The 139,300-nt window shown below is 38.3% G+C and overlaps 1 protein-coding gene across 2 annotated transcripts; it reads left to right on the forward strand.

Annotated features, from left to right (window-relative positions):
* Positions 1-40,104: 40,104 nt before the first annotated feature.
* On the forward strand, positions 40,105-117,322 carry MINDY3 (MINDY lysine 48 deubiquitinase 3; the record flags this gene model as incomplete). Of its 2 annotated transcripts, XM_080717010.1 has the most annotated exons (15): positions 40,105-40,198; positions 53,112-53,191; positions 58,097-58,157; positions 59,848-60,009; positions 63,269-63,320; positions 64,416-64,530; positions 67,487-67,560; positions 68,001-68,080; positions 81,757-81,827; positions 87,817-87,897; positions 101,770-101,842; positions 106,934-107,006; positions 109,527-109,614; positions 114,042-114,113; positions 117,173-117,322. In XM_080717010.1, 15 exons carry the CDS (start codon positions 40,105-40,107, stop codon positions 117,320-117,322), a joined length of 1,326 nt encoding a protein of 441 aa, XP_080573136.1. The 2 variants fall into 2 exon arrangements, with proteins under 2 accessions (XP_080573136.1, XP_080573137.1); XM_080717011.1 differs by lacking the exons at positions 53,112-53,191; positions 58,097-58,157; positions 59,848-60,009; ... (3 more) ...; positions 68,001-68,080; positions 114,042-114,113.
* Positions 117,323-139,300: the final 21,978 nt, after the last annotated feature.

The raw sequence follows: 139,300 nt of genomic DNA on the forward strand, positions 1-139,300 counted from the left end.
CTTCTATTCTCAAATTTATTTAGACATCAATATTCTCTTTAGGCAGATATGTGGAAATTGTTATCTACTTAAGTCCAATACAGAGAATAAAGAGAATTTTCACAGAACTAAAGCACCATTTACTCAAATTTAAATTGAAGGCAATAGACTAAGATAATATAGCATTTGAAAAAAAATTGCATATTGCGAGCAATCTAGAGTGAACCCAATTGGAGAAATCTCTCCACGTTATTAAAAAGACTGATACAAGAGGAAAGCACTTTAGTGCACTGAAAAATGCATTCCCTTATGGGAGAAAATATCCCATTAGTGCAAATGTGGTTCCATACTCTCATATGAAGGTGGACCTGGGGTCAAAGGCAATACCGTCTATGATACACAATTGGTCCACAATTGAGCTAATATTCCACAACTGAAGATTTTCATTGGCTTGTCATATCTTGTCACCCTGTGCAGTTTCTAAAGACCAGGACTGCTTTGATTTCCGTAAAAAAAAAATAAAATAAAAAATGAAAAATAAATAAACCTACATGGTAAGTCTGGCTTTTGTAAGCATTTGTTTTCTGAATTTGGGGACTCTTGAAGCAGTATAGACATTGCATAAAGTACCTTCAGCTATCAAACAGCATTACTGTGCCCTTATCATTCATCCCCTTCCAGATCCAGTCTCTATCCTGCTCTCTGCCAAGGGAGGGCAACAGAGAAGAACCATGCAACAGGCTCGCCTGCCCTGCCTCCTGTTTGCTGCCAGCCAATGGGAAGCCCAGCAAAGCTCAAAGAGACAGGGTGCAGCTGAGTGCATGGGGTGGCCCTGTCCCTCCACAGGTCACTGTTCTCCCCAAAACACACCATGTTTTTCTTCCAATTTCCAACACCCTATCATTAGCACACAGGAACTGTACCATCTCTTGAAATTTCTTTACTTCCTGACCATTTCAATTATAAAAATCTTTTATAAATCCTATGAATTACCCTACTTTGAGTATGCCATCAAGTTCTACTTGAGCCCTGACTGATAAAAGTAACACCAGAGAAAAAAATGACCGAAATTCTCAAATGAAACAAAACATGTTTGGAAATTTCCTTTGGAATCACAAACATGTAACCACCCCTTTGCTCATCAAATAAACAGAAATATTTTTTTCTAAACACTTAAAGTGTTATAAGCCAATTTTTTAATATTATAGCAATTTATCCAAAATTAACAATGATAATCTCACATAACAGATTTATTTGTCTGATATCAAATTTTTGATCACTTAGAGATAACATTTCAATATTTATTTCTTTTTTTCTTTCTTACCAGAGGATATCTTTATTGTTTTAAGATGAAAATACCATACTTTTTTTTCAGAAAAAAATCTATCCTAACATGAAATATGAACTCTAAATACACAAAACAATCTCAAAAAAGAACACAGCTAGAAAATGTACATTTTCTGATTTCAAACATTATAAAGCTACAATAATCGAAACAGTGTACTACTGCTATAAAGGCAGATATATAAACCAGTGGAGTAAAATTAAAAGCCCTAGAAATTCTTCCATATATGGTCAAGTTATTTTTGACAATATTTCCAAGAGCATTTGGTGAAGGAAATAATCTTTTCACTAAATATTGTTGAAAAATAATAATTACATGAAAAAGAATAAAGTTAGACCCTTAACCTAACACCATATACAAATATTGACTCAAAATAGATAAAAGACCTAAATGTAATTCTTAAGACTAAAAAATTTTAGATAAAAACCTGGGTCATAAAACTTCACAACACTGAAATTGGCAGGGATTTCTTGGATATGATTCCAAAGGCACAGGCAACAAAAGAATAAACAAACAAGCTTCAAAAAAATTAAAAAAATATTGTACATCCAAAGACAATGTAAACAGAATTAAAAGTTACTGAAAGAATGGGATAAAATATTTCCAAATGCTATATCTGAAGTTATACTAATATTTCAAATAGAAATCCTAAAAATTAGCAACAATAAAAGCAAACAATACAATTTAGAAATAGGTAAAAGATTAAAATAGATAATAAATCTCCAAAGATTTTTATATGACCATTAAACACATAAATATAACTCATCATTATCATAATATAACTAATCATTAAGGAAATACAAATAAAAACTATAGTGAAATACTACTTCATATTTGCTAGAATGGCTACTTAACATGAATTACCTTGCTGCAGCCCTTTACCTTGAGTTTGCTACTATCTTTATTTGTAAAGTGTGTTTCTTGTAAGCAACAGATGGATGGATTCTAGTTTTAATCCATTTTGCTAGTTTAAGTCCTTTAATTGCAGAATTGAGGCCATCTATATTCAGTGTGATTATTGAGAGATAACTTTTTTTTTTTTTTTGGTGGTACTGGGGTTACTGGAAGCCCTTCTACCTCTGGGCTACACTTCCAGACCTATTTTTACATTTTTATTTAGAAACAGGGTCTCCTAAGCCAGCGCGCACGGCTGGCTTCGAACCTGCGTGATCATCCTGTCTCCGCCTCCCAAGCGCGGGGATTACAAGCGTGCGCCACCACGCCCAGCAAGAGATAACTTTTAATTCCTAACATGTTAAGATTTTATTTCTGTTTGAAATACTGTTTATTCTTCTTTGCTTAGTTGTCCGCTGGATGGAAATTTTCATTTCTCTGGTTCTGGTGTGTATTACCTATTTCTTCTTTGTAGTTAATCTCTTTTAGTATTTTCTCTAGCACTGGTTTTGAAGACATAAATTCCTTCAGTTTCTGTTTGTCGTGGAAACTTCTTATTTCCCCATCTAATTTGATACATAGTTTTGCTGGGTAGGAAATTTTGGGGTGGAAGTTGTTTTCTTTCAGAGTTTGGAATATGTTACTCCAAGCCCTTCTGGCTTTCATGACTTGGTTTGGGAAGTCTGGAGTGATTCTAATTGGTTTGCCTCTGAATGTCACTTGGCCCTTTGTTTTTGTTGGCTTTAAGATTCTCTGCCTGGCTTCCACATTGGTCATTTTGACAATTATATGGTGTGGGGAATCTTTTCTCTGATCCTGTCTAAAGGGAGTTCTATAAGATTCCTGGACCTGTATATCAACCTCTTGCTCTATGTTTGGAAAATTTTCTGCTATTATTTCTTTGAAGATATTATTGATCCCTTTGGTTTCACCTTCTTTTCCCTCCTCTATTCTGATTATTCTTAGGTTAGCTCTCTTAAAATGGACCCATATTTCTTCAATGTCAGATTCCTGCTGTCTGATTTTTTTACTAAGTTATAAATTATTATGTGCTTGTTTTTGGAGTGATCATCTTCTAGGAGTGACATTCTATTCTCCATGTGGTCTAAATCGATTGTTTATAGTTTGAATTGATGCCTTTACTTAAATGATTGTATCCTTTATTTCTTTCAGACTCTCAATTCTTTTTGAAGGTCCTGTATTATTTCTACAGTTATATTCCTGATTGATCTTCTGGAGATCTGTGAATTTCTGCATTATCAGGTTCTGATATTATAGGGTTGTGGACATTCATTGCTCTATTGTTGTTCCTCTTTCCCATGATTTCAGAAGTTTGTGCCTTCTCTGGGTTCTTCCCCAGGTTACCACGACTTCACTTAGGGTATTCTGGATCTCGAGTTTGTGGTAATCTCAGCTGCCACTACTCCTTTACTGGGTTGTATTGCAAAGTCGCAGACCCAGGGAGTTCATCTAGGCTGCACGATATCATGGGGGTGCTGGGTTGGGTGTTTTCCCATGAGGAGCTGCAACTAGGGTGTGGTATTTCTGCCACTGCTACTCCTTCACTGGGTTGGACTGCTAAATCTCAGACCCAGGGAGATTATCAAAGCTGTGCAAGTCTCTGGGGGTGCAGTGCTGGGATTTCTCCTTTAGGGGGCCGCAATTTCACTTACAGTTATTGTGCATGCTTATCTGGAACTGTCGCAGGCATGGTGAAGAACTCGCCACTGCTGCTGGAAATATGGCACCACTGCCACACCCTTGGCTGTGAGGCTGGCATATTTCTTTTCTGGTTTTGAGCTCTGTTCTGAGTCCCCGGAAGTTGTGCTGAGCTTGGCCACTGGGAGTTTCTTTGCACTGAAAGAACTGCTGAATTACACCTGAATCATTTGCAGCTGCTCACTTCAGCTCCTTGTTTACCTTTCTTCTTTGGAGCCTGGTGCTGTGAGGCAAGATGGCGTCAGCGCAGCTCTGCCGCTGCATTGGGGGCTGGTTTCTTTTCTGGTCTCTGGTTGTTCGTCTAGTCTTTTTCTCTTTCCCTTGTGTTTACATTTCTTATTTCTCTGCTGATAGTGTTTTCTGGCTATGAAAAGTGCTGATTTTGTGGCAATATAGATCGAGTGTTAGCAGGACTCATAAATGCTGCTTTTCTCAGTCACCATCTTCCCGGAAGTCCCAGAAATATTTTAACTTAATCTTTTGTTTACCCTTATAGGGCAGTGAAAATGGCTAAATATAAACCTCTGACTTAAGACTTTCTTCCATTCTTCATTGAGTACCTGTTGCTACCAGGCACCTTCCTAAGCAGTGGAGATGCAATAATTGATGAGATGTAGTCCTCGCATCCAAGGAACCAATAACTATAATGCCATGTGACAAGGATAACTACCAAGAAGAGAAAAAGCAATACAACTCAGCTTGGGACAGAAGCAAAACTTGCCCACATAGAGGGTATTATTTTTAAGCTAGAAGAAATTCAACCCTTTTATAGTTTGGAGGGAAGGAGCACATTTTTTTTTAAAAGATGCTAGACTATATAATTAAGAAAGAGCAAAATTAAAGTGTCATAAACTAATTGCATATCTTTATTTAAAAAGAAAAACTTAAGAAATACCTTCTGTTTACTTGGATGATGCAGGGTGGAATAATTTAAATTATTAAAATCAGTTCAAGTGCTGTAAGCCAGAAGGATTCTATCTCAACCTGAGGATGTATTATCACTCAGCCATCTGTGACCAATAGTCCCTACAGATTGTTCCAAATTTATTCTCCAAACTTAAATCTATGATAGGAAAAAAACCTGGCACCCTTTCAGTAGGTGAACATCTGGATTCATTTTGAACAGGTAAGAGCCAGGTACCTGATATTTTAAAATTTTAATGACTATAAGGAATGATGTGGAAATATATTATCCTATTGTAATAAAGAAGAAAGAATTAACAAAATAAAATAGAAGAATCCTGAAAGTGGTTGGAATACGAAAAGGTCTACAAAATTCCACATCTTAACTTTGAAGATTAAAAAAAAAAAAAAACAGTAGGGCACGGATGGGGGAAAATAATTCAGTTCAGAATCTGTGGTCTCTTTTATTTAAATGGAAAATTTTTAATTTTTTTGCAAACACATTTCAAATTTGGATATCTGCAAGCTAGATAATATACATATGATATAGTTGGAAAAGGGGTAGAGTAAACCTTATTCTCAGATAGAAAATATAACCGTAAGAAAGTCTGTAATTATAGTCTCCTTAGACCTGGAAGCCAGGAGCAAAAGAACTGGTAGAAGCACGCAGCAGATCCACTGCTAGCAGTCCTGAACAGTGGGAACCTACTCCAGTGGCCACTCTTCCCACAGCTTCTTTGTGCATCCTCTGGATTCATTGCAGGGACCAGTGTGGATGTATGGGTAGTTCCTGACCTTAAATTGTTTTCCAATTTGTCTCAACTGTCACCTGGAAAGAGGTGGAGGAAGGGAGTCTGTAACTCCCATCCCACTGGGGTAGAAGTGGACCAGGCAACCTCCACAAAGCATGACAACCCATGAGGCCATCTAGATTCAAGGGCTAAAGGACCAGGGTGGGCGGTGAAGAAGAACTAGCAGGGCCGGAGGGAACAGTCCCATGTGAAAAAGCATCCCCCGGGCCCAGACTGCTTGACCACCAGCAGCAGAAGCAGCCCAGCAATGGGAGAATGCGGGTCACTTCTGCTCAGCCCACCACCGGTGACTATGCACAGCTCTTCCCTTCTCAAAATGTCATGGAATTACTTGCATATGTCTTTGTATGAATTTTGATATGTTTCCTTAGTTAGAATTTATGAAGGAGCTCTTACTAGACAAAGTCTATGAACTTTTCACACACACACACACACACACACACACAGCCATATGATATATGTATATACATAACCATAACCAAGGCACTTTTTAGAATGAGTATACCAATTTTCACTCCCACCAACAGGCTATTAAGTACCTGCAACACTTTTAAAAAATTTTTTACCTGGGTATGATGGCATATGCCTCTAATCTCAGTACACAGGAAGCTGAGACAGGAGGATCTCAGGCTCAAGGCTAGCCTTAGCAACTTAATGAGAATAATGTCGGCAATTTAGCAAAACTGTTTCAAAATTTAAAAATAAGCCAGGTACAAACATGCCTATAATTCCAATACTTGGAGGCTGAGACAGAAGGATCTCAGGTTTGAGACCAGCCTCAGCAGCAACCTAACAAGAACCTGTTTCAAAACAAAAACTTAAAAGGACTGGTTGGTTCAATCACCAGTATCTCAAAATAAATTAATTAACTAACTAATTAATTAAAATAAAAGGAGTGTTGCTTAGAGGTAGAATGCCCCAGGGTTCAATCCTTGGTAGCAAAAAAAAAAAAAAAAAAAAAGTAGAGAATTGTGTCATTATTAAATATTGTATTTCTTTGTCAATAATGAAATTCAAATCATTCAATTTTCAGTCACTTGAGTGTGTGTGAGTGTGTGTGTTGGCTGCCATAGAGTGCTATTCTTTTAAATTGGCTGTATCAGCAGATCGTCAGCACTCTACCTACGACTATCAGGCTGAGTACTCGGAACCTGGTCATGAGATTCCACCACATGTGACTTCCAACTGCCAGAGTGCGGCTGTAAAAGCACACATTTACAGGTTATGGGGAAAGTTATGAATGGCCACTCATTTATTTTTCAAGATCTGCAAATCAAAGCTTAAGATATCTGTACAGAAATGCCCCAGGTTTGGTTTAAGGTAACCAGACTTACAGATATTCTAAATGAAGCATATAAAATCTGTTTATTCAAACAAGGTTGTGCCTGCATTATACTTTTTCTTTACATTTCAGGGCAAAGGAAGGTAATAAACTCATTATTCTAAATAATGAATAGTACTGGTACTATCTTTTTATAACTATGTCTTGATTTAACACATAATGCTTCTCTAAAATCATATTTTCTCTCTCATAAGGGATCCATAATCACTTTGCAAGAGAATTTTTTTAACCTGCATAATGTTTCTTAACAACTCAAGGAGATATTTTAAGTTGCTTAAATATCTTTCAATGTTCCCTCTAGTTTTTATTTTTAAATCTTCAAATTTTTGCTTAACACAGAGTTCTTTGTTACAATTTCCATTTTTAGAACAAATAAGATTCATTCGACACATTAATATAATATTAGTGCAGATCATTTTAAAGGTTCTTCAGTCAAAATTACTAGTCCTTCATCCTACAGTAACATAGACACATATGACATTTTGACCCAGCACTCACCGAACAACCACTATAAGCCGACACAGTGTTCTGCAGTCATGAGCAGGAACAAGACAGACTTTGCAAAGTGCTTATGACTAGGCCTGCCAGGTTTGACAAATTAAAATGTAAACATCCTGTTAAATATTAATTCCTGATAATCAAATTTTAGACAAATTCTAGATAAGCAAAATTTTGTGTCTTACATTTCATGGGACGTACTTACACTAAAAAAAAAAAAAAAAAACTCTTGTTCATCTGAAATTCAAACATAAGTGAGCATTGTGTATTTTATCTGGCAAGTTAGTGATAACCTAATTGAATAATAAAACTCATATCTTCTAATAAACATAAAATAAATAATTCCATTAAGTGCTACAAAAGAGGAACCTAACTGTGCTATGTAAATTGAGAGATACAAGATCAGAAGACTCATTAGTTGTTCCTGAATGGGGTCTCAAGCAAATCACATTCAGACAGATGGTAAACATTGATATCCACAAAAAGTAGAAGAGAATTAATAATTATGGAGATCAGGAATGGGCTGCACATGCCTTCATAATCCAATCCACTAGGGTTGGCGAAGAAGTTCCTACTGAGAAATAGTTAACAAAGCATATCATAAACAGTATATGAAGTCCAAAGTTAGAAATTATGAAAGTAGATATCATATTACATTTCCAGTACATTAATTATAAATTCAGTGGTATAATAATCCCATGATGTAGTATAAAGTTGGCAATGTTATTTCTACTTAGAAAGAAAAAAAAAAGGAATTATTTATATCAAGGACTATCCCTCCCTCTACTGGTCAAAAGAGGAAAATCAACTATAAGAGTAATGGGCAAAAACTGAACATTTCATTATAAATCATTCATTAAGCCGGGCGTGGTGGCACGTGCTTGTAATCCCAGTATTTGAGAGGCTGAGGCAGGAGGATCACAGGTTTGTGGGCAGCCTCAGCTACTTAGGTTCTCCGCAACTTAGTGAGACCCTGTTTCAAAATAAACAGTAAAAAAAAAATGGAGCTGGAGGTGTAGTTCAGGGTCTGATAGAATGCCCTGAGTTCAATCCCCAGTATCACAAAAGAGAAGAATAATTATTCATTAATATTAACAACTTTTTGGATATCTTATTGTGAGATGTGCAAGTGTTTTATCTTTTACAGATCCTATGGTTCAGAAACAAATTAGTTAAGGAAAAGACTCCAAAATGTGTGGGATTCACTTAATGACATTAAAAGTTACGTGACAATTTTGTTCTTGCTTTCTTCACCACAGTTGTTTATTTCTGCATAATCTGCCTGAATCTCCTCAGAAAGAAACACTAAATATATTATTATATACATTTTCTGAATACCTACAAGAGTTATGCATAAATAAGGCTCTCTGTGAGCTTGCAAGATTGCTGTTTCTAGCCCAAGATCAGTAAAAGATAAGCTCACAAAAGGGGCTTAGTGGTCTTTCCTTTGAACAATTGCCCCCCCAGTGAATTATCAAACTCATTTGGGAAGTACTTCTTCAATGCAAATTCTCCTTAATAAATTAAACTCTTCTGTCGACAACTTGTTGCTAAACTGAGAATTGACTCCTAAGTATCTGCAATAAATTAGCACCACCTGTTTAACAAAAGTAACTAGCTCCCAACTGTCTAGTAGATCAACTCTGAAATCTCTTCTCTGGCAGTAATTCAGTCTCTTCACCAGCTGGGCTGGTCTCACCTGCTCACGTCCTATCCAGAACCTAGGTTAGGTTTCTTTCTCAGAGGCCCCCACTCTGCCTTGTCTCCCTGCAGAAAAATCGCCTGTGTGGGAAAAGAGAACTTCACTTTTTCTCCAGACCTGATTCAAGTCTTCATATATCATGTAGTAACAGTGATGCTCCCCAGGGTGTTCGCTTCCTGCAGCCTTCACTTTCTACATCCTTTGGGTTCATTATATTTTAGACTCGGCCCTAAAAGCTGTGTAGTATTTATTCATTTTCTGTCTACTTATAGGCCAATGAATATGTTGGCTCCCCTAGCAAGCTAATAATTTGGTACCCTTCTGATTCATACTGGTTAGATGTTACTTGGACATTGATGGAGAGGAGAAGTTCAAGAGGTACGGGGAAGAACACAGGAGGAGGACCACAGAGCTCAGTCACTATCCTATGTACTACTCTTTTCCCCAAAACAAAGCACTCAGTATGAAATGTCCTCTAAGAAATTCATCATCTTGTTTTTCATCTGCAAGAAACTACTCAAAAATGTTCATTATAACCACACACAGGACATAACCTTAGAAAAATTTTGATAATATGGTATCATTGATCTTGTTTTTTTTACCAACAATTTGGAACATCCAATGCTAGCCAACAGCACAGTTGCATGGCTAGCCTAGTCCATGGCCAGCCCTCTGTATGTTTGAAATAGGTCTTGGCTCTTGGCTAAAATGTCTAGATATTCTAACCATCTGTATATACCATATGATATATCACCAAAAGTATATACAAAAAGTGTTAGTCATCCTTGCGTCACTCTGGCTAAAATACCTACCTGGCAAGAACAACTTAGAAGAGGAAAACTTAATTTGGGCTCATGGTTTCAGGGGTCCCAGTCCAGGGTTGGCCAACTCCACTGCCCTGGGCCTGGTGAAGCAGAGGATGGTGGTGGGAGGGCACGGCAGAGGAAAGCTGCTAGGGTCATAACACCCAGGAAGCAGAGGAGAAGTGTGTGTCCAGGAGGGGGTAAAAGCTTCTAGAACACATGCCCAGTGCCCTACTTCCTCTAACCAGGCCCCAGCTCACAGGAGCCCATTCAGCCAGCGATGAAATGTCCACTGATGAGAGCAGAGTCCTCATGATCCACCACTGCCCCACTGCCTGGCTCTGGACACTGCTGCATTGGGGACACTCCAGATACAAGCCATAACACTAGAGGCTTAATTAAGACTTGATGGGCTTATCATAATCATGAACAATCACATTATACTTCCACCTAACATACTAGTACAAAGATCTTAAATAGGATATATGCATCATTTTGAGAACATTATGTTTTCAGGATGTTAGCATATAATTTTTAAATACATATTGATTCAATACAAGCATGCCTTTCTTAACATACAGTCACTTTAGCCCTTCCAAACCTAAATAATTTCTTAATGCTCTTATTTTTAGCTATATGATGGATGAGTTACCCTGAAACACTCCTATTGACATTAAAAAGATAAAATATCAAACATTATTGTAATGCATCGCAGAATATTGGAAATACACAGGAGAAAGAGGATAGTATCCAAAAATTAACAATTAAAAATGCCAGGGATATCTGGCAAAGAATCAAACAGAACATTAATTAGGAAACCAATGTACTTAAAACTGAAGAAGCCCCTAACTATTCAAACTGGAAGGCTATTATGATCACTTCAGATATATAAAATTTGTGCCTGCAGTTTCCCCTGCTGTTGAGAGACATCAAGCCATGTTGACTGTGTTATATTCAGGGCTGAATTTCAACCTGAGCCCAGCATAGTGCATGGGACATGGCATACACCCAGTAACAATTTGTTACTTGATTTGAAATGACCAAATGCTCTGATCTAGTTAATAAGCACCAATTTGATTTGGGAACAACTATTAATTAAATAAACAAAAAGGGAACAAAACATATATATGCAATTTATTTCATGAAATGACACACTAAATGTACCAGCTGTCCATTGCCGCAAAACAAAACACCACAAACTCAAACAACACTCATTTTTTGCACTACAGGTAGGTAAATCAGCAGTCTGAGATGACAAGTGGATGCTCTGCTTTAGATCTCCCAAGACTGAAATCAAGGTGTCACCACTTTGGTCTGTTATTTGGAGAGACTAGAAGAATCCATGCCCAAATTCATCCAGATTGCTAGGAGAATTCATGTCCTCTGCAGTTATAAAATTGTGGCTTTCGTTTCTCTGCATATTGTCTTCTAATAGAGCTCCTACAGGCCACCCACGTGCATTGGCACATGCTTTCCTCTGCCTTCAAAATCAGCAAACTGGTATACTGACCAGTGGAACAGAATAGAAGATACAGAAACAAATCCACACACCTATAGTCAATTAATCTTTGACAAAGGGGCCAAACTCATACGCTGGAGAAAAGACAGCCTTTTCAACAAACGGTGCTGAGAGAACTGGCTATCCATTTGTAGAAAGATGGAACTAAATACTTACCTCTCACCATGCATGGGAATCAACTCAAGATGAATCAAAGACTTAGCAATTAGACCAGAGACTTTGAAGTTATTAGAGAAGGGCATAGGATCAACACTCCAACACATAGGCACAGGTAGTAACTTTCTCAATAAGACTTCCAAATTCAGGAAGTTAAAACAAGAATTAATAAGTGGGATGGCATCAAACTAGAAAGTTTCTTTTCATCAAAGGAAGTCATCAATAACCTAAAGAGGAAGCCTACAGAATGGGAGATCTTTACCAGCCACCACTCTGAAAGGGGGCTAATATTCAGAATATACAAAGAGCTCAAAAGACTCTACACTAGTAAAACAAACAACCCAATCAAGAAATGTGCAATTGAACTGAATAGATACTTTACAAAAGAAGAGATACAAATGGCCAATAGATACATGAAAAGATGTTCTGCATCATTAACCATCAGGGAGATGTAAATCAAAACTACACTGAGATTCCATCTAACCCCAGTCAGATTGTCAAGCATAAAGAAATAAAATAACAAAAAATGCTGGCAAGTATGTGGGAAAAGAGGAACTCTTTTACACTGTTGGTGGGAGTGCAAACTAGTTCTCCACACTGATCTCCAGTGTGGAGATTGCTTAGAAAATGGGGACTAGATCCACTATATGATCCAGCTCTACCACTCCTGGGTATTTTTCCAAAGGGGTTGAAACCAAAGAACTACAGCAACATATGCATACCTATGTTCATAGCAGCACAATTCGTAATAGCCAAAATATGGAACCAACCCAGGTCCCCATCAACAGATGAATGGATTGTAAAATTATGGGAAATACACACAATGAAATTCTGTTCAGCAATAAAGAAGAACAAAATCATGTCATTCGCAAGAAGATGGAAAGTCCTGGGTTAAGTGAGATCAGCCAAGCACAGAAAGAGAAGGAACATATATTTCCTCTAATATGCCCAAACTAGGGAGCATTGGGGATACCAGAAGGTTTCCAGATAATAGAAGGGAAATCTCAGCAAAGTCTGAATGGAAGAATAGGAGAGAAAGAAGGCTGAACTTTATTAATGAGGAACTACATCTGAATATGTGTAAAAGTATGAATATAGCATGGTTACCCTGGACAATCATTGTTGGGAGGGGGAAAGGAAAATGGGAGGGGGAGGGCACCAAGTACAGTTTAAATGTATACTATTTATTTTCAATAAAAATATATATACAGAAAAAATCAGCAAACTGATTTTAGCCGAGTGTGATAGTGCACACTTGTAATCCCAGCACTTGGGAGGCTGAGACAGGAGAATTGTGCAAGTTTGAAGCCAGCCTCAGCTACTTAGTGAGACCCTGTTTCCAAATTTTAAAATATTTATAAAATAAATAGATCTGTGAGTGTAGCCCAGAAGTAGAAAGCCCCTGGGTTCCATCCCCAGTATCACACACACACACACACACACACACACACACACACACACACACACACAAAGCAGCAAACTGAGCTGGGAGTGGTGACACATGCCTGCAATACCAGTACATGAGAGGCCGAGACAGGAGAATCGCAGGCTTAAAACCAGCTTCAACAAATTAGCAAGACTTTCTTTCTAAATCTTAAAAAATAGGATCAGAAGTATAGCTCAAGGCAAAAAGCCCCTCGGTTCAATCCCAAGCGCCACAAAAAAAAAAATTAAAATTAATCACACTAGCATAAAAATCCCCCCTCAAGCTTTTGATCTCTGATTCCACTTCTTCATCAGTCAAAATTTGGCTCTTACATGGCACATATAGTTCCATTATGCCTACCCAGATACTTCTTGTGTTTACAATATAATCTATAATTACATACATGTGTTACCTGTAAACTGGGAGTGGTATTTAATCCTTGCAGAAGTTTCACCATTCAAAGGCAATGAGACTGCACAGGGTGAGGGACATCGAGGATTCTGCCTACTGCACAGGCCAAGTATCTTACTTAGTAATTATGATTTATTTTAAAATTGAGCATAAAATTATTAATTTTATGAGCATTTATGAGACTTCAACTATGTAACAGTGCTGTTTATGCAAAGATTATTAAGTCATGACCTCTGCCCTTAAGATGACTTATTTATTTATTTATTTATTTATTTATTTATTTAATTTATTGTGGTACTAGGGATTGAACCCAAGAGCATCTATCTCTGAGCTATACCCCAGCCCTATTTTTACTCCTTATTTTGAAACAGGGTCTCACTAAGTTGCAGAGGGCCTCATGAAGTTCCTGAGGCTGGCCACAAAATTGATCCTCCTGTCTCAGCCTCCCAGGTACTAAAATTAGAATCATGTTCCACCATGCCCAGCTAGGGAGACTGATTTATGAATCAATATTTAACTGTGTTGAGTGTCATAGGAGAGGAATCTAAATACAAAGGTGCATAAAGAAGAAAGAGACGAGCTGGGCACAGGTGGTGACACACAAATGTGATCCTAGTACTTGGGAGGCTGAGACAGGGGGATTGCAGGTTTGAGGACAGCAGCAGCAACTCAGCAAGCCCCTCAGCAACTTGGTGAGACCTTATTTCAAAATAAAAAAAATAAAATAGGGCTTAGGGTGAAGCTCAGAGGTAACCCTTGGGTTCAATACATGGCACCTCCAAACAACAGGGAAAAAAAAAAGGAGGAAGAGGAGGAAAAGGGGAAGAAGGAAGAGGAACAGGAGATACTTCTGAATCTTGATATCTTGATAGAGGATTTAGGTAGACAGTAGCATGGGATGATGAGATCTAAGCAGCAGAGCAGAAGCCAGAGGGTCCTGAACATCATGCTTAGGAGTCCTGACTCCATTCTGTAGTTAAGATAGAACCTTTGGTCATTATTACGCAAGGAAATGATGTGACTCCTGCAAACACAAGACATCCAGACTTTGAAACTGTCACTAGAAATAAATAGCATAATACCAGCCACAACATATCCATATGCACTGACTCACTAGTTCCCTTACTACATCTGGGGGAAGTGAATTCAGTCGACCTAGTGGCCAAAAATGTTAAAGCAATTTCCAAAGAAACTTAATTTGTAACTATATTATTGCCTAGGCACTGGTGAAATCTGACTCAGCCCGGCATCTCCTAAATCAATAGCCTGTGACAAATTTCTAATTTATCATATTCTACTATGTCACGCTTCCAAAATTCCATGACTTTCTCTTCCACCCTCTGCCAGACTTTCCACTAGTCACAAAAAAGAAATTCTTCTGTAGAGTAGAATTAAACTCTGTACGCACACACACACACACACACACACACACACACACTCACACACATGGTGAACATTTTACACCTGCTGTTGCTTCCTGAGAAAAGGTTACAGGAATCTCAACTAAAATTTAATGAGTTAGCTTCTTAGGTCTCAGAACTGATTTATGTAGGAAGCATCTGAGATTGTAGTAAGTGCTGGTTGACATGAATTATCACGTAGGTGTACACCATTCCACATGCATAGTCCTCTTGGTTTTAACAGGTAGCCAAGTTACAGAAACAGGATAATTTTTAAATGTCACTGTTGGATCTCTGCTAACTACAAAGAACTAAGTATTTAGAAAATCTAATCTCTGCTTCCTAGAAGTGACTCATCATTACTTCTTGTCAGTGGAATATAATGTTCAAAAAATAAACATAAAGGAGGAAGGGCTATTTCCTGATTAACATGAGAAGGAAAATATTAAGTAACTCTCTATTACTTTGCCTACTTGGATATCTATGCTGTTCTTCTGTTAACAGGTGTATATGTGACATGGGAGATTGATCCAAAGTTTTATCTTAACTGGTCTTCTCCCAGAATTGATTTTCTGCAAAAACCATGACATAGCAAAATGGAGGAGCCTGAGCTCTCAAGGTTCCTGTCTGCCAAAAAGATAGGTTAATCTTTTTAAAAATAAAAGAGAAAAAAGTTGCAATATTAGTAATAACTTAAAGGAGCATGATGTCATCTTCTCTGTAGATGCTGTTTTAAAAAATCCATACCGCCGGGCGTGGTGGCGCATGCTTGTAATCCCCGCGCTTGGGAGGCAGAGACAGGAGGATCGCACAGGTTCAAAGCCAGCCACGTGCCCTGGCTTAGGAGACCCTGTTTCCAAATAAAAATGTAAAAATAGGTCTGGGAGTGTAGCCCGGAGGTAGAAGGGCTTCCAGGAACCCCAGTACCCCTCCAAAAAAAATCCATACCATTATTAGGTTGTTATGGTGGAGATTTAAAATGTCCCTCCTAAGGCTCAGCCCCCAGCAGAGCATTGTTCAGAGGTGAGGCTTTGGGGACATGACTGGATCAAGACAGTCCTCACCTCATCAGTGGATCAACCTATCGTTGGGTTGATAATCTGATGGCATTAGCAGGAAGTGGTAGAAACTGGAGGAGGTGGAACCTAGCTGCAGGGAGTGGGTCATTGAGTGCATGGCTTTGGGGAATATTTCTTGCTCCTAACCCCCACTCTCTCCTCTCCTAGCCACCATAAGCCAAGCAGTCTCCCTTAGTCATGGCCTTCCACAGTGATGTTCTGCTTCTCCTCAGGCCTGAAGCAGTGGAGCTGGCCCAGTATGGACTGACACCTCTGGAACTAGAAGCCAAAATAAATCTTTCCTCCTCTAAGTCATGTGTATCAGGTACTTTGGTTACAGTGACAGAATGTGGTCTAACATAAAGGTAATGGGAAACTTAAGGCTGAAATACATAAATTTCACAGAAATTCTTTGGTTTATTTAGCAAAAAACAAAAAAAAAATCCAAGCATTTACCTATGTCCAGGCAGTATAATGGCATTGGAAATCTATTTTAACTACAGTATTTCAGGAGTTCACATCCCATCCAAACTTTGAATACTACTTTTTCCTCATGGAGAGATCTGATCACCACCACTTAGAAAAAGAAAGATTTGCTCACAGTTCTACAAATTTCAGACATTTCAGTACATGTTAGGCTAGGATATGCCTGTGGGGTGTGGAATTCAGGATAAGGAGGTGGGAGAAAGGGAGAAAGAGAGAGAGGAAGGGAGAGAGAGAGAGAGAGAGAGAGAGAGAGAGAGAGAGAGAGAGAGACTGACTGTGTGTTCTCACATCATGGGCGCCAAGGTGACCGCCTCCTCTAGCCACGTCCTGCCTGCATAGGTCACTGCCCAATAAATTCATTACAATGGGTTTATCCACTGATGATGTTAGAACCCTCGTGATTTGATCGTATCACCTCTGAACATTAATACATGATCCTTTTCAAGGTACATTTTATAAGCCATAATAGAGCCTTTAGCCCATTCGTCTTCATAGTCAAATTACGTATGTGATTGTTCTTTTAATCACCATTATTATACCAACACAGCTTACTATACCTAACCTCCCTTCCCACACAACCCTTCATGAAGGACAAGTCCCCTGAGACAAAGACTGTTTCTTGCACTACCCTCAATGCACAAATGTGCAGAAGGCATGCATAGAACTAAAAGTTTTAATTATATTTAGCTGTCTATAATCTCTATGTCACAAGAAGATTCCAAATGCAGTAGGGGTAGAGTCAAGCTACCAAGGTGTTTTAGAACCTCACAACACCGATTCCTATGGTCCTGCCAAGTTACAGAGGGATCTATAGTTTTGGGGTTTTTTTCCAGAGTTGGCAAAATAGCTTAAACACATAAATCTCATTAAGTTGTACTAGGGAATGATATGTTGTTTTGCAATATAATATTAGAAAATGGATTTTCTACAATTTAAGAATTTCTTCATCAATTACAAGAATACCTCTCAGTCCATTGGCATTCACACAACAGGCCAAATTTCTATGCAATAGTCTTCTGTGCAATTTCACACGCTGAAAATTCTACCTCTTCTTGCCTTGAAATATATCATAATTAGATAATTTTTCTCAACTCATCTAAGAATATACAATTCTTCTTTTAAATTTTTTTTCTGCGGGTCTGGGGGTAGAACCCAGGGGCATTCAACCTCCGAGCTATACCTCCTACCCTATTTTTTATTCTTTATTTTGAAACCGGGTCTCACTGAGTTGCAGAGGACCTCACTAAGTAGCTGAGGCTGTCCGCGAACCGCGAACCTCCGGTCTCAGCCTCCCGAATGCTGGGATTACAAGCGTGCGCCACGACGCCCGGCTACAATTATTCACTCAAATACATCAGCCAAGATACTGGATACTTTGGGGAATTTGAAGAACTAACAAATAAGATGCTCTTTGCGACTTCGGAGAGCCAAGTAAAGTCTTGGACAATAACATCCAGCTCATTTAGTTCTATCAAAAGAGTCCAAATTCACAAACAATTGGCACAAACTTGAATGTCTATCCTTTTGGTGAGAGATCTGATTGGCAGTAGCTTCCACTCTTGCTACCAAGTGCTACAGGAGCTGGCTTGCAAGTGATTTTCTTGATTTTAAGAACTAATCTTACATTTTGCCTGATAGACAGACATTGAAAATAAAAGCACGATCACTAAATTCAACTACACTCTAGTGTTCTGACATTTAGAATTCTTACTGGATCAACAAACTAGATATGGAACCCAGGGGTATTCTACCTTTGAGCTTCACCACCAGCCCTTTTTGTTTTTTCTTTTAATTTTGACACAGGGTCATATTAAGTTACTGAGGCTGGTCTCAAACCTATAATCCTCCTATCTCAGCCTCCCAAGTACTGGGACTACAGGCAAGTTTCACTATGGCTGGCTGGATCAGCATATTTTTAATAATATTTTATTTTAAATTTGGTCCCTTTACATTAATAACCATTCATATTCTGAAAGAAAAAGTTCTCTACTAGAGAACTTTCAATCTTAGACTTAATTTAACAATGCCTGCAGGAGGCATTTCCTATCGAATGTTTTCTCTTAAAGAGGAAGATGTAATGCTTTCTAAGGCTCTAGTAAGGATTCATCACCAAAGCCAGCTGGTCTCAGGAATGAAAAAATGATCTTCACATCTCAGAAGCCATTGTTTGGGCAATTTGAGTTCAGGAAGAGGTATGAGGAGGAATAGTTACCGGTTGAATTAAAGTCAAAGAAAGGTGGGTGCAGCACAGTTGTCAGGGACAAAGACATGATAATGACACCCTGGGAAATTCTCAAGTCTGAATTCCAACAGCGTTTCTCACAATATTAATAAGTATGTGGCAAGTAAAGTCTAAAACAAAATAAGAAAATAAGTTTTGAATATCAAGTGTGTCAATGCTTATTAGTATAATACTTGATGTAACTTATAAAGAAAAAAGGGTTGTTTGGGCTCACAGTTTTAGAGGTTTCAGTCCATGATCAATTGGCCCTGTTGTTTTTGGGCAACACACCGTGGCAGAAGGGCATGGCGGAGTAAACCCACTTACCTCATAGTCAGGAAGCAAGAGAAAATGAAGAAGAGGTCTGGGCCCCGCTGTGGTCCCCCAGTGACTGGAAGAACTCCCCGCAGGCCCCGCATCTCAAAGTCTCCACCACCCTCCCAGCAGTATCTAACGGGGGGACTAAGCTTTTAAATACATGAGATACATTTGTTTTGTTTTGTCTTGGACGTCATTTAAATTCTAAATAGTACCATGTATACTATAGTAGTATAGTGTGTACATATATAGGGAAAACATATATACATACATACCATAAACAATATATACACTATATAGTATAGTACATTATATAACAAAGTAGTTGATTTTGTTACCCTCTTATCCAACCCCTGCTAAGGAAAGAATATTAATTCTTGTCACCATTTTGTAAAATGGTAGAGTTACTTCTTTGTAGAAATCAATTTTATAGTTAAAGTAGGACTTTTGTGATTTAAAATATATATATCCGCCTTGGTCACATGATTTTTACAGATTTTTCTATTTAGATTGCTATGTAAACTACAGAATTAACTTTTATACATTTGTGAATTTACTTATTTTTAAAGCAAGTAAAAATTATTCAACCACTACTGTAAAGGAAATGTTTCATAGGGCATTATAGAAAATGAGGGTTTGATTTAGAGGCTTTATTCTACTTAGTATAAAATAATATTTTAACAATATTAATGAGAATCATTTGTAGAAGATAAAAATTCATGTTTGTTTTCTATATCATACATCTTTACAACATGTACACGCTGATTTATTTTTTTGGGGGGGTGGCACTGGGGGTGGAACCCAGAGGATTTTTACCTATTCTTTTATATTTTATTTGGAAACAGGGTCCCACTAAGTTGCTGAGAGCCTCACTAAGTAGCTGAGGCTGGCTTCAAACCTGCGCGATCCTCCTGTCTCAGCCTCCCAAGCGCGGGGATTACAAGCCTACACCACCACACCCAGCTGTACACAGTGATTTAAAGATAGGAGAAACAAGTTCTAGTGTTCTACTGGACCGTAGAGTGGCTACAGATAATTATAATATACGTTTCTAAAAAGCCGTAAGAAAGAATTTTAAACATTTCACCACAAAGAAAAGACATTTGAGGAGCTATTACCACAAAGAAATGAAAAATGTTTGTGGAGACAGATTTGCCCTGATTTAAATGTTACACAATATATACCTGCATTGAAAAAAATCACATGGCACTCCATATGTACAATTTTTATGTCAATTAAAAACTAAATAATATAAGTTATTTTGAAAAATTAAAGACTGATAAGAAGAGGAAAGCTAGAAAAAACAAATGAGAAAAATAAAATGCATTCTAAAAATCATCCAAAATCTCACTTTCTAATGAAAAGCAGTATTGTGACTTTGTTTTAGATCTCTCAAACTTTTATTCATACATGTAAGTAAATTCTATGGAATAGCGAAACCTAAAACCTCTGCACTTCTGTGCTGGCTCAGAAAGATGCTGCTGCTCTCAGCAGAGTTTCCTGATGTGTAGAGTGAGGCTGTAAGTGAGAGGGAGATGCAGCAAAACTGGCTTGAATCATTGTCACAGGAAGAAGAATAAAAAATAATAAAAAGACAAAGAAATATACAAAGAGACAGAAAAAATAGAGACAGAGTTTGAAAGAGAACAAAAGAACGTCACACATATGTTAAACATGCCACAAAAATATTTAAATTGCTTTTCAAGGTTGTGGAAGATGTCATTTCTCTACATGTAGTCACATAAAACCAATAGACTATTTAGCTTTATATAAATATTCTGGACTCTTTTTGTATGATAACCATGGGCTTCTGTGCTCTGTGATGTTCATTCCCCTTCTTCCAGTAACAGCATCAACTCTCCAAACCTGGTGGGATTCTGATAGCCACATTTTATAAAGATGCAATTCTGTTCTCCTTGGCCCTATTTGATTCCAAAAGATAAACCACAGATATGCACACATTCTTGGCCTGAGTCCCTCCAGCAACTTGGCACTAGAATGTAGAGATGCCAAACAGTTTACAGAGCTTGACTTTAACATACAAAGTTGGAAGTTCTGGGATTAACATAATCCACCCCATGGATCATGGAATTTCACAGGCAGAGAGATGAAAGATGCATACTGCAACCTTTTAATTTGTGGTTTAGCCTTTTCTTGCAATGAGTGGTCTTGGAATCCTTGAAGCCTCTTTGGTTTTATAATTATATATATTATTCTGCTTTGGTTATTTCAAGTTGGCTTATTTATTTGCAATCACACACACACACACACACACACACACACACACACACACACGCGTTGGTAAACTGCCTTTCCTCATTCAGTAATATATATGGAATGTTTTTCATATTAATAAATATAGCTTTATTTCATCTACATTAACTATTACAAAATTAGTTTTACATTGATAAATTCCCCATAATTTATCTAACCAATATCTATTATTGCATACTTTTTCTTTTCTAAACAGTTTGTTGGGGGTGATACTGGGAACTAAAGTCAGGGGCATTATACCTCCAAGCTACACCCCCAGTCCTATTTTTTTAAATTATTTTGAAACAAGATCTCATTGAGTTGCAGAGGGCCTCACTAGGTAGCTGAGGCTGTCCTTGAGCCTGCAATCTTCTTGTTTTAGCTTCCCAAGTACTGGGATTACAAGAGTGTGCCACCCTGCCCAGAATAAACAGTTTTTTGTTTTGTTTTTTGTCTCTTTTTTCAGTACTAGGGATTGTGCACTGGGGCTCATTCATTCACACTAGGCAACTGCTCTACCACTGAACTATATCCCCAGCCCATTTTAAATTTTATTTTGAGACCTAGTCTTGCTAAATTGTTAAGGCTGGCCTGGAACTATGTATGATCCTACTGCCTCAGCCTCACAGCCAGCTGGGATTACAGCTGTGTTCTACTGCTCCTAGAACATAAACAATTTTTACACATGTATCTGCACACGTTTTTGAGAATTTCCTTTGTATAAATTTATAGAAGCACCTATGATGGATCAAAGAGTAGATAGATCTTTTAAGATTTTTGGGACATGTGGCTAAACTATCCAAAAAGTATGCCACTATTTATCAAAAGTATCCATATTTAATAGCTCAACAGAAGTAGAGACATGTATCTAGTTTTAAGATCCAGTTCTTTGATCACTAAAGCAGTATAATATTCATTCATATGTAGTCCATTTTATTTTTCTTGTATAGTTATACATTTATGTTCTAATTCACTTTTACCAGGGTAAATAATTTTTCTCCATTATGAAAAACTTTTTTTTTTTTTTTGGTGGTACTGGGATTCCCGGAAGCCCTTCTACCTCTGGACTACACTCCCAGACCTATTTTATATTTTGAAACAGGGTCTCTTAAGCCAGCGTAGCTAGCTTTGAACCTGTGCGATCCTCCTGTCTCCGCCTCCCAAGCGCGAGCATTACAAGCGTGCGCCACCATGCCCAGCGCTATGAAAAACCTTTTAAATATGAAAATATTTGCTCTTTGATTAGTATATATATGCAAGAGTATATATATCACACATTTATTTCCTAGCATACTGTTTGATGTTTATATGGTGGGTTTATGACCATTTATTTTATCTTAAATTTCTCTGAATTTATCATGTAGCAATTTTTATCTTGTACCTTTCTGCTTCTTGAACCTGCGATTTTCCTGTCTCAGCCTCCTAAGTATTGGAATAAAAAGCACATGCCACCGTGCCTGGCCTAAATTCATCTTATAAAGCACATTTATAGGCAGGGCATGGTGGTACGTGTCTGTAATCCCAGGACTTGAGAGGCAAAAACAGGAGTATTGCAGGTTTAAACTAGTAACCTAGGCTGAGTGCAGTTAGCAAGACTCTCAACAACCTAGTGAGACCCTGTTTAAAAACAAAAGATAAGCCGGGCGAGGTGGCGCACTCTTATAAGCCAGGCCTGGGAGGCTGAGACAGGAGGAATGCGGTTCTCAGACAGCCTCAACTACTTAGTGAGGCCCTTTGTAACTCAACAGGGCTGGAGGTGTAGCTCAGAGAGAGAATGCCCCTGGCTCCATCTCCAGTACTGCAAAATAAATAAGTAAGATGAAAATGGGTGGGGTATAACATGAAAATCAATCCTCAATACCACAATCAATCAATCAATATTATAGTCATATCTGTAATTTTAAAATTGATATTCTTTGTTAAATTAGTCACACTTAAATTTCTAAAAGTGTGGCAGACCAAATATCCTGAAATGTCTTTCCCAGTTCAAGCTATCTAGAAATGATAGGTAAAATAAAACAAACCTCCTTAAGTAAATAGCTGAGCTTTGAATAACATAAGATAAATTCTTAGAAACTACACCAGGGGAGGGGGAGCAAGCAAGAGCCAGAGTGGTATCTGAAGCTGAAGTTTACTGATCAAATGCTTCATAAGACTTTGGGGGAACAAGCTATAAGACCTCATCCTACCTAACGGAGATGGAAGTGATAGGCTTACCTTTCACAATAGCTAAAGTGTAAGTTGATAACCTAACATAGAAGAAAAAGGTCTGGCAATAAGAAAAAAGGAGATGAAAGTGAACTGCTGGTGGGATTCTCTATATACATCGGTGTATACTTTTATTGGTGCAGTATAGTCCCACTTCATAGCGATGATGACATACATGCCCACAGCACTGAGCAGGCTTTCCCGGATCCCTCCACATCCCCTCTCCCCATGCAGGGCACTGGGGTTGACAAATTCTCACATACTTAAATAATGTCAATGGAAGTGATTCCTTCATTGGAAAACTGTTGGTGAGATTCACACACACTACATGAAGTGGTAAAATTAAGCAGTGATTGGTTAAAGAAACATAGTGAACCTAGAACTGTTACTAAAAGAAAAGTCAACTGAGGAGATTAAATGGAATGCAAAATAATATTAATTTATTCCCAGAGAAAGCAGGAAAAGGCGGCACTTGGAGGGGAAACGGGTAGAAAAATAGAAAACAAATAGAAAGATGAGCAAGATGATAGCTTTAAAGGGTATTAATAATTACATTAAATGTAATTTCAGTGGATCCAAAGGACTCAGAGTGAAATAGACCGAGTTACCTTTCCACATATCCACTTACCTGAGTGGGAAGTGGAGTGGGATTTAGGATAAGAAAATTATTTGGGGCCTCTGAATATCAGCACAAACTTAGATCTTGTATTGAACACCTTACAAGATATCCAAGTATTTCCTTTCCCTGGTGTACATTTATCCAAATAAATGGCCCTGGGTGTCTCTGTTGAAGTACTAAGAGAATTTCTATTTTACGCACTTGCTGTGGAATTGCAGACCAATTCCCCATGGGGACCAGACCTCTTTGTCAGTCTATGAGTTCAGGGTATGAAAGCCAGCTCAAGCCTAATTTCCTATGGGGCACCAACCTCAGCCTCTGCTCATCCATTCTTCATGTCTTTTGATTACATACAGTAAGCACTGCCTTTATCAGCTACTGTTATGGGCACCGGGATGCAGCACACAGATGCTTCTTCAGTGAATGGATTGAGATCCCAGGTGCTGAGAGTAATGTCTGCAACACAGCATTCTGCTGCCAGCACCCTCGGCTATTGCTCCAGCTGCAGAAAGATCATCAACTAAATCCTACTCTTTCCCAGAATGGCCTTCCTCCAATGACTGCTTGGTGCAGACATATAAAAGGAAAGTGAGGCATCTCACCTCGACTCATAACAAGTTACTCTGAAGCGCCATATGGTCTTCAGAACCCCATTGCTGTCAGCCAGGACTGGTATCATGTCTGTGACACAGCTGGCTCTCCCTCTGCCCAATGCTGTCTCCACCACCTCTGGTCTACAGGTGTTGATTCCAAGTTTACTCCTAATAAACATCCTACCTCCTAAACTCTGAGAACCTGCCACCCAGAAAATTCAACCTACAACAGTTGGTAGTAGGAGTAGTCTGTGAAAAAAGAGAAAATATGGAAGATTTCTGACCTGGCACTTGCCACTGGCAATGAGAACCACATAGTTGGTGGTAGGCAGAGCAGAGACACTCAGAAAAGAATGCACTCGCTGGTAAGATGTATCAAGGACTTTGAGGGATATAGGGGAAATGGTAGCTATAGGGATAATAAAATTAGATGGTATCGAGGCTCTGACCCAATAAACCTGAACACACAACTTAGAGGAAGATTTATTTACTCACATTTTTTGAGATTTTAGTGTTTCAGTCCATATCAGGCCCAGGTGTATGGAATCATAATATGGCAGAGGCAAGTCGAGAGAGGGAAAGAGCAAGACTCCAACTCACATTGATCATGGAGGCCAGAAGCAGAGAAAACAAGGGGAGGGAAATCATGTAACCCCCAAGGCCACATCCGCAGGGACCTCTCCTTTGTAGCCAAGTCCCACTTCCAACATTGCTACCTTCTTTCCATGAGGGGTAGGGGGACATTCTAAATCTAAACCATTACAGATGGATATGTTTTTCTGTTTGTTTGTTTTTGTTTTTGTTTTTTTGGGTGGTACTAGGCGTGAAACCCAGAGGCTTTCTACCTCCCGGCTATACTACCAGACCTATTTTCTATTTTATTTGGAAACAGGGTCTCACTAAGTTGCTGAGAGCCTCACTAAGTAGCTGAGGCTGGCTTCAAACCTGTGCGATCCTCCTGTCTCAGCCTCTCAAGTGCAGGGATTACAAGTGTGCCCCACCACGCCCAGCTTAGATGGATATGTTTAAACTGCACTAAACACTGGAAAAAGATAATGAAAAGCTTAGAGATTAATGGCCAATTGAAAACTAAGTCAGAAATCCAGAAATCCTGGGAGGGCTGTGAAATTTGAGAACCATGTTCAGGGATGAACTGCTTGGGTAATGGAGCTCTGGAGATAAATGAACCCAAAGTCAAGACAGACCCACTCTACTGAGATCAGGAATTGGCTTATAAGAATAGGTCCCGACACATGGGCATATTTCCCTGTGTGCGCGTCATCAACTTTGCAGCTCCCAATCTGTGTTCAGTGACCATCAACAACTAATTAAGCTCTGTATACATCTGTTTATTAAGTTATATAAACTCAAGTCATTCTATGCTGTTGTAATGGTTTGGATGCACAATGTCCCCCAGCCCTCATGGAACAAGGAGGCAATGTTGCATGTGGGCTTGGTCGCTAAAGAGGGGTCCCTGGAGGTGTGGCCTTGGGATTGTATAAGGCCCTCTCCTCCCCGTCCCCGCTCCCTCTCTGCTTCCGGCCTCCGTGACGTGAGAGCAGAACCTTGTTCTCTACCTCTTCTGCTTCCTTCTGCATGCCCTGAGCTCCAAGACTCACGCGCCTGACAAAGACTAAACTGCTAGATCTCCAAAACAGTGTGAGCAAATACATGTTCCTTCTTCTAAGCAGTGTGGTCACTTGTCTTGAATTACTGCAGTGAGGATGTTGGCTGAGGCAGTAGTGCCTCATATATAATATCTATAAGCACTTTACATAAAATTTCTTGGAAAAAATGGAGCCACATTTTTCAATGAATAAAAGAATTTTTTCATCAGGTGTGGTGGCTCACACTTATAATCCCAGTATTTGGGAGGCTGAGACAGAAGGATCGCAGTTCGTGGACAGCCTCAGCTACTTAGTGAGGCCCTCTGCAACTCAGTGAGATCCTGTTTTAAAATAAAGAATAAAAAATAGTGCTGGGGATGTAGCTCAGAGGTAGAATGCCCCTGGGTTCCAACCCCAGTACTTCCAAAAAAGAAAAATGGATGTTTTCTACTATCAAGAAATATAAAGCACTGGGGCGTGGTGGCACGCTTGTAATCCCTGCACTTTGGAAGCAGGGACAGGAGAATCAGGCAGGTTCGAAGCCAGCCTCGCTGGCTTAAGAGACCCTGTTTCCAAATAAAAATATAAAATAGGTCTGGGAGTTAGCCCGGAGAAGGGTTCCATCCCCAGTACCACCAAAAAAAACAAAAAATATATATTTTTTGGGTGTGGTGGTGCACACTTGTAATCCCAGCGTTCAAGAGGCTGAGACTGGAGGATCGCGGTTCAAGGACAGCCTCTGCTACTTAGTGAGGCCCTCTGCAACTCAGTGAGACCCGGTTTCAAAATAAAGAATAAAAATAGGGCAGGGGGTGTAGTTTGGAGGTTGAATGCACCTGGGTTCCATCCCCAAACTTGCAAAAAAAAAAAAAAGGAGAGAGAGAGAGAGAGAGAGAGAGAGAGAGAGAGAGAGAGAGAGAGACTTAAAAAGTCCACCCTCATTTTTTAAATTATTCTTTTCTTCCCTAGCATAAAATATAAAAAAGGCAAATATAGACTTCATCTCTTACAGAATGGATAAGGAACTATAAACAATATTTTTTAAATAGTACATGGGAAGTGAATATTAAGAAAATAAGGCTTTGGTTTGCTCTCATTTCCTTGTGTGTCAGGCAAAAGTATATTTGTAACATCTTATTATTTCAATGAGAACAATGCCAGACCTGAAAGTCAAACATATCCTACTGGCCCAATGTAAACCCATGGGCAGAACAATATGGTGGTGCAATTGATGGGAAAGAGATAATGTATATAAACATTTAATAAAAAGAGCAGTGGTACTATCCCATAAACTATCCTTTCCTCTAAGCTCCTTTGCTTGCTCTACTATAGGACAAATATAGTTAGTAATAGTTAAAATTCAATCTGTTCAGTCCACATTGTGCAACAAAATAAGATGACATAATTTGCAGAGATCCAGCTTTAATGTGGCTTCTAGTATTTAATTTTGAAAATGTGTCTTAATTGTGAAATGAAATTGTTATAGAGTTGTTTAACAAGAATGAATGAAAATAAATCCAGGAGTAGATTAAATTTTCCTTTGAACCATAGAAAGATGCTATTAAATAAATGTTAGTCAAAAACTTATACTAGAGAAAAATTATTTTAAGACTATCTCCCAGTTTATTAATAAAATGTGTCCAGTGCAGTGATAATTGCATCATTTAACATCTATCCCTTGACTTAGTTTCTGTTCCCAAATAAATTTTGTTTTTCCACTTTGAAATTGAATTTTTCACCTGCTGACCTGTTCAGCTAATTGACCTAAGTGGTTTTAAATACGTTCATTTTATTTCTTGATATGTGTGTTACTTATAGTCTTAGTATTGCTGAGAAGCTGTATTATTTTCAGTTACTATTTTTAAAATCATCCACATCAACAACAGGAGACTAATTAGCGAGGAAGAGCTGGCTGTTTCTGAAATCTCCAAGGACAATCATAAGAAACCTCTAATAATCTCTAAGTCAGTGACTTGTGTCAGCTTCTTATGACCACCTTCTGTGATCACGCTGTGGCTTTGACAACCCACCTTAAGTGAAGAGTTCCCAGTTTAACCAGAAGCAGGGCTAGGATAGAAATAGAGCCCCAGGATCAGTCTGTCTCTGTTCTCTTTATGGAAGGGCATATCAATTACTCATTTTTCCTAATACACAGCAACATTTTAAATATTGTAAAATGAAGATAAAATAAGAATTTTGATGGCCTAAAAAATTAAATCAAATATTATTTACATATAATAATAGATAGCTACCTATTATAAATATTATTTGTGGTTATTAATTGCTTTGTAGACAAAGTAGCACACACATGTCCTGCTGTTTCTAGAGATATAGAAGAATCCAGTCAATTTGGTCCTGCAATATAATTCTAACTATATACATTTTATAAACTCTATGATTAAAGTTTCTTAAGGTGAAAAAGCAGTGACCAAAGCCTCTAAAAAAGTGAGATGCTTACAGACAAGAGAAACTACTATAAAATGTTTTTTTTCCCTTTCACAAAATCCCAACTACTATCCAATGGCACCACCTGTTGATGAACAGTGGAATTGAAATCCTACAATGAACATAAGATCAAATACTTAACTGGAATTAGAAAGCAAGGACTTTTGATGAAGAAACAGTTCAAATCACGCTCTGTACATTTTTAAATTTTTATTTATTTATTTATTTATTTATTTATTTATTTATTTATTTATTTATTTATGGTACTGGAGTTCCTGGAAACCCTTCTACCTCCGGGCTACACTCCCAGACCTAGTTTATGCTTTTTTATTTTTGGAAACAGAGTCTCTTAAGGCAGCGGGGCTGGCTCCGAACCAGCGTGAACCTCCTGTCTCCGCCTCCCAAGCACAGGGATTACAAGCGTGCGCCACCACTCCCGGCCATTTTTGAAAATTTAAATACCCATTCTCAATAACATGTATGGGGTAAGGGATCCAGAGAAAAACACAACAACTGCTGCGTGCGTGGATGTTCTGATCACTCTGACCCTCATGATGATGGATATTTACAAATCACCAATTAAAACACAAAAAGGAAGAAATTCTGACATATATTATAACATCGATGAACCTTAAGGACAATTACAAAAAGAAAAAGGAAACATCAAGAAAAAGAACACAGTGGTTGACCAAAACATGAGACAGTGACATGTGAGATGCAGGTGGTTTGATGACATCAGTTGTTTCTCTGACTCTGGGATTCTGCAGAATGATACAGAATTTCTTTAAGAGTTAACCATGAACGTGAGAAAATATATAATTAATATTAGTTTTATTACATACATTTCATGTAAGGGTTTTGTTTTAGTTTTGTGGTAGTGGGGATCAAACCTAGGGATATTGTAGCTCTGAGCTACACCCTGGCCCTTTTTTATTTTTTGTCTTGAAACAAGATCATGCTAGGTTGGTGAGATTCTCATGACATTACTGAGGCTGTCCTTGAACCTGCCATGCTTGTGTTGTACTGGGATTACAGGTGTATGCTACCATACCTGGCTTACATGTAAGTTTGAGAAGGAAAATATTGCCAACATTTTTTAAATTAATACATAGTCACAGTGGATTAATTTTTCATGTTTGGCTAACACATTTTGTTAAACATAGACTTCTATTTTAAAAAAGTTATGTTGGAGTGGATGAGTAACCAGTAAGCACACTTAAAAGTAACTTTTATAATATGGTAAGCATCACTGGAAATACCTGGACAAACCAGACTTAAGACCTCCTTGAGGGACACATACTCACTTTAGCCCATACAGGATTCAATAAAAATTTCAACTGAAGATAAGCGCAAAACACAGAAATCACAAATCTAACAAGGAAAGCTCTGATCGTTGATCTATGAGCTTTGATCATTATAAAAACTCAGGCAAGTTTGGAAAACCCATGAATGGAACATGTGTAAACAAAAAGTATAATCACTGAGATTTAAAACTCTATGAGTTGGCCAGGCGTGGTGGCGCACCCTTGTAATCCCAACATTTGGGAGGCGGAGGCCCAAGGATGGTGGTTCGGTTCATGGACAGTCTCAGCTACTTAGTGAGGCCCTCCGCAACTCGGTGAGATAAAAAATAGAAAGACTAAAAAATAAGGCACAATGCCCCTGGGTTTCATGCCCAGTACTGGGGGGGGGGAACCTCTATGAGTTGGTTAAAAACAGGAATGTCTGAGCTAAGCAGACACTTAAAATGGAAGATTGCGATGCAGATATACAATACACACAGAAGTCAAGAAGTGGGAAATTTGAAAGAAAAGTTGAGGCTTGGAAGATGGTGGTGAAGAACAAGGTATGTCTATTAGATTTCCAGCAGTAAACAATACATGGAATTATTTGAGAAAATAGTAAAATGAAATGGACACATTTTCCCCAAATTGATGAAAGACAAGAACCTCCCAATAAACTGGGCTTGGTGGTGCACACTTGTAATCCTGCCCTTGGGAGGCTGAGGTAAGAGGATCCCACAAATAATGTATAAAATAGGTCTGGGAGTGTAGAAGAGAGGTAGAAAGTCCCTGGGTTCCACCCCCAGTCCCACAAAAAAATTAAAATTAGAAATAAAGCACCTAGATAATCCAGTGACACAATAGAAAAGCACAGATGCAGAGGGGTCTCAATACGAACCCCAGTGCAGACAAGATTCTTAAGAAGAAGTGAAAATTAAATGAACTGTAGACTCCTCAGAAGTATAACAAAAGACAGAAAACTAGAAAATGTTATCTTTAAGAGATGAGAAAAATAAACTATCACCTTATTCATGTATCCGTGGCATTTACTATGAGGTAGCTCTGTCCAAGGGTGCTTCAAAGTTAACTAATTTAATTGATATGGTTTAATACTCGTAATGAATAGTAATTATGAAGATTATTCATAAGGTTTGAGTAATTTTCAATTTACTGGTAAGAAAACTGAAGCAGGTGGGGTTAAAGTAATGAAGTCACATGGGGAGTAAGAACTGAAGAATTTGGAGTTTTACCCCCTTTTTTTTGGTGGTACTGGGGTGGAACCCAGAGGCTTTCTACCTCCGGGCTATACTCCCAGACATATTTTTTATACTTTATTTGGAAACAGGGTCTCACTAAGTTGCTGAGAGCCTCACTAAGTAGCTGAGGCTGGCTTCCAACCTGCGCGATCCTCCTGTCCCAGCCTCCCAAGCGCGGGGATTACAAGCATAAATTGCCATTTAAAAAAGTGTTAAAGTAGCCAGGCGTGGTGGTGCACACTTGTAATCCCCGCGCTTGGGAGGTGGAGACAGGAGGATCGCGCAGGTTCAGAGCCAGCCATGCTGGCTTAAGAGACCCTGTTTCCCAAAATAAAAAAGTACAAAATAGGTCTGGGAGTGTAGCCCGGAGGTAGAAGGGCTTCCAGGAACCCTAGTACCACCCTAAATAAAATAAATATAAAAAGTGTTAAGGTAAACACATTTCTTGTACAAAAAACTCAGTATACATTATTTTCATTGGAATAATTTTAAAAAGAAAGAAACACTGAGGAAATAGGAATATCTACCATTCTTTCATGAAGGAATGTGCTAGCTTTTTATTGCTATAATAAACGCCATGAAGGAGGAATAGTAACTATATAACAAAAAGGCAACTGTGTAAACATAATGATCATCAGCTATAAAAAAGAATTAAGAATAATTTAAAGATGATACAAATAGAAAAAAACTAAATATTGGACCCTGCCATTATTTTTCTAGTAGCAGTTAGTACTATACTTTTCCAGATACATATAGAAATCTAAATGTGAAGGCATTTAATATAAAAATATAAAGTAATGCTTGACACAAATAAAATATCAATTAATCCACTCTAAGGTGGGTAATTTAACATGTTCCTCTCTAAATGACTGATAAATGCAATTTGTTAAAAAAATAATTGTGAATAGATTGAACAGATAAAATAACGACTTAACCTCTTCATCTGTTAGTAATACATAAAAACCTATACAAAAACATTAAAGAGAAAATCCTTTTCTCAATCATACACAAAACTTTTACAAAAAATCTTATCATGAACCAAGTTTAAAAATGTCTCGTTGAATACTGAATTATCTAAATAAAATCCATGTCCTATGAATAAAATTAATTAAAATAGAAATTAATAATAGATAAATATAGGAGATATCTAAAGATTTTACAGGTACACACTTATAATTCCAGTACTTGAAAGATTGAGACAGGAGGATAATACGTTCATGGAAAGCCTCGGCAATTTAGTGAGGCCCTCTGCAACTTAACAAAACCCTGTTTCTACATGAGAAATAATTTAATCTACAGTACCTTCCAAAAAACACCAAATTTAATCTCCAGTACCCCCTCAACACACACCAAAAAAAAAAAAAAACATTTAAAAATCTACTTTTAGCTGGGCGTGCACATGCTTGTAATCCAAGCATTTGGGAGGCTGAGATAGAAGTATCACTGTTTTCAGACAGCCCCTGCTACTTAGTAAGGCCCTTTGCAACTCAGTGAGACCCTGTTTCAAAATAAAGAATAAAAAATAAGGCTGAGGGTGTAGCTCAGAGGTAGAATGTCCCTGAGTTCTATCTTCAGTACCGCACACAAAAAAAAATCTACTTTTAAATAATTAATATATTAGTAAGAAAAAGTAATCAGAGTTGAACTGAATGATAATCCCAAAATTATATATCTTAACTTGTATGAATCTTAGGCAGTAATTTTATAACACTAAATGATGTAGAGGCATTAAAAAGTTTAAAAAGTAATGAACCAATTACTTTTTAGAAAAACCAATAAACAGAATGTTATCGTTTTGCAACTCCCAATAACAGCATTAATTCAGGCAAAAATTTTTCAATGGGTGCTGAACCATTAAATAAAAGAGTAACCCAGGTCATCTGCTGGTGACAACTTACATCAGTGATCGACATTAGCAACACCAACAACCAGGTGACTTGTTCTGATATGATGCTTTAAGGTATTCTTACAAAGAAGTGTTTGCCACCCAATTGATTTATTCAAAATTCACATAGTCAAACCTTTGCATCTAAACTTACAGGACACTTATAGGAAACACTCAAATCTACAGTAATGTATAGATTAAACTACACCACAAGGAAACAATCATAAACATTTATAAAACTGGATATCTTGAAGGAAGCTGATCCAGTTTCTTCAACAAATTAATGTAAATAAGGCAGGGGAGAAGAATGTTCTACATGAAAATTTCTCTAGAGAAATGTCATACATTGTCATTGATTGAATCATGGCCTAAAGAGGTGAACTTTAAAAGGCACTGTGGGACCTCACAAAACACGTGGATAAAAGCTGATGCTAAAGTATTTTAGGGAATCATTAATTCTGCGACATGTAATAATGATGTGATTATGGAGCAAAGTGATTTAGTTTCTAGAGATGTACAGCAAAATAATCAGGGTGAATTGTTATGATATCTATAATTTGTATTTTAAAGTTTACCAAAAACAGATGAAGTACATGATTTAATTGTTAAATCCAAGTGACAAGTTTATTTTACTATTCTCTGTGCTTTATGTGCTTGAATTTATAATAACACACTTAAAAATAAAAACCAAGAAAACGGAAGTAGCATGGAAGGCTTCACTATCACTCACTTTAGCAGGTCTAAATGTGAGGAGCCAGATCTCTGTCTGCCCTGTCTAGTTTCCAGTCCCACCCAATCTGATTCCTAAATCTTCAGAATGTGTGACACAGAAAGGTGCAGGAACAGAGGTCCTTTGTCCTTCAGCAAGCATGGCCTTCTGCCTGGTCAGCAACCATGCCAGTGACCATGACATCTCTTCCTCCTTCATTTTTTAATGCAACATTCCAACACCAATTTGAGCCAAGCAAAATCAGGCAGGTCTATGTTAGTTTCTCATCCAGTAACAAACACCTGAGATTAATCAATGTATAAAGAGAAAATGGTCATTTTGGCTCAGTTTTAGAGGTTTCAGTCCTTTAGTAATTGGCCCTGTTGCTTTCAGGCCCATAGCAAGACAGTACATTTTAGCACCATCACATGAAAAAACAAGACTTCTCACCTCATGGACAGGAAGCAAGAAAGGAGCGAGGAGGAGGCTGGAGCCCACAGTCTCTTTCAAAGACACAGGCTCACTGACCTAAGAACCTCCCACCAGCCCACCTTTTAAAGGTTCCACCACTCCCCAGTCTCATCCCCGTAACTACCAAGCCTTTACGTGTGGGCCACTGGAGGACATTTAAGATCAGCTGGGAGTGGTGGAGCATGATTGAAATTCCAGTACTTGGGAGGCTGAGACAAGAGGACTGCAGGGTGGAGGCCAGCCTCAGCAACTCAGTAAGGCCCTCTACAACTTAGTGAGACCCTGTTTCAAAATAAAAGAATAAAATACGGTTGGGGTATGTATAGCTTAGAGGTGGAATGCACCTGGGTTTAATTGTCAGTATGTATATAGAAAAAAGATCCAAACTACAGCAGTCTCCTACTTGAAAGAACCAAGGAAATTGAGGAGACAGTCTGAGATCAAATTAACAGCAATCTCAATTTATAGAACCAATATTTGTATCCAGTTTTACTGACTTATTTCTAAACCTGAAGATCACTTTTCAAGTGGCTCAGTTCCATATCATTACCGGATCCTCAGTCTGTCCAGAGGTGATGGGAGAGGAGCTACGAGGACGTACAGACAAGCCTCTGAAGAAGCACGGGTAACCCGGGGGTGAAAGGGCCCTGGGCACTGAAGGCAGCGGGCACTCTACAAGTCCAGAGAAAGCGCTAACTTAGAACAAAACATGGACAGGCTACGGATGATGAAAAGTTATGGTTAGATATGTCCCTGAAGAGCGCGTGTATTTGTGTTCAGAGTTGATGTAATCGAATCAGTGGATAAATTCATTATAATAGATTCACTGGATGGTAACCCAGGTGGATGGAGTACTGCTGAAGGAGGCAAATGCCTGGGGTGTGGTCTCAGGGTCTCTCTCCCTCTCCCTCCACCCCACCCCAGTGTGGGAGCAGAGCCCTTGCTGTCTCCTCTCCCTCCACCCCACCCCATCCCCACCATGTGGGAGCAGAGCCCTTGCTGTCTCCTCTCCCTCCACCCCATCCCCACCATGTGAGGGCAGAGCCCTTGCTGTCTCCCTCTGTGATTTTCTTGCCTTGCCCTAAAAGCCACAAGCCCTGGCCTCACAGGGATTGAACCCCCAAATCTCCAAAATTCATGAGCAATTAATTCTTCCTTCTTCTAAGTTGTATGGTCAGGCTTACTGTATCAGTTAGTGAGAATGTTGGTTGAGACAGAAGGAATATCTTCTACAAAAGCTCTTTGGTGTCTGTGATGGGACCTATTAGCTAGATTCTTCTCATTGATCCAAAAAGTGTATCCATCCCCAAGCTACTGTAAATTATTGGCAGTTAAAGTTTACAACTGTCGCATTCCCAGAGAAAATTATCCTTGATCAAAAGGGCCAACCAGCGGCTAATAAATGACAGACGCTGCATTACAAAAACCATCTACGTTGTCAGTACCACTGAAATGTCAAAGGAATAAAATGACAGGCTCATATTTAGTAATCAGCAATCCAAGTCGAAGTCTGAGGCAAAAATTTCCTTGACACTATTTCCCAGAAAAAAAAAAAATTGTTACAAGAAAAATAAAGCTAAAATCCATACAGAATTTATTTATTTATTTATTTATTTATTTATTTATTTATTTTGGTGGCACTGGGGGTGGAACCCAGAAGCTTTCTACTTCCAGGTTATACTCCCCGACCCATTTTATATTTTATTTGGAAACAGGGTCTCACTAAGTTGCTGAGAGCCTCACTAAGTAGCTGAGGCTGGCTTCGAACCTGTGCGATCCTCCTGTCTCAGCCTCCCAAGCACGGGGATTACAAGCGTGCGCCACCACGTCCGGCTCATACAGAATTTATCTTTTACAGTAAAATAATGTCAGAGAAAACCTAATATTCTTTACTTAAATTAGGGATTCTCTAATAAAGAAGTGTGATTTGGAGATGGGGTGGGGCTATCCAGCTTTGCTCTTTTTTATGCGTGCCTGTCATAGACAACTGGAGTATCCTCGCAGTATGGAACTGGCTCCCAACAGAGCAAAAGAGTGAGGATATCAAGCACAAACGCAAGCCGGGCATGGTGGTGCATGTTTGTAATCCCAGTACCTGGGAGTCTGAGACAGGAGGACCGCAGGTTCTTGGCCAGCCTCAGCTACTTACTTAGTGAGGCCCTTTGTAATTTAGTGAAATCCTATTTCAAAATAAATAATTAAAAATTACGCTGGGGGTGTAGCTCAAAGGTAGAATGCCCCGGGTCCAATCCCCAGCACCATACATTTAAAAAAAAATGAAGAAAGAAATGCAATACTTTCAGTACCTACTTGGGGAAATAATATACTATTATTTCTACAATCTTGTATTGATTACACAATTAGCCCTTTCAATGTCCTAGTCAAGGGCATGACTATGAAGGGACCTGGATCTCTAATTGCTATCCTGAAGGCTGTCAATCACCATCTACCCTTTGAATCTAATTATTCAAGTCTCTTCTACATAAAAAATAGACTTAACTACCGTCCAAGAGTCCCAAAAGTCTATGAGTATGTAGTAAACTAAATGTAAGGAGCTAAGTATAATGACTAGCACAAAAAAGTGATCAATAAGTATTAGCTGCTATCCTTAAAGATAGCATTTAATGTTTTCAAGATTCTGATCCTTTGTATTAGTTAACTAATGCTACCCTAACCAAATACTACAAAGTGGCTTATGCAGAAATGTACTTTTTTATAGTTCTAGAGGCTAAGAGATTTAAGATCAAGGGGCTATCAAGGCTGGTTTCTGGTGACCTTCCCTTCCTGGCTTGCTAATGGCCACCCTCTTACTGTGTAATTACAACGCTTTCTCTCTCTGCATGAAGAGAGAGACATTCTCTGGTGTATATAACAACAGTCTTTTTGGATTAGGCCCAACAGTTATGACCTAACTTAACTTTAATTACCTTCTTAAAGGCCCAGTGCTCAAATGCTTCATGGTCAGGCCTTGAACAGATGGATTTGAAAGGGACACAATTCAGTCCATAACTCTTTCTTTAACCTGGAGCTCTGACTCATCTCTTCCTAGTAATACAAATGCCAGGGTTCTGCCACAATGCTATTTTATGCCTATAATTCACATCCTCATTTTTCTTTTGTCAAATTCTATCCAGCTCAAATTTCTCTGAAGATTCCCTCAGTTCACATGCAGAAATAGCTGTATTTCACCTTTACTCCTTTTTATTACTTTGGCCAAATCATTAATAAAGCTAACATAAGAATACTACTTTTAATGCTTATATTTCTTTTATATCCAGTGTTCCTTATTAAATGTCACAATCATTGTGCAACACAAGTGTTTTACAATGTGGCGAACAAGCATCAGAGGTTGCTTGTTCAATCACAACTGAAAAAGTAAAAGAATGAGTTTATTTTAAAATAGATTATGGTACTATTCACCAATATATGAAATATTGAAAGTGGAGCATATTTTGTGAAAAAGTAGTTGATTTAACACACGTGAGTTTAATGTGTCCATGAACATACAAGTGTGAAAATATTATACGTCCACTTAATACAGCCTGTCTTGAAGTAATATATGTTGGAATTTGTTCATCTATTTCCATAATATTGGCACAAGTGCCGAATGGCAAATGCCTCTTTCATTCTATGGCTTGGTAAAGAATAATACTAAATTATTTGTCTACTCCCTTATTTTTATCAACATTATCCCCCCCCCATTATTTCCACATGCTTTAAGACAGCTAAGATTCAGAATGAAAGAAGTGACAGGATCTGGAGTGAAGAATATTTTAAAAGATTATCTAATACAGTCCTCTTCACTTAAACATACAGAAGGTCTTTAAGTCCAGGTGTTTCCCATGCACCCAGCCATACTTAGTGCCCAATACAGACTACCATTCAGATTTTCAGATGGCATTCAAAAGTTTATCCTATTATATCACCGATTCCCTAACAGTTTTTGTGGAACATAAAGTATGTGAAAAACTCAATGAATAAAATGATTCAGATGTGTCTCTTTGCACTGAAGATAATCTCTATCCTTGGAGAGTTGCAGTGTACAACTTGATTTAATTTAACCCAGCATTCAATTGCAGAACCCTTTCCCCATTGTGTCTGTCAGTAGGATATGCTTTGGGAAATGATGCACTATGCCAGATCTGAGTATAATCATGGTGGATTTCAAAGGAACTTGGTGTCTTCAGTAGGAAAATTATCTTGATAAGGTTAGGGTGATGCAACAGATATTTAATTAGCTTTGGTAGGTATATGCTGTTATTGGGAGGCAGAGGGCATAAAAATGTTTCATTAGTAAATAAATATGGGTTTATTAGTAAATAAATATGACTTTTCCTTCCTGCCTACATTCTTATTTTAAATCGAGGTTTATTTTATTTAGCCAAAATGCAAAGGCTTTCTAAAACTGCATGTTTTAGAAAGTAGAAAACCACATGTTATTAATATTATACAAAATTACTATTTACTAAAACTTGAGTTAAAAAAGTCAGAGAACCTTGGCATTGCATAAAATTTCTGAAAAATACCTTCTGTAGTTAAGAAAACACATTGTTTTTATGAATATCTTCCATGTGCCAGGAAGTATACAGAGTATTTTGCATGCATTAATATTTCCAAATATATTCTTTACAACATATAAAATGGTATCCCTCCCCCTCCTTTTAAATTTTTTTTGAAAGAAAGAAAAAAGCCAAGGTGGAAAATAATAACTTATTAGTAAGTGCAAAAGTTAAGGATGTGGGTCTGTAAGACCGAGAGCCTGCCTCAACTATACAGTCTCCCAAAGTAAGATGGCTTCCAAGAAGCACATTTTGTCTCTACTTTTCAGAAAAGTAAAAACACAAACTTTAAAACGCAACATTTTGCCTTTTTGTTTTAAATCCAAAGATCAAACAATAAAATTCCGTTTTTTAATGGTAGTTTTCACACTAAATTTAACTTAATGCTAGTCAATGAAAAAAACATGGTCTTTGAGTACAGGTGTCGCCCACACACCCAGTCTCAAAAAACTGGTGATGGAAATGCTATACCAATTAGATTGCTTTGACTCTACAAATAGCTTCTCGATTTTGTTATATCTATACAGGCATTTCTAATGCACTGATAACGCCTTCCCTCCACACCTGTTTCCAGGTAGTAGATAGTTCGACTTTATATTATTTTAGGGAGGCCATAGCAAACAACTTCCAACCCCTGAGTAGTTCTCTACCCATTAAAGGATGCTTTTTCTCCACAACTCAAACATTGCCTCGTAGTTCCTAGTTTTGCATAATTAATATTACACATTTTACGGAATGGGTCTGTGTTCTAGCTAAGAGCTTAAGCTCCAAAGCCTCCAGCTGAAAACAGATCGTTGCCCAAGAAAACGGGTTCCAGAATGTAGAAATTGGCCGACACCCTGGAGCTTCCTAGTATGCAACTCACCACCCCACCTAAAGGCGCACTACAGCCCCAAAGGGCCGCGGTCCACAGATTGCCCAGCCGGAATTCTTCTGGCCCCACTTCCGCTTCCGGGGAGGTGACTCCGGAGCCGTCTGGCGTGGGGGCGGGGCCAGAGAGGAGCCGGAAGTGGAGCCACTTCCGGCACAGAAAACTCTTAGCTGCGGCTCCGACCCGGCTTGACAGGCGCGGTCCCTGCGAGTACGGCTGCCTCCTTTCGCTTTCCGCCTGCCTCGCCTGCGAGCGCGTTTGCGGTCCCGAAGTTCCTGTCTCTGAAATCGCCCCTTCCTTATGTTCCGGGGCAGGAGTCCTGAAATCAAAGACCCGCCCGCCGGTTCCCCATCATGTCCGAACTGACCAAAGAGCTGATGGAGCTGGTGTGGGGCACCAAGAGCAGCCCTGGTCTCTCTGATACCATCTTCTGCCGCTGGACGCAAGGTACCCCGACTGGGCTGTCCCTTGCAGCCGCCGCTTCTTTGCCCGGAGATAGTCTAACCCTGTCGGCTCTCGCTCCAGACCCTCCGAGTCCCGCAGCCTGCCCGGCATCTGTGCTCGGCGCTGAAACTGGATTTGCTAGAAACGCCCTGCCTGCCCTAGTGGGAGAGGTTGAGTAGGACAGTGGTCACAGCTGCCCACCGGAGGTCCACGGGGGCCGCTTTCCAGCTGGAGAGAAGGGGCGAGCGACCCTTGCTGGGCTGCTGTGTGTGACCGTGAGACAGTGTGCCCCTGCCCTGTGTCGGGTTCCCAGTGCGTGCTGTGGGCATCTGGATCTGTACCCCTAACAGGGATTATTGTGTTTGCTGTTTGGGGTGTGTGTGTGAGAGAGAGAGGGAGAGAGGGAGAGAGGGAGAGAGGGAGAGGGAGAGAGGGAGAGAGGGAGAGAGGGAGAGAGGGAGAGAGGGAGAGAGGGAGAGAGGGAGAGAGGGAGAGAGAGAGAGAGAGAGAGAGAGAGAGAGAGAGAGAGAGAGAGATATCTCAGGAAAGGCTCATGTCAGAAAGCAGTTCTGTTGATTGTGTTTATAGAGTTAGGCAACAGAATGTTGCTTGATACAAAGCGTCTTCTTGGCCCAAGGTATCCCGGGTTTTAATGTGGCATCTGTTACTATCTGATAGTGTTTGTTACAGTTTAAAAGGAATGTGGATCCCAGCACTTCCTGTCAGGTCTAACTTTACTCAGACAGGATTCTTAGCTAAGAATGATACAAATAGTAATGAAATAAAAGTAGCCATTAATTGCGGCACTGTTTGCGGGCTCTGTGCTGGAAGCTTTATACTAATAATTAATTCTCAAAATTTGATACTAAAACAGTACATTACTTAAAGTGACTTGAAAAAAATATGGTGAGATTAAGAATATAGCTTTTGGAGTCAGAAAGATTAGCAATGTATGTATGCAAAACACTAATATAACACTAACAGGAGCACCTGTTCTCAAAGAATTGGGGCAAATTTTTAATGTAGTAAATAGAAATTACTACTTTAAAAATGTAGGTGGTGCACGCCTGTAATCCCAGCATTCTGGAGGCTGAGACTCGAGGACCGCGGACAGCCTCACCTATTTAGTGAGGCCCTTCGAAACTTAGTGAGACACTGTTTCAAAATAAAAAAAATATAGCCCGGCGTGGTGGCGCACGCTTGTAATCCCCGCATTTGGGAGGCAGAGGCAGGAGGATCGCGCAGGTTCGAAGCCAGCCGCGCGCGCTGGCTTAGGAGACCCCGTTTCCAAATAAAAAATGTAAAAATAGGTCTGGGAGTGTAGCCCGGAGATAGAAGGGCTTCCAGGAACCCCAGTACCACCAAAAAAATAAAATAAAATAAATAAATAAATAAATAAATAAATAAATATAGGGCAGGGAGTATAGCTCGGAGGTCGAATGCCCCTGTGTTCTATCCCCAGACCCGCAAATAAATAAATAAATAAATAAATGTGTATTTTGTAAAAAAAATTCAGGATTCAAGTAATCCCATCTTCCCCCTTAGATGTGTATGTTTTAAAAGCTGGTAAAATTAGGATGGTATATTAGTATATTAGACTATTTTGCCCATCACTCTTGTTTTCCAAATGAGAAAATGAGTCATGAAGATTAAATGTCCAGGCCAACGTTACACATATTGATAGAACTCAGAAGTGAATTCCAAGTCTTCCAACTCCTGATACAGCAGTTTGCATTATTTTCCTTTGAGTTTCTAAAGCCCTCATGTATTTAGTATGGCGTTTTTTTACACATTCAATTATGTCAGCAATATTCTGTAATATTTTGAACCCTTGCATTTACAGATTTTATTTTAAAGCTTACACCCTACTTTTATTTATCCTAATAGTGAACAGCTCTAAAATATACAAAACTATGAAGGCGTAAAACAAATTTTTCTTCCATTACAATCACTGAGCGTTTTGCAATGTAGAAAATGGTAGTATTTTATGTTGTGGTGCAAGTTCAAGAAAAGTGTTAAGAAAGCAATTCCAGTATTAGTTAAGAGCACAACCTTTGGACATACTTGAGTTCTAGTTTTATTTTATTTAACTTGAAGCCTCAGTTGCTTTCTCTGTAAAAATGCAGGTAGCCGCAGTATCAGCTTTTATAAGCTTGTTATGAGGGTTCATGGCCGTGTAAATATATTTAGGTACTTAGCACAATATCTGATATACAGTATACAGACAACAAATGGTAGCTATTGCTATATTAAAAACATTTAACTGTGGGCCAAGCCAAAGATCACTCTTTGCCCTACAATTATAAGAAATTATTTGATGGGTAAACATTCTAAACTGAACTTTACAACAACATTTGAGAACCTCTTCCTGCCACCTTTTAGTCATGTGGAAGTTGCTTAACAAGATGAAAGCTTCATTCAGTGAGTATTATTTCAAAATCAAGGATTTTCCCCACAGAGTCTGGTTAGTTATATTGTGGATCTATAATTCACAGTCTTCGGTTGATCGATATTTTAAGGCAGGCAAACATAATGTTGAAGTTATTGCTCTGAATCATAGGGATTCTGTTATTGGCTTTGGCATGTTGACCGTTACGTTCATTCCATTATTTTTAGAGGTCACTGCTAAATATTGCTGTGGCAGGCATTTGGGATTGTGGGAATAGACACAAGACACCACTTTGCTGCATTTAAAATGTGACATCAAGCCTGCCTTTATTTTGTAGTCAATAACTAGGCTTTGAATTGATAATTGCAGTTGTTGGGAAACACGAAAGAAGTATAAAATATTCAGGTAAATGTAAACTTACTTAGAGTTATTCCATTTATAAAATTGTTTACTGGTCAGAAATATTATTATTGCTAAATTAATTTGATATGGCTATTAAAAAATAAGCTGAGGGAGTGGCACACAGTTGTTTTTCATTGATTTGACTTTTTTTTTTTTTTTTTTTGCAGTATACAGGGACATTCTACCTCCGAGCTACACCCCCAGCCCTATTTTTATTCTTTATTTTGAAACAGGGTCTCACTGAGTTGCAAAGGGCCTCACTAAGTAGCTGAGGCTGGCTGCAAACCGTGATCCTGCTGTCTCAGCTTCCCAGATGCTGGGAGTACAAGCATGCGCCACCACGCCAGACTCTTGATTTGACATTTTTTAGATAATTATTTTCAGCATATTCCTTTTGCTTATAAAAAATTGGGGACAGGTGTTTGTTGTTGGTTTGGTTTGGTTTTTGTTTTGTTTTGCTAGTGTTCATTTTAAAGACAAGAAGCCACTTAAAGGCTTGAAGGTGGCTTATTTTTAACTTGAAAAATTTATTCTTTATTCTCTGTTTCCCTCCTGCTCAATCACCTGTAGTACTTTTTAGAGAAAAGCTCATATTGGCTGGGCACGGTGGCACACACCAGCAATCCCAGTACTTAAGAGGCTTGAAACAGGTTGGAGGCCAGCCTTAGCATCTTAGCAAGACCCTTAGCAACCTGGCGAGACACTGTTTCAAAATAAAAAGTAAAAAGGGCTGGGCTGTAGCCTGGAGATAAAATGCTTCTGGGTTCAATCTCCAGTGTTGGGGGGACCCACATACTTCCTCACTTCCTTGTTAACACCGCTTACTGTTTTTTTCTTCCTAACAACTACACCACAGTGTTCCAGGTCCTTGCTATGAACACTAGTAGAGTTGGAGAGTAGATAAGCAGTAAGCGTGACACATAAATTGAGTATAGACAGTAGTTAGAAGGTGAAGGAACAGGGAATGTGGAGTAGAGTGGCCTGATGGGTCTAAGATGAGATCTGAGCAAGCACTGGAGTAACGAGCTACTCCTGCAGGCATCTGAAGAAAGTGTTTCAGGCAGAAAAAAGAGCTATTGGGAAAGACTTAACCATGCTGTGCGTGGCCTGTCACTCAGGGAGCAGGAGGGAGGGCCGCGTGGCAGAGGGAATAAAAGAATAATGTAAGGACTAACGTGGCCGAGTCTCACTTAGAAACCCAAGGCTTTCTAGGCTATTGTAAGTTTGGGGGCTTGTATTCTAAGTGAAATGGGGATCATTGAAAGGCTTGGAGGAAAGGAAAGACAGGGTCTGACAAGTTTTCAAAGAATTGTTTAGGCTCTGTGCTTGAGGGTAAACTGTAGTGTCTAAGTGAGATAGTAATGACAGGCAAGAGACAACTGCAGTGATCCAGAGGGAACGATGGCCATTCCGATCAGTAGAGGAGTCATGGGGACAGTAAAAATGGACAGATTGACCACTTCAGCAGAACCAAGATGAGGTCATCTAGACTTAACCACAGCAGAATTAGTGTTCCAAATGAAGACATCTGACAGATGTATTTGGAATTTGTTTTCTTTTTGTTATCAATTATGTAACTCGGTGTTTGGCAGGCTTTCATGTAGAGGGCTAGCGGCCTTTTCCTCCTTCTCAGTATTCCTCTATGCTATTGTAGCAAAAGCAGCATTGAAAAGCAGGGAGGTGGCTTACAGTTTTAAAGTATAACTTAGGACTTATTGTAAAGTGATTTGACATTATTCTAAAGTAATAAAGTGCTATATCAATATCATTCATTTTTCTTTCTAAGTGATTATAATATTGTGGATCACATCATTTTAGTAGCTGAGGCTGTCTGCGAACTGTGATCCTCCTGTCTCAATATCCCGAATACTAGGATTACAAGTGTGAGCCACCTATTTTCAGGATATTTTTAGAATTTTTAAGTCTAGAATTTATACGAATTCATATCTATTGGCATCTGCTTTTCACATGGAAAGTATGGAAGAGCCTAATCATTAATTCACCCACAGGTTTGTGTGTGTGTGTGTGTGTGTGTGTGTGTGTGTGTGTGTGTGTATGACTAGGGGTGGAACCCAGGGGCTTTTCTACCTCCAGGTTATACTCCCAGACCTATTTTATACTTTATTTGGAAACAGGGTCTCACTAAGTAGCTGAGGCTGGCTTTGAACCTGTGCGATCCTCCTGTCTCAGCCCTCCCAAACGATGGGATTACAAGCGTGCACCACTACGCCTGGCTTTAACCAGTTGTTTTGTTGTTGTTGTTGTTGTTGTTGTTGTTGTTGTTTTTTGGTGGAACTGGGGTTCCTGGAAGCCCTTCTACCTCCGGGCTACACTCCCAGACCTATTTATATATTTTTATTTGGAAACAGGGTCTCTTAAGCCAGCGCGATCCTCCTGTCTCTGCCTCCCAAGCGTGGGGATTACAAGCGTGTGCCACCATGCCCAGCTTTAACCAGTTTTTTTAAAGTTAACAATTTGTAAGCACTTCTGACAAAATCAATTCCTTGATACCTTTAATACATAATGTGCTCCTTTTTATTCAAAGATGTAAATCTACCGTGGTATGACATGTTCATATTGTGCTTAACCCTTACAGCAAACCTAAAAGCTAGTAAAGGACAAGTATAGTTACCCTTGTTTTTTTGGTTTTTTGTTTTTTGTTTTTTGGGGAGATAAGGGAAGTGAGGCCCAATTGAGATATTTGACTCAGTCAAGATCATCTAACTTTTAGTAGTCAAACCAAGACTTTCCATGGCTATGTTTACCTAGAATGCTAGATTTATAGAAGGCATATCTAGCAAACTGGTCAGAGTAATAGACATATGTACAGTAAGTCTTAGGAAAATGAGTTAAGTTAGAAGCTGTAAAATGTGAAAATGAGGAAGAGTTTCCTGTGATCTATAGTACTGAGATGTGACGCAAAATTATATATTTAGGATCAGTTGTTAGATGGGTAATTTCAAAGCTAACCAGAAAAAACAGTTTGTATTGATAGGTTAATTTCTTTTAAAATTAGAAAATAATTTGAGTATGAAAACACTTGACAAGAAAAGTAACTAGATGTCTTAAGAAATTCAAATGCAAGTAAAACTTTAGAGGAGAATCCTAACTAGCCTAGTCCTATTTTAGGATAGAGTATTTAATTTCCACTTGGCTGACTTTATTGCATTTTAGGCTTTAAAAGCACTTGTCATTATCAGTTAATACACTCAAACAAATATTTTGGAATTAAACAGAATTTGATATAAAGCATATGCACTTATTGTTACATTCTCTTCATGAGGCTTTAATAGCCAAAGTAAAATTAAAAAAAAAAGTAAATAGCCAAAGTAAAAGAGTAACTCACTAAAATGCAGTTCTTGCTATAAGCTCCACTCATGGATCTTGAAAATATAATTATATTTTCAGAATTTTTTTTTTTTTTGGCGGTATTGGGATGGAACTCAGGGACATTCTACCTCCGAGCTACGCCCCCAGCCCTATTTTTCATTCTTTATTTTGGAAGAGGGTCTCACTGAGTTGCGGAGGGCGTCATTAAGTAGCTGAGGCTGTCCGTGAACCGCGATCCTCCTGTCTCAGGCTCCCAAATGCTAGGATTACAAGCGTGTACCACGACACCTGGCAAATTTTCAAGATCTTTAAGGAAGCCTAGAATTCATACTAATTCATATCTATTGGCATCTACTTTTCACATGAAAAGTGTGGCAGCGCCTGATTTTTTTCTCCACACTTATGCCTACTACTTAGTGTAATTGTTTTTTGGGCCTTTTTTCTTTTTCTTGTCTCTTTGAAACTGGGATGGAACCTAGGGTGAGGTACTTGCCACGCAGTGCTTTGTCTCTGAGTCACGTCCTAGCCCTTATACACACAGCTGGGCCCTTTCCTTACGTCCACTGGGCCAACAGTGAAGGCCCCTTGGCCTCGCCTCCTGTAGGTAGGTTGGATCTTAAATTTGACTGTCTTGGTGAGATAACCAGCGCACTGAGTTACCACTTGGCCTTACTAAATCCGTGCTCTCGACCTTACCAGTCAACAGTCCTCCACTGATCCGATCATCTAACTCTCAGCCTATCACGTATTGGAGAACACTGTGTCCGTTATAAATACAATTGCAAGCAAACCTCAGCTGAGCCCTCTGTGCCTCTCAGCTCTTTATCCTCGTCAGCTTTCTTATTTTTTTTCAGAATTAGCATTTTCCTCAGCTCTCTGCCCTTCTCGTTTCTCTTTCTCTGAATAAGTAACATCTGTTCATTTCCTCTTTGCCCATATGCTTAACTTAGAAGCCTTCTTAGATTTATATCCCCCAGGCCAGAGGCTTTCAAGTTTGTTTGTTTGTTTGTTTGTTTGTTTGTTTATTAGTTCAAGATCCTGTAACATTCTCAAAATAATGAAGGACTTCAATGTAAAATATACAGAATTAATAAGACCTACAGCATTGTAAGTTTTTCCAAATCTTTAAAAAAAAGTCTAGCTCAGAAGCTAGCTGGATCTCACATCTGCCCCTTCAGTCGTTTTCAATATGCTGTTTTAATTGAAGTATATACAGAAAATGCAGCCTCACACAGACATGTGATTAAACAGTTTTGTATTACCCTTTACAAATACCTGTGGATATTCTTCTTTAGCACACCAAAGCTCAACAGGTGCTAACACTCTTGGAGTAGGTTGCAGTATGGAATCCGAAGCCACAGCAATGAACTCTACCTGCTGTGAAACTGAAATCCATTGCTTTGTCTTGTACTTTGGATGGATCCCTTCCCTGTGTGTTAATTTGTAACGGAATGCATTGATTGGTCATTTGGAAATTATTGTATTTCATTACACAATTCAAAACTCACATTCGTTACTATCACCACTGATCTCATCAGAAAAATCTGTAGCCATTCACAAGCTGTCAAATTCAGTTGTGAATACGGGTTATGTGCTTGAAATCTCAAAATTTTATCACAGCAATACTGTCAGTTATTTTCCTTGGTCTATCATACTCATTTAATTCATTTCTGAGAAAATATCTATCAGATACCCAACTCTATATAATTGTAGTTTATTGATAGTTCTTCAGAGTAAAAGACAAGAACAACAATAACACTAAAATCCAAAAACCAGCACTCCATTTTAAAAAGTAGTGGGGTTAGCTTGCAGTTCAAAAATTACCCATGTGCCTTTCCTGTAAGCCACCATCCTTTAATATGTAGCAGACGTGCTTTATGTGTACTTTCCATTTTGTCACAGAATTATAAAGAAGACATTGCATTCAAGGGCTCGATTTCATAAAGTTGGTAGTTTTTACTAATCAGTAAAGACATTCTTAAGTTAATTTTGACTTTGTGTGTGTGCATGTGGTACTTACTTGTCAACCTACCAGTCCAGTTGGGTATCGCTGCCTTCCATATGCTAATGAACCAACACTTGAACACACACTGCCATCGTGATGAATGACAGCAAAGAGGGCAGAGAATGTCGTAATATTATTATGAAAACCACTCTAAGCCAGGCATGATGGTGCATACTTGTAATCTCAGTACTTGAGACGATATCTAGTACACTGTCTAGTTCCACACAAAACAAAGTTCTAATCTCTAAAAAGCTCCCCGAAAGGTTTCTAAACTTCCAAGGGGTCTGTGGACAATATTTGAGAATCTCTGTAGTTAGCTAGTCCTTCCTACCTACCACACCACACTTTCTCAGCTCGCTCTCACGCTCCCTCGTGCTCTCTCTCTCTCTCTCTCTCCCCCCCTCCCTCCCTCTCCCTCTTCCCCTCCCCCCCTCTCTTTTTTTTGCGGGTGGGGGATGGAACCAGAGTCCTTTGAACTCTGAGCTACACCCCCTGCCCAATTTTTTATTCTTTATTTTGAAACAGGGTCTCACTGAGTTGCGGAGGGCCTCACTAAGTAGCTGAGGCTTTCCGTGAACTACGATTCTCCCAGTCTCAGCCTCCCAAGCATGCGCTACCACACCCGGCTCTGTGTGTGTGTGTGTGTGTGTGTGTGTGTGTGTGTGTGTGTGTGTGTTACCAGGGATGAAACCCAGGCCATTCTACCTCTGAGCTACACCCCCAGCCCTATTTTTATTCTTTATTTTGAAACAGGGTGTCACTGAGTTGCAAAGGGTCTCACTAAGTAACTGAGGCTGACCTCGAACTGCCATCCTCCTGTCTCAGCCTCACAAATGCTGGGATTTCAAGCATGTGTCACCATACTTGGCTTTCTTTTAAGACTTTGGGTCAGCTGGACTGGGTGGCCTGTAATGCCAGTACCTGGGAGGCAGAGACAGGAGGATTGCAGATTTGAGGATAGCTTCAGCAAGTAGTGAGACACTCATTAAACTAAAGAGACCCTGTTTCAAAATTAAATATAAAATAGGGTTGGGGTATAGCTCAGAGATAGAATGTTTTGGATTTAATCCCCAGTATCACATTTAAAAAAAAAAAAGACTTGGGGACCTTAAATTTTCCTTTTTCCCCATATAAATCACTCTTTTTGTTTTATTTTTTGTAACTCATATCCTTCAGTCTACAAAAATAGCTGTTTACTAAATACATCATCATTATTTACTAAAATAGTAATCCTCTAAAAGTTGAATAATTTCTCTAGCACTGTTTCATTTTTTAGTATTTCCAGTGACATGCTTAATCCAGTATTTTAAATATCTATTCAACAGCATGTATAAGTCGATTTCTCTTTGCTTCTGGGTTTTTCTTTCTACAACTTCAGCTAATTTTTTTTTAATCTCCTGTTTTCCTACTCCTGATCAGTGTCTCTGCTGACCCCATCACTGCTCACCTTTGAACTCCCCGTCCCCAGTTTCCTGTCTTCGTTTTTCGTGTTCTCATCCCCTCGTCGTGTTTCTGTGGTTTTCATGGCTCTCTCCTCCTCACTCCTGTCCTGAGCCTCAGACCCACATCTCCCATTCTCAGTATTGCTAAATGCTTGTCTCACAGTTTAGAAACTGAACTTGGCATTCTTAGAAATGAACACTCCCATTAGCTTCACTTTCAAAACTTCAATGCCATTAATTGAGCAATAGCTGTATAACATACTGTGGGAAAGCAGAGTTCAATAAAACAGGCAAAATACGTGAAAGGCAGAGTAGACAGTGAGTACAAAACAACGTAATTACAGATTATGATAAATACTAGTTTGCTGGAGGATGACAGTAGAGACTTAGATAGGAAATACATCTCTGAGGAGTCAACATCTCAACCGAGTCCTAAAGAATAAGAAAGATTTGTCTATATGAAGGGAGTAGGGAAAGAACAGCCAGCATTAAGGCCCCTGGAAAAGACCGTGGGATGCTCTAAGGGCCCTGTAGAAGTGAAAGTAAGAGTGAACGCAGTACTGATGGGTGGATGGGTCTTGGTGTCTTTAGACTAAAGGGGATCTGTCATGAGAGCACTGAGATGCATTAAGCCAGTGTGACAGAATCTGATTTCCACTTCTAAAGTGTTGTTTGGCAGCTCTGGAAGGAGGTTGGGAGGGATTAGTAGATATGGTTGGAAATTTTTAGCAATATTTTAGGTGAGAGTTGGTGGTAGTTTAAACTGTACGGTGTACTAGAGATGGTATGGAAGTGAACATGTTGAGTATTTTGGATCCTTGAATCAAGGCAACCTTATTTTAGGGTGAAGCCTAAAAGATAAGTCAGAAATTCCCAGAGAGCCTGTATTTAAAGTTGAAGGAATGTCATTTACAAAGAGTAAGACCTCAGAGAGAAGACAGAATATATGAAGACCTGAAAGAAGCCCACATGCCTGGAGTCTAAAGGAGGGTGCCCAAAGGGAGAAGTAGGAGAGGGAGGCAGGAGCCAGGTCATACATGACCTTATTAAGAAATTTAGACTCTGGGAGTCCAGAGTTCTAATGTATGTAATGAACATAGATCCTAATAACAGGACCTAGAGAACTGTTTAAAAGGAGCTGATCTGAGGGACTAAGAAATAAAAAAGGAAAACATGAAACCGGAGGGACCAATGTTCAAGGGACAATGATTTTTCAGAAACTGATAAAACCAGACATGGTGGTGCATGCCTGTTATTCCAGTACTTGGGAGGCTGAAACAGGAGAATTGTAACTTCAAGGACTGCTCCAGCGACTTAGTGAGGCTCTCTAAAACGTAGTGAGACCCTGTTTCTAAATAAATTAGTAAGTTTGGGGGTATAGCTCAGGTAGAATGCCCCTGAGTTGTTCAATTCTCAGTACCACAAAAAGAAAAAGAAAAAAACACAAAAGAAATTGGGGGAAGCATTTGAGATGGTGATTCTCTGAGGTTAAGTAAAACTTGAACAATAGTCCGTATTGGTCACAGATGACTCGGGTGAGAATGAATTTGCTATAGTCACAGGTTGAAAATCAGGTTACTGTGGGTTGAATAAATTGTGAGGGAAGGAAATTGAGAAAATAGTGGGGGGGAGATGGAGATGGAGAGTTTGAGAGAACAAATGGGGAGTGCTGATTAGAGTTCTTTGTGGGACCTTAGGAAGGGTTATTTTGTTTGCCTTATAGTGTGATATAAGTGTTTAAATGCTATTTGGAGGAGAGGTTGAAGGAAGAGAGAAGAGGTGAAATGGATGGAGGTTTTTTTCTTCAGTATTTCTCTTCCCAATTTTTATCACCTAGTGACTCAAATTAGAAACTTTTAGAGGCAGCTCTGGTTTCTTCTGTAGCAAGCCTTTGCCTCACTTGTACGTACTAATCAAATCCCAATTTTATCCTTTTAAAAGTTTTTCTTCTCCACATGAATGTTACTAGTTGGTGGCCATATCTCTAGGACTCTTGAAGCCACCTTTTCCCAGTGTGTTCTTTTAAGAAAGAAGAAACAGAATGAGTGTGATCATATGCCTACTTTGCAAAGGCCTCTGTCCAGCTGAGCCTGGCTTGTTCCTCTGCAATGTGAACTCTGGTTGTTTCCCTTCCTCCCGTGAACCTCTCCTCCATCCTGCTCTCCTCCTTTATCCCACAAACCCTTTGGCTGCAGTAAATTCCCTCTAGTTCATAAAGTTTCCCAGCTCTCACTCTTTTTCTCTTTTATAAAGATACTTCTTCACTTGAATTTCATATGCCCACCCTTCCTTCCCCAGAAACTTGCTATTCAAGATCAGCCGCATAGCCATCTGTTAGGAGCAGAAGTAGGCGAGTAAGTCACTCCTTTCTCTAGCCAGGCCATTTCTTCATTCTTCTGCTACAACATTAAAATACGCCTTTATCCCAGGAATTGTCTGTTGACACGTGTGTCTTCAGCAGGACTATTGGCTCCCCCAGGCCAGGAATTGTATCACACATGCATATATACGACATAGTTGGTATAATAGTCAATATTCGTTAAGTATTTGGTGGCTGAGTAACTGACTTGTAATCATTAATAATATATGGTAGAATCCTAGCATGCTGAATTTTTAGAATAAAAACATTGAGGCCTAAGGAGGCAAAATGATTTCACGAGGCTATCCAGTGGTAGCTGGGTGCTTGGGGGCCCTCTGAGAGCTTCCACTGGCTGCTGCCGGTCAGCAGAGGTTGGGTCACATTTACAGTAAGGTGGTGCCCAAGGAGGTCACTCACTGCCTGTGATGTCACCCAGCTGCTCCAGTATAGTCTGATCCAACAGCTGAAGTGGTTAAAAGGTACTGTTTGGAAAGAGTCCTAAAAATTGTTTGAATTCAGTAGACTATCTAGTTTTTCTTAGAACAAATTAAATTACTGGAAAGTCAGAGTCGGGGTCTGAGGGTATTGCTCAGTGGTAGAGTGTGTGTGCTTAGCATGGAGCCCACCCACAACACCAAAAATAAATAAATGCAAGTCAGATGTGCTGTTCTCTTATTGAAACCCACGCTTTATCTTCCTAGAGTGGTCCCTAGGTACAAAAGTGTGTGTGTGTGTGTGTGTGTGTGTGTGTGTGTGTGTGTGTGTGTACACATGCACATGTGGACACGCACTTATGTGCATTTGGGAGGGCTGCCATGGGTTCCATGACTTTTTTCAAAGTGTTCCTTCATGCTCTTCAAACTCTACCAGATGACTAGTAGATATTTTACTGTTGTAAGTGATCTTCCTCAAAGCAGAGTACATAAAAAGTTTTTTTAGCTGATACTTGAACTACATTTTTAATCTGTGCTGCTTGCTTTTGTTTTTAGGGTTTGTGTTTAGTGAATCAGAGGGATCTGCATTAGAACAGTTTGAAGGAGGCCCCTGTGCTGTTATTGCACCTGTTCAGGTAACATGGACACTTTACCAGTTCCTTAGAGGGGCTTATTCAAACATATCATACTGGCTTGTGGTCGTCTAAAGTCTGTGTTTTATATAGTCATGAGACGTGTTCAACTCTTTGCTTTTGCTCATGTAAATTAGTAACAAATAGTAAATAGTAACAAATTCAGAATATGGTGAATCCTATAGAGCAACCTCCTGACTGTATTTTCAAGGAAAGTAATAGGAATTCTCTGACTTTCAAAAAACTTTGGAGTTACTGATCTTAATATCTTCTCCTATAAAGATCCTATTAAGTGGTGTGTTATACACGAGACAGGTACAATCATAGTCATTGTGCTCTTTCCATTTGTCCTTTCTATAAAAATGACTTTCCTAAAAAGTTGAAAATATCCTCATGGCCTAAAAGCCCTACAACTTTCCAAATGTTTAAGACAAGTTGGCATTCTATACTATTTAGGGCATAGCTTTGACCTTTCCAAATGAAATTAATAGCAACTGATTCCAAGTGTTCTTAGGCTGGCCATGGTGGCGCACACTTGTGATCCCAGCGTTTGGGAGGCGGAGACCTGAGGATCGTGGTTCACAGACAGCCTCAGCCACTTAGTGAGACGCTATGCAGCTCAATGAGACCCTGTTTCAAAAATAAAAAAGAGCCAGGAGTGGTGGCGCACACTTGCAATCCCAGCATTTGGGAGGCGGAGACAGGAGGATCCTGTAAGACCCTGTTTCAAAATAAGAGTTTGCAGTACTGGGTTTCATCCCCAGTACTGCAAAAAAAAAAAAAATTAAAATTAAAAAATTAAAAAGACTAAAAAATAGGACTGGGGGCCCTGGGTTCCATTCCTGATATTGCAAAAAAAAAAAAAAAAAAAAATTTTTTTCTTTGGTTAAAAGATAGGGCTAATCTAAAAGTCTTTATTTGATTTTGAAGCTTGACGTTTTTAAACTTAAATGACTGATTTGCTATAAACCTATACACTGTTAAAATCAATAATTTTCAACTTACTATTATAATTATACAATTATAATGTTTGGACAGCCATGTAACTTCATAACTGTTAACAAAGAAGTTATATCATTAATGTTTTAATGGTTTCAGAAATATATGTTTAATGTGATTTGATATTACTCACTGGGCATAAATAATACATCCCTGCATTGTCAGCTACAAAGTAAATTTGACTCTCAATACCATATGCTTTTATATTACTAAATTAAAAACATATTTCTCAATAGTAAAAATAATATTTCTCATGGTTGATTCCAAAATATGCCCTTTGTAGGTCATTATTTTATTTAAAGAGTAAAGTTGATTTTTTGCATTAGTAAAATATTTTAAAAACTAAGAAAAACATGAATGAAACTTGCCTCAGACTTAGTGAATATAAAAAATGGAATTTAATTACAAATTAGTAGTTGTATCTGTTATATTGAATAACTGAGGCAAATTTTGGACACCAGTAGTTATCATACCTGAATCTGAGGATTCTTTATCCTGTACATAAGTAGAATAACTTTTATAAACAGAGCCCCTCTTGATCCTGTACCCTAGGATTTTTATTGGGAGTCTATGAATATAGTTGAATAGCAGGTAATCAAGTGATGTGTCCATATTTTTATGTATAACTTTGAGTCTCACTCTGATATATAATTACATTGTGCCAGTTAAAGTATAAAAATGTCAGATATATTAGAGGAGTTTAAAATTCAGTATATTTCAAAACTATAGTTCTTTTTGTTAATGGGATAACAAACATAACAAGAGGTAATTGTAAAGTTAATAATCCTGAACCTATCCTTATGGATCTTTGAGATAGTGATTTAGTTTTGAAGCATACAAATATTTCTAACTAATAAAATACTATTTGCATCTAAGTATTAAAACTAAGTCATTAAGAGTAATGACAGAAATCAGTAATTCAGATATTAACTTTTTTAAACTGTAAAATTTAGAACATGATGCTATTGGGAAAATAGGTGTAATAACAGTGCCAAATAAATAATTAAGTCATATATCTTACTACATATAACAATTTACCAAAGGTTTATCACATACCATAATAAAGAAGGAACTAAAGCCAGGCATGGTGGTGAATGCTTATAATCCCAGCATTTGGGAGGCTGAGACAGGAGGATCACAGTTTGCAGCCAGCCTCAGCTATTTAGTGAGGCCCTCCGCAACTTAGTGAGACCCTGTTTCAAAAACAAAGAATAAAAAATAGGGCTGGGGTTGTAGCTAGGAGGTAGAATGCCCCTGGGTTCCATCCCCAGTACTGCAAAATAAAAAAAAAAACTAAGATCAGTGGTAAAATGGAGTTTCATAAATGTCATCAATATAACTGGAACATCTGATACCATAAACCACATATGTTCTAGGACTGTTTAATCATAGACAAACTAAATTTAATACATGATCAGAGCTCTGAGAAAGGATGGAACAAACGCAGAAAAATACTTGCAGTAAAAATTCACAATAAGGGGACATTTCTTATACAGTAAATGTGTACGTGTTAGTTAGAAAAACACTAAGACCCCAATGCTGATATGGGCATAGTTATGCCTTTCTAATAGGTGGAATGATGCTAGACAACCAGAGAATCAAGGCACTCACCAAGAATCCAAGAGAGTTACAAACTAAAAACTTGTAACTACAGTCTATTTCTTCCTCTTTAAATATAGAGTTATAATTGCTGGTACATGCATGTGGAGGTGGGATGGTGCTGGCACACTCAACACTGCTGTCTAGTACAACTTTGTACTTTGATTTCTGGGAGGAATTTAACATTATACTTGGAGCCATAATAATGCAGATTCTTTGGTGTTGTGGTTGTACTTCCATGATTCTTTGCTAAGGAAATAATCATATGAAAACATATTCAAGAATAAGCTCATGCCGAGCCTGGTGGTGCTCACCTATAATCCCATCCATAGGAGGCTGAAGCAGAAGGATTGCAGGTTCAAAGCCAGCCTCAGCAACTTAGTGAGGCTTTCAGCAACCCGGAGAGACCCTGTTTCTAAATAAAAAGTGAAAAAACCAGGCTGGGGATATAGCTCAGAGGTAGAATGCCTCTGGGTTCAATCCTTAGTAACACACACACACACACACACACACACACACACACACACAAATAAACATATTTATAGTAAAAAAAATGGCAAACAATCTAATGTAAAATAATATAATTTAAAACAGGCATGGTGGCACATGCCTGTAGTCCCAGTACTTGAGAGGATGAGGCAGGAGGATGACAGATTTGAGGCCACCAGCCTCAGCAACTTAGTGAGTCCCTGTTTCAAAATAAATAAAATAGGGCTGGGATTATAGCTCAGAGGTAAAATGCCCCTGGCTTCAGTCCCCAGTAACACACACACACACACACACACACACACACACACACACACGCTTAATAAAAACTATTAATTAAATAATATAATTTAAATATGAAATAATACTTTAGTCAAATTTGGTGGTTTGGTAGACAAGTAATAATTAAGAATTATTGTTAAGAGTTTCTGTGGGAAAATGGGAAAATTTATACATTATGGTTTTTTTGGGGTTTTTTGTGTGGTACTGGGAATGGAACCCTTCTACCTCCAGGCTACACTCCCAGACCTATTTTATATTTTATTTGGAAACGGGGTCTCTTAAGCCAGCGAGGCAGACTTTGAACCTGCGCGATCCTCCTGTCTCCGCCTCCCAAGCGCAGGGATTACAAGTGTGCGCTAGCACGCCGGCCTATACATTATGATTTTGACTTGTAAAAATAGGTATGAAAAAAGGCTGAGAGGAAATGCTGTATATCACAGTGCCAGGGTGGTTGTGGTAGTGATGAAATAATGGGCTCTTCCATCACTTCTAAAATCTTGAAGTAGAGCTCTGCTCCTCTGTTTATGGTGGCTGTCATTTTGGGGAAAGTCAGAACCACTTGATTATAGTGTCTGTAGGTTTTATTTCTCTTGTGAATACTATAGAATACTACTCATGTTTACCAAGTGCCAGGGGCTATGCTGAGTGCATAATACAATGGTTTTCATACAATCCCCACTGTCGCCTTTGAAGTTCGCACTGTGAATCAGGACTCAGACCTCGGTCTGTCTAAGCACAGTGCCGTGTTCTGTGCTCTACAGCATTTAAGCATGAGTGAACACCATCATAGTGACCTGTTTTTCTTTCTCTTCCCCTCAGAGATTCTGATTCAATAGTTGGAGCCCAAGAATCAGCATTTTATGCAAGCATCTATGTGCATGTGTGTTTTGCAATGCACCAATAAAATAAAAAACAAAATAATGAAAAAAGGCCAGGTGACCTATACTTGGAGAGAGAAACACCACCCCCCACTCACTGCTTTCTTTCAACTGACCAGGGGGGAACAGTTGATTTACTAAAGGGAAAGATTAGAAATTGATTTGTTTCTGCTTTGGAATTTATAGCTTTTTGAGTTAAGCCAAGAATTTAGGAGCTCTTTAGGATTAAGTGATAATGCTTATAGTGGTATTCTAGTATCATGGACCAGAGCTCACCAAGAAGGACCACTTTTGTATTTAGATTTCTTTTATTCCAAGAAATTAAAGGGAAATGTAGACTTGTTCCTGTTCTCTAGGGCCTTCACTTCGCGGATGGAGCAGGAATTTTCTGTAATTTCCAATTGTGTGTCTACTAGTTTCATCTCCAACTTGTCAGAAAATATGTATGGGGGATGAATAGTTTTATGGATCTAGAATAAAGCTTATTTTAGTATATCTCTGGTAAATATGCACAGTTACTGTTGAATGTCCAAGGAAACCATTTGAGATTTTTATAAAATGATTCAAAAGATCAGAAAAGAGATACCAATTAGTTTTTCCAACTTAAAGGAATGATATGAGGTATGTTTATTATGCATTCTAATTAATGCTTTAATTTATGAAGGCATTTCTTTTGAAGAAGCTCCTGTTTTCTTCTGAGAAGTCATCTTGGCGGGACTGCTCAGGTATAACAGCTGTCTTTTAAAACTTACTTCGTCCTCTGTTTTGAAGGTGATCTATGCAGCCATTCATTGTCAATATTTTAAGTAACATCTTAAAAAGTAAACTATCAATGGGATATTTTTTCTGAAGTTTATTTTTAAAATGTTTCAGAAACTCATGAGTAGTAACTCAAAATTTTAAGATGATGTTTTTTTCCAAATTTAGTTTTCCTAATAACTAAGAGATGTGAGACAGGGTATGGTAATAGGGGTAAAGCCTTGGCCTCTTGCTAAGGAGTACATTTCTTATGACATTTAGACAGTAGCAGACCATGAAAAGTAATCATTTATGCTTTTTATTTTTTATTTTTTTGCTTTCTATTTTATTTATTTAGCTCTGATCAAGAGCTCAGAATTATTTTTTATCCTTTTACTGTTAGCACGATGCCTTATACAGTGCAAATACTGCAAATCTGAATTAAATTGCAAATGAAACTATCATAGCATCTGCAACATGATTAAGTCAGAATATATGGTGCTACTTAATAATAACAAACATTTGCATTCCACTTGACAGTTTACAAAGATCTTTCCTTCATTTACACAATTTCATGTGAACCTCACAATAACTTCTGGAAGAAGGTATGCTATATTATGATCCCAGTTTTGTATGTAAGGACATAACAGCTTCCACTCAAAACCGTGACCCTAGAATCTAATGATGTTTGAATTTAAGAGTTAAGGTATCATTCTGATCTATTTTTCTGTATATATTATTTGCTTTTTGAAATAGCTTTAGAAACAGGATCTTTTTGTTAATGTAATTTCTATTTCTTGCACAGATACATTCATTTTGATACGAATTTGTAAAACATTGTCATAAATGTCTTAAAGGCAGTGATGGTTATAAAGTGAATGGCACAGTTACTGCCTGTTTAAAAAAAAAAAAACAAAAACTTTTTAACCCATTAAGAAGGATGGAAATCTCCTGAGTCATGAAATTTTATATAGACTGTGTACACATCTTATCCCATATATTTGAAAGTTTCAGAAAATGGTACTACTTCTGGAAAGTAACACTGCTTGAAATAGGAAGGCTGGCTAAGGTTCAGAAAGAAGCTGCCTAAATGTGCTGTTTTCAGCAAAATTCTAGTGCTCAGATCATTGCCGCACGGCGTCGGGAGCCTGTGTATTGTGTCGCAGAGCCGCGGCGGCCTCTCTAATGTCATGGATTGTGGGCTTATATATGCTGACAATGTATTCGCTCATTATTCTTAGCCTGTGGGACAGGTTGATCAGACATTAGAATTCAAAAGAAGGAATAAAAATAGAGGTCTCAGAAGGCCTTGATGTCGTGCTTAGTTCTGCAGTCAAGGAAACCTTAGAGTTTAAATGCTACATTTGCAGCTTAATTAAGAAGGAAGATCAGTATCAGATTATTCTAAGTAGCATATTATTTCTCATATTGTGTAATTATTCTGAATTTGTCAGAATCTTTCTAGCTGATGGCAGTATTTAAAGTGGTGACATTTTAATCTGTAATTACATTGTTTTCCTAAAGTATAGTTTACAAACTGTCCTCCATGGATTTTTTTTTCCATTCTTAAAATGCTTGGTTTTCTTTATTAAATCAGGACGATCTTACTATTGTTACTTTGGGTGGGAATTGACTTTCCGAGAACACCATTGTAACTTGTACTTTGGTTGTTTTTAGAGGAAGAGCAGAAGGAACTTCTTTGTCACACCTTAAGTGACATTTTAGGACGTGCCTGTTGTGGCAACTCTGGATCACACTGCTTGGTTTCCTGGACCACTGAGGAGACTGCTAGTATTTCTGGGAGTCCTGCAGAGTCTAGTTCCCGAGTGGGACATTCTTGTAAGATACATTTTAATTTCCTGAAGTAATGTTATATACTTTAGTTTTAATAAAACTAGTTAAAACATGAAGAGAAAATATTCTTAATTTTCATGTCTTTTCTAGCCTAAGTTTGGTTAATAAGCTTTAATGTTTTCTCTTTTCAGTTATTTTAATTACACGAAGATAACAAAGTTGTGCAAAAAAGATTCAAAATATATTTATCTCTTTGAATAAACATTTTAGGAAGTTTAAAGAATGTAAATCTAGGCTAGGCATGGTGGTACGTGCCTGTAATCCCAGTTATTGGGAGGCTTAGACAGGAATAGCACTGATTTGAAGCCAGCCTCAGCAACTTAGTGAGGGCCCCCCGCAACTTAGACCCTGTTTCAAAAATAAAAAATAACATCAGGGCTGGGGTGAAGCTCAGAAGTAGAGTGCCCCCTGGATTCAAGGTTCAGTCTCCAGTAAAACACACACATACACACAGACACACACACACACAGACACACACACACACACACACACACAATATAAATCTGTATGCCTTAGCTTTAGATGCCTTAATTTTTTTCTTTAGTATTGGAAATACAAAAGGATAGTTGACAGCAAAAGTTTCTTAAATATCATTAGCTGCTTTCTAGAACAAGATTGGGGACATTTTTCTTAATTATGTGCTGTTTCTCTGCTCCTGAACTTTTTGGAAATTGTTATATATGTGGATTGTTTTAAGGCAATTTTAATTATGTTTTAATTAGATCTTAAGTTTTGTATACCTTCTCATTAATATAATTTAAATAACAGCTATTCTCATTCATAAAAATTATGTGTTCTGTGGTTTGGGCCTTTGAAAATTTTTACATGATTGACCTAAAAACTGCCAGAATGAACAAGGCCTGGAAACTAGATAAGAGTCGGTCTCCTGGTTTTCTTTTCAAACGTAACCGTGTGTAACAGGTAGATGGCAGCTGCTGTGACGTACATCTGCTTTCTGGCAGGGTATCTCTAAGGCACCATTTCCTCCTGAGGCTGAAACGTCTCTGTGTGTCGTCGTCTTCTCGCTCCTACCTCTGCACTTAAATGTGTTAAGCCTGTGAAATCCTAACAGTACATTTACAAGGAATAATTTAAAATTTTTCAACAGTTGAATGGTGGTTTTTTTTTTTTTTCAATGTTTGAAAGTAAAGTGCCTTTCAAACATTACCTCTTAACAATTTAGCATTTTAGGGTTAATAATGACATTTGAAGAAAAGTGGAAAATATTCTCAAGAATGATAATAAAACATGTCGTTTCAGATTGGCTTTAAAATATTTTCCAGCTTTTACTAGGTCTCATGTAAGCATGTTTAGTAGTTACAGTTGAGATATTAAAATTTTAGAAGACAAATACTTGAACTACTTAAGTTATTTTAAAGAGTGTATGCCTAAAACCAGTCTATGTATTACAGATGAGAAAACAGACCTTCTTCTTTAACAAGTTTTCATTAGAATCTGAGTGTAGTGCACTTTGTGTTGGAATATACTATACATTTCCTTACCGATAGATGAGACTGCTGTAGTTTAAATGGCCTAAGAATGCATTGTTGGTTACTTTAGGAACTAATTTTATAGGTGGGCATATTATATTGCTTCCCCTCCATAAAACATGTAGCGATTTTCCAGTTTACTTTTGTGCCTCATATTAAAAGTTGACATGGCATAAAACTACCTGAAATTTGTTTTTGATTTTATATACATTTGAAACATTTTGTTGACTGAAAATATGGGAATTTACCTTAAATTATTGACAAATGAACTAACTGAATTTAAATTAAAAATGTATTCCATATAACAATCTATTTTACCTGTTCTTTATTCCCAGCTACTTTCTTTTCCTCGTGTTCTATTTTCCACTCTCCTGGCCTGCTGAGCTTTTCTATTTTGCTTGCCTCTTTCTCTAAATTACTGTCTCTATGTCTACTTTCATAGTTGACCTAGAAAAACTATTAGGATGAGCAAGCATTACAAAACGGCATAATTTGGAAAAGCTTAGGTAGAATTTTAATTTTATCTTGACATTTTAATGTGAAGTGCTCCCCATTATTACATTCTGCACAACATTACTTTCATTGCTTGTGTGGTGTGTGTATTTCTAGGCTGTTGGTAACGCACACTTGTTCGCAGTAGTGAATACTCAGGTTCAATTTCAGTTTGTTTCCCACATAAAACCAAAAGATTTAAATTAATCCGTTTGGACTTCCAGAGACTTTAAAAAGTCATTTGAAACATCTGAAAATTAAAGCAAGGCTTTGAAAAGCTAGCTTAAATTGTGACATTTTAAATTTTAAATAAAAGTAGGAATTTTGATTTCCTAATGAATACTTTTCTCTAATTCGCTGGTGAGAATTTATATTTGAAAGCATCAAGATTTATTTTATAAAGTACATATGAAATTATTGTGATCAAGTAGACATTGTGACTCAATTATTTTCAAAGACTATCTTCTGGGAGAGTCAACTGTCCGGAGTTTAAAATCATATTCTGTTATTTATTGCTGTGTGCTCTTAGGAATATTCTTCTCTGCCTCAGCTTCCTCTTCCATGAAATGGAGCTAAGAGAGAGTTATGAGGATTAATTGAGGTCAGAACTGGTCAGAAATTACCAGAGGTTCTGGCACTTACTAAAACTTTCAAATGTCACCTTTGATTAAAATGCTTTCTTTGATTTCCTTAGATATTTAAGTTTATACTAATACCGTGTTAATAACATAACCTAAATAAATTACTGAAAACTTCTCAACAGTTATATGTATAAACAAGGAAACAAACTTAAAGCTTTCTTTGAACCTGTGTGTTTTTAGTGCTATGCCATTTGATAAACAATTGTTTAGTAAGGAAGCATTAAAGTCACTAAAGATTTTATATTATAAAGGAGGAAGATTAGCTTATGAGGATTTTACTTGGATCCATAAATTTAAATTTGTTTTAAAGTGCAGGACACATGACAATGATGTGTGAAGCACTGATTATTATTAATTTTTTTCTATTTTTAACTAAACTGAAATGTTTATTTGTTAACCCTCCTATATTCTCAGTATTATATCCACTTTAGTGATAACAATGGTATCTAAGATGTTGAAATATAAATTCAAGTTATATAAAGTTAGTACTAAGCTGAGAATTTTAAGAAAGTAAGGAAATAAGGACAGTTTTGATTGCTTGAAAGTATTTACAGCCTGCTGTGTGTATCTTGTGTCATTTATTTGCCATGTGTAGTGCTGAAAAGTGTCTTTTATGTATAGCTGCCTTGGCTGTCGAAGAGCTTGGCTTTGAGCGATTTCATGCATTAATTCAGTAAGTAACATTGGAACATTTAAAATACTTACATTGTGGACACATTGCCATTTTAAGTCTATTCATACTGTAGAAAGATTCTTAGATTTGTATAGTTCTACTTAAACATGAATTTTTAAAAATTCCTTGCTTGTAGATTAATTTGCTTTCAAATTTTAAAAGAAGTAAAAGCTTTTTCATCGCTACAGTGAAAAAATTAAAAGTTTTTTCGTCACTACAGTGAAAAAATAATTTTAGCCTAATGTTTTTTTTCTCCTAAATGAATACAAAGATTTCTAGTGGGCTACATATTAAGACTGTTTTCTATTTGCTAAAATATGTTTTCTTTAATTTTTACTAAAAGTGCCAAAATTTTTCACTAGAGTATTTAAATATTTTACAAAATAAAGGTAAGAATGGCCATGTTGATAGAATTATAGGTGGCATTTGTTTTGAAATTTATCACCAATTTCTTTTAAAAGAAGCCACAAATGTATACCATAGTTTTAGCATTTAGATATTTGTTAAATAATTTTGAGGCCTTAAAAGATTTTTCTTGGTTATTAAGCACTTCCGAAAGAGGACCACTCTGCTCTCTAAATGCTATGTATTATCGAAGAATTTGGTACCAAACATTTCACCGAAGAGATGAAGAGGTTTCCTGCAAGTAGATGGTCTGTGTTAATGACATAGATGATACATGTGGTACATAGTCAGCAGCAGTTTTTGTTTTAATGGCTAAATTTGGATTTGAAGATTCAGATGCTAGCTGAGTGTGGTGGTGCACGCTTCTGATCCCAGTACTTGGGAGGCTGAGACAGGAGGATCTCAGGTTCACAGACAGCCTCAGCTACTTAGTGAGGTCCTCCGCAACTTAGTGAGACCCTGTTTCAAGATAAAGAACAAAAAAATAGGGCTAAGGGTGTAGCTTGGGGGTAGAATGTCCCTGGGTTCAATCCCCAGTACCACACACACACACAAAATAAAATTCAAGATGCTCCCCAAATCTCCTGTGTATATGTATATTCTAGTGTATAAGACAGTTTAAAAGTTATCCCATTTATGAGCACAGTAAACCTCATTATGATACTAATACTCAATTATTTTTCCCCCCAGAAGAAGATCATTCAGAAGTTTATCAGAATTAAAAGATGCTGTCTTGGACAAGTATTCAATGTGGGGAAACAAATTTGGAGTATTGCTTTTTCTGTATTCTGTGTTACTGACAAAGGTTTGTTTAAGAAGATATTTCTTCTGCTCTATATTAGCTTAGTACTAGTTTTTCTCCTGCTGTGAAGAATAATTTTATTCCTGCTGCTGTTTCTAAATCTCAGAATAGTCTCACATCATAATGTACCAATAAAAGTATATAAAAATCAGGATAAAAAATCTCTTATGCTGATAAGAAATTGGTTCCTGTTTCCTTCCCATTCACTTGTGACTTGACCACTTTCAAACTTACTTTCATCTTTCTTTTCTGACTATAGAGGTTATCAGTACTAGTCTAATTATGAAGTGCTGTCTTGTGTGTGTGTGTAATACTGGGATTGCATCCAGGGGCATTCTAATTCTGAGCTAGGCCCACAGCCATATTTTATTTTATATTTTGAAACAGGGCCTCACTAAGTTGCTGAGGCTGGCCTCGAGCCTGTGGTCCTCCGGTTTCAGCCTTACAGTCATGCACCACCACAACCTGCTCTGTCAGTTCTTTTGAATTTGTTTTCTTTCATCTTAGCAATGTCTGGCACTTGGCTTCTTAATCTCTTCTGAAAATTCTTTCTGACCTTCTTTACTTATCTGAAAATTTTCTCTTGTACTGCCCCACATTCTTTTTGTTGCTTTTGTTGTTGCTGTCATTGTTGTTTTATTTAACAACTCTGACCTTCTTTATGTGTTATCTCCTCTTCTCTCTTCTGAATTTTAGTACTCCAGGTATCTCATCCCTTGGATCCTGTAATACTTTTTCTTTTCTGGATGGATATTTCACTCAACTTTCTCTTATGAGGTTACTTCTAGCATGCTTACTTCCAACTCCACCTTTTTCCCAGAATGCAAATCTCATACCTCTAAGTAGCCTGTTACTTCAGTTTGGTATCCTACTCGGAATACTATACTGGGTCTGAAATCTCACTAGTTTTCTTTTGAAAAATGTAGCTCTATGCTAGAGATTGTGTTTATAATAGGAGGTGTACTTTCTTAGTGGCTTCTATTCCCTTTTGTTTAAAACAAATTACTTTCAATATGGAAGTGGTTTTCTATAAAGCATGATTGAAAAATAGGAAAGGATAAGAGTAAGTTTATTGAGTAGAATCAAGGGCAAGGCAGGTTTTACACAGCAGAGACCACTTGATGGGTGAGTTAAAGATGTGTATATAGAAACACTGGAGGAAACTTTCCAACCAGTGAGAACAGCAAACCTAAAGGCATAAGGGGTTATGGTATAACACAGATTTGGGGAGCTAGAAATAGTCCAGCATGACTGCAGCATGGTGTACCAAAGGGACAATTGTGAATGATGAGACTTGACACCTAATACGGAAGTCTCAGAATATCAAGGTCCTTGTATATTGTGAAAAGAGACTTTAGGTTTACATATGCTAAAAATTGGAAAACATAATTTTGAAAAAGGAAGTGACAAGATCTTTTTGTTGTTAAAAGATGCCTTAAACTGGAATAAGAGTTTATAATTTGGTATATGGAATATAAGCCAAGAGTTGGGGAAACTAGAAAAGTAGATATTGGAGAGTCCTAAGCCAGGACATTGAACACAGAATGGAAAAGAAAACATATTTAGAATAAAAGTAATAAGAGAATTAAACCTAATATGCATTTGGCTTACTAAATATAAATAAAGAGAACCAGAAATATGTGGTAGTTGGCAGGTGATGGGAGTATCAGCGATGGTGGGGTCAAAGATGACTGGCTCTTCATGAGATCTCCTTGATGTCCATTTTTCTTCCAGATTTTATGTTCAGAACTGCTGGTACTACCTCTGTTTCTGGTCCTTTGCCAATAAGGCATTTATTTACCAGTAAATTCACATGCGAGTTGTTCTTCCTTGAGCTGCTCTTTAAAATTATGCCCTCTTCTCCCCAGTGATCGTCTAATTTATTCCTGTGCTTTATGTTGTTTGCAAAAATCGAAAGTGCAAGATCACACACTTTATTTCTCCTACAATAAGCAGTCATTACATATTTTGATTATCAACTAGTAATCTATTTAATCCTTAAAAATGGCCTATGACATGTAATCAAACCAGCAAAATCAGATGAGTAGCACAATGAATGTCAGTTTATGTCACTATGGAGTTAGATTTTTCTTGTACTCACCCATTATCTAGAACTTTTGGAATTTGGATGTCACTTAGGAGAATTAATAAGTACTAGGAAGCTGGGCGTGGTGGCGCGCGCTTGTAATCCCAGCATTTGGGAGGCTGAGACAGGAGGATCCAGGTTTGCGGACAGCCTCAGCCACTTAGTGAGGCCCTTTGTGACTCAGTGAGACCCTGTTTCAAAATAAAGAATAAAAAATAGGGCTAGGGGTGTAACTTGGAGGTAGAATGCTCCTGGGTTCCATCCCCAGTACCGTAAAAAAAAGTACTAGGAAATTGGTTTTCAAGAAAATAACCGTTCTACCCTCCTTAATTACATTTTATTTCATCAAATTTTATCAAATTTCATCAATTTGAATTACCAATATTTGGGAGAAGATGCAATCAGAAGTAAACTTTTGCTTTTTATTATGTATCAATGGCACCTTTATTGTTTTGAAATTTATATTTCTGCCAACACATGTGCATGTTTTTAGTACTAGTAAATTTTATTAAGTGAAAATAAAATCAGATATATCAGTGTTTAATTCAAGTTAGCCTAAAGTTAAGTCAATATTAACTTTTATATTAATTTTCTCCTTTCTCTTGAAAGTTAAATATCTGTACCTTTTCTAATGACTGGACTTATTGCCCATAATTCCATTAGTATTTATATAGAGGCTCTGAAAGAAAATATATTCTTTGAGGAACTGCTTCTTAGAGTTATCTCAAGCACAGTCCTGTCTCAAATTTGGGTAACTTCTTAAAAAAAATTACTTAATTTTCTTGCTAATTTATAGTACAAACTGGTCAGATTTTAAATTATAATTTCCACTTTAGTTTTCAAATTAAGCCACTGAATTCTTGGTTTCTTTAGGGAATTGACAACATAAAGAATGAAATTGAAGATGCAAGTGAACCTCTGATAGATCCTGTCTACGGACATGGCAGGTAACTCAGTAAGATTTCTTCTCTTTACCTCAGGGCTGTGGTTTTTAGGAACCCGACTAAAGGTGAAACAGAACTGAGGTGGGAATTTGGCTTGTCCTTAAGTGTTGACAGCAGGAGGTCTATGGGTTTGGGCGGTCTCAGGCTTTATGCATTGCCTGCTTTATGTATTATGTTAACTTGCAGTTTAGGTTTATGTATCCCTTGCGTTTATTGTGAGAAAGTTGAATTTATATGACTATGTAGACTCATAAATGCTGTTATGATGATACATGTCGTGATATATTTAACAAGGTGGAGACTTTAAAATGGAAAACATGAGGCTCCCTAACGTTGTTTCTTAACATAATTTTATGTAAAAAGTCATTATTTTCTCACTACTGTAGGAATTAGTTGAAGACTAATTTTACTCATATTTTAATTGCCTGTTAATTTTTTAATAGCCAAAGTTTAATTAACCTCCTACTGACGGGCCATGCTGTTTCTAATGTGTGGGATGGTGACAGAGAATGCTCAGGAATGCGTAAGTATGTTCTTTCGCCTCTCATTTCAGTAGAGCGTAGTTGAGTGTTGCTCGTCTGTGCAGTGGCTCTACACTACCTGGAGGTTAAGGAAAGAGCTTCTCACTGAAGAACCCTCACAGTTTCCAAGGTCCCGGCCTTCGGAGCACAGGTGTTGAAGCCAGGCAGCCTGGGCTCCAGCCCCAGCCGCCGGCGTTAGTCAGGGGACTTCCCAAGCCTTGCATTTTCTCTAGTATGATGCTGGAAGGTGTAGAACCAACTTCTTTAGAAAAAGTAAGCAACCTCGATATTTGTAAACATAGCACATATATGTCTACTACTATTATTCTTTGCTTAAAGTTGAGGAAAATTAAAAATACTGTGATTTGAAATATTTGAGAGTCTAGTGGGTTTTCCCTATTTTAATATGTATAATTTCCTTTAAATGTTGTGGAAATTTCATGTCATTGGAGCTTTTCTTACATATGCTTTTGTTGGTGCTTCATACTGTAGCTGAGCGTGATTGCACAGATGCGCAGGGCGTGGGGGAGCCGCTCCTCCTCTCCTGGCGTAGCACCCATGGGTGCCACCTGAGGCTCCTACACTCCTAACCTTTCCATCACCACTTCCGTCAGTAGTCTCAGCTGTTTCTTTTCTGTAGCTTTTTGTGTTGCCAGGGACATTGAATTTAAACCTGTTTTTGCCAATCCATTCAGTTAAGGAGAGCTGATGTATAGCTGTGAATAAAATTTCCTACAGTTTATTACTGGGTCAGTTTGAACGTATTTACTCCTTCAACTTACCCTGAATAACTACTGTGTACCTCTTACGACATGAAGCTTCATAGCTCTGTCTCTGGAAAATCTATTCAATACTTCTTTCTAATTTATATAATTAGATAAAGTATCTCCAAACAACAGAGCAAATACTATGGTTGAGAAAAAGGTGACTAGTTTTTGCTTCCATTTTTATTTTAAATTCTTCTCAAAGTTTGGAAATATATATATAGTTAATTAAACATACATGAAAGAATATGTTATTCAGAAAAAGATAAAATTTGGGCATATTAGAGAAAACATATGTCCCTTCTCTTTCTGTGCTTGGCTGATCTCATTTAACATAATGTTCTCCAGGCCTTTCCGTCTTCTTGCAAATGACATGATTTTCTTCTTCTCTATAGTTAAGTAGAATTCCATTGTGTGTATTTCCCATAATTTTGCAGTCCATTCATCTGTTGATGGAGACCTAGGTTGGGTCCATATTTTGGCTATTACAAATTGTGCTACTATGAACATAGGTATGCATATGTTACTGTAGTTTTCTGATTTCAACCACTTTGGAAAGATACCCAGGAGAGTAGTATAGCCAGACCATATGGTGGATCCATTCCCAGTTTTCTAAGGATTCCCCACACTGATCTCCATAGGAGCTGAACTAGTTTGCACTCCCACCAACAGTATAAAAGAGTTCCTCTTTTCCCACATCCTCGGCAGCACTTGTTGTTATTTGACTTCTTTATGCTTGCCACTCTGTTTGGGGTTAGATGGAATCTCAGCATAGTTTTGATTTGCCTCTCCCTGATGGCTAATGATGTTGAACATCTTTTCATGTATCGATTGGCCATCTGTGTCTCTTCTTTTGTAAAGTGTCTATTCAGTTCAGTGGCCCATTTCTTGAATGGGTTATTTGTTTTGCTAGTGTAGAGTCTTTTGAGCTCTTTGTATATTCTGGATATTAGCCCTCTGTGTGAGTGTTGGCTGGTAAAGATCTCCCATTCTGTAGGCTTCCTCTTTAGGTTCTTGGTGGTTTCCTTTGATGAGAAGAAACTTTTTAGTTTGATGCTATCCCACTTGTTACTTCTTGCTTTAGTTTTCTGCACTTTGGAGGTCTTGTTGAGAAAGTCACTGCCTGTGCCTATATGTTGGAGTGTTGGAGTATTAGGGATACCAAAGGGACTCCAGACAATGGAGGAAAAACCTCATCAAAGCTCGAATGGAAGGATAGAAGAGGAAGAAGGCTGAGGTTGATTAATGAAGGAGCTACACCTGAATGTGTATAAAAATATAATATATCATGGTTTACCTGGACACTCAATTTTGGGAGGAGAGATGGGGAAGGGGGAAGGGTACCAAGCATAGTCTGAATGTATGCCATTTTCAATATGTTCCACAAAAAAAAAAAGAAAGAAAGAAAAAGAAACCGGATGCTTTCCCGAATGTGTAAAAGCTAAGGAGAGATGAGTAACAGGAGGAACTCTAGATGAAGAAGGAGATCCTATAGAGGAGCAAATAAGGTGACCTAACTGAGGGGACAGGAGGGGGGAAGAAGGATACTCTCTAAAGCACATGATGTACTTAAACATATCAGTCAGTCACCAAGCCAAGCATGGGAAGGAGGGATGGGAAGGAAATGGGGTGGTGATTAGATAGGGGCTGATTGGGTGATATGTGCATGTATGTCTACACAAGTCTTGTATCCCATTAAGATGTATGAATACAATACAGCAATAAAAATTTAAAAAGATAAAGATAAAATTTATGAAACATAAGAATTAAAAGGCACTGTAGTAGGAGCCAAACACTTTACTGTTTCAGAAATTTAAGAATTACTTGGGCATAGTGGTGCATTCTTATAATCTCAGTACTTGGGAGGCTGAGACCGGAGGATCACAGGTTTGTGGCCAGCCTCAGCTTTTAGTGAGATCCTCTGCAACTTAGTAAGACACTGTTTCAAAATAAAGAATAAAAAATAGGGCTGGGGGTGTAGCTCGGGGGTAGAATGTCCCTAGATTCAGTCCCCAGTGCCGCAAAATGAACGAATAAAATGCCTACACTGCTAATGGGAAGGACTCCCATTTTCCCTCAGAATTTATGCATCTAGTTTAGAGAAATGAAAACATGACTCATGATCAAACAAAGCATGTTGAAATATAGGACTGAAGACATCAGAAGGAATAGAAATTTTTCTTACTATATTTATGTTGGGGCAGAGAAACTTTAAAGAAGAGTTAATATTTTAATGGAGCTCTGTAGATGGTGCAGAATACAGGCTATATTATGAGTAGGGAGTCAGAACAGCAGTTCTTAATTCTGACTATTATCACTTGGGGAGCTTAAAAATATATAAATATTTAGACTCCAAGAAAAATTAACTTAGAGTTCCTAGGTGATGTACCAGGGGTATATACTTTAACATTTCCCCTAGCTGATTCTCGATGTGCAGCCAGGTCTGAGAACCCCAGACAGGTTAGGGCACTGGATTTACTCCAGAGACTAGTAAAAGGAAAGATTATCAACAAAGGATGGGTAAGAAGCCAGGGGCGTTGTAATGCTAATAATGGAAACTTCAGTTGGCAAGTATTAGGAAAGAGTCAGTGAAGGCACTGAGCAGAGAACTAGCCTAAAACTTGCAAAACCACCCCATTAATCTGTGAGTTTGTAGTATGTGTTAGAGTGGAACCACAATTGAAAGCTGTAACACACAGCCTAGATGGGTAAGGCGCAACAGGAGGGAGGGAGACCGCACAGAGGAGGAGAAAGAGCAGTGAGGGCGTAATGTACTGCATGCTAAGCGTATGTTTTGGGTCCTTTTCAACCTAGGTTTACTTAGGAAAACTGAAGCCAGGATACTTTAGTAATTTGCCCAGAGTCAAGCAGGAGAAGTCTAAACTGCCTGGGCCTTTGAGCACACCAGAGTCTGTGCCTGAGCCACAATAGCGAGCTCCCCTGCTCTGACGCTTGCCTCAGGGACAGAGTCCAGGGATGTAGTCTCTCTAGAATGCAGGAAGGAAAGGTAAAATAGTAGGTTTTCAAGTAAAACTTGCTAAATAAATGAACACTCGAAGCATCATGGCAAGTTTCAAAGCTTCATGTAGGTTTTGATGGAACAAAAACCAATCTGTGCCTTCCAGTGTTGCATTTTAAGAGTGATGACAAGCCGGGCATGGTGGCACAGCTTGTAATCCCAGCATTCGGGAGGCTGAGACCGGAGTATGGCGGTTCACGGACAACCTCAGCTACTTGGTGAGGCCCTCCGCAACTCAGTGAGACCCTGTTTCAAAATAAGGAATAAAAATAGGGCAGGGGGTGTAGCTCAGAGATCGAATGCCCCAGATTCCATCCCCAGTACCAAAAAAAAGAGAGTAAAGACAACCCTGAGGATGGACAGCGCTCGCTGCGCAGCGCTGCAGTCACTTAAGAGTTCCAGCCACCGTTCTCCAGGACGTGGCGATTTTGTTTCCATTTTCTCACTTCATTCATATAGCTACTCTATCTGTGGTCATCATCTTCACTTTACAGATACGGAAACGGAGGCACCGTGCTTTGAAGTATCTTATTTAATTTCACACACTTAGTAAATAGCAGAACCAAGACTTGAACTAGTCCAATTCTATACAGTCAGCACCTAATCGTTGATATGCTGCCACTTACATGCATTTTATTCTTGAGTGCTATATGTGGATGGAATGGGAAGAATTTATCTTATTTAAATTTCATAGAAGCCCTGAGAGGTAGATGTTTACCATATGTATACAGAGGAAACCAAATGAGAATTTAACCCAAGATTCTTTTTTTTTTTTTTTTTTTTATGGCACTGGGGAGGAAACCTCCGGGCTTCACTCCCAGACCTATTTTTACATTTTTTATTTGGAAACAGGGTCTCTTAAGCCAGCGAGGCTGGCTTCGAACCTGCGCGATCCTCCTGTCTCTGTAATTCCCAAGTGCGGGGATTACAAGCGTGCATCACCACGCCCGGCGAACCCAAGATTCTTGTCTGTGGTAGAAAGTTATTGAATCATTCATATACATATATATTTCATTCAAAGAGAATGAGGTTTAATTAAGATGTTATGATTTAGCAGTTAGCAAAGTCTTTCTCTAGAAGAACAATTGAGGTAGAAGCCAGATCATAGGGAGGGAATACTAGAGCAATGTAGACAAGGAATTTTTGCTGGTAAAAGAATGGAGAGAAAGAGAGAGAGAGAGAAGGCCTTTGCTGGTCACGAGGCCAAGGGATAGCGCATATAATTTTTAAGAGTTAAGAGTTGCCCGGATTGTTTGTAGACCAGAAGAGAGCCACTTTAGTAGAAGGAGTAGTGAACAGGGCCAAGAGTGTCAGTAGCCTGAGGAAGATGCACCATTCTATTAAATGATATACTGAAAAGAGACAGGGATTTTGACCTGTGAAAGATTTAAACTGGGAATACTGGGGATCTGGAAGCTTACTGGTAGTATGTGGGTAGCGGTAAAGTTAGAGAAGGTAAGAGAAAGGGCTTGAATCAGCTGCTCTAAGGAGTTAGGTGATGAGAGAAATTTTACAATGTATGACCAGCAGCAAAAGTTTAGGTGAGGTTCAGTAAGGTTAAGTTAGAGGGGGTCCAAACAATAAAGCTGAAACTCGGGGTGTTTTCCGCAGCAGTGGTCTCCAGTCTAGCAGTGGGAAGGAGGGTATTTTGTGTCACCCAGGAAAGGCCCAGAAGGGGCAGTGGAAGATGACGGGCATTTTCTTGCCTTCATTTGTTAAGCGTCCTTCTTAGCTTCCATACAGAGTGGACATTTTCAGTCTAACTTTTGCCTTGAGTTTATTCTGGTGAATATTAGATTGTTTCTAGTTTTGTTTATTACAAATAGTGCTGTAGTAACATTGTATACTAAAGCCAGTGGTGCTTTCCTGTAATCTAGGTACTTGGGAGGTTGAGACAGGAAGACCACAGTTCGAAGCCAGTCTCAGCAATTTAGTGCAGCCTTGATTAAGAAAAAATTAAAAATAGGGCTGGAGGTTTAGCTTAATGATAGGATGCCCCTGGGTTCAATTAAAAAAAAATACTGCCCCCCGACCCTGGGCGGGTGGGCAGGCGCTGGCGGGGCACCCCTAGGGAACCCCCCTCTCCACTCTCCACCCGGAAGGACCCCGTGGTCTGTGGGCCCCCGACCCTGGGCGGGTGGGCAGGCGCTGGCGGGGTGCCCCTAGGTGACCCCCCCTCTCCACCTGGAAGGACCCCGGGCCCCCGACCCTGGGCGGGTGGGCAGGCGCCGGTGGGGTGCCCCTAGGCGACCCTCCTCTCCACCCGGAAGGACCCCGGGCCCCCGACCCTGGGCGGGTGGGCAGGCGCTGGCAGGGCGCCCCTAGGCGACCCCCCTCTCCACCTGGAAGGACCCTGTAAAAAAGGAAAAGAAAAAGAAAAAAGGAAAATATCGGTGAGGGGTCAAGGAGGTGGCGGATGCCAGGATACTGGAGATGCAGACAAAACTTATCCAAATGAACTGGAATTATTGGAAAAATTCCCCACTAAGGAGGACTGCTTCTTCTCTATATTGTTAAGAATCTTGGACATCACCTGTAAGGAGAGAGACTTTAGCGGAGACCAAGGAGAAAGGCGGTGCTGAAAGCAGTCTCCACGTTGGCGGTGGAGACTTGTATTCAGGAGAAGCAGAAATCGGAGCCTACCAACCTTATTTATTTATTTATTTATTTTTTGAGAAATTACACCAAAGGTTGAATGCTACCGTCGCGCATGCTTAGGAAGATTGGACAACACTCAGAGTGAAAAGAGAGCTTGGGGAAGATTGGAAATGGTGGAGGCAGTGGCAATGGCACTGGCCAGTACTCAGGGGAGGCAGAGATCTGATACATTACACCTGGAACTTTTGAAGTAATGACCCCAGAGGCAGAATGCTACCACCACCACGCACCCTCGAGAATGTGGGACAAATAGTTGGGCGAAGAAGGTGCTCGGATTAGAGCCTGCCGAGAGATGAGGCCAGTGACGGACACAGCAAAGCTGGGATCGGAGCCTGCCGTGAGGCAAGGCCGGTGCTGGGGCCTCCGAGACCGGGATCGGAGCCTGCCGAGGTTTTAGGCCAGTGCCGGGGCCAACGGCCGGCATTGGAGCCTTTCGTGAGGCAAGACCGTTATTGAGGCCTCCGAGGCCGGGATTGGAGCCTGCCGAGGGGTTAGGCTGGTGCTGGGGCCAGCGAGGCCGGGATCGGAACCTGTTGAGGGGTTAGGCTGGTGCCGGGGCCAGCGAGGCCAGGATCAGAGCCTGCCATGAGGCAAGGCCGGTGCTGGGGCCTCTGAGGCCGGGATGGAGCCTCCCAAGGGGTTAGGCCAGTGCTGGGGCAAACGGCCGGCATCGGAGCCTTCCGTGAGGCAAGGCCGTTATTGAGACCTTCGAGGCCTGGATCAGAGCCTGCCGTGAGGCAAGGCCGGTGCTGGGGCCTCTGAGGCCAGGATCAGAGCCAGGTGAGGGGTTAGGCCGGTACCGGTGCCACTGGCCAGCATTGGAGCCTTTTGTGAGGCAAGGCCACTACTGAGGCCTCTGAGGCCTGGATCGGAGCCTGCCGAGGGGTTAGGCAGATGCCGGGGCCATCGGCTAACATCGGAGCCTGCTGTGAGGCAAGGCCGGTGCTGGGGCCTCTGAGTCCGGGATCAGAGCCAGCTGAGGGGTTAGGCCAGTTTTGGGGCCAGCGAGGCCAGAACCGGGGCCTCCCGTGAGGCAAGGCTGCTGCTTGAGCCAGCGAGGTCTGATCAGTCCACCGTGTAGCCAGGCCACAACTGGGGCCGTCAAGAGTGGGATCGGTATTTGCAACGCGGCATGCACAGAGAAATATCTCAGAAAATTAAAACCAGATGCTTTCCCTAATCAGCAATAACTAGGAGGAAACGGGCAACAGGAAGTGGTCGAGGCATAGAAAGGGCCCTATAGTGAAGCAATTAAGGTGACCAATCAGAGGGTATGGAATAGGGGAGGATGGAGCCTCTTTAAAAAGCAGGAGGTACATAAACAAATGTATCAAAGTAAATCACCAAAGAAGCGTGGGATGGAGGGAGGGGGAGGGAATGTGATGGGGGCTGGATGAGGGCTAATTGGATGATGTGTGCTTGTATATCCTCTCAAGTCTTATATTCCAATGTGATGTATGATTACAATGCACCAATAAAAATAAATTAAAAAAATACTATAGTACTACAATTTTAAAAAGATTCTCAGCCAGGCATGGCGGCGCACACTTGTAATCCCGCGCTTGGGAGGCAGAGACAAGAGGATTGCGCAGGTTCAAAGCCAGCCGTACTGGCTTAAGAGTCCTTGTTTCCAAATAAAATAAAGAATAGGTCTGGCAGTGTAGCCCAGAGGTATAAGGGTTCTATCCCCAGTACCACCAAAAAATAAAATAAAGAATTCTCATACTTGCAAACCATCCCTTAAATTTCTTCTTCTAATCTATTTAATTTCTATGCTAAAACAACATTGTTACATGGTTTTATGTTTTTATATCAGCACATATTGTGCTTTTTCAAAATTATCAGAGCTGAGGGTGTAACTCAGTGGTAGAGCACATGTTTAGCATGCCTGTCACCAGATTTAAAGTGTTTAAAGTGTGTACCTCTGCATGTACACACACACACACACACACACACACACACACACACACACAGAGTCATGTCTATATTATCCTTCCCAGTTGAACTTTTACCCAGCTTTTCAAGTTCTGAGTTTAAGAAGTCTATGAGGACTTAGATTAGGGTTACATTTATTGTAGTCTGTCAAGGCATAGTTTATTGAAGCTCATGCTACACAGAAAATAAGAGAATTTAAAGTCTAAAGAATAGGATCATTTTGAAACCCTAATGTATATTAAATAATTCATATGAGTTCCAATTACATGGCTAGGTGGTATACAAATTGGAAAAGTATCTTATCAAAATTAATATGAGTAAAGATCCGAAATTCTATTTTCTTTTCTTTTCTATTTTTATTCTTGCAGTACTGGAGTTTGAATCAATGGGCATTCTACCACTTAGCTACACCCTCTCAGTTCTATTTTTATTCTTTATTTTAAAACAGCATTTCACTAAGTTGCTGAGTACCTCACTAAGTAGGGGCTGGCTGTGAACCTGGAATCCCCCTGTCTTAGCCTCCCAAGTACTGGGATTATAAGCGTGTACCACCACGTTGGGCCAGAAGTGCTATTTTCCCCAAATTTTATTTACTTCGAAAAATAATGCTTAGCTGGAACCGAATTATCAGATAAAATATAAGTCTTCAGGTAAATTGCAATTTCAAATTTAAAAGGCAAATAATTTACAGTATTAGTATGTTCTAATATACTTTTTGGGATATGTTTACATTAAAAGTTTTTTTCTGAAATTTAACTGGGCATCTTTTTTGTTATTATTTTTGTTAAATTTATCTTGGTGCAAAGTTGATCAGTCTAACTTAGGAAAATAACAGACAGTAAATGGGTTTAAAAAGCTCCTCATCCATCCGGGCATGGTGGCGCACGCTTGTAGTCCCTGCACTTGGGAGGTGGAGACAAGAGGATCGCACAGGTTCGAACCAGCCTGGCTGGCTTAAGAGATGCTGTTTCCAAATAAAAATAAAAAAATAGGTCTGGGAGTATAGCCCAGAGGTAGAAAGGTTTCCAGAAACCCCAGTACCACCAATTAAATAAATAAATAAATAAATAAATAAATAAATAGCTCCTCATCAAGTATAGACTTTGTGACTTAAATTATTCGCACCGTGTAAGTGAGATACTGAAACCTTTTTTGGTATTGTATTGCTTTTTATTTTAGTTATTCTAATATTCTTGCAAAGAAAAAGTCATTTTATTTTCAACTACAAAGTCTTCATTTACTCGTAATCTCATTCCAACTTAATTTTTCAGCCATCATGAACTTGGGCTTGAGCAGAATAACTACTTGCTCTGCCATCTTTGTCTGTGCTTGTTCCTGTCTCTCAAGACCCACGTCTGTGCCTGCCCAGCCCTGTAGAGCTCACTTCATACGCCAGCTCTTCCTTCCAAGCAGAGTGACTCTCATAGCTGAAAGTGATCCCACTTCTCTGCACTTTGCTTTTCTGGCACCTTCCTCTGCCTACCTGGTCCCTCCTGTTTGTTACTAAATTGCTTTTGAGAGCATCTTATCCTCATTTCTTCTCTTTGGTACCTTTGTATTCCTGCACTGTGCTTAGCACTGTTCTTTTCAATACTTAGCATTCGGAGTGTGTTTGTGAGACAAATGTAGGGCAGTTATGTGGTTTCTAAGTTAGTGTCTAATTTGAAATGCCCAAGAGAGACTCCTGTAGACACCCAGACATTAAGCATAGTTAATAGTGGAAGGAAAGACTATACTCAAACCCAAGTACTCGGAATATAAAACTCTGCTACACAGAAATACACAGCCTCATTGGCTTAAGTAGATATGGGCTGATGGGAACTGATCATGATTAATCTTAAATGCTAGGCCAAAAGAACCAGTTTAGCCAGAAGAGTCTAACATATACTCAAAATCGTTAAAAAGATAATTCAGAGAAGCAGAGATTCCAAGCATGGTTACAAGGAAACGGGAAGAAGTTGGGGAGGTGTTGACCAAAGGAATCAAAATTCTAGGTAGAATTAAGTTTAAGATATCTATTGTACAACATGGTGACTGTTGTTAGTGACAAGTGGTGTATATTTAAAAATACCAAAAGAATACATTTTAAACGTTCTCACCACAAAGACACAAGTATGTGAGTTAGTACATGTCTTTATTAGTTCAATTTAGCCATTCTATAGTGTATACATACTTGGAGACATGTTGTCCATAATAAATATATGATTTTTTATTTGTGAAATGAAATATAAAAATACATACTCTATTTAGGCCAAAGAATGTCTTATTTTTCTGGTGCTGTCTAGTTGTACTCCAAGTTATGGCACTCCTAAAAATACAAACAGAAATTGGGTGACTTTTCATGGTGTAAGATAATAAGTTAATATTGACAAAGAAAAATAAAACCACAAAACTTTTACAATTTTCTTCAAGTGAAGAGTAAATAGACTTTTTTGAGACTCACTGACTATTATATGAGTAAATTTTAGAGATTGTAACGTGTGAGATTATATCTTCACTGGATTACAGTGGATAAAAATCTTTAATGACACACGAACAGAAGAGAATCTTAAGTACATATGTAAGGAAATAGCCTAATAGATTTTTAAATATTACTGTCTAAACTAGGTGTGTAAGCAAGTGGTTATTGGCAGTTCTGAATAATTCATTACCCAAAATTTATGAAAAGCTAGTTTGAATGTTTAAAAACATTATGTTGTAAATATTTTCTTCTAGACATTTGTCTTAGACTAGAAGAAATGGGTGATGTAGTATCAAATTGTAACACTAGGTGGTAGTAACTGATTTTAGAAATTGAATCCTGAAACTTTCTCAAATACATGGATTTTTCTTTGAACAGGAAGACACTTAGAACAGCTTACATTTCAGAGGAAAAAGGTGCCAAAATTTTCAAGGCCACTGCAAGTCCATCTGCCTGTTTGGGCTAGTCCCCTCCTCTCCCTTCTTTTTTCCTTTAACTGCTATAACCTAAAGATCTTCAAATTTTGGGTTTTATGCCCTTTATCTTCTTAAAACTCAACAAGGAATTCAAAGAGGTTTTCCTAAGGATTATAAGCCAATAATTTTTATATTGGAAATTATGACTGAGAAATTGAAAATTGTTAATACATTTTAAACAATAATATGCTTATTACTCTTATTAATTAAAATGACTTTTCAAACAACAACAGTGAAATTGCTTGAAATTTTTGAAAATCCCTTTAATATCTAGCCTGTTAGTAGGCACCTGGACTTTAATATTTGTTTGCGAATTCAGTCTTTTGTGATACAATATGTCATTTAGGTCTATAAAACTCCACTTTGCCCTTAAGAGAGAATAGGATTAAAATAGTTAATATCGTTTTATGAAAATCATCTTGACCTCATGTAGTCTCTGAAAGAGTCCTAAACCACAATATAAGAACCATACTCTTCCTTTCTGTGCCTGAAAGAAGGTAGTAACAGAATAACAAGTAGCATTTATGCATGCTTTCTATTAATTTTGAATTTACAAATTCAAAAAGTTAAAATATCAATTCTTGACTTATACCATCTGGATACTGTACCTAAGAAAACAGTAAAATACAACAAAAGTCTGAGAGTTAATATTATGTTATTCTGTAAGCTTACTATCCTAAAAGAAAAATGAGCAAGGCATGACCAGATGGTGAAAAGAATGCAGTCATACCCACCTGTACTCACAGTGGACCAGGCAATAGTGTTAGAGATATGATATATGTGTGATCCCAAATATATCGTCCTAGTTCTATTTAATGTACATAGCTAGAGGATAAAGTCTGAACATGCTGTCATCATCATTACATGTCACCGTAGAATAACCTCTTTCCTCTTCATGCTCTGAGCTGTCTGTTCTGTTTATCCACCTTTGCAACTTTACCTCTCACCTCTATGCCAGTGATTCCCACATCTCTATACCCAGCCCTGGCTTCTCTTTTCTGTGAGTCTGAGCTCTATTTCCAGTTGTTTATCACAATTTAGAAGTCACAAGGTACCTTGATCTCAGCTTGTCTAAAAGCAAAGGCATATTTCTAGTTCCAAGACTCTAGAAGATACTTCTGAATTCTTTTAGTTCTTGAATTTATCAGGTTTGACAAAAGTGTCACTCCTTAAGTATATTGATTTTCCTACCTTTTTGCTGTTTCCTCCACTTTTAATTTTTTTCTTCTTGTCCTCTTTGGCCTGGAAAGTTTCTGCATATGTTTCAGCATTCAACTCAGATGCTTTCCACTTCTGTTTGCCACTTCTGTATGCCTTCTCTAAAGCTGTGGACAGGGCACACACATTTTTTTCCATTGGCCTCTCTTGGTAAACTCTTAGCCTTTATTAGGCACAGATTATTTTCTTTTCATTTGTTTTTCCCCAGTAATACGCATAATGCCTCTGTTCACTTGTAGGAGTGAGGGATAGCATAAAATGTCCTTTATATTAGTACTAGAGCTTGTACTCGGGGCATTCTACCTCCAATCTATACCTCCATCCCTTTTATTTTTTTTATATATTTATTTGTTTTTTTATTTGCGGTAGTAGAGATGGAACCCAGGGGCATTCTACTTCCGAGCTACACTCTCAGCCCTATTTTTTATTCTTTATTTTGAAACAGTCTCACAAGTCTTACCAAGTAGCTGAGGCTGGCTACGAGCCATGATCCTCCTGTCTCAGCCTCCAAGTACTAGGATTACAGAGCATGTACCACCACGCCCAGCTCATCTCTTATTTCTGAAACAAGAGCTCACCAAGTTGCTGAGGTTAATCTTGAAACTGCAGTCTTCCTGCTCTCTCAGCCTCCCCAAGTGCTGGGATTATAGACATACACCACCCACCCAGCCAAAGTGTTCATGTTTTATTATAGTGCAAATAGGATTACTGCTACACAATGATAAATTTTACAAATTATGATGTGCATAATCATTTGTTTTTCAAAATCAAAGTGAATTCAAGATAGCCCTTTAACCTGGATATAAATCTCTAATTTTGTTAATAGTTCTTTGGATTTCAGAGAAGAAATTCTGTCATTAAACAAGTAAACATCAAATATAAAGTTTTATACATTTATTGTACATCCAAAATATCACATTTACCCATCTCAAAGTTGATCTAGTGCTGTTTTATACTTAGTACTTTAATGGTTATTTGATGTGATCTCTTAATACATATGTTACTTTTTAAAGTATAGTTTTGGACAAAAGTAAAAAATTTGCATAAATTTGTATGCCTGTTTATACATATACCTATGTATAAGCACTCATCAGATTTACATATACTTAAACAATGCTAAGTTCATTTTTGTTTTTGTCTTTTGCAGAACTTCTTGGTATCCGTGAGCAAGCAGCTGTAGGATTCTTAACATTAATGGAAGCTTTAAGATACTGTAAGGTAAAGTGATTTTTAAGCTATTGAAGTGTTTTTATTGACACGTCCACTGTTTGCATGCTGCTTTTGTTCCTATGATGGCGTGTCTCACTACTATTGCCGCACTTCCCCATCCTTCCTGATCTCCCATCCTAAACTGATAGGGTCATCGGGAAGGCTGAGCTCACGGATGTTGCTGCGTTTCCAATGAGGGCAACAGGGGCAGAACTTGGGGCAAAATAATGTATGAATATATAATAAAAAGTAATAAAAGCAACAGTATATCAAGTGGAGATAATTGGATATTTTTATAAGCTAGCAAATAGCAAAGTGTCATTCCTTCATTAAAAAAGAGTCTACTAAAACAACTGGTAATGCATTATCAGGTAAAGAAAATGAATATGCTAAGTGCCTAAAATTCTAGCTTTTATCTTTTCCACTTGAAAAATGATTTGACATTAAAAAACAACATCCCAGGAATTTTAGAACATTTAACTCTTCATCACAGGCTAGAGCTAGGAACTGTGGTGAGACTCTCATTAGTACGGTACATCTAGATGCCTTCCTATTTAATCTGAAATAACCATTGAGCATGCCAAATAGTTTGAAATCATTAGTTATTTCCACTTACTCTAATGTCATAATCCTAGAGAAAAGAAGTAGGTCTCATTTTTTTTCCAGCTTTAGAATGTCATTTTTTTCCTAGCAATAATTTTGATGGTGGTGATTATTTTTAGTAACAGTAACAATATCTTGTATCTCCTTGCTTCTTTCTATTTATGTCTGTATTGTTGTCATTTGTGGCCAGAGCACTCCTCTTTTTTTTATTTTTTATTTTTTTATTGGTGCACTATAATGTATTCATACATTATAATGGGATAAAAAACATGTAGACATATGTGCACACATCATTCAGTTAGTGCCTACCCCACACCATTCCCTCCCCCCCCACTCCTTCCCATGCTTGGCTTAGTGGTTGACATCTAATTTTATAGCAATTTATCCAAAATTAACAATGATAATGTCACAGAACAGATTCATTTGTCTGATAGCAAACTTTTGATCACTTAGAGATAACATTTCAATATTGTTTTTTACTTTCTTCCTTACCGGAGGATATTTTTTTAAGGTGAAACTATCATACATTTTATTTCCAGAAAAAAATCTATCCTAACATGAAATATGAACTCTAAATACCCAAAACAATTTTGAAAAAGAAAAATGCTAGAAGATGTACATTTTCTGATTTCAAACCTTATAAAGCTACATTAATTGAAACAGTGTAGTACTGCTATAAAGGCAGATATATAAACCAGTGGAGTAAAATAAAAAGCCTAGAAATAAATTCTTCCATTCCATATATGGACAAGTTATTTTTGACAAGGTTTCCAAGAACATTTGGTGAAGGAAATAATGATTCTTTCACTAAATATAGTTGAAAAATAATAATTACACGAAAAAGAATAAAGTTGGACCCTTACCTAACACCATATACAAATATTAACTCAAAATAGATAAGAGACCTAAATGTAAATCTTAAACTGTAAACTTTTAGACTATAAACTTTTAGAAGAAAACCCGGGGCATAACACTTCACAACATTGATAATTGGCAGTGATTTCTTGGATATGATTCCAAAGGCACAGGCAACAACAGAATAAACAAACAAACTTCCTAAAAAATAAAAAAAAAATTGTACAACCAAAGACAATGTAAACAGAGTTAAAAGTTACTGATAGAATGGGGTAAAATATTTCCAAATGCTATATCTGAAGGTATATTAATATTCCAAATAGAAATCCTAAAAATTAGCAACAATAAAAGCAAACAATACAATTTAGAAATAGTTAAAAGACTAAAATAAATAATGAATCTCCAAAGATTTTAACCAATAAACACATGAATATATTCTTCTTTGCTTAGTTGTCTGCTGGATGGAAATTTTCATTTCTCTGGTTCTGGTGTGTATTACCTATTTCTTCTTTGTAGTTAATCTCTCTCTTTTTTTTTTTCTAGCACTGGTTTTGAAGACATAAATTCCTTCAGTTTCTGTTTCTGTTTGTCATGGAAGCTTCTTATTTCCCCATCTAATTTGATAGATAGTTTTGCTGGCTAGGAAATTTTTGGCTGGAAGTGGTTTTCTTTCAAAGTTTGGAATATGTTACTCCAAGCCCTTCTGGCTTTCATGACTTGGTTTGGGAAGTCTGGAGTGATTCTAATTGGTTTGCCTCTGAATGTCACTTGGCCTTTTGTTTTTGTTGCCTTTAAGATTCTCTGCTTGGCTTCCACATTGGTCATTTTGACAACTATGTGGCGTGGGGAGCCTCTTCTCTGATCCTGTCTAAAGGGAGTTCTGTACGTTTCCTGGACTTGTGTATCAATCTCTTGCTCTATGTTTGGAAAATTTTCTGTTATTATTTTTTTAAGATATTATTGATCCCTTTGGTTTCACCTTCTTTTCCCTGCTCTATTCCAATTATTATTAGGTTAGCTCTCTTAAAATGGGCCCATATTTCTTCAATGTCAGATTTCTGCTGTCTGATTTTTTTTCTAAGTTATAAATTATGCATTCATTTTTGGAGTGATCATTTTCTAGGAGCGAGATTCCATTCTCCATGTGGTCTAATCGATTGTTTATACTTTGAATTGAGGCCTTTACCTCAATGATTGCATCCTTTATGTCTTTTAGACTCTCTCTAAATTCTTTTTGAAGGTCTTGTATTATTTCAACAGTTGTATTCCTTATTTGATCTTCTGAAGATCTCTGAATTTCTGTGTTATCAGGTTCTGATAATACGAGGTTGTGGGCATTCATTGCTCTATTGTTGTTCCTCTTTCCCATGATTTCAGAAGTTTGTGCCTTCCCTGGATCACTACGACTTCACTTAGGGTGCTCTGTATCTCGAGTCTGTGGTAATCTCTGCCACTGCTACTCCTTCACTGGGTCGGACTGCAAAATCTCAGAACCAGGGAGATTATCAAAGTCCCTGGGCATGCGGTACAGGGATTTCTCCTTTAGTGGCCGCAATTTCACTCACAGTTATTTTGCATGTTGATCAGGAACTGTCGAGGGTGTGGTGAACTTGCTGTCACTGCTGGCAATATGGTGCCACTGTCACGCCCTCGGCCGTGAGACTGGAGCTGCTGGCAATATGGCGCCGCTGCCATGCCCTCAGCCGTGAGGCTGGAGCTGCTGGCAATATGGCGCCGCTGCCACGCCCTCGGCTTTGAGGCTGGCGTATTTCTTTTCTGGTTTTGAGCTCTGTTCTGAGTCCCTGGAAGGCGTGATGAGCTTGACCACTGGGAGTTTTAGATGTTCTTTGCATTGAAAGAACTGCTGAATTACACCCGAATGATCTGCAGCTGCTCACTTCAGCTCCTTGTTTACCTTTCCTCTCTGGATCCTGGTGCTGTGAGGGAAGATGGTGCTGGCCTGGCCCCGCTGCTGCATTGAGGGCTTGATTTCTGGTCTCTGGTTGTTCTTCTAGTCTTCTTTTTTTTCTCTGTCCCTTGTGTTTACATTTTTTATTTCTCTGCCGGTGGCATTTTCTGGCTATGAAAAGTGCTGATTTTGTGGCAGTAGAGATCGAGTTTTAGCAGGGCTCGTAAATGCTGCTTTTCTCGATCGCCATCTTCCCAGAAGTCTCCAAGAGCACTCCTCTTTTAAGACAGCATTTAGGGGTGATGGCTGATAAACACATAGACGTCATCCCTCTCTTACTCATCAATAGTGATCATATCATTTGAAAATCATAACTCCATTATTTTCAGTCATATTAATTATACAGGCTAATGCTACTCCAAGACAGTCTGACAAACAAAGACTCAAGCTGTGCTGCCTTCGCCCCAGTACTCATTCATATATCCTGAGATGAATTGTGTGCATGTGTGCACATACACCCATGGTTTTTGTAGGAGACTAGCATTTTATATTTTAAAATATTTTTCATGCAGCTGGTGAGATCCTGTCATTTTGGTTGACACTTTGCCACATATGTCCAGCCAGTTCTTGCCTGATGGGTCCTGGTAATGGCTATCATCTCACCTGCAGTCCTCTGGCTCTGAGCAGGTGGCTCCCTCTTCCTTTCAGGTCAGGCTTCCAATCAAATCTGAAAAACTCCCTTGGCACGCCTTACTCTTTCTCACTATTTCATGGGAATAACTGCTCGCTGATGATCTTTATAGTTACTCTTGTTTTTTTAATCTAACTTTGGTTTTCTGTCATCCTCCCTAAAGAAATATAGAGACTCTTTGGAGGCAGAGCATTGTCTTACTTGGTTCAAATTAGGTGTTCACTAATTTGTGTGTGTGTGTGTGTGTGTGTGTAGGGGTACTGGGGGTAAAACCCAGGGGCTTTTCTACCTCCACGCTGTACTCCCAGACCTATTTTCTATTTTATTTGGAAACAGGGTCTCACTAAGTTGCTGAGAGCCTCACTCAGTAGCTGAGGCTGGCTCCAAACCTGTGCGATCCTCCTGTCTCAGCCTCCCAAGTGTGGAGATTACAAGTATGCGCCACCACGCCCAGCTCAGTAAATATTTTTTGAATGAATAAATGGACATTCTTACCAGTATTAATTTTTCTATGTGTATACTTTTTTTCACTCTTAGGAAAAACAGAAGATTGTCTATTTTCCCCTAGTAGGGAGTGAATAGCTACTTTCTGTTCTCTTATCTCATACTGCTCTAGCCATCTACAAAAAAAAAAAAAAAAATTTAAGCCAGGCATGGGGCACACACCTATAATCCTAGTACATGAGAGGTTGAGACAAGAGGATCACAACTTCAAGACTAACCCTAGGAACTTAGTGAGGTTCTCAGCATCTTAGCAAGGCCCTGTTTCCAAAATAAATAAATAAATAAATAAATAAATAAATGGGAAGAATGCCTCTGAGTTCAATCCCCAGCACCACACACACACACACACACACACACACACACACATACACCTGACTTTTCTTTTACTGTCACAACACAATATACTAATATTGGAGCACTTAAGGTAGAGACTGCCAGGCAGGACCACACAGCAAGCTGCTTGGGGACAGAGCAACCACTTGCTTGAGCCGTAGGGGCAGCATGCCTGTGGCTGGTGGGACGGGCTCCCTGTGGACTGACTGACTTGAGTCATCTCAGTGGCCATTTTGATGGTTAAAACAGGGGCTGCTGACTGAGTAGGAAAGAATAGTTGGCTGTGACTGCTACTAATGCTGCAAGTAGTCACTTGGAATTTCCCAGTTACAGCCCATCTATGTGAACAAAGAAAAATCAGCAAATTTGATTGTTAAGATTGGTTGCTTTTCAGTTAAGGTTTCAGGCTAAGTATATGGAATCGATTGGTGTGAATGTGGTGGACTTTGTAAATTTATTTTATTTGTTGAGTGTTAAACTTTCTCTTAATTATAAACACAAAATGATACTCTCAAGTTTTTGGTACTCTAGTTTGAAGACAGATTGCAAATAACATTTTTATACATATTTTAAGATATTCTTCAAATTGCCAAACTTTGAAGAATTGAGTAACACAATTCTTCTGTATTCTTAAATATTTTAGATTGCATATTTCTTCTTGAGAAATTATATTACCCAAGATTCCTTGAAGAAAAGGATGTTCCTATATGTTTTCCTTTAACTCATTTGTTAATTTATACTTTTTTCCCTTATAAAGTACTTACTAAGTTTATGCCTTTGGGTTTGAGTCACCCATCACAATTCTAGCAGTAGTCATTCTGTCTAGGACCTTTACCAAAGCCTGAGCATGGTTGTCAGGGCTCCACTCGTTATTCTAGCTGTATTACGTCTGCATTGTTTTTGTTCTGATGTAAAGGTGCAGTATAAATGGAGAAACATTTATGTATTCAGCACTTCATCTCTGGGTAAGGTACTCTGTCACAATGCATAATTATATTTAAATATGAATTAGACACATCATACTTCAAATATTTGTGGGCAAATATTTAACAGGTAGCATGATGTTCTCATTTATTTGTTTTATGTTGCTACATTTCTTCTAGGTTGGGTCTTACTTGAAATCTCCCAAATTCCCTGTTTGGATTGTTGGCAGTGAAACTCACCTCACCGTATTTTTTGCCAAGGTATGATTTTTGAAGTATGACTCAGGCATACAAGTACTACAAGGCCATATTTAGCTTGTATCTTTGTGCAAATGTTAGTCTGTTCCCAAATATAAATGGATTGTCCCAAAAATCTAAAAGGTTAATGCAAAAGAGCATAGTGTTTTCTCAATCTAATTTTGGAATCTGCCGTAGTATCGTTGTAATTGCTTTACTTTTTTCTGATTTTCAAGCTGTGGTTTTGATATTTTTTCTTCCAGAAATAATTTGTGTTAGAAACAAACTTGTGTTGTGGTTTGCTTTCTTGTAGGAAGGATAAAATTCTAATTACATGAATGAAGCATTTCAATTGTAAAATCTCCTTAGACAATAATTTAAAATCTGTTAATTTGGTAGTGTTAAGGTCAAGTGCTCTTTTAAGTTAGACTATTTTTCATAATTTTAAGATGTACTTAATTATATTGAAATAGACAAAAATACATTTAAGTGTTAATTTTAAAATATTAATATAAAACTATTTCTTAGTCTTAATTGTTAACTATTTAGAATGTTTTTCCATAATTGAGTGGTTAAGAGTGTTAGCATCAAACAGCCTTTATTTAATTCCCAACCTTGCTACTCACTAATCTCTTACCCTCTTTTCAAGAAACAAAACCATTTTTAACTTATATACAAAATATATTTTCAAACCAGTTATGTATATCTACAATCCAATTTTTCACCATCAGGAAAAATAATGAATTATATGGAACTATATAAGCTTAAGTTTAAATAAAAAGGATATAAGATGAAAATATTTTAAAATTTCAATATTATGACAGTTAAGAAATGATTTTGTTATAAAAAAAAGGAAAAATTTCAAAGAATTAATACAAGTATTATCAATTGAGCTATATGAATCTTATAGAATCTTGTCAAGCATCTGGAAAAGTTACGGATCTTGACAGAATCATGAAAAGGATATGCCTTCCTTTTTATGAAACATACACTTCTTTCCCACCTATCCTGGTGTTCCCCCCCCCCCCGTGGTACTTTGCCAGTTGTGCTGTTTCTTCTTCTTCTTATCCATAAATTGTAGCCATATGAAATGAACTGTTTCATTAGAGATAGAGTTCTTAAGAGAGAAACACAAATGTAGACCTGGCCTCTGTGTATGAGATGGTAAGTCATATACAAGATAATTAACTCTGTCTTAGCACCGAGCGTGGTGGCGCACGCTTGTCATCCCAGCATTCGGGAGGCTGAGACAGGAGGATCACGGTTCATGGACAGCCTCAGCTACTACTTATTGAGGCCCTTTGCAACTCAGTGAGACTCTGTTTCAAAATAAAGAATAAAAAAATAGGGCTGGGGGCATAGCTCAGAGGTAGAATGCCACTGGGTTCCATCCCCAGTACTGCACACACACACAAAAGATAGATAGATGATAGATAGATAGATAGATAGATAGATAGATAGATAGATAGATGATAGATGGATATCTTCATTGTTTGTTACCCTGACACTATAGAGAGTTATGATAGGAAAATGCACATACTTATAAGGTGATTTTAAAGTAAATTTTATAGTAAAGTTTTAAGTTTTAGATTCCTTTTATAGATCTTAAAAAACTTCTGCATCAAGTTTCTTTTCTCTCATTTAGAACTCTTAATTTTAAACTGATTAAGATTATTTTGAAGCTTACCTTTGTGGTCTGGGGACCTGGCCCATCAGGTAGAGGATTCATTAATTAAATGAATGACTCTTTTGAATATTTTTCTACATTTGAATGTCAGTGATTTTGATAGCCCCTAAAACTATTTCTTCATGATCTGTTCTGAAGCTCTAAAAGCATGGATACTTCTTTCTCAGTGTATTTTAGAAATATTGAGTGTAGATTGTTCAAACACGTTTTCTTTGAAAAGAATTGCAGTTAAAAAAAATCCCCTTTAAAGTAAGACAAAGACAATAGTATGTACATGGTAAATGAAACTTATAGTAACATTTATTGAATCAATTTTAGGTATTTTTAAATATATAAAATAGTTGTTTATTCTTCATCACATAGAAAATACTGTAAGTTTTGCTGTTCTTGGAATTACAACAAGAACCAGACATTATTTATTTATTCATTCTTTATATGTCTACATTTGAGGAATCGTATTTGGCTATGGTTTGCTTTTTTATTTTTTATTGCTGAGTTTTGATTTGTTTGGTGAACTTATTCTGTTTCATGACTTGAAAGAAACATTGAAAATTGATGTATTTTTCTTTTCTTTTCTTTTCTTTTCTTTTCTTTTTATTTTTGGCAGTACTGAGGTTGGACCTTGGGTATTCTACCTCCAAGCTATGCTGCCCCAGCCCTGCCAGTCCTATTTTTTATTCTTTATTTTGAAACAGGGTCTAATGAGTTGCAAAGGGCTTCACTAAGTAGCTGGGACTCTGCAAACCTGGATCCTCTTGTCTTAGCCTCCCAAGTGCTGGGATTACAGCCTGTACCACCATGCACAGCCCAGTCTTTTCTATAAAACTGTATGTTTGTCTGGATATGTATATCATGAGCTGAATTTTTGTGCTAGTTACAGGTAACTTAAAAAATGTTCTATTTTCATAATTTTTAAGGCAACTTGTAATTTAGTATTGCAAGAAACCAATGAAAGGCAATTAGGGTCCTTCATGCCCTAAAGGTAATAGTGGCTCCAACTGTCTTCATTTATTCATATATTCATTTACCAAATGTTTACTTGGCATATAGTTTGTGCCAGGCATGATGCCAGATATTGTGAATACAGTGGTGAGAAGAAGTAGATAATGGCTTTTGCTACATCTTAGTAGAAGGAGGCATTCCTCAAACTATCACCTTATAAGATTATAAGTGTGGTAAGTACTGACAAAGCATAAGCCTGTGGTGCTGTAAGAATTTATCAGAGTTTCCTTGAAGAACTGATATCTAAAGTGAGTGCTGAAGTAGCCATACAAAGAAACTGGGAAAAGAGAGGAAATGTCACTTTGTATATAGGAAACAGTTGGGAAAAAAAGTGGCTGCAGAAGGAAGGACTGTGGAGAGAGAAAAACAGGAGCATCAGAGTCAGGGGGATGAGATGAAGCTGGGAAAGTGGGCATGGGCTACTCCGTCCAGCAGCAGTGATGGCCACGAGGCTTGGCACCTCGTGGAGGTGGGGTAGTTGGAGGCAGGGTAGAGGAAAGGGAATGCTTACATTTGCAGTTTGGAAAGATTGTTTTGGCTAATTGTGGAGAACAGATATACTGAATACTTGCGTCCTCTTCATGCAAGAGAGGTAAACATGACTCTTGTCATATTTCAGGTTAGTAGAGAGTAACTGTGTTCGGGGTAATGATGTAGAGAGGAATAAAGTGCATGAAGTTGAGATATTTATTCTTGAGGTAAAATGACAGGACCATTGATTGGAGACGGTGTGTGGGGATGAGATAAGGGTTTCTGATGCTTAGGATGTAGAGCCTCGGGTTGTGTGCTTACGGCTTTGTGTCTGTTGAATGTACCCATTTTTGATGAAAGCCGTTTATTCACTCTTTGCACCTCACAAAAAAGTGGAGCTGGGAACATAGGTGGGAACATGGAGGGTTGGAACATTGCAAGATTTTCCACAAATCAGATTTCTTGAAAATCAGTTGTAAAACTTGAGGTTGATCACTTATTACTAAATATATCTGTTTATGAAGGAATTTTTTTAAAAGTTCAAAATCACACTGTCTGCCATCTTTTGTAAATCATCCTACTTCCTACCTGATATTAACAAAAGGATTTGTTTTTAATCTAAACAGCAGCTTCTGTTGAAACAAGTAATCTGCTACTCTATCGCTTGACATGTACACAGGCCTTCCTATTAAAGTTAGTATTGAGGGGGAATATTACAAAATCTAACTTCAAAAACCTATAGAAACTGCAAAGTCATCAAGCTGGGAAATTCCCACAGAACCTTCTAATAGAAGATGTGGTTAGGTGAAATGCAGTAAGTAAATAGACCTCTTCAAAGAAGGAAACTTAAATCCTGTTAAGTAGGATGGAAAACTTTCCAGGCAGGTCATCTGAGCTAGGGCAGAACAAAACCTTTGGATGTGTTATACCGAGAGGGAACATGCCCTGTGGGCATGGATCTTGAGAAATTGTGCTGTGGTACTTTTCATGTGGTTAGTTGAGAACTTGCAAACCTACTCTACAGATAAAAGAAATGTATTTTGTAAAGTCTATGCTTAAAGAACTTAGAACCTGTATTTAAACTTACCTTCTTAAATTTTTCCCTTAATTTCAAACGATAAAACTAGTTCTAATTAAAACAAGACATTAAACATGTCTTATAATATGTCAAGTATTTTCTTTTTTCAGTGTCAGATCTTTTTTGATACATATTTATATACTTTAAAGGCTCCAACATTCAACATTTCGGTGTTTTTCCTTTTATCTTTTTCTTCTCTGTATCATTTTCCCTTTCAGTTCTTTGCCTTTTTCATATTTGGGTTTTAGGAATAAATTACTTGGGCCACTTAGTTTCTCCTTCTAGAACTAATTAGGAAATTTATTTGCATTGCAAATATAAGAAGAGGGCTTTAAATTTGAAAATATGGTACTTTTACTAGAATTTTATATACCTATACGTGAAAAGGTAGAGAAAATATATTTCTTTTTGTGCATGTTAATTTTTAAATTATTTGTGCATTGCTTTTACACATCACAGTGAGTTTTAATGTAACAAAAGCATACAGGCACACAGGTGTTGGTATATTATAATCTTAATGTGGGGTGACAGCTTCTGCTCCAGTATAAAAATAGTTGGAACCTACCTACAGCATCTGGTTTCATCTTCAGAAGACCAGTGACTAATTCCCTTGGCAGTCTACTTCAGACATTCTTTTTAAGGTGAGGGTGGGGATGAGTTTCTCATCCCTTTTTCAGTTCTCTTTTATGCTTATGTGTTTGTATAACATTATCTTTGACCTTTCCTGTGATAAAGTAGTTTTCCTTTCAGGTGAGAACACATGAAAACACATTAACATTTAAACACAAAATATATTAAGAAACTGAGTTCAGTGTGAAGGAGAAACATTAAAATCTTCCTATGTGAGCCGGCAGTGTTTTTACAGTAGTTACCTGTTCCTAGGAATCCAAATGAGATTCTCTTCATTGAGGTTACTTTGTGTATTACTTTATGGCGTAACATTAGGAAGACCACTGCAATTGAGCATTAGAGCCCTTTTTATTAGGTGTTTAAAAATTGCATAGTTCTGATTTAACATTTATGCATTTCTCTACATGTAATAAACAGTTTTAAGGAAAAGTAAAACGCTTTATAACTTTTGCTGCTCACTGTTATAAGAAGGTTATTTTTAACTATTGGATAAAATTCATAAACAATTAACACTTCTCTGTAAAGCTGTAATTTTTAGATATTATACAGTCGAGTACGGTGACTTTCAGTCATTCCAAACTTTGTGTAATGGAAAGGCGGGATTTTGGGGGACAGGGTGGCCTATTTTCATTCACACACATTCAAGCCTACCAAGGGTAAATCACTAGTTCCAAGTGGGCTACAATTTTACAATTTCCTTAAGCATTCATTTCTCTGTGAAGCTATGAAGTCTACATATGTAGAAGCTCCCCAGTTTGTAGCTTATGTTGTTAAGTCAGGGCCACTGAACAGCAAGAGGAAAGCGACTGGTGGGAGAAGTTGGCCAGGCGTCAACAGAAAGAACACACGTAGCACCCGTGACACAGAGTCAAACCCAGCCAGAATAGTAGGTTCTACTTCCCTCTGTCAGGCTGCTGCAGTAGCAGACAACCCTACGCTTTCACTCCATGGTGGTCTTCAAGAAGATGACAGTGACAACGGTCTGCCCTCCAGGTAGGAGGAATGACCACCAGTGGCACTTAAGATGGCTAGATTGTGATGGTAATGAGACCAACAGGGCTTGTCTTATTTTAGCTCTCTGCAATGGACCTTCTGTTTGCCTGTACTGGAAGACACCACCACACTGCACTCCCCCCAGCACACCCTCCAAAGCATTGGCTGCAGGTCTCCTCCTCATTTTTCCTTTAAGATTTGAGCTGCAGGAACAGCACTGTCTGGAATGTTCGTTTCTCATGGCACTTACAGTTTCTGTGGGGAGCTGGCATAGTTACACGTCCAGTTGTATTTCTCTGTATGAAACAAAGCACCTAGGCACAGAACGGGTCATCAGGACCCCTGCCAAAGGCAGTGATGGGTACCCTTCTGAAAGGAAGGGCAGAACAATTAAGAATAATGTCATCTGCCGGGCGTGGTGGCGCACGCTTGTAATCCCAGCATTTGGGAGGCTGAGACTGGAGGATCATGGTTCGTGGACAGCCTTAGCTACTTAGGCCCAGTTTCAAAATAAAGAATAAAAAATAGGGCAGGGGGTGTAGCTCGGAGGTCGAATGCCCCAGGGTTTCATCCCCAGACCCACAAAAAAAAAAAAAGAATAATGTCATCTGCCACCCTGGATTACATTGTGTCCAGGTGATTTAACAGAATTTAAATTAATTTGTTGATCCAAAGAGTTTTTACTTATAAATAGTGAGGATCATTTTTTAACAAATGTATTAAATTTTTTACTCAGGTGTTTGTGTAATATTAACTGCTACCATCTATAAGTCAGATGTAATCATTTTCAGTTATATGGATATTTGTATACTTAAGTTAGCTGTTTTCTTAATGAAATATAGTTAAAATGTTCTAGTGTTATATGCACATCTGTGTTTATAGCAGCACAATTCATAACAGCCAAATTATGAAACCAACCTAGCTGTTTATCAACAGATGAATGGATAAAGAGAATCACACGTACACAACTACTTAGCCACAAAGAACAAAATTATATCATTTGCAAGACAATGGATGGAACTTGAGACTGTTAAATGAGATGAGCCAGACTCAAAAAGTCAAAGGAAATATGTTTTCTTTCATATGTGGAAGCTAGAGAGAAAAAATGGGAAATAAAAGGACTTGATAAAGTGAGGAAAGAAACTGATAGAAGAGTAGAGAAGGACGGGGGACGGGAAGTGGGGATGGAGAAAAGGAGGAAAATAATACTAACAGCCTAACCAAGGTATTTATATAAACAAGTGATAAATAAAAGGCCATCTTTCTCAGATCTCCCAAAGATGATCCATGAAGTCGCACCTGGGTGCCTGGGAGAGCCCCTGCACACAATGGCACATGCGGCATTAGGAGGCATCCCATGGCCAGGAGCAGTGGAGAGAGGCTGGAGGGTTGTTGAAGTGAGCTGTAGCCTGTGCTGAAAAGAGAAGCCAGCTCTCAGTCTTGACAGGCGCAGTGATTATAGTGCAGGGGTGCTCATCTGTGTCAGAGACCTGCCTTGTTGCAACTTGTACATTTTAAGTTGATGTTTTTTTGTTTTTTTTTTTTTTTCTTGAGGAAGAAACTGAAAAGTCTCTTTGATTCCTACCCTGAAGATTTTGCTGACACAACACAAATCAGTGCCACACAGCCATGGGTTGCTGTGGACGGCCCAGGGCTTTTGTATGTCATTTGGAAATAACAAGAAAAAAGACCATTGTCCTACATATTTTCAAATTATATGACATATTTTGAGAGAATTTCACAATTGACTTAAAATCTATTTCTTATGAGTTCCCAAATCATTTCTGTAAGTATAGTTAATGGGTAAGAAATTGGTTTGAAAAAGATTACAAAGTGATTTTAGAGTAAAATTTTACTTAAGCCTTAAAAGGTAATTTGTACACCACCTAATCTTTATCTTATTCTTTGGATGGGCTCTTAATAGCCCTATGAAATGTCTGCACACTAAACTGCCATCCATCTACGTGTGATCATTCCTGAAATTAGTTAGGTAAGGCTCCTGGAAGTTCTCTAATGACTCAAGACAGCAGATCTCTCTTGATAATAATAAAAGGTACAATGAATAAACTTGAAAAGACCTTTCAGTAATGAATTACTTGTATCCAGCCAGCATAGTCCTTATGTTTCAGTGCCTGATGAGAAGGATAGCTGATGTTACCGTATTTGCAAAGGCTTATGGTGATCAGTGACTAATTACATAGATAAGACCGAGAAAGTCACTTGAAAAAGTGACACTTGATTCGTGATTGTAGGATATTAGATAGTCCCGTCGCAGCCTGGCTCTTCTCCCCTTCCCTTCTGCTGCACTTTGCCAATTAAGTAAAGGTGGGTGCAGCTAGATAACTGTAAAAACCGGAGCGTTCAGTCGCCCCAGTCAGTCTGAACAGTAAACTGACTGAAGAGAGCTTGCTCAGCCTACCATTCCCGTGACCAAAGCATTTGATTATATCAGCCTAATGTAGAAAATTGTTTTTAGGATGAGTGCATTTTTCATGAGAGGAGCTTAACTAGCTAAAACAGTATTTAGGTATTTGTCTTTTATGTTTAGGATATTTTTCCACTGAGGGTACCAAAAAGCATCTGCTCAGGGGCTGTACCCCTTGAAATTCCTCCTCACTGGTACAACTAAGGATGAATGAAACACTACTCGTAAACAGCCCTGCTGAGGTCAGCACTTAGAAATACACCATTGGAGTCTCTTAATTTTATTCAAGGGTTGCCTTCAGGGAAGGTAGAGATTAGGATATATGTACTTGAACTTCCCATTAAAAAGTAATTTTTAAACTTATCCATAGAAACAAATATACAGTAACAATTTTCTCTTTTTCTGTTAGACTGAGATCTTAATTAAGTGCATGGACTAAGTCCACTGGCTAATAAGCGCGGCAGTGTTCAACATAAAACTATGGCTGTGTAAATAGATCGAGGCAGTGTTCTAAATATGAAGTCTAAACGTATTGCTATGTTAATGGGAACTGAGGGGTGGGATACTTTTTATATTGATCTTTATATAGGTATTAAAAGTTCTATTTTCATTCTTTGCATTTAAACTATTTTCCTTATGTACCATAATAAAATATGGGAGCTATGATCTCTTACTGAAATACTTTGCTTTAGCATTATAAAACACTTAATTGAATAGAATTCTTCATCTCTGCTCACATTTGCTATATAAACACGAGACATATTTAATACTAGTATATTACCAAACTTGCTATATGAATCATTCTAACACAGATCTTTATATTAGAAACCTTGCTTAGAGACGTTTAAATAAATTGGTGAAATTAATGCTGGGACCTATATTTTAAATCAAACTAAAAGTTTAAAAACTTCAATATGAAACAGTTTTATGGGCATAGAAGGTGGTTTGTAGTGTTTTTGGTTTTATTTTTAGACATTCAATTATATTAACATAAATAACCTTTTACAAAGAGATTTTCTATACCAATCCAAAAAGTATTATAAACACTTAATAAGCAAGCCAATATTACTTTGGAAGACATGTACTGATTTTGACTTGTGGAAGAAAACTTGAAGTACTGAAATAATTTTATTAGAATTCACTGTAATGTGTTTCCTTTCTTTCCTTCCTTCTTTTTTTCCTCCCTTCTTGTTTGACCATCTTATAGTAAACACTTTAAGTGGTATGATTAAGAAGAGTTAAGTCCTAAGGAATTTAGCAAATTGTTCAAATTGCCTTATCACTGAGACTCAAGGAGCAAAACCTGAGTTTTCAAACAATGTTCAAGACCAGATTTACTTTTCTAGTAAAAAACAGTTACATTAGGGGGTTTTATCATGTAGAAGTTGGCCAGTACCATGGGATATATTTTAAAAGGAAAGAGGGAATTTCTCTTTAGGTAGCTAATATACTTTTTTGTTAATGTTGTTTTGTTTTTACCCACATTTGGAATTTTGAGATACTTTTTTATACATTCAACCAATAATTGCCTGAATTCCTTTTTAAGATATTCTTTGTTAAATTAATCTACGTTGATTTGTTTTATTTTCTTACCTGGCAGCTTTTCCAGCTCTAAACAGCTCTAGTGCTTGTATTCTATCTCTGCTAGCCTATAAGAGGCATACAGTGGCAAGCAGTGAGTGTCTATGTTGTGCCGAGCACTAAGTCAACTCTATTGTTAAGCTGTTCACCATTTTCCCCAAACTCTAAAAGCACACAATTATCCATTCTTCCATCAAAGCCTGTTTCCCTTCATAACTACTTCTTTTCTCTCTGTTCAGTCTTCTTGAGCTCTTTCAATTTCCCCATGTGCAAAGAAGTCACATCTTCCTTTCTTATATTCTATTTTTTCTAACTAGAATTCCCTATACTCTTTTCTGTTTCAGATTATAGTCACAATATCTTCTTTGTAAAAACTATGAAGATGATTAAGACATCTTTATACCCTTTGGTGTATATCAAAAAGAAAGCACATTTAATAAATATTAAACTACTTGGGAAGAAAATGTGATATATTTTCCAAATCCTGAGTCATCAAACAATAGCCCTGAAGCCAAATCAAATAAGACCTGTTTTTGTAAAACACTTAATTGGAACACAGCCACAGTCGTTGGTTTTGCTACCAAGTATTTTTTTATACATTGATAGCCAGAGGCAAGAGATGGATTTGGTTTAATATATTTTTTATTTTTAACACTTGTAACTTTAGCACAACATATCAAGTAGTTTGCTTTAAATTTCTTTTGCACTCCTGCACTTTCTGAAGTTTTTAATGGCAGATAATTTTATGTAAACCTTCTTATATGGATTAAAATGTGGAATATTCTGTGCTTCCTTCAAATTTATAAAAAGTGGTTTTTTGTAGGAATACCAAAGTAATGCTTTGGTTATATTCTCCACCACCTCATTCTCCTAAAAAGAGTATTTTGTTTTGCTTTTATAGTCATAAGAGTATTTCTTCTTATTAGAAATCCAGAGGCCTTGCCAGAGCAATTAGGCAAGAGAAAAACATCAAAGGTCTCCAACTAGAAAAACAAAAGTGAATCGTTACTATGGAGATAGCATTATCTATGTAGAGCACCCTGCAGACTCCATCAGAACACTAAACAAGTAAAGTTACAGTGTACAAAGTCAGTATACAAAAATCACTAGCATTTCTCTACACTAACAATGAACCATCTGGAAAAGTCAAGAGAATAATTCTATTTACAATAGCTACCTAAAAATGAAGAATAAATTCAGCCTAGTAAGTGAAAGACCTATACCCTGAAAACTTTGCCAGCCACCACTCTGTTAGAAGGCTAATAATATCCAGAATATACAAAGAGCTCAAAAGACTCTACACTAGCAAAACAAATAACCCAATCAAGAAATGGTTCACAAAAGAAGATGCTTCACAAAAGAAGAGATACAAATGGCCAGTAGGTAATGAAAAGATGTTCAACATCATTAGCCATCAGGAAGATGCAAATCAAAACTGCGCTGAGATTCCACTGGGTTACCCAGTCAGAGTGGCAAGCATAAAGAAATCAAACAACAACAAATGCTGGCGAGGATGTGGGGAAAGAAGAACTCTTTTACACCGTTGGTGGGGGAGCAAACTAGTTCAACCACTATGGAGATCAGTGTGGAGATTCCTTAGAAAACTGAGGATAGCTCCACCATATGATCCGGCCATACCACTCCTGGGTATTTGTCCAAAGAGGTTGAAATCAGAGAACTACAGTAACATATGCAAACCCATGTTCATAGCAGCACAATTCATAATAGCCCAAATATGGAACCAACCTAGGTCTCCATCTCTTTTGTTTTTAACCAAGAAAAACAACCTGATTTTCTCTTTCCCTCTTTTCATGTACATTAGTTTTAAGTAATACTTGGGAATTTTAAGTAATGTTTTAAAACTCATTTCAAATGCTTCCCCATCCCTTATTAACATAAAAAGTGTTTGAAATGGAAGAGGTAGTAAAGAGAATGACCAAATCTTTATCTTGTGCCCTGTAGGCCCCCTATACATAACATCTGATCTACTGTGGTAGAGCTTCTCCCCAGCCAGAGTTGCAGTTGTAGTGATCATCCACAGATTCCCACAGTCATTCCAAAGGGGAGAACTGAAAAAAAAAAAAAGAAGTCAGGTCATAAATAGTTACGAACTAAATATCATTACTAGAATAAATGTAGAAATTTTTCTAATAAAGTTTGAAAGTAGTAAAGGAAGCTAAGAATAATAAGTGTTATTAAGGAACCTCAGAGTTAGCAATTGCTGTGTGTGTGTGTGTGTGTGTGTGTGTGTGTGTGTGTGTGTGTTACTGAGGGTGGAACCCAGGGGCTTTTCTACCTCTGGGCTATACTCCCAGGCCTATTTTATACTTTATTTGGAAACAGGGTCTCACTAAGTAGCTGAAGCTGGCTTCGAACCTGTGCGATCCTCCTGTCTCCACCTCCCAAGTGCGGGGCTTACAAGCGTGAGCCACCTTGCCCGGCAGCAATTGCTTTTTAAGCCTAAGAACTAACACTATACAAACCTAGCTTGGACGTGGAGTGAGCTACAGAGCAAAGGTTGTATTTGTGATGCATGAGGAAAAAAGAAGGCATTAAGAAATACTGTTTAGGTTAAATAAGTAGCTGGCCAATCTGGAAATTTTTACCAAAATTACATTCTTACTTTGATCCAGCCATCACACTCTGTTGATGTGGCTACAAATACACAAATATATACATATTTTTTGTATGTTTGTGTGAGTATATATACATATATACATATATATGTATATATACTCACACACACACACGCACATGTTTAAATTTACTTGCATTGTTTATAATAGCAAAATAATAGGCGTAGTCAAAGTATCCAACAACAAAGGACTGGATCATAAAAACAGGCATCAAAAGCCAAAAGCAACTTGTGTATTTTCAGAAAAACAGAAAAGGGAGTTAAGTTTCTATCAAGCGATAGTAAATAGAAATTGTACACTACTGAGTTTTACCAATATTATAAAATATCAGATGATTTTTAAATTATTCTGTAGGAATATGTAAAATGTGGAAAGACTTTCAAATTTGTCTGGTTTTGATACTCATTCCTGTTTTTTTCATAAAAACTAAATGTGCCATTAAGGTTCTCGGGATCTTGTTCTGGTCAGATGAGAAGTACTCTTAATCCCTCATATATTTTGTTCATTTGTGAATAGGACAAGAACAAGGTGACTAGACTTAAAAAATTTTGTCCACAGGAGAGCAAAACTTTATATTTTATTTAATATTTATATTCCACACTTCTTATAAAATACTCAAGATCGTAGGAAGAGATATTAGGAACTTATTCTCTGATGAGATTTGTCTGAGTGAACACAATTACAGTGAAAGACTGAGACCAAAGCCATGGCCAAAGGTTGACCACAGGAGCCTACATTCATGTCAAACAGTAAAATTGCCAAAGGACTAGATATGTCAAGTAAAGCTCTGTGAAGAATCCAAGAATAAGTAACAATGGTATTGTGATTGATCAGTCATGATAAATCATTTGTTCTATGGGGAAAAGGAATAATTCTGGCTTAGGATGTGTACTTTGAGTTAGCAGAAATTAAAATTCTAGACATCAAGAACTTGATTGGTTACTCTTTGGTTAGGTATTGTTAAACCATACTTACCAAAATGAGTAATTTCTATGTACTAGTCTTTGCTACACAAAGTCTTTTAGTATTATTTGAAAACTGTATTTTAAGGTAATTTCTTCTTACCCATTTAGTAGTATAAAAGAAACATAAATCATTGATTTTTACAGATTGTATTTTATAGTAATTAACTTTATAATACTAGAATTTTCAAGTATCATATGAAGCTTCCCAAGTAATTCTCTCAGCTATTTTCTGTGAAGTAGTACCCTATGTTTTCAGATGTAAAAATAAGACCGACAGTTGGTGAGTTACCTAGTCATACACCTGTGATACAAATGTAGCTGTCTTCTGACTCCAGATGTCATCATTTCTTCTTCCTAATCTAGGATTAGTGTTATTTTTAACATTATGATATTGTAGCTGGTTGAAGGCCTGCATTTTATCTTTTCAGGATATGGCCTTAGTCGCCCCTGAGGCTCCTTCAGAACAAGCCAGGAGAGTTTTTCAAACCTTCGATCCAGAAGGTAATATATCCTGTTAACTCCGTTTCCTCTCTTTATGTCTTTGCATATATTGATACTTATCTAAGTTTTATTCAAAAGACTTACTAGATTTTGAGTGAAATGTATTAATGATAATAAAGCCCTGCATGTATATTTTAAGAAGTATATTTCAGTGAGTTGAGCAGTTTCCTGGGCTTCCCTTTAATGATTTAAAGAATACATTTTGTTCTCTATCATTCCTGACCTCCTTTTTTTATATATAAATTTTTATTGGTGCGTTGTAGTCATACATCTCAATGGGATAAAAAAAACTTGTGGAGATACACATGCACACATCACCCAATCAGCCCCTACCCAACCTCTAACCCCTCCCCTCCCCCTCCCTCCTACCCACGCTTGGCTTCCTGATTGACTTTGATATGTTTAAGTACATCATGTGCTTTAAAGAGTTTCCCTTATCCTCCCTCTTATCCCCTCAGATATGTCACCTTCATTGCTCCTCTCTAGGGTCCCTTCTTCATCAAGAGTTCCTCCTATTACCCGTTTCTCCCTAATATTTTACACATTCAGAAAAGCGTCTGATTTCTTATTTTTTGTGACATTTCACTGTAAATGCCATAATTTTGTTCTCCCTTATGGCTGGGAAAAATTCCATTGTGTACACATCCCATAGTTTTGAAATGCACTCATCCATTGAAGGACATCTTGGCTGCGTCCACAGTTTGGCAGTGGTGAACTGTGCAGCTTTGAACATGGTTGGTCATGGATTAGTTTGGTATTTTGGTTTTCATTCTTTTTGTTAGCTATCCAGAGGTAGTATTGCTGGATCATCTGGTAAGTTCGTTTTCCTTATTCTGAGGATCTTCTGTACTGACCTCCTTTTGACGTTTCCCATGTATGTACCTCATGCTCCAGCATGGCGTATCCCTTCACAGTCACCTAAAAATGCCTGCTGTGTTCCAGGACATATGTAGGGACATTTTCCTTCCCATACCAATATTACTTATGAGATGAAAGATAAATTTCTTATGGAATAGAATTCATTATAGCATGAGGTTTGTAGAATGACAGATTAATTGGACATCTTCTTAGCATTTCCAGCCAGGTGTTTTCAATGCAGATTTTTTAAGTGATTGCTCAAGATATTAATTATGCTCTTATCCCAGGGTAACTGCCAAGAATATTCCAGAACCAAACATATGACTTCGTAATCTACTTTTTTGAATACTCCTCTGTTTGTTTCACTAGTGAAAATTTTAGAACCAAAATTAAAACAGAGTGACTGAGTTTCTTGAGAAAAGGATGAGGCAAGGAGAGGATCAGAGATCCTGGGAGATAGGAACTGTTAAAGAGTAAAAAGACAAGGAGATGCCTTTTAAAAAACTCATCTGTAATGCAAAGGCACTGAAACTAAGGTTTAAAAAGTAGGTGACATTTGTTATAAGCAACAAATTTGTATGTGTGCTTTTTGAAAATTATTTGAATCATAAATGAGGTGACAGGCTTGTACTACTCATTTTCTTTATTTATTGACTACCAAAAAAAATTAAAATGTTTTATATTACTAATACTAAATCACAATTTTAATCAGTGACAATTTTCTAAAGTTTATCATGAGAAATACAATATGAAAATAAACTTTGTGTTTCTATTAAAGAAGGAAAATTATTGGTTAAGTGATTTTCATCCATAACATTTTATATATGTCAGTTTATATAGGACTATAAACTGAATTACTAAAAAGAAAGTAAGGAAAACATATTTGGCTCCTTAGGAATAGATACCTCTACCTATGTTTTATCATAAAGAAGATAAAGTTTATCTGAGCATTGCTTTTCATGGTTTGGCTATATATTGTCCACTTTATGAAGAATTAAAAACTAAAATTTCATTTTTTAAATTAAATTAAATTAATTTATTTATTATTATTTTTGGGGGGGTGGTACTGGGGTTCCTAGAACCCCTTCTAACACCAGAATACAGTCCCAGACCTATTTTATACTTTTTTTTTATTTGGAAACAGGGTCTCTTAAGCCAGCGCTGCTGGCTTCGAACTGCGCAATCCTCCTGTCTCCACCTCCCAAGCACGGGAATTACAAGCGTGCGCCACCACGCCCAGCTCATTTTTTTTTAATCTGTTCAGTCACTAACAAACTAATCACCTCATCTCCTAGCTTGATTTTTTCCCCCTAAATATAGCATGCTTTTGTTTCAAGATGTAAGTAAATCAAGCCTGCTCAGAACACCTAATGTCTTAATGATTCTTACACATTTAGTTCCCAGTTTTTATTTAGCAGAGGCTGGTGTGCAGAAAATTGTCCTTTGTCACCCTCCTCAGAATGCTTGTTACTAATTCATCTAGAGAGGAACTTAAGAAGAGATCTTGAGTTCTAGTCCCTCAAGTATTCTTGTATCCTGCTCTTACTTACAGATCTGACAGTTGGGTAGACCTGAAAGCCCCTGTTCACACTGGGGCTCGGGCCTACTGTGCAGGCAGGCCAAATACCATAGAAAGCATTGCTTCTATGAAACTGTCTTCCATGTTCTAAACAAATGAATTAGTATTGATCTTTTCAAACATAAACCTGGTTTATAAGTGGAAAGCTGTGTAAAATAGTAAACACAGCTTGCATTTGCCTACAACATTACTGTTAATGAGGCATGAAACTTCCATCGTCTCATTAAACTTAGCCATAAACCTAGGAGATAGACAGGAATTATCATCTTTTTTTTTCTTTTTCGTTTTTTTTTTTTTTTTTTTTTTTTTTTTTTTTTTTTTTTTCGGGTCTGGGGATGGAACCCAGGGGCATTCGACCTCCGAGCTACACCCCCTGCCCTATTTTTTATTCTTTATTTTGAAATCAGATCTCACTGAGTTGCAGAGGGCCTCACTAAATAGCTGAAGCTGTCCGCAAACCACGATCCTCCAGTCTCAGCCTCCCAAATGCTGGGATTACAAGTGTGTGCCACCACGCCCAGCTTATCATTTTGTTTTTAAAAACAAACCTTTGACAATTTGAGTCACTTCTTTAAAGCTGCACACATGGAAGTGAGAACTAAGCCTAGGTTCTAAGTGTTCTACTGGGATATCAAGTACTCTCTCCCCTCCTTCCACTAACAATACCTTTTTTTCAAAGGCTGTAATCATACAGGGGTACTTTTTACCTTTCTAAGCTTAGTTTTCTTTATTAATTTAGTAGAATATTGATCTAATATTCAATATCCTTCTATTTGAATAATTAGAATAACCTCCATTTCAGTTCTGTAGGATCTTAGGAGCCAACTTAAAGATATCAAGCATACTCAAGTGTCAAAAGTATATTTTTGAGTTGTTAATTTTGGTAGCATTCCAAATGAAAACTTTTCAGTAGGACTTTGACGTATCACCTTTAGTTACTTGGCTCAGTTTAATGAGTAATCCCAAATCGAGACATAAGCACTAACACATTTGCTCACAGCCAAAAGAATAAAGAGCAGCAGGTGTCAGGCTAAAGTGCAGAGTGTTACATATGCTTTTGAGACAGTCCGTGCTCTGGTTATATTTTTTTATCTTTTTGTGGGGGAAGTTTCTGGATATATGCTTTTTACTCATGTATTTGGCTTAAAAGGGTTTTTGTAAAAGTAAAAAGAATAGAGGTAATGGTACATTGATCAATGTGATAAAAAGAAAACACTGGACAACAGAGGACTTTTGTAGCGCTTCCTAAAGAACATTGTAATATCAAGTAGATAAACACGATAGCCAATAAACAAAGAAACATCTCCAAATAATTGTTCCTATCTGCTGGTAGCCAAGTAAAGGCTGCTTTGCATTTGGAGATTGTGGGCTTCTAGCGATAACTTAACTAAGAAAAATATTTTTCCCCGCCTTTCAAACTCATCAGAGCAAAGCTCACAAGCTTTAATGTTTTCACAAGCGCCTTCAAGCAATTCCTTCATCCTCTGTACCTCAAATTATTGGTAACCTGACAAATTGGGTTTACTCTAACCCCTCACTTTAAAAAAAAATTGTACATTTTTAATCATCCTAAAGAGTTCATAGCCTTTTTAGTCAAAACCAACGTGTCTTGAAGTGGGTAAACAAATGCCTGTAACATGTAAAAACAGAGAAGGGCCTTTGTAGAGTCTTAGCTTCGTTTCTATTGTAATAGGGGCAGTGTGCGCTGAGCGGGCACCTGCACTCTATTCCACTTTGATTAGAGAAATAGAGCTTATGGACATCTTGTTCTCCATGGCAGGATTTTCAGAAAATCATTTAATCCCTGAAAAAGACATTGTGTTGGATGCTGATTGAAAGCTGAGACAATCTTTAGGAATGCATAAATAGTTAGGGGAACTTGGGCACTGTACATTTAAGGGAATAAACAACTTGCTTGTTTAAAACTATCATTTCTAACTACCCTACAAGGTTTTTTGTGTGTGTCATGTCCTATTGCATCCTCAGAGTTTGGGCTACTTGACAATGTTATTTCCTCATCATGCCAAAAAAAAAATGTTTTTCATAGAATACGCATCATCATTTGATTTTATCTTGCATTTCAACTTTGAATTTTTTTCCATTAAGTCTGTGGCTCTTATTTAAGTTACTGAGCCTGTTGTAGAATATCTTTTATTGCTCTTATGTTGCCAGTTACCTAAATAACAGTGGATTACTACATTCTTTCAAGAAGCTAAATAGCATTGCGACAAAAGGAATTTTGTTGGTGAAGCTTTCTTTTCTTAATGGGAATGTAAAGAGTCACTTTGTTTATTGAAAGATCAACCTAATTACTTAAAATATTTATTATATATTTTAGTAAAACAAAAACCTTTTTACTCATTTTATAGATTTGCAAGACTCCTTAAAGAAGTAGTAACCTGGCTTTAAGATTTCATTGGAATTCTCAGGCAGTAGTTTTGTGGTTAATTCTTTATTTGAAATTTTCCTTGAAAATAAATCTTATATATAAGAAGTATCTAGTAATACTAGGCATTGTACCAAAAGTACTTAATGTACTATTTCTTAACATTTTGTATTCCTTCTACTAGATTTTCCCTTGAAATAAATTAGCAATAATAGTATTTCTTGAAATAAATTCTTATTTCATGTTCTTCCTGATATATTTTTTCTAGATAATGGATTCATACCTGATTCTCTTCTGGAAGATGTGATGAAAGCCTTGGACCTTGTTTCCGATCCTGAATAGTAAGCTAGATAGAAAGTGTGATGTTGCCAACTCCAAGAGATTCCATTCAATTTTAAACATTATATACACTTACTTTCTTAAAGAATCTGAGCCTGCTAAAACAAAGTATAGTAGATGAGTGTGATATGTGTATCAGTATGATAGCAGAAGCCTAACATGTTTAAGATGAGTTTCCTTTCCCACTATGCATTTATTTTTTTAAAGTGCTAAAGTATAAGTAAATCTTTTTCTCTAAGTTTTAAATATAATTTTTCCAGTTTTTGTCTTTTGTAGATTCAGTGAAAATGGTAGTTGTATGTAATACAGATATTGGTGGTTGTCCTTTTTAAGTAATCAGCAGGGTAACTAAAGACAGTGAGCTTTTCTAGCTGATTAACTGATCTGAGCTCTATGTGTGTGACTTCAATGTGTAGATTTTCAGTTCCCTTGATATCGTCTCATTGTCTTCATCCTCACTGTTATGTTTTATACATTGTCACATTTATAACTTCCTCCATAAATTAAGGGACTTTATTGTTCATGAGAAAATATTTTTAAGTGAATATGTGGATTGATCAAATATATAAATAGAGATAAAGATCATTTAAGGTCTATACTAAATTTTTCTCTTTTTCTACACAATGTTTTTTCATTCTGCAAAGATTTTTCTGACAGTGAACAAACTTCAGCTCACAAAAATAGTGAAAGTATTCAGCAAAAGCAACATGAAACATTAGTGTACACAGTGTTATTCTATGTTTAAATAAGTACAGGTATACTTTATTTGAAAGTACAAAATTCTTATAAACTAGTCACGTACGAATTAACATGTCTCAATCTTACTTCCTATAGCTAGACATAATGTTTTTAGCCTCAAAAGAGTAGAACTAGTTTGATAAATGATAAAATAATAATTACTATATTTCTTTTAGATTGATTTAGACTAGTCCAGTTGATACCAGCAGACAATCTTATTTGCTTTAATTTGCAAAAGAGAAAAATTCATATAATCTTGGTTACTTTTAAGATGAGAATGAGAAAAAAGGTTTCTGTTATTTTCTTACATAGATAGCTCCATACCTATTGTCCTCATTTCCTCAGAATACTTAATGTGCCTTCAATTCTAGTTAGTGCAATTGATTCAGTAAGGTTGTTTTTCCAGAAAGCAGCTGAAAGATTGGACCGAGTTCTTTACTAACTAGGCCTTATCAAAGGTTAAAAAAGCTAAATATAGTAAATGTGTTCCAGGTCATAACCTCCTGGCCTCGCTCAGGCCTACTAAGATGCCCTGTCTTTGCGTAGTGCACTAGAAGAGGAGTCATGGTGGCCACAGGCCACTCAGGCATCTCGGGGTCGATACCAGATGTTACTTAGCATCATGCAGCCTCACTGGGGCTTTCTAGGAGAAGAGCTACTGCAGCACAGATGTGACCCTCCTAAACTAAACCAAAGCTTAGGACAGCTAAACTCTGACCCAGAATGAACCAGGTACCGGGAAGGGGAAGGATCTCCCAACCCCCCTGGCAAGTGGTCCTCCAGCCTATCTAGCCATGTCCTCAGCATGCTCCTGTTGCCCCTCTCTGAAGAGTTTGAGCCACAGGAAGTGTCGAGACTCATCTTTTAACTTGAATTGGATCAGAAGGGGGAAGTGCCCTCCAGAAGTTGGTTAACTAGGACTCCATGAAACCTCCAAACACAAGATTTTGCTTGTTGCATAATGATCTAAATTTAACTTGGCATTTATAATTTGAGATAACTTGGAGAATGAAACTTTCCAAAAAACCATTTGGGGTTTTAAAGCATCCAGTCCGCAGTCAACTTTTCTCTGCCTTCTTCCTCGTCCCATACTTTGTGCCAGCCTTAAGCGCCTAAAGGGTTGGGGCTACATAGACTCCTGCCACTTTAGGCTACGGCTGGACCAATGAAGTCCTTGCCGCTTACTGGGAGTCACAGCACTTTAGCTCTTTGAGAACCATCTTACCTCTTGAACCTTCAAGTAAGAATGTCTGTGATTTTAAGACTATCTTGTTTAGTTTTTGAAAGAAGGCTTTTTAAGAGATGTTTTGATTATCTGATGTACCACTGCCTTTTGACATGTATCTTTTTCTCCTTCAGCTTAAACACTTTTTAAGTTAAATGCTTCATTTGATTGTTGAATTCAGGCATACCTATGAAGCAGAGAATTTGCCTTTGGGAGGTAACAAGCCTGAGTTTATAAGCCTTGTTTTTTGAATTACTTTGCCTAATAAGGAACAATATTCCAAGGTTGTCATCATAATTTAAATTTTAAATAGTAACAGATTACTCTGTTTTAAAAATAACCAAGTTTTGGCAAATTAAATGTCATTCCTGTGTATTTGTCATTAAGCTGTTCTCTAAAAGAAAAGCTCTTGGGATTTTTGGCTGTTGAATGTGTTATAGTACCAGTAATTTAATCATGAAAGAAAATAAGGAAGCTTCCCCTCCCCCACACACCCCTTTGCTAACCATTGCTTCTTTTTTTTTTCTTTCTTTCTCTCTCTCTGTCTCTCTCCTGATAGTATAAACCTCATGAAGAACAAATTAGATCCAGAAGGATTAGGGATCATATTATTAGGTCCATTTCTTCAAGAATTTTTTCCTGATCAGGTAACATAGTTGAACTATAGTTATTGTTTTGTTCTGTTGGGGTGATCATCTGCGGTTGTTTGGATATTTCTTCCTGTTCCTTTAAAGTGTTGTAACATGTAGAATCAAGAACACACCATTATGGAAGTCCTTCCCAGGCAGAGGTCCGAGGGATGTGTGCGTGCAGATACCATAGAGCAGGGGTGGCGGGCAGAGGCTGGGTATATACCAGTATTTGCACATAATGATTCAGTTGTTCCAAGAGAAGCATAAAGTTTAGAAGTCTGTGGAATAAAAAGGGAAAGATTCTCTTTCTCCTCTCCCTCCCACCCCATATTCATCTGTCAGTTAACAAATGTTAATATTAATAGATTAGTATTTACCTTTTTAGAATGTTTTAAAGACCAAGAAGACAAAGAAAGGTACCTGTTGGCAGTGGGAGATTTTACTAGTGACCCTAAGTTTCAGTTGAGTGGAGGAAAAGGCCTGGGGCTTCTGGGGCGTTTTGTTTGTTGGTGGAGCTGTCAGCCTGGAAACTCTCCCCCGAAACAGACAGCTGCTCAGTTACTTAGAATCTGTGCTTGTGGCATACGTCACTGGCAAGCCAACTGAGTATCCAGTGCCTGTCTTTTCTTTGTTTCTTACCTAAGTGAAAGATTATCATTGAACAGAATTATTTAGCTAGATCTATCATGGTCATTTCCTCAGAGATCAGCACAGTTTAAACTTAGGTTCACTGTTCCAATAGAAATGTTAAGTTCTGTTCAACCTCTGCTTTAAAAGAAATGTATTAAGTAGAAAGATTTGTAAATGATAGAAGGAAACCTTCAGGACGTAGTTATTAAATTTCAAAATCAAAGTGTTAATTTGATGTTTACACTTTCTTTAACAAAGTAGACAGTACTAATAGCATTCAATCATGATAAATAAAAAGGAAAGAAGGAATTCATTTTCTAAGGCTTTATGTAGCTGTTGTGATTATTGTGAATAGAAAGTGAATTAAAATTCAAAAAGCATTTGAGGATATCACAATATAGCTAATGGGTCTTTTTCAAACTCTGGCAAATGATTCGTGAAAAATAGATTCATTTTATTTTTTGACATTATAGAAAAGCTCTGCTGGATTGTGCTATCTTATTTGTTCACAGTCCATCTACTAGGGATTTTTTGAAAGCTTTGTTTAGATATCTTAATGTTCAGTTACAAAATTTAAAATATTTGAGGTAATTTTTGTGTGCGTGTGGCACTGGGATGGAACCCAGGGTCATTCTACCTTCACACTATGCCCTCAGCCCTATTTTTTATTCTTTATTTTGAAACAGGGTCTCACTGAGTTGCAAAGGGCCTCTCTAAGTAGCCGAGGCTGGCCGCGAACCCAGATCCTCCTGCCTCAGCCTCCCAAAGAGAGGCAGTATTAATTTCAATTACAGTTCAGGTTGCTATCAGAACATTTGATAGAAATATTGGCTTTTTTAGTTTTAAATATGAAATAAAATATTACTGATAGCTTAATTTGGGAAAGATTTTGAAAAGTACTTGAGGAGTATATAAATATATAAAGAGTTACCTGTTCTTTCAGAAGTATATTTAGTTACTATTACATGATGCTACTTATAATTATTAAAACTTATTAATTGAAGGAATTCATATTTCTGTATTACCTTGAGATAGCAAGAGGATTCGGTTCCCTTCTGTTTCACATCTAACCATCAGCACCATTTAGTTGAACTTCCCAGGTTCACCTACTATCTGCTAGTCTCCTACTATTCTGAACAACCCCCCACTGAGGCCTGGTTTGCCCCCTTGGCCCTCCACAGTGCCTGAGCTTCCTCACCTAAGCAGGAGCATGCGGTCTTGCTCTTGGCTTCCCGTAGCAATGGTCTCAGCGTGTGCTCTCCCAGAGCTGATCACGCATGCACATTCTTCAGGTGTCCTCAGGGCTAATGGATTGGGAACTCTGGAGGTGGGCCACAGCAGTCTTTGAAAAGCCTTCCAGGTCATGGAACAGAGACCCAGTTTGAGCATCTTTTTGCACCCTTGATGTCTTCCATCTCTGTAATCACGGAATGCATCCTGATTCCTATTTGGCTTTTTTTCATATACTGCTTTGTACTTAGCAGATCAATATAGTGATAATTCAGTACACATTTATTTAATTAACCAGAAATAAAAAATGAGATAAAGTTGTAAAACTGGGGTCAGAAGGACAGCCAGGAAAATTACTGCCTAACTTCAGTAATTTTGCAAATGTTTCAAATAGATGTAGTGGAAAATGTTTTTGTCGTGGTTGTTAGGAGGTAGAATCTGATGCAGGGGAGAAAATAAGGACTTTTTCAAGGCAATTTGTTTATAATGAGAACAGAAGTGACTCTCATTTATTAAGCATATATTATTCACCAGGCACTATATGCTTTATAGTCATAGAACTAACCATTAAGTAGTAATCCAAGAGTACAGCACAGCTTCCTCTAGCCCAGAGCCCAAGCACTTACCAACGTGTCACACTGCCTTTTGTCAGTGTTTATATATTTATAGAATTTTTAGTTACTCAGAGCTAGAAGATACAAATTGTATTCAATTATAGTAAAATATTATTTTAAATTCTAAAAGTCAACAGCTAGATTACTTATCTAAGTAACTAATTGCCTTGGCTCATGTTAAGGAAGTGCACAATTAAGGAATGACCAAGTCATTAATTTTTCTATTTTGTGCAAGGCAAAGTATTTTGAGTGGGATGCAAAAAATATAGTGAGTTTAGATTTTAATTAGATAACTATTATTTATAAAACTGCAGAATAATAACCCAACTAGTGTGTTTAGGAAAAACTTTACAGAAAAAGAACTGAATCAGGTCTTGAGAAATTGAGGCAAGAGGAAAAAACATTTTAGAAATGAATGTGCTTAAGGCCACAAAAAGTCTTTTCATGGAAAAATGAACCATGTGCTAGTCTAAAGCAGAACTCTCAGGAAACTCAGTATTTGGAGGTAAGACTGAAAAGGTAGATTAAGTCATGTATTATTTTAAGTTTCTTGGAGGCAGATCACAGAACCCCAGTCTGAACTGGACTCTGCACAGTGAAGGCACAGCTTAAAGGAACTGAAGAAGCGAGCAGCAGGGAGGCATCTCCAGCCTCCTCTCAGACTGCAGTGGAGGCTCGAGCCCGCCAGAAGCCCCTCCTGCTCCGCTCTCTCTCTCTGGAAAGTAGCTATTCTACCAACTCATCTTTCTGTAGGAGCTGAAGCCACAGTTGCCAGCTGCCCTCCTCCCTAAGTTTCAGTTGGGTAAAATCCCATGGACAGACTCTGGCCCATGTAACCTTATATACATCATATATGACCAGATGGAGGGACAGATGCTGAAGACTCTGCCCTAAGCCCTGAGGCCCTTTTGGTAGGGCCAGACCATTAATGGCTTGAATACTAGATTAAAGAGTTGAACTTGATCTTTAGCTAATTGAAAATCAAAGATAAAACAATAATGGGATCAATTTTTCTGCAAATTTAGTCTAATATTGATACTTAGAAGGATGTCCTTTCTTTAATTAAATGTCATTAAATTCTTCTTAAGCATTAGAATTATTTCATATTTCAAGTAATGCTATAGCAATATATGAAGGTATTATTTGCTACTAATCTCAGTAACCTGTATGGGGAGGGAGCGGAAAGTAAGTACACCAGGTATTGTGTTGTGTGTGCATTTGTATCACCTTGAATCTCATAATTAGAGTGCACTATTAAAGTTAAAAATACGTTGGGCGTGGTGGCGCACACTTGTAATCCCCTCACTTGGGAGGCGGAGACAGGAGGATCTCGCAGGTTCGAAGCCAGCCACACTGGCTTAAGAAACTCTGTTTCCAAATAAAAAGTCTGAGAGTGTAGTCCAGAGGTAGATAGGTTCCATCCCCAGTACCACCAAAAAAAAGTTAAAAATAATTTTTATTTCTTACAGTTCTTCTTTTTACTAAAAGTTGACAATACTCAAATTTTTTTAGAATGGATATCCCTAATTATATTGTAGACTAAATTAGAAGCATTGGTGTATATATAATTATGGTCTGAGCAAAAAATGATACTACTGTTCTATATGTATTGAGAGGAACAACTTGTATACAACAAGAAAAGGCAGACAGGTATCTTAGGAAGTAGTCTTGTGTTTTAGAAGCCTGTCCTTTTAAAAAGTAAACATGTACATATAGTAAAAAAAATAAGTGCAGAAAATCATAAAGTGAAATTTTTACTGCCCACTTTCCAGTCTCTTCTCCAGAAGCAGCTCCTTCATCTCTGGGTTTTTTGGTAGTTCCTCCATAGTTCCTGGTAGACTCCAAGGTGTCTCGCTTTTATCAAATGATTCCTCAGTGAAAGTATTGAAACTTGCATTTCCTGTTCATTGCTAATTATAAATTGTCTGATGAAGAGATGTAATATTTTAATAGTACTTTTTATCATAGGGCTCCAGTGGTCCAGAATCTTTTACTGTCTACCACTACAATGGCTTGAAGCAATCAAATTATAATGAAAAGGTATAGTAATTCACACAGCACTTTGTCTTCAACTGTGTAAATGAAATAAATACAACTGCTTCCTATTCAACTGTTACATAAGGAGATTACTCCAGGAGTCTCTTTACTATCAAAGCCTATTGTAGAATCGGCCATATTTCAGTCTGACCAGTGTGGTGCTCTGCATCAGACCTTGGAGCAATAGCTACACTCTGGCAAAATAATTACATCTGTAGTGTTGTCCTTGGCTGTGTGCATATTTTTGAATAAACATTAATGGTTAATGTAGTGAAAGTTGTTACTGATCCATTTAAATGCAGAAAGAAATTTGATTGACAAAAAGTATTTTAAAGGATGACAGTAACCATAATGGTTTACTACATTTATTGAGCACTTACTGGAATTACATCAAGTACTTTGTTTTCTCTTAACTTTCATACTGTCTTATGCAGTAAGTACTGTTTGTTTATCCCTGTTTTATTACCTGAACTTCAGTTCAGTAAGCAGCGTTGTCTGAGGTTAAGCAGCCGGGATTGAAGCTTGAGGAGTCTAGCTCAGAGCCCATGTTCTTGCCAGTTAGGCTTTTTGTGGCTTTTCTTTATAAACAGACCTGCAAGTGACCCGCTTCCACATGTACCCCACCTGGCTTAAAGCAAAGGTATTGTCTCCTGCTCTTTTTGATGAGACACCAGCTTTGTGTGCACACGCAGTGTATCTGTGGTGTCTGCATTATTCAGGTAGAAGTCGGGTAGCTACGGATAACGTCAGCAGGGATAGCCCCAGTATTTCTTTTTAATTTGATGTATATATGCTAGTTTCATAACTACCTAGATTGGAGTATGGCTGCAGAAAAAATAGATCATAAATTAAATGCAGTTTTAACTTAAACCAAATCTAAAATACTAAAATTTGCTTTCATTGCCATAACAAATTATAAGTAAGAAGTTATATCAGGTACAAAATCTTTGCATGAAAACTCAATCATGGTACATATGGTAGAGAATTGAACTGTCAATTAGAAAAGGTGGATGCCCTTTCCTATGTGTGTTAGTGGGTGTTTCGCCAGACTTTGAAAGTTTGCATAGCCTTGGAGAGGAGGAAGTTTACAGCCACATACGTGATCCATGCAGAGCTTCTAAGAGAAGAAGATTGACCCACCCAGGGACACATAGCAAGTCATGACAGATTAGGGGTTGGAGCTGGATTCCAGTCCTGTCCTCGTCTGCCTGGCCTTGCTCCCTTGTATATTAGTTTTCAAATTCTGCTTGTGACAAGCACCTGACATACTAACAAAGAGATCAGAAATAAAAATAGATGGAATAGTAACATGAATATTAATAACATTCATTAACATGAATATTAATATATAAAAACTATAAAGCCAGGAATATGTCATTAAGTTGCAGAAGTATAGTGTTTGGGCCTTATGAGGGAGCACGTCCTGGAGGCTAAACACATCACGGGAAGCAGGCCTGGGGGATGCTGCACCGGCGCCCCAGGCAGCAAAAGCTCCTGAGGCCCTAGGTCACAGCGCTCTGCCCGGTGTTCTGTGCTAACAGGAAGAGAGACTCAAGTTCTTTGAGGAAAGCAAGCCCTGCCTTACTGGTCAAATAGAATAACTTGACTTGGATTCCTCACAGACAGCGCTTCAGATAATGGCGCTTTTGTTTTGGAGAAATGAAAAATGAGGGTTGTAGTTTTAATAGTTTATTTAATCAATATTAGAAACTTATATATTAACCTGTATATTTACCAAAATAATGATGAAAACCCAATATGTTATAAGGAAACTCTTTTATGAAGCTGATAAAGTTGTTCTTTGGGTTTCTTAGTCAAATAGCTATGACTTTTATATTAAAGCATGTCATTACAATCATTTATATCAGCCACTGAATGTGTGAAAGTAGTTATACATATTTGGAAGAAGGTAGTCTATAGCTGATCTTCGGAAATCGTCTGAGTTGGAATTTCTCTTGATGTAAAAAGTAACGTGCTTTAGTGTACACAGTGAGTCCTTTGTAATGAGTTGAGGAGTTGAGGTTTTCTTTTTCTTTCTTGTGTGTGTGTGTGTGTGTGTGTGTGTGTGTGTGTGTGTGTGTGTGTTACTGGGGATGGAACCCAGAGGCTATCTACCTCCGGGCTATACTCCCAGCCCTGTTTTATATTTTATTTGGAAACAGGGTCTCACAAAGTTGCTGAGAGCCTCACTTGGTAGCTGAGGCTGACTTTGAACCTGTGCAATCCTCTTGTGTGCGCCTCCCAAGCACGGGGATTACAAGCGTGTGCCCACACCCCCGGCTGAGTTGAGGTTTTCCTTGGTGTGTATGTCAAATACTTTTAAGTACTTTCTTTTAAAGAAATCATAATATTTTTTTCTGCTATCATATCACCAGGTTCTGTGCAATAGCATTGATGACGTAAGACAAAGTGCTTCTTAGCTGGTTCCATCCCCTCTTACTCTTGTTTGATTTTTTATTCTCTCCAAACATAACATCCTTTTTTGATTTTTTTCTCCACGAATTTTAATGTAGTACAAAATACTCACGAGGTGCATATCAGAAATAGTTAATCCAATAACAGCAAATTTTATTGACAAACATGCAAATTGTCTTTAGGTCCAGAAATTCAATCTTTAAGTTAAAAGGAGGAAAATAAAGTCCTTCTCAGAAGGTATAGCTCTGTTTCTCTTATGGCTTTCCATTTCATGAGGTAGCATGCACATCCACGTGCCTCGGTATACGATATGCAATACAATAACGTAAAATAAATTTCTTCCAAATGCTATGTATCATTTGAAGGATGATTTTTATTAGAAACAGTCTTTATTTTGTGATTCAAATATACCCTTTTTTTAAATCATAATCTTGAATCCTAAAAACCACCAGTCAGCTAGCAATTACCAATTCATATCACTGTCCCATTCTTTTCACTTAAGTCAGTAAGCAGACACGGTTGCTCATTGCTGTGAAGCTCCACATGAGACAGTGTGCAGTCACGTTTGCTGGCCTGGTAAAACTTGGCTTCTCACGTAAAAATTCACTAAGATATCGCTTAACCTTGGTGGCTTTTCTTTAAAACAGATAATGTATGTAGAAGGGACTGCAGTTGTCATGGGTTTTGAAGACCCCATGCTTCAGACAGATGACACTCCTATCAAACGCTGTCTCCAAACCAAATGGCCATACATCGAGCTACTGTGGACCACAGATCGCTCTCCTTCACTAAACTGACTTGCCCAGGCCTTTATAAGGAAGACCTTAATAACAGATGCTAAAAGAGAGTTTCATGACTGGAGGTTGGCCGAGTTAAGCTAAACACTGGTATTGCTAATTAATTGTAAATACCAATTAAAAATACTTTTTTGGTGTTTAAGATATGCTTAAATTATTTGTTTTAAAGGTTTATGTTAAAGATTATCCTATTTTAACCCTTTGTATAAAATTTACTAGCAAAATTAAGCTTTAATCAAAGTTCATTACCGTCAATAATTTGTCATTTACTTATCAAATTATAAGCATTGCAGGACTGTAGCTTTTTATAGTAAGTATCAAAATCACTTACTTTGGGGCTTCATTCAGGCACATCTTATTGTCTGAATGATTCTGACGCACTGAAATGCAGAAGAGTTAATTTTGCTATATCTAAAATCTGTTTTTTAGAAACATTGGTAAATAACACATTATCAGCCCAGTTTCTCTGACAATTAGCTTAACTCTGGCATGTTTATGAAACATGGAAACTTAACATTTGCTCACAGGTGGGTGGGGATATATTTTTTAAAATGGTAGGAATGAGAACCTGATAGTCTTAACACTGTTAACTTTCGTTGTTTTGCCAAATACATTTTTCCAAATTTGTTCCAACAGCCCAGTAAGCCAGCTTTCTTGTATATTTATAAATGTGATAAATGCATGAGAACATCTGTTATGACATGAGTATATTGCATTATTTATTATGATCCTAATTGATAGCTAAATAAATAAAAACTGTTTTTCTTTAACTCTATCCTTGCATTTTTACATTAGTGGTTGAAAATAAACATTTTTTAATGTTTCTGCCCAGCCACCCCGAGCAGGACAGTGTAAGTTCTCTAGTGGACTTAGAGAAGCCGTGGGCAAGCAGGCCAGCCCTCCACTCACGGGGAGCTCTGACTTGCCCCCGTGGCATTGGTGCGGAGCAGTGGCCAGCCGTCGAAGCTGCTCCTGTGTTCTCAGAGATACTGCTTTATTCCGTAGATCTGCTGCCCAGTAATTAAACATCGAAATAACCAAAAGTATTTTCACTCACTTGTGTCGCATTCATTTAGAATTCACTCACACATTTCAGAATTGAACTCAACCTCCAGTGGTGCATTTTCTACTTGAATATCTGTCCTGAGTTTTATTCACTTTTTTTATATAAATAGAATAACTAGATTTTGCATTGGAAAAAAAGTGGCATAAAGTTTTATGTACAACTTGATGATATTCTCTTCCAGAGGTTGATGCTAGCTCCTAGAATTCCAGCTGCAAAATAATAGCTTTGGTCATTTCCAGATGTCTGTGAAATGCCTTATATTGGAATTAAGTTCTCTAACTCCGGTCCTAAATTCTGTAAGAATTATGAAAGGGCATAGACTTCCTCATAATCATATACGCTACAAAACAGTACGGTCCTCTTACTGTTGCTGTACAGCACGCCATCCTAAAACTTCATGGTAGAAAACAATCCTGGTGTCATTTTACATCATGGACAGATGTGGACACTGTACCAGACCACTGCAGGTGCTTTTTCTCTTAACACACTTGAGGGACACAAAATAGATTATATGCTGGGGAATAAACAAGTATAGGAGCCAGGTGTGGTGGTGCACACCAGGTGTGGTGGTAATCCCAGCATTTGGGAGGCTGAGACCGGAGGATCACGGTTCACAGACAACCTCAGCTACTTAGTGAAGCCCTCCGTAACTTAGTGAGACCCTGTTTCAAAATAAAGAATAAAAAATAGGGCAGGGAGTGTACCTTATAGATCAAATGCCTCTGGGTTTCTTCCCCAGACCTGCAAAAAAAAATAAATAAACAAGTATAGGAAGTCCCAAAAGTTTAGAAATTAAGCAATAGACTTCTGGATATAGCCAAGGACCAAAAAAGAAACTGCAGTGAGAATTAGAACATATCTCTTTCTTTCTGAGTGATAATAAAACTATAACATAGCAAAAACTGTTTAACTAAAAGTAGGATTTAGAAGAAAGCTCTAAGTAACTATCTTAGAAAATCGGCATATTGGAAATTTAGGCTTTATCTCAAAAACAAACCTAAATAAAAGGAAGCAAGTTAGATTAAAAAAAAAAAAGACAGGTATTTAATACAAAAGAATGAATTTGGACCTTTTCCTCACATCTTTTGCAAAAAATAGTTTTAAATGATCACATATTTAAGAGCTAAAATGACAAAACAAAAAGATAAATTGGACTTTGTCAAAATAAAACTAAGCTGGGCGTGGTGGTGCATGCTTGTAATTCCAGCACTTGGGAGGCTGAGACAGGAGGATCACACAGGTTCGAAGCCAGCCTCAGCTACTTAGTGAGGCTCTCAGCAACTTAGTGAGATTCTGTTTCCAAATAAAGTATAAAATAGGTCTGGGAGTTTAGCCTGGAGGTAGAAAAGCCCCTGGATTCCACCCCAGCACCATAAAAATAAACAAATAATAAAACTGTATGTCCAAAGACAACTGATGGGATGAGAGAAAATATGGCCAAACCAGATCTCACAAGGAATTTGTTTGTATAATACATAAAGAACTCATGACTTGACAAAAAATATTTTTAAAGGGCAAATTATTTTAAAATTTTCTCCGAAAGTGATATACAATTGGCCAGTAAACACATGGAAAGATACTCAGCTTCATTAGTGGTCAGAGAAATACAAATCAAACCCACAAGGTAACCTTTATGCGCATTAGAAGAGCTAAAATCAGACAGACTATAGCAAGTATAGAAATTAGAATCTTCACATATGGCTCAGGGGATGTAAAGTGGTGAAATCCTAAGTCTCATAGTTCCTCAGAAAGTTAAATGCCCAGCCGGGCATGGTGGCACACACGTGTGATCCCCGTACAGGAGGATCACAGGTTCATGGCCTGTGATCTACTACTTAGGCCCTCCCCAACTTAGTGAGACCCTGTTTAAAAATTAAAAAAAAAAACTAAATAGGGCTGGGTATGTAGCTCAGAGGTAGAATGCCCCTGGATTCAATCCTCAGTACCACAAAAAATAATAATAATAATAAGTTAAATGCTGAGCATATAACCCAGCAGTCCTCATATATAAGTATGTATTTAGATCATAAGATCTAAATATATAAAATATGTGTATTTTGTGTGTATATAGATCATATACACACACAATATGTGTACACATATATACATATATACACACAATATGTGTACATATACATGTACACAAAATAAATGAAAACATTTTTTTTTTTTGTGGTGGTACTGGGGGTGGAACCCAGAGGCTTTCTACCTCCGGGCTATACTCCCAGACCTTTTTTTGGAAACAAGGTCTCACTAGGTTGCTGAGAGCCTCACTAAGTAGCTGAGGCTGACTTCGAACCCATGCGATCCTCCTGTCTCAGCCTCCCAAGCGCGGGGATTACAAGCGTGCGCCACCACGCCCGGCTCTAAATGAAAACATTTTTTAAAATGTGAACATTCATTGCGGCACTGCTCATAATAGCTAAAAGGTAGAAACAATGTCAGTGTCATGAACTGATGGGTGAATAACCAAATGTGCACCTACAGTGGAATTTTGTCAATAAAAAATGAACAGATAGCTGGGTATGGTGGCGCACACTTGTAATCCCCGCGCTTGGGAGGCTGAGATGGGAGGATCGCACAGGTTCGAAGCCAGCCTCAGCTACTTAGTGAGACCCTGTTTCCAAATAAAGTATAAAATAGATCTGGGAGTATAGCCGGAGGTAGAAAGCCCCTGAATTCCACCCCCAGTACCACCAAAAAAGATGCATGCTAAAACATAGATGGACTTTGAAAACATACAAAATGAAAGAAATGTTCCGAACAGCAAACCATAGACAGAAAATGCATTAGCAGTTGGCAGCAGTTGGATGGGATGGAGTGGGATAACAGAATCTGGAAATAAGTACTAATGTATATACATTGGCGTTAGAGGCAATAAAGTATCCTAAAATTAAACTGTAAAACCATCAAACTGTTAGGGTAGAAGGAGGGAAGGAAGGAATAATAGATAATAGCAGAAAATAGGAAATCTAATAGTTCTCTGAAAAAAAAGAAGTGCTAAATCTAACAAGACTGATCCAAAAAAAAAAAAAGGAGAAAATAGGAGCAAAAAGGGAAACAAATTCCCTGGATATTGAGATAATTGGAAATAATGAGCTGCACCAATAAAATTTAAAATTTAGATTTTAAATGGCAAGTGGGCTAATTATTTGAAATTAAATTTTAAAATCTAAAATGTAAATTTTAAATTTCAAATGGCCTAATTATTTGAGAAGCACAACAGAGCCGACACAAGAAGAAAACCTTATATGCATTAAAGATATTTAATAAGAGACTCCCCTAAAGAAAACTGGCCTAGATGACAGCACTGGCAGAGGCTTCCAATATGATGCATAGGTAATATACAAAATATACACACTTAGAATTGGGGAGGAGTACTGGGAATTCAACCTGGGGGCATTCACTGAGCTACAACCCGCCCCATCCCTTTTTATTCTGAAATAGGGTCTAAGTTGTTACATGCTGGCCTTGAATCTGAGATCCTCCTGTCTCTACATCCCAGGCACTGGAGTTAAGGGTATGTGCCACTTTTGAATTTTTAAGTGAATTCTTAGCCAATTGCTGGATACAAGATCAATAGGCAAAAACACAGTTTTAAAAGCCATGTAACAGGCAATCAGGAAAATATTTAAAAATTATTTCCAGAAACGTAAAAAGATACCACATACCAAAGGGGGAGGGATTGGGGAATGAAATAGACCCAATTATGTGTTTGTGCAAATGCATCACAATGAATCCCAAGGAGTTTATTAAAAATTTAAATTATTTATTAAAAATTTAAAAATGTAAAGGAGTTTATTAAAAAGATAGAAATACAGAAGACAGAACACATGTGTAAGTATAGTGCAAAGTTTTAAAAAATTAAAAAAGCACCAAATAAATACCCATGAATGAATCCAATGAAAGAGGGTCATGTTTATTTGCTGAAATTTAGAACAAAGCCCTAAACAGGAGGAATGTGCTGTGCTAATAGACCTGATTAACTTAATGACGAGAAGCTGACTCAAGCCAGGCATGGCCTGCAAGCCTAAGATCCCAGGACTTGAGAGGCTGAGACAGAGGATTGCAGGTTCACAGACAGCCTCAGAAAGGTAGCAAGACAACAATCTAGTGAGACCCTGTTTTAAAATAAAAATAAAGCCAGGCGTGGTGGCGCACGCTTGTCATCCCCACGCTTGGGAGGCAGAGACAGGAGGATCGCGCAGGTTCGAAGCCAGCCGCGCGCTGGCTTAGGAGACCCTGTTTCCAAATAAAAATGTAAAAATAGGTCTGGGAGTGTATCCCGGAGGTAGAAGGGCTTCCAGGAACCGCAGTACCACTAATAATAATAATAATAATAATAATAATAATAATAATAATAATAAATAAAAATAAAAAGGGCTGGGGGTATAGCCCAGAGGTAAAGTGCTCCTGGGTTCAATCCCCAGTACCAGGGGGAAAAAAGGGTCAATTCAGTTCTTCCCAAATTGAGATCAAATTCAATGAAATTTTAATCAAAATCTGTTTTTTTGTGGATTTTATAATTGATTCCTCAATACAAATGGAAAACAAAAGAGATAGAAAGTAGCCAACATAGTCTTAATGTAGAAAAACTAATTTGGAGGATTTATTGTGTCATTACAAGATATTTGATTAAACTACCACAATTAGCTTTACTGGTACAAGAATAGATAAAACATTGGAACAAAGTACAGATGTGTTTCCCTTATCTGAAAGGCATGGGATCAGGAGTGTTCCAGATTTGAGACTTTTTCTGGTTTTGGAATATTTGCATGTATATAAGATATACCCTGAGAATGGGACCCAAGTCTAAACAAAAAATTCATTACATTTTGCATATACCTTATATGCTTATTTGAAGATAATTTTATACAATATTCTTGATATTTTGTAATATGGAATTTTCCACTTGTAGCATTATGCTGGTGCTCAAAAAATTTACAATTTAAGGTTACTTTCTTTTGGGTACCTCTCCCTATATGTGGAGGAGCTGTTTTTGTGTTTGATCTTTGCTTGGCTTGCAAATAAATTTGCATATTTGTATTTTAAAAGTTTATGATGCTAGGCGCAGTGGCGCACGCTTGGAATCCCAGCATTTGGAAGGCTGAGACCGGAGGATCACGGTTCGCGGACAGCCTCAGCTACTTAGTGAGGCCCTCTGCAACTCAGACCCGGTTTCAAAATAAAGAATAAAAAATAGGGCAGGGGTATAGCTCAGAGACTGAATGCCCCTGAGTTCCATTCCCAGACCTGCAAAATAAAAAAAAAAATTATGATTTTAGAGCATTTTCATCTCAGATTAGAGTTTCTCAATTTATGATTAAAAAATGCAAACACATTTCCTTCTCATCCAAAGCTCTGCTACAATTAAATAGAAGGCTGGCCTAGGTGATAAGTGCTTGCATAAAGTGGGCCTTAAACCCTCCCTTACTTCATATACAAAATTTAATTTGAAATGAGCAGTAGACCTAAAGAACACACAAGGATAAATTGGCCCTTATTAAGAACATCTCTTCAAAAGACATTAAGAGTAGAAAGGCAGTAAAACGTCCAGAAACAGATGCCTGTATGACTTATATAGAATAAGGGAGCGTATCCAGAAGATATTAAGAACTGCTACCAATTAAAAAGAGAAAGAACCAAATTTTAAAATGAGCGAGACTTGAATCTGCTCTAGTATCTGCCACCTGAACCGTGCGAGAGCCACGCCTTGAGAACACACAGTGCTACCCACACCCTCAGAGATCCCAGGACTCTGCACAACACAACACAGTGGAGACAAAGACTTGCCTCACCTGCTACCACCTGCTCCTAGCATACATCTGGGTGACACTTAAACACTGAGCCCTCTATGTGTAAAATGGGGTTGACAATAATAGTCATCTTCAGTCACAAAAATTCCCTGAACATTATTGTTACGGTTTAAGATGTTACAATGAAAGATGAATGTTACCATTTGGGGGAACTGTTTCCAGACACCCCGGTAGCCCCGTCTAAACAATTCCCCTCAAAAAAACCCTGCAGGTTCTTGTCCTGAGCTAAGGATAAATATGCAATAGCCCGGACTCTTGCTGAAGATTTAAAGGAGTTTATTAAGAGATAGAAATACAGAAGACAGTTACAGCCCCATGCCATTCAGGAGTGGCACGGGGGGAGTGCTTCAAACGAAATCACCCAAATACAAAATACAGAACAGCCTTTTTATAGACACGGCATCCTCCATCTTGCTTTACGTAACTCTGACATAGGTAAAGTCTATCCCCTTGTTTTTCCCTCCAAACTTTGGTCTATGCACAGGTTTCGCCTTTCCTGAAGGTCAATCCCCTCCTCCCATCCTAGCTAGATTATCAATTCTTACCTAAACCTGTCCTTAGAATTAGGAAGTCCTAGCTCCCCTTAATGACTTTTAGCTAAGATGTTTTACATTATAATAGCTGCTTGCTTCCTGGCAGAAGCCAGGTCCTTCCCCAGGTCTGCCCTTTTCTTGTACAAAATGATTTTTGAACTATATTTATTAATAATCAGAGATTTCTCAAATCTTTCTAGGCCATTCCCAATACTGGTACAATTGTTTCATGTACTAAGTTAAACATTAAAGAGTTCTAGGACAAACTAGATGACCAAACAAGCGTTTGTCTTCTGCTAGTCTCTTCCCCATGAAGAAGATACGGGAACATGTATCTAGAGGACACTCCCAACTGCACACCAAATTTAAACCAGCCCAGAGTTTATCAAAAATAATTATCAATTGACAAGTTTTTTTATGATTTTTAAGTTACTTTTTCCACATGCAAAATGTGTAATGGGTTTGACTTGAATCTGATTTTTTTTTTTTTCTGGTGGTGCTAGGGATTGAATTTAGGGGCATTCTACCACTAAGCTACACACCAAGCCGTATCTTTTATTTTTTATTTGAAAATAAGTTCCTGAGGCTGGCCGCGAACCTGAGATTTTCCTGCCTCAGCCTCCTAACTACTGGGATTACAGCTTCCCAACTACTAGGCCACCAAACATGGCTTGAATCTGATTTACTGGCACTTAAGTGTGTCCTAAACTGTGTCTAAATAATATAAAATTTACAGTTACAGTTTAAAATTTAGAGTAAATATCAATTTTATTTAAAAAAATACATACATGGCCAGGCATGGTGGCGCAAGCTTGTAATCCCTGTGCTTGGGAGGCTGAGACAGGAGGATCGCACAGGTTCGAAGCCAGCCTCAGCTACTTAGTGAGGCTTTCAGCAACTTAGTGAGACCCTGTTTCAAAAAATATATATAAAAAAGGTCTGGGAGTATAGCCCGGAGGTAGAAATCCTCTGGGTTCCTCCCCCAGTACCACCCCCCCCAAAAAAAATACATACATGGCCCACTGCTATATAACATTATTATATGAGGTTATATAATTTACAGCTGTTTTCTAAGTATGGCAGATAACCTCTGCCATGCATCTATCTTGATCTAAGACTGACCGTGCAATTTTGTTTTTCTCTGTGTTCCAAATCAGCGTTAATATTTAGTTTCTACTGCAGAGCAGCTAATTCATGCTGTCCACACAGTGGTTACACTTTGCAATTCCTTCCCTGTCACTTGCCCTTCTTTGCTTGATCACGCTAGCTGGTGGTACACATTAAGTCATTGACTCACTTTGAACAAATATTCTGAGTGAAAAAGCAAATGTGAGCAATTTCCTGCTGTCTCATGGAATTAAATTAAAACATTTTGTCTTTAAGTACATATATAATCTTGTTAAAGTTTTAATGGGGGAAATATGCCATATCCAAAAAAGATCACACTACTTCTGGGAAAAGAAACCAAAATACTGCTTTTTATTTACCATAGTTTCTATATGGTCTTATTTACTGTTACACTTTTTATCTACTCATTTGTATGGTCCCAAGAAAGCCAGTACTCTATTTTTCTCAGCCATTAGAGTCCCTCAATCCTAACTGAATGACACTGCATTTTTTTGCCAGAGTTTGGAGCCAGAAGTTAGCATGGTGGACACCTCTGACCCCCCTCACTCACGTAACCTTAAACAGGGTGGCTTCTATTTTTTATTCACCCTGCACAATGTATTAGTGTGAGCTTTCCAAATATTGCGCATGAATTTTCTGGCTCAAAATAAGTATTCAATAAATGGTAGATATTATAATCAGTGTTGTCAATTATCAGCTTACTTGCCAACCTCAGTATCCTAGCCAATCAAAAAATACAACCTCTCATTTCGACTATCAGGTACAGGGGGAAATACCATCCCCTATGGGAAGTGGTACACAAAGTGTGTACCAGACAAGTAATAGTAACAACTGCATTAAAAATGTTCAAGCTCCCAAGTAATCCACCATTTTAGGAAACGGCACCAGTGGGGCAACAGTGTCCAACATCACTGCAATATGTTTACTGATTCTTTTCTCTTTTTCTTTTTTTTTTTTTTTTTGGTGCAGGAAATTAAACGAACTCAGGAGTATTCTACCTCCAAGCTACATCCCTAACCCTTTTTATAACATTATTATTTTGACATAGGGCCTTGCTAAGTTGCTGAGGGTCATGCTAAAGTTGCTGAGGCTAGCCTCAATCTTGGTGTTCTCCCATGTCAGCCTTCTAAGTACTACAGTTCCAGATGTGTGCCATCATGCCCAGCCACTACAGTATGTTTTGAGCTTTTCAAAGGCACAACTATTATATTTTTATGTCTGTAGTTCTAGTAACAGTTTACAGAACAAAATTGGAACTCAACAGTAGTGCGCTAAATTATAATTGAATGTAATACCCATTTGTCATCCATTTCAATCTTTAACCCAAGTAAAGAAAATTGGATAGCTTGATTTTTCTCTTTAACTCTGGGGTTGTTAGAGTTTTCCCCAGTTATCTTCAGTGAATGCAGTATCAATTATAATCCCTGGCTAGCAGATGAATATGGAAGGAGGAAATATACTGAGATTCAAGGGACTAGAGCTCCCATACGCCAAAAGACGATATTGAGTAATCCAAATGAACTCTCGTTGGTGCAATATGGACCAAGGTTAAATAAGGCCCAAGGCCATTCGCTAGCGAGTGGTACAGCAGAGACTCCAACACAAGCAGGACCAACTAACTTATCCCTGAGATTAGGGCAAGGTGAGACTTGCAGGTAGAGTTTATAGTCTTTAGGGCTGAAACTAAAAAGATTCTTACCCTTCTGCTATAAGTTCCAGGTCACCTAGACCTGAAATATTCCAGTTGGTTCTTCTGGTTTAGCTCTGCTGCCTTGACTCAACAGTTCAAGACCTCCTGGCATTCCTGCTTTGTCTAAGAACATGAGAAAAGGATCAGAGATGGTCTCTGTGGTTATCATCTCCGGGCAAGTATATGCCTCTGAATATATTCATAATGAGAGACCACACCCTTCTCATTCTGGGTTTGGATGCAGGTATGGGGCACACCTCTCCATCACTGGGAAAGAAGAAAGAAGAAAGAAAACTGGAGCAGCAAAGGCAAACAGAGACACAGCCTGAATTCCTGCTCTGGGGGTGCCAGGAGGAGTAGCCATCCTTGAGTTATCTCTAAGTGGCCCAGCTAGGAGGGCAGTCTAACAGGAATTCACATATTAAGGGATGGTGCAGAAGAAGGGAGGCCCTCAGTGCATTCTAAAGAACTCCCTCAGGTATCTGCTCAAGAGAGCATCATTTAGAATCTACTGAACAGAAAATATCAATGGTGGCTCAGTGTCAGCCAGGAAACGTGCGACAACCAGCCAAGTCAGGATCCTGACTTACAGAAGGAAAGGTGCATTGCTTTCCCAGTCCTCTCTGCTCATCGCAGCATGCTGGAGAGACAGAGGTGGAGTGTGCGAGGAGGTTTTGGGGACACATTCCAAGCACCTCCATCATCATCCATCCAAGTGGTCCAGGTACTAGAAGGAACCTTAAAATCAACTGGGACCCCTCTGCCTTTTTTCATCCCACAATCAAACCATCCCAAGAACCTGTCAGTTCTCTGTCAAATCATCTCTCACAGCCATGCTGCTTCATGTTTGCACAAGCCACCGTTACCTCTTGCCTGGATTATGGCACAGGTCACTTCGCCTGTACCCTTGTATCCTAGCTTCCAGCCTGGCCCCACCGCTGTCTATTTGGACACAGCAGAACACCGATTAACATGCAAGCCAAATGGAGACACTCACTGTCCTGTGCAAAGCCTGCCGAGCTTGTCTTATACAGGGTCTGCACACCCCCACCCCCATTTCATCTCTGATCTTACTTTTGGTGACTGACTCACCAAAGCATGCATGTTTTCCAGCTGTACCTGCCCCTTTGCTCTTTTTCCAATCACCATTCATGCTCCTGCTTCACGTCCTTTGCAGTTGCTCTCCCTCATCTTGAAACTCTTTATCTAGACCCTCTGATCTCATGGCCTGCTGTGGCTTAGATGTGCTTTATCCTCCAAGGGCTCCTGTGTTGAAATCTTGGTCCTTGTTGTGAGATAGTGGGGTTTTTAACTGCTGGGACCCACTACAAGGTGCTTAAGGCATTGGGACATCGCCCTTAGAAGGCATTAATATCGTCCCCATGGGACCTTGTTTAGTTGTCAGGATACAAGGCTGGCCCCGCCCACTCTGGCATCCTGCCTTGCTATAGTGATGTCATCTCCATGAGGTCCTCACCAGAGCATCCCCAGGCCAGTGCCATGCCCTTGAATCCCCAGAACTGTGGGTTGAGTAAAACTATTTTCTTTATGTATCACCTAGCCATTAGCATTTTGTTATAGCCTTAGGAAATGAAAGAATACACCCCATTATCTCTTTGGGGTCTTTCTTAAATGTCACCTTCTAAATTAGCTCACTGATGAGCAGGCTATTTATTTATTTTATATTTTTGGTACTGGGGATTGAATCCAAGAACATTTTACCTCTGAGCTAACCCCTCAGCCATTTTTATTTTGTATTTTGAAAAAGGGTTTTACCAAATTGCCAAGGATCTGACTAAATTGCTGAGACTGGCCTGGAACCTGCAATCTTTTCATCTCAGCCTCCCAAGTACTGAGATTATAGGCACATGCCACTACACCCAGTTGACCATGTATTTAAACTTAATTTCTTCTCCAGGTCCCTGGTATTTCCTCTCTCGGAGACATTTTCTTTTTAATGTTTTAATTTAGTTATCATCTACATCTAACATATTATACTAATTGTGGTAGAGTAGATTCATGTTCCCAATTACTTGCTTTCCTGCCTACCGAGGACTGGTTATATGACTTGTTTGTCCAATAAAGTATGGAGAGGATGTGAGGTGAGGTATTGGGGAGCAGAAGATGTAGGGATGAATAACATAATGCCACCATATTCCTTTTTCCTCTGTCATAAGACCAGTGTGTCCAGAGGGATTTCTCCTTGATTCTGAGGGAAATACAGAGAAAGAACAGCAAACAACCTACAAAGGCCATGTAATATAAATAGTGGCATTGCTTTCTTAGGTTGTTACCATTTTATAACTTATCCTAAGCTACCTGCTTAGAATTTATCTGTTTTATTTCTGTGGTTTGGTGATCTACCTTTGAGCTACAAACCTAGTCCTATTTTATTTTTTACTTTGAAGCAAGGTCTCACTAAGTTTCTGAGGGCCTTGTTAAGTTGCCAAGACTATCCTTGAACTTGGGATTTTCCTGTTTCAGCCTCACAAGTACTGGGATGATGGGTGTGCACCACCACACCTGGCTTATTTATCTATTTTCTATTACCTATATTTTTCACTACAAGGTAGGCTCAATAGGAATAAGTATTTTTCACTACAGTTCACTACTCTATTGCCAGCGTTTAACGCACAGTGGGAACTCAACAAGAACTTTGCAGACTTCTCCATGGGTGCTGGATCCTAGGAAGCAGTGTTTCAAAAAAACAAATCTGCCGGGTGTGGTGGCGCACGCTTGTAATCCCCGCGCTTGGGAGGCGGAGACAGGAGGATCAAGCAGGTTCGAAGCCCCTCGCTGGCTTAAAAGACCCTGTTTCCAAATAAAAATATAAAATAGGTCTGGGAGTGTAGCCCAAAGGTAGAAGGGTTCTATCCCCAGTAACACCAAAAAAAAAAAAAAAAAAAAAAAGAACAAGTCCCAATAGGTAAACATCAGTGTCACTGAGTGGGGAATGGCTGATGGGAAACCAAATTGCAGTTTTCCTGGTTAGCAAAAAAACAGAGAAAAGAAAATCTGCATTGTAAAAAAAAAAAAAATATATATATATATATATATATATATATATATATATATGCATGCCAGGCGTGGCCATGCACACCTGTAATCCAGAACCAGTCTTGGGAGAGTGAAACAGAAGGATGTGGGCTCCAAGCCAGCCTCAGCAACTTAGCAAGACACTGTTCAAAATAAAAATGGCTGGGAATGTAGCTCAGAGGTAGAGGTGCCTCTGGGTTCAATCTCCACTTGAGACCCTGTTTCAAAATAAATAATAAAAACACGGCTGGGGATGTGGCTCGGAGATAGAATGCTCCTAAATTTAATCCCCAATACAAAACAAAATCCACAAAACTTTAACTTTTCAAGCAAGCTTATAACGATCACAGGGACAGGCCATTAGAGTCAATATAATGAGCCTCTAGTGCAATGTTAGACAAAGAAATCAGATTTCACCCTCTATATTTCTCCTTTAAAGACTTATGGCTGCCAGGCATGGTGGCACACACTTGTAATCCCTGCCCTTGGGAGGCGGAGACAGGAGGATCGTGCAGGTTCAAAGCCAGCCAGCTGGTTTTAAGAGACCCGGTTTCCAAATATATATATATATATATATATATTTGGAAACCTATATATATTTAAAAATATATATATATATATATATGTGTGTGTGTGTGTGTGTGTGTGTGTGTGTGTGTGTGTGTGTCTGGGAGTGTAGCCTGGAGGTAGAAGGGTTTCCAGGAACCCCAGTACCACCAAAAAAAAAAAAAAAAAAAAAGACTTATGGCTAGGCATGGTGGTGCATGCTTGTAATCCCAGCATTCGGGAAGCTGAGACAGGAGGATCAGGGTTCACAGCGAGCCTCAGCTACCTAGTAAGATCCTTTGAAATTCACTGAGACCCTGTTTCAAAATAAAGAATAAAAAATAGGGCGGGGGGTGTAGCTCGGAGATAGATTGCCCTGGGGTTCTATCCTCAGTACCACACACACACACAAAGACTTAATATGGGCCATGGGTCTGTGTAATTATTAATTCAGAATTAAATACTACCAAGATACCAAGGACACATCTTTCACTAATTTAAATTTAAATTGGTATTTTTTTCAGTTTTTTGGACAGAAGTAGTGGTGCCTGATTGAAATCCCAGAATTCCAGAAGCTGAGACAGGAGGTTCATGGTTCAAGGCCAGCCTCAACTACTTAGTGAGGCCCTTTGCAACTCAGTGAGACCCTGTTTCAAAACAAAGAATAAGAAATAGGGCACCAGGTGTACCTTGGAGGTAGAATGCCCCTGGGTTCCATTCCCAGTGCTGCAAAAAATAAAAATAAAAATAATAAATAAATTGGTAGGTTTTGAATGAACTTTGAGAATACTTGTTTCAGCAATAAAATACGCAAAGAAAGTAGTTCATACTTGATTAGTTATCCTAATATGTAATCAAATTCACTTTGTGTGTGTATGTATGTGTGTTTGTGTATATGTGTATGTGGGGGGTATGCGCACGCTGGGGGTTGAACCCAGAGGCATTCTACCTTTTTTATTTTTAAATTTATTTATTTATTTATTTATTTATTTATTTATTTATTTATTTATTTGGTGGTACTGGGGATAGAACCCTTCTACCTCGGGGCTACACTCCCAGACCTATTTCTTTTTTATTTTTAATTTGGAAACAGGGTCTCTTAAACCAGCAAGGCTGGCTTCAAACCTGCGCGACCCTCCTTTCTCCGCCTTTATTTTTTATTTTTAAATAGGGTCTCACTAAAGTTGCTGAGGCTGGCCTTGAACCTACAATTCTCCTGTCTCAGCTTCCCAAGTACTAGGATTACAGGTGTGTACCACCACACCCAGCACATTCACTTTTTGAAGCATCTCAGTATCAGTTGTAGAGAGTGATATTCTTGCAAATAAAAGGAGTGTACCTTCATGGGCATAAAATTTGTGAACAAACACCGGGCATGGTGGCGCATGCTTGTAATCCCCACGCTTGGGAGGCAGAGACAGGAGGATTCACACAGGAGGTTCGAAGCCAGCCGCGCTGACATAAGAGACCCTGTTTCCAAATAAAAATATAAAATAACATAAAATAAGTCTGGGAGTGTAGCCTGGATATAGAAGGGCTTCCAGGAACCCCAGTAACACACACACACACACACACACACACACACACACACACACACACAAAAGTGAACAAATGTTGAGACTCATCACTTCTTACTGGCATCATTTATCATGTTTTTGTTTTTTTTTTTTTTTGGTAGGTCTGGAGATGGAACCCAAGGGCATTCGACCTCCGAGCTACACCTTCTGCCCTATTTTTTATTCTTTATTTTTGAAACAGGGTCTCACTAAGTTGCAGAGGGCCTCACTAAGTAGCTGAGGCTGTCCGCGAACCACGATCCTCTGGTCTCAGCCTCCCGAATGCTGGGATTACAAGCGTGCGCCACCACGCCTGGCTACTTATCATGATTTTAGAAAGTAGAGAAAGAGCAAAGATGGAGAAGCGGGTGAATGCTGCACAGGGAAAAAAAAGATCACACTGACAGTCTCAGAAACTTATCAAGACCTTGTTTCAAAATTTAAAAAATAATGATAATAAAATAGGGTGACCAGAGGTATAATGCCTCTGAGTTCAAACCCCAGTAACCGCTCCCCTCCCCCATACACACACAATGGAATAAGCCAGCTCAAAGACATGTTGGGGAAGGCATTCCAGGCCCAGGGAAAAAGAGCAAAGACCCTGATGCAGGACCCAGGAGCTGGAAATGAGGGAGACAGGAACAGAGATTAGCCTAGAAAGTAGGTAGAGACCAAATCATATAGGAGATTTAGAACATGATGGGAAATTTGTGGTAGGAAAGTTGGTTTTTATTCTCATGGTGATGGGAAAACATTCAAAAGCAAAATGTTAGGATCTGATATAAAAGGTCACTCTGAAAGCCGGGCGTGGTGGCACACGCTTGTAATCCCAGCACTTGGGAGGCTGAGACAGGAGGATCGCACAGGTTCGGAGCCAGCCCCTAGCTACTGAGTGAGGCTCTCAGCAACTTAGTGAGACCCTGTTTTCAAATAAGGTATAAAATAGGTCTGGGAGTATAGCCCAGAGGTAGAAAAGCCCCTGGGTTCCGCCCCCAGTACCACACACACACAGAGAAACGTCACTCTGAGGACTCTGTGCGGGTCAATGATAAAAGAGCAAAGGAAAGGGGGAAATTTTTATACTCTCCCTTTTATACTCATTGTAGAAAGAGATGCAAGTGGCTCAAGCTTGTGTAAAGACAGACACCTAGTCACAGGTGACTTTGTGCACTACAGTGCTCGTCTCAGGACCTTGTGTTGTGTATTGCTTCATGTAAGCCAAAAGAGAATTATAAAAAACAAAGAGGAGTCCCAAAGGTTTCTGTGGTGCAGAAGCGGGGGGGGCTCAGAAGAGGCCAATTCCTCATTTTTTAAATTTAATTTAATTTTTATATTTTTTGCAGTACTGGGGATTGAGCCCAGAGGCATTCTACCGCCAAGCTCCACCCCATCCCTATTTTTTATTCTTTTTGTTTGTTTGGTTTTGGTTTTTTTGGTGGTACTGGGGGTGGAACCCAGGGGCTTTCTACCTCCGGGCTACACTCCCAGATCTATTTCATATTTTATTTGGAAACAGGGTCTCATTAAGTTGCTGAGAGCCTCACTAAGTAGCTCACTAAGTGGCTTTGAACCTATGCGATCCTCCTGTCTCAGCCTCCCAAGGGCAGGAATTACAAGTGTGTGCCACCATGCCCCGCTTATTCTTTATTTTGAAATAGGGTCTCACTAAGTTTCAGAGGCCCTCCCTAAGTAGCTGAGGCTGGTCTTGAACCTAGGTTCCTTATGTCTCAGCCTCCCAACTACTGGGATTACACGTGTGAGCCAACACGCCAATAAGCCAATTCATTTTTTTTTTTTAAGTTTTGAAACCATTGAAAATGAAATTAATTAACAATGAGAGAGAAACACCTTGACTCCAGTCAACACTCTCACTGCCACAACCCAAAGCAATCGGCTACACTTAGAGGAAAGAAGATTTATTTGCTCACTGTTTTGGAGATTTCTGGTTCACTCCATATGAGGCTGGGGTCACAGAGCTCTGGGTCTGCAGTGGCAAGCAGGAGAGGGAGAGAGCTACAACTCTGCTCTCACATCATGGAGCCCAGAAGCAAGAGAGCAAGCAAAGGATTCAAAGACAAAAGCCCAGTCCCTAAGGCCACAACCCAGGGATGCACCACCCAGTAAATCCATTACAGTGGATTAATCTACTGATGACATTATGACCCTTGGGGCTGAATTACATCAATTCTGAACCTTAATACATAAGTTCTTCAGGGGGCATTATATATCTGCCCATAACACACACCAAGGGCTTTGCGTATATATTTTTCTATCACTCGGAACCTTATTATGATGTATACTTCCAATGTGCCAATAAATGTATTTTAAAAATGAGATACCACTGCATACCACGAGAATGGGCAAAATACCCAACACTGACAACATTCAATGCTGACCAGGAAACGGAGAAGCAAGAACTCTCATTTGTAAAGGTGTGAGATGTAGCCGCGGGTTCTTGTTCTTAGCTATTTATAGAAAAAAATAGCCAGAACTCTTCTGCTGTAAGCTTAAGCCATTTTATTATTACAAAGGCAGAAAGAGGGGACAGAACGAAGCACTGCATTAAAGAAATAAATGCAGTGGAGTGACTTGAAAATTAGTCACTGAAGTTTTTGAGTGACAAACAGTTTTATAAAGATACATTATCCTTCATCTTGCCCAGCCAATAATCTTCTGACTCAACTAGGTGTGAGCCTGCCCACTGACTTCCGCCCCTTTGTTATGATTATGGGGATTATGATTATGGGGATTTCTTGCTTGAACAAAAGCCTCCCTGCCTTGATGCAGGTGCAGGCCCAGGTCTTTCTTAAGACCAGAATGATCAACAAAGTAAGGGGGTACATGGTATCTGCCCCTCTTGACAGAGGCCTGTACCCTCCTCCTGCGTTCTTAGGAAATTTTAGCCTATCTGCTAGAAGTTATTTATTATGTAAACCTGTCTTTAAAATAGGAAGGCCCTGTGTCCCAACTCTTCTGTGTTCTTGCTAATTATTTTTTATGAGAAAACACTGCATTATAACAAGTTGCCTGAGTGCCTAGCAGTAACCAGGCCCTGACTACCTTTTTACATTTTGAAATAAGAATTAGTACCAGAGCAATTTTCCAATATATTTTGAACTTAGTACCAAAACCATTTCCCAATACCAGCACATCATTCATTCCTGGTGGGAATGAAAAATGGTACAGTCACTTTGGAAGATCCTTTGATGGTTTCTTAAAAACCTAAGCATATTGGGAGGCAGAGACAGGAGGATGGTGCAAGTTCGAAGCCAGCCGCGCGTGCTGGCTTAGGAGACCCCGTTTCCAAATAAAAATGTAAAAATAGGTCTGGGAATGTAGCCCGGAGGTAGAAGGGCTTCTAGGAACCCCAGTATCACCAAAAAACAAAACAAAACAAAACAAAACAAAACAAACAAAACAAAACAAAACAAAAAAAACCCTAAGCATCCTCTTACTGTTCAATCTACCAATTACACTTCTTAGTATTTATCCAAATCAATTTAAAACTTCTATGTTCATTGCTGTATCCTCAGCACCTGGCATCTGGCACTCCCCCAGGCACTAGAAAATGGTCTAAGTAATGAAAGCACTAGAAGAAATTTCCAAAATTTTTTAAAGGGACAGAAAAAAGGAATGGAGTAGCAGCAAGAGACCAAGGCTGCTGGCATATCTCCTACACCACTTTGCATGAACCTTTAGAACAGATAACACATTCCACCATTTCACTGAGCAAGGAACTTCCTGCCTTTTTAAATTATTGCGTACGGACTGACCAAGTTGATATGTGTTCTATAGCTTTGATTTACATTTGACTTTTAAAGCTCATTTGCCTAATGCAATTTTTATGAAATAAATTAAGATTTTAGCGTGCATGGAGTTAATTAAAAACCCCAACAAAGCCGGGGTTGTAGGAGCTCGTGGTCTTTTGGCTGGCTATTTTTAAATGCCTTTGCTTGCTCAGTACAACACCACATCTAAAAGGCAAGATTTAAAACCATACACACGCTCAAGGACTTGACTACAACACAATTGCCATGTTTATCAAAACGTGATAAATGTTTCAAACTACTTTTATCACTAGTTTACAGCCAAAGCAAATTGCAAACAGACCAAGCATGTTTTTGGTAAGATATCAATTTGCTACCACTAATACATTATAAGCAAAATAAGAAATTTCTTGTCTTTTTTCTCAGTACTTAAAAAAAAGTGAAACAGCTTAAATTACACTTACTGAGCAAACAGATCAAACCAGATTAAGGCTTTTAGTGGTGCCACTATCCAAGGAAAAACACATTTGTCACTGCAATTAGGCAGTGCCACTGATATTTTTATTTTTATCTTTGTTTTTTCTATGTTTTTAAGTTGGTGCATTAGCCAGGCGTGGTGGTGCATGCTTGTAATCCCCGCACTTGGGAGACTGAAACAGGAGGATCACACAGGTTCAAAGCCAGCCTCAGCTACTGAGTGAAGCTCTCAGCAACTTAGTGAGACCCTGTTTACAAACAAAATATAAAATAGGTCTGGGAGTATAGCCCGGAGGTAGAAAGCCCCTGGGTTCCACCCCCAGTACCACCAAAAAAAAAAAAAAAAAGAAAAGAAAAAGAAAACTTGGTTTATTATGGCTATATGTCATAGTGAGATTGTGAATATTTATATATGCACATAAATCAATTACATTCGCCATACCTTCCCTTAATTTAATTATTGTTAATATCTTAGTTAAGAATGCAAAGGGAAATCTGGAGCTCTCCATGGAGCCACTGGGACGAGGGACCAGGATTCCAGACTTTGCAATACCTTTCTGGGTACTGCTGGGTCCCTTCTGCAGGTTTTTATTTTTTTTTTAATCATTTCATCCTTCCTTTAAACTCCTGTTTTCAGACAGTAGAAAGAGCTTCCCTTCAAAAAAAAAAAAAATGATGATGAGCTTGGAAGTTTCATCAAGTGAAAGAAAACTGAGCACTCGAGCCCCTGTGTCTTCCCGTGTAGCAACCAAATAGACCAGAAGTGAAGGCTAAAAGTCGTCTGTTACCTCTATTAAGAACTATTAAGAAGTTTGCAAGGTTAAATCCCATTGTAGGTGTTCCTGGCCGATCTCTACGGGAACTGCAAAACAGTGGCACATGACTCAAGCATACATAGCTCCTGCAGTGTTTACTCCTAAGCGTGGCTGACAGGAGGCGTCTTCCATGGCTGCATTACTGTTCTCAGGGCCATCTTTGCTCATCTATTTCCTAAATAAGGGCTAGAATTAACACTTCACCTGTCCATTCTCGCGTCATCCCAGGGCCACCATAATTATCACGAGTGTGATACCGTCTCAGAAACAAGGGTGTAAAATAGAGGTTCTAAAAATGAGCCCAGGCATGTGTACACATATTTGCATGTGTGCTTAATGTGTAGATTTCAAATCAAAAGGGAAGGGACAGATTCCTAGTTTCTGCATTACACTGGACCCATATAAGAAAAAAACCTAGTTAGCTGGGCATGGTGGCGCACCCTTGTAATCCCCGCGCTTGGGAGGCAGAGACAGGAGGATCGCGCAGGTTCGAAGCCAGCCGCGCACGCTGGCTTAGGAGACCCTGTTTCCAAATAAAAATGTAAAATTAGGTCTGAGAGTATAGCCTGGAAGTAGAAGGGCTTCCAGGAACCCCAGTGCCACCAAAACAAACAAAACCTAGTTAGATGTCTACCTCATACCTTGAACTAAATCATATTCCAAATGGATTTAGCGTATAAAAGAGTAGTTGGCAAGAAGCCGGGTGTGTGGTTACACCTGTAAGGCCTGTAATCCCAGTACTTGGGAGGCTGAGACGTGAGCAGGTTGAGATCAGCTTCAGCGATTCAGTGAGGACCTCTGCAATTTAGTGAGACTCTGTTTCAAATTTTTCAACAAGGGCTGCAGATGTAGCTCAGAGGTAAAATGCCTGAGTTCAATCCCAAGTCCACTTCTTGCCAAAAAAGAATATTGGTAAGAGTTCTAAATTACTTCTTATATGGCTTTAGGCTGGGGGGGGGGGGGACAGACTTTCCAAGCATTACATAAATTGGGTAAATGATAGCACTTACATATAAAATTTTATAATTTCTCTCTTATAAAATCATAAGTATAATTAAAAGGAAATGACAAAACAGGAAAAAAATACATATATGTACCAGACCTAAAGCTTGTATCACTTCTCTGCCCCAGTATAGGCAGAAGTAGCGATAGGGTAGGCGTGGAGCGTGAGCAACAGGACATTTACTAGTGAAAAGACGCTCCCCTAACTCTTGGTCTCCTTCTTTAAAACTCTGAACAGTGATAATGCATGTCAAGAGCCGAACTGCTTGACAGAATGATTTTATGCATTGCGCATGTGCGTGCGTGTGAACAAAAGCGTACCCATAAAAACTGGCTTTCTCAGCTTCCCCAGGACCGTCCAGTTTCAGATCTGAAAGCCCACTTTCCCAGAATGCCTCTGTCCTGAGCAAGCTGGGGCAACTGGCCTCTAACCACACACATACAGAGCAAAGGACTTGGAGGAATGTGTCTCAAGGTTTGTACAGGATTGAATTCCAGGAAGGAAAAGAAATAGATTCCTTTTATTTTGTTTTTATGCTTAGTTGT

Source organism: Muscardinus avellanarius (genome assembly GCF_963383645.1).
Source record: "Muscardinus avellanarius genome assembly, chromosome: 20".
Taxonomy (NCBI): Eukaryota; Metazoa; Chordata; class Mammalia; order Rodentia; family Gliridae; genus Muscardinus; species Muscardinus avellanarius.